Source organism: Canis lupus, chromosome 25 (genome assembly GCF_003254725.2).
Source record: "Canis lupus dingo isolate Sandy chromosome 25, ASM325472v2, whole genome shotgun sequence".
In the NCBI taxonomy this organism is placed as follows: domain Eukaryota; kingdom Metazoa; phylum Chordata; class Mammalia; order Carnivora; family Canidae; genus Canis; species Canis lupus.
In genome coordinates, this window is record NC_064267.1 from 26,320,454 (window position 1) to 26,456,032 (window position 135,579).

The 135,579-nt window shown below is 45.4% G+C and overlaps 1 protein-coding gene across 3 annotated transcripts; it reads right to left on the reverse strand.

Annotated features, from left to right (window-relative positions):
- Nucleotides 1-35,560: 35,560 nt before the first annotated feature.
- BLK (BLK proto-oncogene, Src family tyrosine kinase) lies at nt 35,561-107,915 on the reverse strand. Of its 3 annotated transcripts, none has more exons than XM_035720499.2 (13): nt 107,741-107,915; nt 54,138-54,246; nt 51,900-51,951; nt 50,048-50,141; nt 49,076-49,174; nt 47,798-47,901; nt 44,284-44,430; nt 43,688-43,840; nt 42,234-42,413; nt 41,043-41,119; nt 38,885-39,035; nt 37,510-37,641; nt 35,561-36,852 (listed from the first exon to the last, which is right to left on the reverse strand). In XM_035720499.2, the coding sequence occupies exons 2-13, from the start codon at nt 54,243-54,245 to the stop codon at nt 36,647-36,649; spliced, it is 1,503 nt and encodes a 500-aa protein (XP_035576392.1). In that variant the 5' UTR covers nt 54,246; nt 107,741-107,915; the 3' UTR covers nt 35,561-36,646. The 3 variants fall into 3 exon arrangements, with proteins under 3 accessions (XP_035576392.1, XP_025318695.1, XP_035576407.1); XM_025462910.2 differs by lacking the exon at nt 107,741-107,915 and adding an exon at nt 57,073-57,234; XM_035720514.1 differs by lacking the exon at nt 107,741-107,915 and having other exon boundaries at nt 51,900-52,014.
- Between the last annotated feature and the right edge of the window lie 27,664 nt (nt 107,916-135,579).

A 135,579-nucleotide genomic window follows, 5' to 3' on the forward strand; every position in this document is an offset into this window, starting at 1 on the left:
TTAAGATTTTGTGTACTTATTTGAGAAAGAGAGTGAGCAAAGAGAGCACAAGCCAGGGGAGGGGCAAAGGGAGAAGGAGGAGCCGATTCCCTGCTGAGCAGGGAGCCTGATGTGGGGCTCAATCCTGGGACCCTGGGATCATAATGTGAGCTGAGGGCAGACCCTTACCTGACTGACCCCCCTGTCCCCCACCAGGTGCACGGGACTGTGTCTTTTTCATCTTCAAATCTACACTGTCTGGCTCAGTACCTGGCACACAGTGGCTGGGCAGTCTGTATCTCTTGAATTGAATGAAGCTAATATGAAACCATTATTCATTTTCTCAGGCTGCCATAGCAAATTACTATAGACCAGGTGGCTCAAACAGTAGAAATTTATTTTCTCATAATTCTGGATGCCGGAAGCCTGAGAATGAGGTGAGGTTGGTTTCTTCTGAAGCTTCTCTCTCTTGTCTTGCAGATGTCATCTTCTGCCTGGGTCCTCACATGGCCTTCTCTCTGTACATGTCCATGTTCTAATCTCCTCTTATTAAGACACTAGTCATATCAATTAGGGCCATCCTCATGACCTCACTTAACTGTAGCTATTTCTTTGAAGACTCTAACTTCAAATGCAGTTGTATTCTGAGGTCCTGGGTATTAGGATTTCAACACAGGAATTTGGAGGGGACATACTCAGGCCATAGCTAAACTAGAGCAGGCTGTGGGGCTGGAAGGTGGTGGAGACCTCAAGTGTTCACCACTTAAAAGGGGCAGGTGAAATGTGTGCAAAGGCCTGAACATCACTCAGCTGTTGTCCCGAGGGCATTGCTGCTATTCAGGGACAGAGGATGTGAGAGGGGCTTGGGTTGGGAAAACAAGCTGAGGGCGTGAGATGAAGGAGCCACAGAACAGGCTTGTTTTTATTTATCACCACTAACAATTGCTTCAGCCAGAAGAGGGATCCTGGAAGCCTCCGGTCTGTGCTCTGCTTTCTGGCCTTGACCTCCTGGCTATCATGCTCACAGTCTCCCTCTCTTGCTCCTTTTTCTCTCACACTGTTACTTTCGCCTGGTCCAGCCCACACAGCATGCAACATCTTCAAGGCCTTGTGCTCTGGGGCAGGGGGAGGCCTCGGAATGGAATTTCAGACTAAACTTGCACTGGCAAGCCACCTTCCAAGGGCAAGGAGATGCCTCGGGCAGCAGCTGCAGCCGCCCAGGGAGAGCCAGAAGGTTCTAGCTGCTTGTTGTGCATTGGAGGGGATGGTCCTGACAACCAGGCCAGTCTGAGGAAGGGCCTGAGAGCCCCAATCCTGAGGGTCCAGTTGTCTAGGACCCCGGGAATGCACAAGGACATTCAGAGGACTAGAGGCAGCCGAACAACAGTTGGTTTTGTGCCATTAACATTGCTACTTTGCAAATAAGGGTTTGTTTTGTCAGGGGGTGGCTATTTATTGAGCATGTGGCAAATACCATCTAATTGGTGCTTAATAATCTAGAGTTTCCTCACAGATATCCCTCCATTTGGTCTGCACAGTAAGGGGTGCCCATACCCCCATCTTGTTGGTGAAGACACTGAGAGTCAGCACAGTGGAATAATGCTCCCAGGGTTGCTCAGTTGTTAGGTGGTGCGTTTGCAGCTGGGAACCAGCCCTTTGGCTGCCAAGGGGTGTTCTATGCCTGCACAGGCTCATTTGATCCCCCCAACAACCCTGACAGGAGAGTCCAGTGCATTTCATTTCTCAGGTGAAGCTGACACTCGGGGATTATGTGAGTGGTCAAGATCATGCAGGTGGTTGGTGGCAGAGTTGACTTAAATGGATTCTCCTGACTTCAGATCTCGGGCACTTTTTCCTCCATCACATCACCATTCCTGGGACAGGTGGGACCCAGTAGGTTTGGGACCAAGCCCTGTCCTCAGTGTGATTACAGTGTGGCTTCTTGAGACCAATGGTGGCTGGAAGGGCAGAGAGTATGTGCACTGGCCAGGGGACTAGCCCACGCAGTCCCTGCCCCAGCTGCCACATCTCCTCAATGAGCCAGGGACTGTGCTGGCTGCAGCTCTTGAGCCTACAACCATAGGAGCACCTAGCCTTTCCCCAACACTTTCTGCTGGGGGTGACCACTCCTGGAAAGAGGCATGCATCATGGGAAAATAGAACATGGGCTTGGGAGTCAGAGCCCAAGTCCAAATTCTGATGCTGCCACCGATGAGCTGCTTGACCTTGTGGGTGTTAATTAATTTCTCTGAACCTTAGTTTTTCCACCTGTGAAATGAATGCAATGATGCCTATTTTGTAGGCCTGCCTTGGGGATGAAAATGGGATCACGTATATCAATTATCTGGCGCTACACTTGATGGGTAGTAGAAGCTTAGTAAATGGCAACTAGTAATACCTTGATTAGCATGGTGGGGGCCAAGTCCCTGATGTACAGTCCTGAGAAAATGTGTTGGCACCTGTGGCTCAGGATGAGCCTGCCTCTCTGTACACCTGTCCTCCCTCCTTGCTGACCATGGCTCAAATTCAAAGGCTGTGTGAGCACTGGTTATAGCTGTAGGACCTCGGGTGAGTTAGTCACTTCTCTCTCTCCTCTCCCTTGTCTGCAAGATAGGAATGATAAAAGTGACCCACAGAGTTGTGAGAGTCAAATGAGGCATGCATGTAGAGATTCGACACAGAACAAGTTTCTAAATAATCATTACCCTCATTATTGTTTGATGTGTTAGCTTCACAATCTGGCCTGGGGGTTCATGCTGGGAGGATGGGGGTCTTGTTTCCGTTCAGCAGGAAAAGTGCCAAAATTGATTGGTGAGGTGTGCAAAAAGTGGATTAGGAGCATGAAATCCATGAGTTTTCCTTTCTCGAAGGAGGTGATCTGTAAGATCCTATTAGTCTAAAATGTGACTCTTCCCCACATTGAGTCTCAGTTGTCTTCTCTATCAATGAGAGAATTGAGCTGGCTGACCTCTGAATTCCTTTTTCGTTCCATCATTCTAGGATCCCAGTGACTCTGGGCCTCAGCTGAGCCAAACATTACCCCAAATGCTCCTCTACAAAAAGTTGGCCCCAGCCGGGAACAGGAAGGAAACCAGCTCCTGCCTGGCTCCTGCCTCTCCGGGTCCTCTGGGAAGCAGCTCCACGAGTCAGCAGGCAGTTCCTGATTGTCAGCAAGACTCCCTTCCAGCTTGCACACACACACCCATGGAGGGAGCCCTCACCCCAGGGCCGGGGTCCCAGCTTGGTGGTGAGCAGCAGGTGAGACTCCTTGCTGCGTTTTCCACCTCAGAGGCAGCGAAATTTTGCTCGAACTTTGTCTCAGGGGAGGCTGTTGAGTCTAGTGGTATGTCCATGACACCGGGCGCTCAGAGCTGTTCAGACCTAAGGAGCAATGGACCTTGACTGCCCAAAGGGCCTGTGAACAGGCCTTCGTCATCTTCCCAGAGGAGAGAAACATGGAAAATAAAGTGTGGTCTAGAGAGGAGAATTCACATCTGCTGTGCTTCCACTCTGTCGGCACTATGTGGTTTCTCAGAATATAAAGAGGAAGAAGACAAGGAGTCTACTGTCTAGGAGACAGACACGTTGCTTATTTTTTAGAAATTTTTTTTAATGTCTGTTTCCTCCAGCTCGAATATTTGCTGCAGGAGAGTGGCGATTTCCTGCATCCTGCTCACCAAAGTAGTCCCTGGAACTGGAAGTGTACCTTGCATGTGGCAGACATTCAGTAGATAATTGACTAACTTAATGGAACAATGACAAAATTACAGAATAAGAATGAAAGTGTGATCAAGGTTCTGGGAGAACAGTGGAGAAAGTAAAAGCCAGAGAGGTGACAATTGGACTGGGTTTTGAAGGATGAATAGGAGTTCATTAGGGAGTAAAGGTACCAACAAAGGTTTTTTTTTTTCCCCCTTTCAGTTAGACTTCATGATAAACTTCCTATCAATACTTATGAGACCCTTAAGGTCATGATAGAAGGTAAAGGTGTGAGCCACAGAGAAATTAGGATAAAAGGAGGAAGGGATATTAATAGCATGTCTTGGATGTCCCAGTGCCATGCCAGGCACTTAATGCATGAAATATTACTTATTCCTTCTAACCCTCCCATGAGATAGGCACTTGACATATGGGAGTGCAGACTCAGAGGGCTTTAGTAACTTGCTCTGGGCCTCAGAGCTCACTAGGGCTGGAGGCTGGATTAGACCCAGGGCTTTCCATCTCCAAAAGTCTTGTTCTTTCCTGGAAAGGCTGGCCCTCCTTCAAGGCAGAGGACCTGGTCATCTTAACCATGGAGTGAATATATTAAACACCCCTCCAGAATTAGAGCCTGGTCCTAAAGCTCCAGGCCCCAAGGCCAGATCTGGAAAATAAGGCTTTTTCATTAAAAAAAAAAAAAACAATTTTTTTGAGCCTGTGTCCTTTCTGCTCTGATTTCTCCCAGTCCACTCCTTTAGCCTCCACTGTCCTCCCATCAACACAAGGTCTCAGAAACACTCAGAAGCTCCAAGAGGAGGCTGGAGAAGCTCCATCCATCAAGACCTTGAAAGGCCCGGGGCGGGTTTGAGGGGCAGGAGAGAGGGTGGGATGGTGGTGGGGGGGTGGGAAGCCTAGTTGTCCCAGAAGGGAATCACAGCCTGGAGGTCCCTAGCCCCATTTCCCTGGAGGGGAGGGCCCGAAGTGTGGGGGTGGAAAGGGAGAGAGGGGCAGAGAAGGAGGGAAGATAAGCGGATGGTCATTTGTCTTTTTAATTGGCTCAAATGCTCGGAGGAGAGCTGCGCTGTTATCCCGGCTCGGCTCGGGGCTGGACCGGCTCCAAGCGCCAGGCTCTGGGCCGCGCAGTGCGGAGCAGCGGGGGGAGGCCCCTCTGCCCTTCACGGGGGGGGGGGGGGGGGGGGAGGCCTCTGGGAGGACGGGAGACAGGGTGGGAGGCAGCAACACGTGGTCAGACGCAGCTTTTGCTTCTCCGGCATTTCAGAAATTTAAAACAGTAATTCAGAGACTGAAATAGACATATTTTAAAGAATCCGTGGCATCTGGAGGCCTCCTGTGATTCATTCCTCTCTGCCTGTGGGTGGAGCCTGTCAGGGGTGTCTACGGGCAAGAGAGTTTTGGAGCGGTTTGAAACTTAGAGCCTTTCACTATTATTTATATTCCCCAAATGAATGAGACCATATAATGTTTGTCCTTCTCCGATCTACTTATTTCACTCAGCATAATACCCTCCAGGTCCCTCCACTTCGAAGCAAATGGTGGGTATTTGTCATTTCTAGTGGCTGAGGAATATTCCATTGTCTACATAAACCACATCTTTATCCATTCATCTGTCGATGGACACCGAGGCTCCTTCCACAGTTTGGCTATTGTGGACATTGCTGCTAGAAACATCGGGGTGCAGGTGTCCCGGCGTTTCACTGCATCTGTATCTTTGGGGTAAATCCCCAGCAGTGCAATTGCTGGGTCTAGGGCAGGTCTATTTTTAACTCTTTGAGGAACCTCCACACAGTTTTCCAGAGCGGCTGCACCAGTTCACATTCCCACCAACAGTGCAGGAGGGTTCCCTTTTCTCCACATGTTTCAAACAATCAATATTAATATTAATTAGGTTGACGGGGCCTGAGCTGACATAACCAGCATTTCAACAGGAGCTCTGAAAGAGGGGTCTAAAAAAAAAAAGAAAAAAAAACTTAGAGCCTTCTGTTGGTAATACTATGACACTGTTCTGCAGCTTTTCTTTTCTTTTTTATTTTTTTAATTTTTTTAGTTTCCATTTTATACTTATTTATTTCAGGCTTTCACCACACACTTGTTCATGGGTGCAGCAAGGAGAGGGACCCACAGAGCTGGAGTGGTGAGGGCTGGCCCTTTGGACTGAGCACTGGCAGAACTTGTAAGGGGATCTTGCCATCCTGCAGCCCCACATCTTGCTCTGAGATAATTCCATTAGTGAAGTGATCACACTTAAAACCCCAAATTGATGTGAGCTGAATGTCACTGAAAATGAAGTCGTTTAAAGTGGCCCAGTCTTGCTTTACTCCCAGTTCTTATGAGGGAGATCCACAGTGTGACCTGGCTGTAGAAGAGCAAGTCTAAGGACAGGTCTTCTAATTCTGCATCTGTGCGCTGGCTCCTCCATCTGTCCCACCCACAGAAGAGCTACACAGGCGGATGCCTGGTGTGGTGTGATGGTCCCCAGTGGTGATTGTTGGTTCAGCGTCTAGGGGACCGATGGATCAGGTCAAGTTTCCACTTAGAGCACATCTCAGCCTGGCAGGCATGTGGCTGAAGGAAGAATGCCCCCAGTGCACGGAGGGAAGGGTTCCCAGGAGCATGATGGATCCAGAGAGGGAGGGACATGGACAGGGAGGGGAGGAGGAAGGTGATGTGGTTCTAGTTGGGATCAGGATATTCGGAGAGCTGAGAGAGGAGATTGGCTGGGCCTGGGGATCCCTGGGTGGCTCAGCAGTTTAGCGCCTGCCTTTGGCCCAGGGCTCGATCCTGGAGTCCCGGGATCAAGTCCCACGTCGGGCTCCTGGCATGGAGCTTGCTTCTCCCTCCTCCTGTGTCTCTGCCTCTCCCTCTCTCTCTATCATTCATAAATAAATAAATAAATAAATAAATAAATAAATAAATAAATCTTAAAAAAAAAAAAAAAAAAGATTGGCTGGGCCTGAATGGCTGTTTGTGGGAGAGGGCCCTCAGGAAGGTGAAGCTGGCCTGTAATACTGGGTTCTTCATAACGGATAACTGGATAGACTCTATCTTTGACTAATGTATGTCTATTACCTCAATTCATTTAGGCCCAAAGCACCCAATTCAAATCTATGAATCCAAAGCAAAGAAGACACTTTGACTTTCACAAGGGCTCCCGCACCTTTGTCAAAAGGTAGCTGAGCTTCAGAATCCTCCAACTGGTGAGAGGGCAGCTTCTGGCCAACTGGGAGGCCCTCTGGCTTTGCCCTCCAGGCCCGAGCTCAGCTTGTTTACTGTCACCTGAACAAAACTCCTTCTCACTTCTGTTCCCTTACTGCTCAGCTGGCTTCCTGCTCCTGCACCTCACCCCCCAGAGCACTGGGCCTGGAGGAAAGGGGGAGGCAGCTGTCATCTCAGGAGTGGGACGAGTGTGACCCGAAGGAGTGGCTTGGCCCAATGGAGGGGAAGCGAATTCCTTCTGCGACCGGGCATCCAGAGGATGGAAGAAGAGACAGTGGGAAGTAGAAGGAAGTGGGTGGTGGGATGGTGTACCCCAGCCTCTTCTTGGCCACACAGCTCCTAGAGGGGCTGGCAGATTAGGCAGGGTGCGGGCAATAGGGATGCCATGGGGGCCTTTGCTCTGTGCCTTGTGGTGCAGTGGGAGGGACCGCCACTCAGGGTGACTGACCAGGGTGCCACGTCAGAGCAAAGCCTCCATTGCCCGGGATGATAAGCTGTGGAGAGGCTCTGGGTTAGTCCTGTGTGGTGGGGAAGGGACCCAGATGATGGGGCTGGCTGAGCCCTGCTGGGTGGGTGAGCCTCCAGGGAGGTGGCTGGGCTGAGGCTTAGGGATCACTCTGGCAGGATGGAAGGACAGTCAGACTCCCAACCAGGGCAGAGGTGGGGCTACATCAGCCCTGACCAAGCCCAAGACCGGATCAGTGATTTGTCAGCCCCAGATCAGGGTTCCAGTTCAAGGCAGGACCCAACCAGTGTAGACCCATGCGGAGGTAGAGAGAGAGCCTAGAGAATTCCAGACCCCACTGCAGGTTCAAGGGCCCAGTGCTCCCTCCTGCACATGAAGTGCAAGACATCTCCCTGGGCCCCACTTTCCCACCTGGCCCACTCTAGGACCTGACTTGCGTGGACTGTGGCCGCCTCCATGCCCTCAGGCCTCTGCTAGGCTGGATTATGAGGGAAAGTTGCCCCTGTCAAGCAAAGTTGTTTGAGCATTCAATACTGGTACAAGGGCATGGGCTGGGTGCCCAGTAGACCTCATTTCTGTTCTGTCTTATTTGCCCTCAGATCCATGCCTTTGCTCCCTCTCAATGTTCTCATCTTGTCTGGACCTCTCTGGTTCCTGGGCTTCAGGAACACAGCCTCCTCCTGGTGCCCCCAGTCCGAGGGTGGTGTCTTCCTGCACTGCTCATCTCCAGGGGCCTCACTGCCACTTTGTTAGGCTTGGCAGCAATTGCGTCATCTGATTAACCAGTTCCTCTGCTAAAAATCCCCCAGTTTTAAGTGTCAGAACACTTTTCTTTTTCCAGGTTGAACCCTGACTGATACATCTCCTGAGGGCACTTATGTGGACCCCATTTTACAGATGATGTTAACCAAGACTGAGGAATCGAGTGACTTGATCAAGATCACACAACCAGTTGTAAACCACAGTTTGTTTATCCATTCACCTATCCATGGTAACTTGGGTTGTTTTCTTTTCTTTTCTTTTTTTTAAAGATTTTATTTATTTTATTTATTCATGAGAGACAGAGAGGAGAGAGAGAGAGAGAGATAGAGAGAGAGAGAAACAGAGACACAGTCAGAGGGAAAAGCAGGCTCCGTGCAGGGACCCTGATGTGGGATTGGATCCTGGGACTCCAGGATCATGTCCTGAGCTGAAGGCAGACACTAAACCACTGAGCCACCCAGGGATCCCTTGGGTTGTTTTCACTTGCCCAAATCTACCTACTTTCAAGACCCAGCTCAAATGTCACCTCCTCCACAAACCTGCACTGCACATAATTGTGTCCGGGACTGGTGGATGAGAGCTGTCCAGGAATTCGCACTGGGGATGCAGGCCCTCTCCTACCCAGCATCCTCAGGTGGCCTGAACAGGATAGACAGCAAGGGTCTGCATGTTGCTCACAGGCTCTGTCAAATCGGGGCTCAGTATTGAATGCCTGGCACTGAAAGTCATTTGTTGGAAGTAACTGAATAAATCAGACAGATGGAGCAGTGTTTTCTCCCAAGAAGGAAATGTGTGTCTCGAGTCCAAGTCAGATATTCTACTGGGTTGGAAGCTACTGGAGGGTGAGGCTGGGCCTCTTGCCCCCACAGGGGTTCCCAGCACAGTACTCAGAGCCTGAGCGAGTGCGGATGACTGAGCTTGCCTCTCCTGCTTGCTGCAGCTGGGAAAAATGGTAAAACTGGCTTATTCTTTAGCAGGCATCCATAATTCATTGCCTCAGAACCTCTCCATCCAATCCTGAATGAGGCAGCAGGGGTTGGGGCCCTGGAATGATGCACCAACATAGGAAAGAAGAAGGAAAAGGCAGAACAAAGAAAGAAAAAGGGGGTGAGAACAGAGGCTAAAAGTATCTGGAACTGTGAGATGCTTTCTGAAATTTGGGAGCATCGGTTTAGATGCTTAAGAATTTTTTGATTGTTACAACAAATTTAAGAACTCACTTTGGCTTTAGATGACACATCACCAGCCCCCTTCCTTTGTTGAGACTCCTGAACTTTTTTTCTTCTCACATCCCAGAGTGAATAGAAGGAAATAGAGAGCCCTGACTCTGGGGCCTGGGGCCCTAGGGAGGCCAGGACCCTAGGGAGTGGTGTGCAGTCTGTCCATCCCCCTGGGAGCATTGCACAATCTTCCAGCAGGTGGCAGTAGTGAGTCCGTGAGAAGGATGCCATTTTCTAACTCCCACAAAGGCCATGTGTGGGTTGGGTGGCCTGGGGTTGGGTGGAGGGCAGGACTTAGACATTACCTGATTTTCCTTTGCCATTTGACAAATGTGGGGTATGCCCTGCCAGTAGGTTAGAGACTACTCCACACTGGATCTTTGGAGGTAGGTCACACTTATTCTACTCAGCCCTTGAGACAAGGATGAAGACCAAGGAGTAGATGATAGGGGAGAGCAAATTTTGGCCCAACACAGGAAGAGCTTTATAATAATCAAAGGTGTCAACGATTTGTGATAGTGAGGTGCCCATCACCAGAAGTGATCGAGCTTAGTGATGTTGTAAAAGATGCTCAAACTTTAGATGAGTTGGTTTAGACAGTCTTTCAGGATCCCTTACCAACACAGAAAGCTTACCATTATTTCACCAAGAAGAAAATGATGGCAAAGTCTTGAGTTTATTGAGGAAAGATATATGCCTCATTTGTCATGGACTCCCTGTCCCTAGAACATATGGGCACATATGATACATACGGCAGTAGATAGAGTAGCCTATTCAACAAAAGAGGGTCAGAGAATTGGGATGGAGCTGTTGCTTGCTCAGCTTTCTGCATTGCCATCTTGAAACTGTGGGTGTGCATTCAAAGAATCCCCACCCCAAACACCAGCCCCCAGCATCCACTGGCTGTAAATGGCCAGGGCAACAGCCCCCAAACTCTCTTCTGCTCTTCTTTTCTCTCTTAGGAGATGGGGCAAAGCAGGAGTGACATTGAGGCTTCATAACAGTCTGGAGGGCTGGCCTGAGTCCAGCTGAGGACTCCAAGTGTCCTAAAAATACCAGTCCCCAGCCCAGTGTCCTCTCCCAGCCCCCACGTCCAGAAATCCTGACAGTAACCATATGCCACCACCGAGTCAGTCAAAGCACCCTTGGCAAATGTCAGCCACAGTTGCTTGTAATCTTCAGGGAGGTAAGGCGGTGCCAGAAGTGATCGGTTTCTTTATCCACATCACCCAGATATAAACAATATCGGGGAATCATGACAGGGAGATCCTTCTAGGCCAGTCTCCCTACACCATTTCTCCTGAGTGAAGTTTCCCTCTAGCTCAGGGCCCTAATGGCTCCCGGGGATTGCAGCTTATTACTCTTATCTGCTGGAGGCAAAAGCACCTCAGTGAAAGACATTTTTGGTGCCCTGTTCTGGATGTCCCGGTAATCCTCTCATTTATGTCTGCAGACAACGAGATCAAAGCCCCCTGGGGATGCATAAAACATGTCAGGGCTGGAAGCTGAACGTCCATTAAAGCTGACAAATGCTTTGTCCAGCTGATGGGCAGCCAGATAGCCACCCTGCGGGACAGGAGAGCTGCAAGGAGTGAAAGCGGACGACGGCAGTCTGCAGGGGAGGGACAGGGACCAGGAGAGATGGGGGCTGAGAGGAGGACTGGAGTCGGGCCGGGGCACGGTGAGTGAGCAGAGGGGCTCAGAACCCCCCCAACCTCCTGGGCACCCCCAATCTTCCAAGTAGCTTTATGAAAAGTGCTGTGCAGAAAAGCCTGGAGACCCTTCTATGTGGACATTCCAGAATCAAAGGCACGGAATAGGAATGGGAAATCCTTTTTAAAAAAATTTTAAAAGATTTTATTTATTTATTCATGAGAGACACACACAGAAAGAGGGAGAGACATAAGCAGAGGGAGAAGCAGGCTCCTCCTAGGGAGTCCGATGTGGGACTCAATCCCAGGACCCCAGGATCATGACCTGAGCTGAAGGCAGACACTCAACCCCTGAGCCACCCAGGCGTTCAAAGGAATGGGAAATCCTGAAAGAAAGGAAGGGTCAAGAAAAGAAACAAGAAAAAAGACAGAGGAAAAAAACTCAAACCTTAATGTCATCAATAGTCTCTTTTACAAAATCACAAGAGCGTAGAGTTCACCTGCAGTCCTGCATGTCACTGTTGTAGCTGCCACCGTGGACCCCAGTCCTTCCACTGCAGGGCGAGAGTGTGCCCTCTGCGGCCCCGAGGAGGAGAAGAGCCTGCCAGGAGTTTCTGCTCAAGTGAAATTTGTCAGTTTGCTTTTTGGGAGGTCACTCTACAAATGCAGGAGCAGAGTGTCCCTGGGGGGGCTTGTGGCTCTTCTGGCCTCCGGGAGAACACGGGTCACCACTCAGCCCCAAATAAGGAGAGGTCTTAGGTGAGGATGGGCTTACACGCATGTGTGCATGTGTGTGCATGTGTACGTGTGTGTGTGTGTGTGTGTGTGTGTGACAGAGTGAGAGACACAGACAGGACAGGCAGGCAGAGATGGGCATCCAGGAGCCGTACCAGCCCCTCCTATCCCAGAACCAGGAGCACAGAAGCCATCATTCCTAGGCTTTGGAACTGCAGCTGGAGCTGCTGAGCTGTACTGGTGCCCGAAAATATTATTCTGGTTTCCTAACTCGTGTGCATTCTGGGGGAGCCTCATGGTCACTGCCCGGGCTCCTCTGGCTAGCCAGACCTGGCTGGTCTCTCATGGAAGTCCTGCCTGTGGACTTGTCAGGGACACCTTGCCTCCCGTCTGGAGGTGCCCCGCCCAGGGTGCAAAGACAGCACAGCTGCTAGGAGTAACTGGTTTTCCCAACGCTCTGGCTTTGCCCTCGGCCCCTGGCTCCCCCGTCCAGTACAGGTGTCCTGGTAGTACTTCCAGAAAGACAAATGCAGTCAGTGAGTTCTCTGTCTTCTTCATGTGAGGCAGTCAGGATCTGGTGTCCCCAGTGTACTTCCACCTGTCGCCATAGACCTTGTCTCAGCCTTAAAGCTGAGGAAGTGGTGGCGCAGGCAGCCCCTGCTCACAGATGGCTTCATCCCGAAATTGTAACACACCGCCCTGTACAAACACAGTAATACTTCCAATCCTCCAAACCCTCAAATCTATTAAGCCCAGGGCCTAAAATGCCATATGTTTGTAATGAAAAGTAAATGCCATCGTAAACTCATAATTTAAAGGAACAAAATGACAAATTTGATAAAGCCTGCTTTTCCTTTTCCCTCTGCCTGTGTCTCTGCCTCTCTCTCTGTGTCTCTCATGAATAAATAAATAAATTCTTAAAAAAAAGCAATCAGTTTCCTTCTTTGAATGCAAGCTCCTAAGGAGAGATAGGTTTAATCAGAAGTGGAGAGAGAGTTGGAGACTTTTGAATTCATCTAAGGGGGCTCCTGAGCACCAATTCGTGCTGTACTGTGAAGATGCTTGTGTTTTAAAAAAATTGTCCTTAGCTTCAAGCCTAACACATTGTTCTTCCATTAGTACAGACCCTTTGCTATCTTTTCTCCAGTTATGATTGGGGTCTTTTAAGAAAATCTGCTTCTGTCTCAAAACAAAATGCAGAAAAGAATAGGAGAAAACAAGATCAGAAACTTTCCTCCGAGGCACCTGGATGAGCTCTCAGGCTGAGATGCGGGAGTTAGGACAGCAGAGGAGTGTTAATATGAGCGAATGTTGGCTCTGGAGTGCACTAAGCTTTGGATGGCGACCCAAGGGATGTTGCAAAGAGGTGAGGGCACAGTGTTTTCTCAAAAGAGAAGCGGGAGATGTGCGCACAGTAGATCTGGGGCTCCTAGTTTTATGGCCGGCCACTAGATGGCAGCATAGACCAGAACAGTTTTGTTGCTTTCTCACCAACTTGTGCTCCGGACCTGCCTGGTCTCCAGCGTTGGTGAAGCTCCTCCACCTCACAGCAAAGGCCACCTAATCACCACCCGCACCCCAAGCTTCAACACCCATCTCAATCTTAGTCACCACAGTTTTAAGGAGCTCTGGTTGTCATGCTTACCCGCTGATCTTATTATGGTATCACCAAAGCTTTGTATTTTTGTCCTTGACACCAAGTTCTCACTTGTACCAGTTCCTACTACCCTACCCTCTTTTACCTCTTCACCACAGCTTCCTCTTTTTTAAAAAAGCTTCCCTATTACTGTTGCATCTCCATCTCATCTCTCCTCCCTTTGCCCAGGGTCAAAGTCTTGTCCTCTGGTCTCAGGCCATAGGCTTCACACCTGATGCCAGAACCACCTGCTCATCACTGCCTATGCAGAGAATGTTATCCATTGTGAGTCTGTTGGCTTCCCTGATAAAAACTGCTTGCCGGGATGCTGCCTTTGTCAGAGATGATAGGTCTCCCATCCCCTGGGCTGGGATTGTCTCTTTAGCACCTGCTTTTCCTGATCTGCTGGCAATATCATGAGGCATGACAGTTGCATGCTTAGAACTTGTTGGTGCTACATTGCCTTTAGATGAAGCCCACACTCCTTTAGATGGTAGATTCTATGATCTTTCCCCATCTTCTTCTTCAGCCATCCCTCTTCCCATTCCTTTATGCACACCCTTTACTCTAGTCATACAGAAACTCCTTTCTGTCTTCTGGGTAGGTTATTTTTGCTTCTGTTTCTGAGTCCCTCATAAGTGTTTTCTTTTTTCTAGAACATTCTTCTCTCCATATGAACCTGGCTAGCTCCTCTACAGGAAGCCTTCCCTAATTGTCTACCTGGGGTAAGTGCCCTCCTGTGTGTCTCCAGCAGCCTATGCTTTCTCTATTCTTTTTTTTTTTTAAGATTTATTTATTTATTTATTCATGAGAAACACACACACAGAGAGAGAGAGAGAGAGAGAGGCAGAGACACAGGCAAAGGGAGAAGCAGGCTCCATGCAAGGAGCCCGATGTGGGACTTGATCCCAGGTCTCCAGGATCACATCCTGGGCTGCAGGAGGCGCTAAACCGCTGCACCACCGGGGCTGCCCCTGCTTTCTCTATTCTAACTCTTATTGAATTGTTTCATGGCGTTACACAGCCCCTGCCAAGCCAGTTGCCAAACTCAAACTGTGCAGTGTGAGTTTCAGGTGAGTAAAGACTGTGTCTCCTGTGCTTCTGCAGTCCATCTCTATGAATGGACATCAACTGTTTAATGAATCATGGAGTGAGTTAAGGATATCTGAATGACATACTTAAGCACTTTCTTAAATATGTCCCAAGAAGTTCTATTTCCTTAGAGTGACAGATATTGCTGGACAGAGGCTTTTGTAGAAAATTAGTTTGGAGAAATATTAGATGGCAAGGTGACACAGACTTCTTTATTGAAGTATTTTTCACATTTTAAAAAATGCTAATTGGGTATTGCTCTCTCAAGTAGTCTCTGATTATATTAGGCTATAGAGCACATCATTTAGAAATATCTGATATAATACCTGTATCGATTCTCACGTGAAGTGCACTAACTGGAAAATATCAGTGTGATTACTTTTGTGGAATAAATCACCTGGCCATAGTGGTGTATATTCTGCAAATATGTTTGATTAACCATGTATCCACTACACATATTGTCTTCTTATAACACTAGTTATTCATAATCTTTAAGATCTATGGAAAACTGATTCAACTTCAAATAAGGCAATAGGATTTTAGGAGATCAGGCCATCTAAGAATTTCCTTATATTTTCAGCCAAGCAGATCCTTCAGTCAGGGATCCTCTCACTTCTTGTTGCCAGATAGAATTCATTTGCTTAATTTTTTTTAATGAGTTTTGACATTATTTGTTCATATTTTCCCATGGAGCCCTTTTATTGCACTATTATTTCTCTTTTTTTAAAGTTATTTATTTATTTATTCATAAGAGACAGAAAGAGAGAAAGGCACAGACATAGGCAGAGGGAGAAGCAGGGAGCCCGATGTGGGACTCCATCCCAGGACCCCAGGATCACAACCTGAGCCAAAGGCAGATGCTCAACCACTGAGACATCGAGGTGTCTCTTCTCTGTTTTCTTTCTTTCTTTCTTTCTTTCTTTCTTTCTTTCTTTCTTTCTTTCTTTCTTTCTTTCTTCTTTCTTTCTTTCTTTCTTTCTTTCTTTCTTTCTTTCTTTCTTCTTTCTTTCTTTCTTTCTCTTCTTTCTTTCTTTCTTTCTTTCTTTCTTTCTTTCTTTCTTTTCTTTCTTTCTTTACTTTTTTGGGTTTTCATTGAGACTCAGAAACCACTAATTAGCCTCCCTTTGAGTCCTGGAAACACACACACTCATCAGAGAGAAGCACCAAAATGGCAGCTCACACAGCCTGGGCTCTTCAGAGCCATCTTCATGTGGCCTCACAAACTCTGAGAACTCCATGACTTGGAAAGGGGAGTTCTTGGGGCCACACAATCCATCTCCAGCCTCAGGAGAAACCTCATCAATCCTCGTGATATTTTGTCTTGGCTGGTACTACTTAAAAGGTGACTGAGCTCTTCTCACTCTTCTCCCTTTAGCGAGCGTGGCACTCTCCACCTGTTTCTCCTAGCTGCCTCCCACATCTCTTAGGGGAAAAGAATTGGGTGGGTGGGTGTGGGAGATTTAAATCAGAACAGAGAACAACGTGGAAGAATGTCCCATCAATCAAAGAGTGTTTAAAACACAACCCCAGGGATTAGTGAGACCTCTTCCTCGGAGGCCTTTAAGAACACAGACATTGATTGCTTGAAACATTCTGCTTCCTATTCCTAGAGGAAGGAGCATGAACAAATGACTTCCAACGGTCTCTTCCACATGGGTTGTTAAAACCAAGGCATTTGCCTGCTAGTCTCGGACGAGGAAGGGGAAAAGAAGATGGTGGGTAGAGTGGGAGGTGGGAATGAGGACATGCAGGGTTTCCACTAGGGCATTCATTCATTCCATTCATCCATTCACTCATTCACTATTTTCTGTGGGCCTGCCATGTTCCGGGTACTGCTGAAGGCCCAGTGAGTAATGTGGATGGCTCACTCCAAACAAGCAAGTTAGTATGTCATGCATCAAAGGCTCAACCTTATTCCAGCAGAATCCGGAGGCAGGAAATAGAAAGCAAGAGACTCCAAGGCAGATTCTGAACTCAAGGAAGCAGGACATGAAATGATCTTGAGGCTCTAGGTGGGTGAGGCCAGATGAGCACAATAAAGAATACGAGCCCACAGGCAAGTGTGAGACCTCCCTTAGAGACCCCTCTGTAACTGGACATACAGGCTGACGAAATGGGAAATCAGGTCTCACCTGGCTCCAAAATTCTTATGTTCTACAGTCTGCAAACCTACTAGACTAGCTGTTGTGAGCTCTGGAAACTCAGTCTTGATTGTTAGTTGGGGATTTTCCAGACTTCTCATTTTCTCATCCTAGTGTCTCTTGCCACCTCTTTGCTTACTCTAAGACATGTGCAGAGGAAAAGAGATGAGAGGAAATGTAAATCTTTTAACAGAGATTCTTTTTTTTTTCTTTTTAAGATTTTATTTATTCATTCATGAGAATACACAGAGAGGAGAGAGAGAGAGAGGCAGAGACACAGGCAGAGGGAGAAGCAGGCTCCACGCAGGGAGCCTGACGTGGGCCTTGATCCCGGGTCTCCAGGATCACACCCTGGGCTGCAGGCAGCGCTAAACCGCTGAGCCACCAGGACTGCCCTTAACAGAGATTCTTATGAACAGTTCTGACCAAGGTGAAAGGTTGAAATCAAAGAGACTGAATTAAGTATCTGAAGATTTTGACTTATTAATCAATCACTAGGCAATTCTTTCCTGAATCTCTATCCTTTCAAACAGGAGGAGTCTGAGTCAATGTGCTTGGGACCCTGCGTCTGGTACAGGAAAAGTTTTGAGGCAGGAGACAGGGCCAAGGCAGCATGCAGAACCCCAGGAAAACAGGCTCGGTGATGGGGAGAGAGGAGAAGTCAAAGCCCAGAGAAATTCTTTGAGCCACCAGGACCCAGAACAAATATGGTGGAGGGAACCACACAGAAAGGGCTTCAGATTTATTCATTTAACAAGTATTTGCTGAGAACTTACTATATGCCAAGCCCTGTTCTAGGGAACAAAGGAGCTTGCCTTCAGGTATTGCAAATGTTTAGAAAATCTGTGGCAATTTCTAGAAGCCAAGATGGGTTCCCTCAGACCTAACGGATGAGAATCCTTCCCTTCTCTTTTTTCTCTTTCATGTATTAATTAATCATAAACTAATTAATTGCAGGGTTAAGTAGGTAGAGAAGGGTAATAGTCTAGATATTAATTTTGTCTTTGATGTCATTGTTTCATATGGGAGTGGAAGGGAGAGACTAGGAATTGAGAAGACACTGCCCTTGGGGAAGAAAGCTCATGGGGGGCTATAGATTGAGCCTCTTTGTCACCGTCATGACTCTGATCTGGGTCACATGGGGCCTGGCGGACCCCAGAGTTCAGAAGTCTACAGGATCCTTCAGAAGATAACTGAAGCAGCCTTACTCCAAAAGACGGCTCAGTGTTGGTGGTTTAAAAGGAAAGAGGGCGGGATTACACAGGGGGCCGAAAAGAATGGCTCACATTTTTAGAATTACCAGAAGCTGGAAGATGTGCTTGGAGCAGAGGCTTATTCCACAGGATGAAGGAGATGGGAGGAAGAGTATTTAGAAGAATGGTAGAAAGAAGGGCAAGAATTCTGATGTCAGAAAGACCCAGGTTGTGATCTAATCTCAGCCGATTGTCTAATTAGTCCTCAGTTTTCTCATCTATAAAATGAGGTTAAGAGTATGCCCCAGTGCAAAAAGGCAGAAGTAGGTAATAGGACCAACCTCCAAGGGTGTAGTAAGCACTCAGTAAGTGGCAGCCACCATCATTTTTGTGGTCACGACTATAATTAAGTCATACTCCCCTGGTGGACAGGGTCATTCCCGATTGTGTGTGTGTTCCTTGGCACAACATAATGTCCAGCATGTGCTGCACACAGGAAGACTGGGAAGGGAAGTCAGGGCATCTGCATGTTGGGGATGCCAGGAGGAAGATTAATAAGCCAAGCATGTCCGGGGCCTGGCACACAGGATGGGGTCCCACACGTCAGCTATTAGCACTGAATTAGGAGTGTCAATGCTAGAGCCTGCCTTTGGCCCCAGGGCTGCACAGCTCCACTCCCTGGACTGGCCACCTCATCCCTTCTGTGGACCAGGGAAGGGAGGAGGCACAAAGGTCAGGCTGTGGTGAGTCCGATCCCGAGCTAAGTTGGGGAAACACTTAGCTACTTGAACATCTGAAAACAATGCAAATAACTAGTAGGAACTTTACATTTAAGAAGCTTTTTCTTGTACCTCCTCTCATTTGTGTGAGATTGGTGGTGCAGATATTGACATTATTCTCCTGTTGAGACCAAGACACTGAGGCTTGGAGGTTGAGGGCGTGCTTCAAGCCCACACGACTTGAAATTGCAGATCCAACCTGAGCCAGTGAGTCACTAGCTCCGTAGCCTTTATAAAGTAGAGAAATGTGACTGGGCCAGCCCAGCTCTATGGGGGCCTCTCAGCACCAAAGTTCTGTAATTCCATCACATTCTCTTCACTAAGAGATGCACAGACCAGGCTGCTTCTGTGGCAGCTCCCAGGGAGGAGACTGAAGGTCACAGTGGACCCACAGAATTCAAGGGAGAATAAGGGGGAGTTCCAGGTGTATGTAAATTAGAGGGACAATGTTTTGGAGAAGGAGGCCTCAGAGAACATCCCTTAATGCACCATGAGCACGCCTGTGGGACACTGGGTCCTTGGTGCAGGCCCTCCGATGCTGGGATGCTGCCATTCTTGGCCAGGCCATCCTCCCGTAGAGCCTGTGGCTTCCAGCAGGAGAGGTGCTTCCCAGCTCATCCAGATTTGCTGTGGAGGCTGCTAGTCCATCTTAGTGTTTACACTGCTGTCTCTGAGATGAGAGCCTCAAGCTTCCAACACGGTCCCCCAGCAGCAGGGAGCAGGGAGCGACCGAAGATGCCTGACCAGCTGCTGGCCCTGGGCTGACCCCCCTGACCCCAGAGTTATCACAGGGAGACAGTCCTGCGGTGGGCCCGGGACCACCAACGATGCAGCCAAGACAAGAGCAGTGATGGAGCAAAGGGGGAAGCCAGGGGAGGATCCCTCAGGCCCATGGACCCTGTCCTGGCTCCACTCGGGTGCTTAATAAATACCTCCTGCTTTAATGTACGAGAACCCAGACACTGGCTACTGTCTACTGAGCACATGACAGACATTTCTCCATTTATTTTCTCAACAGCCCTTGAGGTAGTTAGTTACATTTGATAGCCAGATTCTGTAGCTGGGGGAACAGACATGTAGCAGAGAAACGGTGAATGCTGCAGCGGGATCACTCCCCACCTGAGAAGCGACAGTGCCAGGAATGTCATCTGGGTGTGTTGGCCAGTGCTCACCTCACTCTACTGCCCTGGACTGAACCCCACCCAAATTCCCACCAAGCTTTTATTTATATCAATGTCTGGGGTCAGGAATCCTTGTGGGACACAAGGAAGTCAGAGAGACAAGGGAGGTAAAGATTGAGTGTTTTGAGTGTTGGTGAGTAGATAGCCCACCAGTGGTCCCCCTCCAGTCCCACTCCACACTGAAACTCACCATCAACCCACAGGATGTTAGCATTAAGGCTCTTCCAGCCACTGGGGAAGGAACTTGCCCAAGACCCTGCCTCACCTCCTCTGAGTGGGATGACAATACTGGTGGTTGTAGTATCTCTTGAGTCTCAGCCATCGTCTTAGTAAGGCTGGTCATAGTTTTGATTAACCTCGAGGGACAAGTTATAGAATCCTTGAGCCAGACAGAGGTCTTTCTTTCCAACCCCTGTCTCCACCTTTTTTTTTTTTTTTTTTTTTAAAGATTTTTCCAAATACTACCGGGTTGAACCACATGAGATTGCTAACATTCAATTACTTTTGACCAACAAAGATGGCAATTTCATATGGTCCAAACCAATACTTGAGAGGATGACACTGACCCAAGAAATTTACTGGAAAGCCCCTGATTGGAGCTCTGAAATCGTATTTTACCCCAAGTCTTTGCTCAACCAACTGACTGGTCTTGGCACAGTATTCTCCAGAGCCAGTTGTGTTGCGGGTAGCTGGGTGGCAATCCTGCAAAGGGTACTGGGTTGGAAGTCTAAAGCGATCTTGAACAATTCACCCAACTTTCTTGAGCTTCAGTTTCTTCATCTGTGCCTTCTCACAGGGTTTCTGTGCCATGAAACACAATGATACATGGGAAACATCTGGCTCTGTGCCAGGCACCCAATCTTTAAGTGTATTGGCTGAATCTGAGTCACCAAGAACAATGTTCAGCTCAGAAGATACATGCCCCAGAATGGATACGTTGGCATCAATCTCTTTCACCCCAACCCAGCTGCTAGAGGACACCTGCAGGTGCCTGAAGCCATTGCTGGCTACTATCCATAGTCCACTCTAGCCTTTCTCCATCCATCTTCTTTGCTTGCTCCATCTCCTACAGCCTGCTGGGTGTGATCTTGCCAGAGGCCTCATAAACATGTCTGACTTGCTGGTAGGGATCTTGGCTGGGGAGGCTGATGCCCTCTAAGACACACCCTCATGACCCACCCATCCTTCCCTAACCACCCCCAAAACATCCCACACCGTGACACCTTAACCCCCAACACACCCATCCTTCCATGAAACTCCACTCCCCAAAGCTCACCATGCCCGTGACACACCTACTACTCATTGGTCTTCTTCCTGTACCCTGGGACAGGGTCCCGAACACTTTCAGCCACCCTAGAAATGGTCCTGGTAGAATGGCACACAGTCACCAAAAGCCTCTGGGAGAACCAAGGTATTGATCATGTTTTTCGAATTGGTTCCTCTAAGTCTTTTTTTTTTTTTTAAGAGTTTATTTGTTTATTCATGAGAGACACAGGCAGAGGGAGACCAGGCTCCCTGTGGGCCTGCTCCCTGCTCCCTGCGGGGAGCAAACTACAATTTGCACAAGAGAAAAATGGAGGTACAGAGAATCTAGAACACTTGCCAGCAATTACTTGGAGGTTGGGCACAGGTAGAAGAGATTGTGGGAACTGTGAGACTTTCCAGCTCTGACAGTCTATGGGTCCCTTCTTTTTTTTAAAGCTTTTATTTATTTATTAATGAGAGACACAAACAGAGAGAGAGAGAGAGAGAGAGAACGAGAGAGCGAGTGGCAAAGACACAGGCAGAGGGAGAAGCAGGCTCCAAGCAGGGAGCCCGATGTGGGACTTGATCCTTGGTCTCCAGGATCAGGCCCTGGGCTGAAGGTAGGGCTAAACCACTGAGCCACTCAGGCTGCCCCTATGGGTCCCTTCTATACTGGGGCCTACAACAGCTTTCCCCACCGGCAAATGGCATCACAACCTGGGAAGGAGCTGTGGTTTCATAACCAAATAGGGATGGAGCTAGAAGAAGGTGTCACGTCTCTGGAAATCCAAGTAGCTTCTCTAAAGACCAGAAATTCCTACTCCCTGAACTCATGAAGGGGCTTTGTCCAGAATTTTCCAGAACTTTTCCAAAGGTCCCCAGATCCCAGACTCCTTCATACTTCCCTGGGATGCCACACAGCAGGGTCCTTCTGTTCCATCATGCCAACCCTTTCCAGTGGGATAAGGGTGAGCCTGACCCACAGAAGCTCTATGGTGAGAAGTTAAAGATTTTAAAAGTAAGATTGTTCCCGATACTTTCAGGGACATAAAGTTACTTGAGGTAGGCAGGCCAATGGAGTTGCCAGGGAATTGCTTTCAGAGTAGAAGGTCCATGGTGAGTGCATTCTGTAGGTTTCCAGAGGTTCTTGGACGCCTGCCAAACATCTTGCATAAGATGTTTCCTCAACTCAGTAGTATTTTCCCTGCAGTCTCACTTACTCTGGTTTGGCCAATCCTATTTTCTCAAAGGAAGTACCAAGGAAGCTTCACCTTGGCCTGTCACGATTATAAAAAGAGTTAGGAGAAACCTAAAAGATCATCTAAACTTCCCAGTCTCTTGACTTCATAAATGAGGAAACTGAGGCCCAGAGATTGGCGCAAACGAGGGTGGTGGTGATGGTGATGATGATGACATCACAGTTCCTGACACCCATTTACTTGACACCAAGAGGCATGATGTATATTAACGCCTCCTTTACCCCCTCACCCCTACCCCAGACACTTTTATTATACCCATTTTACAGATGGGAAAAGTGAGGCTGGCAAATGGCATGGCTGAGGTTCAGGGAGGCCTGCCAGGTCTCTGATCCCATGAAGTGTTCTTTTCACCCCACGTACTCTTGCAAAAAGCCAGGAGACACAAATTCTTAATTAGCTGGGCTAAGTTTAATGACATTTGTGTGAGCCACCCTCCATGGAGAGGGTCTCTTGCCAACTACCAAGGATAAGGGGACAGAATGAGTCGCTGCCGGGTGAGGGGCATCTGGTCGTGGTCCAGGGCTGGAACTGATGAGGTCCACTGGGACCCCCTGCTTTCCAGGCAAAAGTCCATGCAGTGGCCCAGGTCCAAATCCCAGTTCTGTCACGTTTGCTCATGGCCTTGGTCGCTTAAGATCTCTGAGTGTTTCCTCATCTGTGATGTGGGCACTCCAGGAACTATCTGTTAGTATGGGGTCCATATTAAGAAGAAACAAAGCATACTCACTGCCTAACACGGGGGCTGGCCCATAGTAGGCATACAATCCACGTCAGGTGCTCTCATAGGAAGACACAGCTGTCTGGAGAATGTCACAGGCATGTCACAGTCGTGGAGAGAGGAGACGCTGGTGGTGGGAACTTATTCCCGACCCCCCACCGCATTAGCCCACGCTGCCCTGGGCTGAGGGGTGGGAGCTCCTCACCATCTAGCAGCACCGGTCCGCCGCTTGTGATGCGCAGTGTCCGGACCTCCCACCGGCCCTGCTCGGGGCTGGGACGATAAGCCGATAAGCCACGTGATGGCACATTAAAGGCGTGGTGCAGGGCTTGGAGGCGGGTGATAACCTGGTGGAAGGCACTATCTGGAGAGGAAATAGGCTGGAACTGGGTGGGGGGCGGGTAGGTGAGTGAGGCCCAACATCAGGAGGCTGCTTACAGCCCCAGGGCGGGACCCAACCCCAGGGGTCACGTCATCCATTCTCTGCCACCAGGCACAATTGCACCCAGCAATCCATCACTGACCTCTGCCTGTCTTTTTTTTTTGTTGTTCTCCAAATGCATTAATGCATTCTCATACTAAAAGTCTAGAGCAATTCGGAAGAACAGAATAAAATGTGAGTGCCCTCCCTTATCTGCTTTTGTCCCATTAGCCATACCCCACCCCCAGAGGTCCCACAGGGCTCTCCTGGGTGGGTATCACTTGGATCCCTTTGCTGCATATTTATATACACACAAATGTGTGTGTGTGTGTGTGTGTGTGTGTGTGAGATAAATATAACATTGTGTGGGTGTAAAATCATGCCATATATGGTTTTCTCCACCTTTCTCCCCTCCTTGACACGTCTTGGTCATGTTTTCATATCAGTACATATAGAAGTACCCTGCTCATTTTAATGACAGAACAGAAATTTACAAAATAAACGTGTTCCAATTTGCTTTTATCTCTCCCACTGCTGTACCTTTAAGTTGTTCTCAAAGTTCGCTGTTTGGGAGGGTGAACATGCTGCTATGAAGGGTATTGTACATATACCTTTGAGAACAGGGCATGTTTTAAGGTAGGATAACCTTCTAGAAGGGTAACTGCTCTATTACTGAGTGTATGTATCTCCAATTTGGGGTGATGCTGCCAAGATATGCCCCCCCCAAAAGGCTTTATCAAATTGCACTTCCAGCAGCTCTCGATGAGGATAATCATTCTCCCACACCACCCCCAATACTATTAGATACTAGCAGTGTCACTATTTTGCCATTCTGATGGCAAAAAAACATTGCATTGCTATTTAATTTGCATTTTCCCATTTGTTGCTGTGGTTGGGCACGTTTCCCTATGCAGTGGCCCCGGAATTTAGCTGTTTGAAGTTCTCTTTCGGTGCAATTCCTATGTCTTATCATTTGTCTATTTGTTTCAGGCTGTTTGGAATGGGAAGAACTCCTTAGGTTTTCTTTGCAGTAATGCTTTTGATATAAGTACCACGAATGTTTTCTCCCATCTAATACTTAACTTTTAACTTGTTTGCATGTCCTGCATGAGGGTCTCCTCTGCATCCTATGTTTCTGGATGTTTAAGTCACATTTCTCCGGTAGAAATCTAGTGAAAATATGAACAATTACCCTTAAGTAGACTGTCCATTGTGTGCCAGGCTTTCTGTAGGAGAATGGAGAGGCACTGTCTTGTCCACTCCAGGCAGGGCCCCTGACTACTGGATATGCTTGGTGCATGAAGAATCAGCCATTCAGCTAATCAAGACTTGAGCCTCCAGAGCCTTGACCATTGGGCTCTTCTCTTCCCAATTTCAGCCTCCTAATGTGGCTCAAACCATCCTTGCTGGGCCCTCATGGAGCATGTTTTGGCTTATATGTCACTATCTATGGGATGTGGGCAAAGAGCAAAATTGCAACTTGTCCCCATTCATTCATATATTTGATAAATATCCATTGTGCCCTTTCCATATGCCCCATGCACTTTCTTGTGCCAGGAGCTGGGGACATGTTAGAAAAAGACACAGCCCAACTCAACAGAGCCCACAGTCCAGCCTAACCTTTGTTCATTTTGCTTTGTCATTTGCTTACCCACTTAATAAATATCTGTGGAAAAAAAAAATCTGTGAATCTCCTGGGATTCAGGTTTGGTGCATGGGGGTGGGTTGGGCCTCCTGTTTAATGCTAGGAGTTTACCAGGAGTAAGATGATGTCACCAGAGCCTTGGATGTAAGAAAGAAGCAATGCAACCAAAGAATGATGCAAAGGTCACCTGGATGGCTCAGTTCATTAAGTGGCTGACTCTTGGTTTCAGCTCAGGTCATGATCTCAGCATCCTGGGATTTAGCCCTGTGTCAGTCTCTGTGCTCAGTGAGGAGTCTGCTTGAAGATTCTCTCTCTCCCTCTCCTGCCTTCCACCCCACTTTCTCTCTCGTTTGAAAAAAAAAAATTAAAAGAATGATTCCAAAGATGAGAAGCTTTACACAACTCTGTGAGTAAGTCTCCTCCCTGGATGCCCTAGTTTGGTTGGTCATGTGTGCAGTCATGCACACACATGTGTGCACACTCTTATGCACACACCCCCACTCTCTTGTCCAGCCTCCTGAATGGAAGCATGTATTCTATTTGCTATCTGGAAAGTGGAGGGCACAGCCCAGGCCCTGCTAGTGGTTCATGGGAAAAGGCCATTTGATCCCAAGCAATGAGCAGGAAGCTAATTTTAATCAAGAGATGCAGAGTGACCTTGGCATGGAAGGAAAGTTCCAGCAGAGAAGCCCCCAGATGGTACCAGCGCCCTTCCAAAAGACATCAGGCTGAGATTAGGGAACCCCCTTACCCTCTTGCTTTCCCATTGTCCCCAGCAATGCTGTCAGCTCATGGCAGCCATCCCTCTTCACCTCATCAGTCCTCAGCAATCTGCCTTCAGGCCCCTTGGGACTGGCTCCCGTCAGCCCCTGTCAGCCACTGTTGCCCAAAGGGACCTGGTGGCCTAGGGCCTGAGCTGCTGATTGGACATGGAAGCTGATGGGATAGGGGTGGGCGGGCTGGGCTTCTATACTGGCTCCCAGGTAACCGCAAGGAGGATGCTGTCTGGCCTGAGCCTTGACGGGGGAAGGAAGCGTGCATGCATTGATATCCTACTGGATGCACAACCCTGTACCCAAAGCTTCATAACATGCTATCTCAGTTCATCCCCATCTTTCCTTTGAGGTATGCTTGTGCCCATTTTAAAGATGATAAAACTGAGTTTCAAGGAGTTTAAATAATTTGTCAGAGATTCTGTAGCCAATAAGACCACAGCCAAGAGGTAAGGCAAAAACATCGTCTGCTTCCTTCAAAGCCTATTTGTCCACAACATGATTTGTGACAGGCAAGGGAGAGAGGCCAAAGGGGTATGGGCAAAGCCCCTACCAGTGGGTTCCGGGTCCCGCTCCAGCTCTGCCTCCAGCCTGCTGAGTGGTGGGCAGCCACAAAGCCTTAGCTCCCACCCTCTCCTAGGGAATTCTCGCTGGAGGAGGCTGGGCACAGAGGCTGATCTGGGCTCAAGTCTTAGCTGCGTCAGCTTGGCAGATGACCTCACCCCTGAGAGCCTAGGTTTGCTCATCTACAAAAGGGAACTAGTAACAGAACCTACTTCCGAGGGTTGTCTTGTGGGCTAAATGAGTTTTTGCACATAGAGCTTAAGGAGAGCACCTGACATAAAATGTAGAGAGGTGGCATTGCTACTAGCATCCTCGATTATGAACACGGTGATAGGAGATTTAAGTTTCCATGGATGAGGCTATATTTAAGAGTACTTTGGGTGTAGGTTCTTTTTAAAAAAAATTTTTCAATTAATTAACATATAACATATTATTAGTCTCAGAGGTAGAGTTCAGTGATCATTAGTCTTATGTAACACCCAGTGCTTATCACATCACATGCCCTCCTTGATGCCCACCACCCAGTTACCTCATCTCCTCTTCCACCTTCCTTCCAGCTACCCTTAGAGTCTCTGGGTGTAGGTTCTTGTCTTGCTCCTTGCTCTATCCCTTCAGGGTCAAGAGAGGACCTGAGAGGTCACTAGGTCCCTGCAAGTGCCAGTTAGACATTTTCCATGTGCACCCACCATGCAGCCCACAAATTTTAACTTTCTCCCATTATCTTCTGGACATTCCCTGGTGGCTATATTTAGGTCTTTGGCTGATGTCAGGCAGAGTTGTTACCTTATGAATCATCAGCACAGTTCCTGACCTCATGCATGGGGACTCTGGCCACCTCACCTCTCCAGGGTCTGCATTACTGTCTCAAGTAGGAGAATCCATTAAGCCTGGTGGCCTCATAAGTGCCAGATGTTTCTCTTCCCTGCTTCTTTTCCACCAGGCATTCACAAAACCTCCTTGTCATCCTCTTGGAACGGTTTGCTTAACCTTATTAGAAGGATTGCACCACGAGGACCACTCCACAGGCCCTTTGCGGTTGTGTCTGCCCTGTTCCTCACTTCTCAAGAGCACTTTTAATCTCAGCACACTTGCTGGATCCTTCAGGTGCCGGGTGCAGAGCCAGGAGCCCAGGATTTGCATTCTGGCCCCTCCACTCTCTAATGATGTGATGTGATGGCGAGGGACGTGCCAGCATCGCTGCCTTCCTCCTGTCCTGAATGAAGAGAAACAAAGACAAACACACCAGGGAACACAGAGCGAAGACACCCCTTTGTAAACTGGCAACCCATTCTTAGGAGGAACTGTTTAAAGGCTCTATGCTCCGTTCCAAGAAATAAATAGCTATTCTGGCATGACTAAGGAATGAGGTTTTCTAGGGAATCAACTAACCTGATTTGGAGAGTGTTCAGGTATAAGAATTTCTGTATTCAGAAAAACCTGGAATCAATGAACATCTGTCCACCAGGAAACTGAGTGTGTTGGGGGGAACAGAGAAAGGACCAGTGCAAGTGTCTGGAGGGCTGGGCCCTAGTGTATGGGCTCCCTGTGGCTATGGGCTCCGATCTAGGCCTCAGTTTCTCATTTGTGAGATGGAGAAGGTGGTCAGGATATTGGACCAGATGACCAATCTTCAAGACAATTTTAAAGCCACACTGAGTTCAAACAACCCTTGTAAGGCAGCTGAATGTATGAAACAGACATAAGAGGGGCCATGGTACCAGAAGTGTGGGGGCGTGTGGGACCTTCTTGACTCCCAGCTCCATCCTACTGTGAGCTTCCTACTCCTGAGATCCCACCATAGATCCCCAAGGTTCCCAGGAGCCCAGCTTGGAGCATCGAGACCAGATTCTTTCCGATGAGTGGTTAAGCAGTGAGTCCTCGCTCCACCATTTATCAGCTGTGTGTCCTTGGGCCAGTTACTTACCTCTCTGTGTTCCCTCATGTATAAAATGAGGATCAGAGGACCTACCTTTCCAGGTTTGTGATGTCACTTCAGACCGAACAAATGTTGACTGATCATGAAGGTTTTTTTTCAGCTCTCTAAGTTCTAAACATAGTATCAAGGTTGGCTATCTATTGCAGGAGAATTTAAGAGCTCAAAAAAATAAAATAAAATAAAAGAGCTCAGCATGGCCACAGGGTTCACTGCAAGCCTGTCGGAGGCCCAAGTGTCTGTCATCTTCCCTGATCTGCCTGGGGTCATGGTGGCCACTGCCTTCTGCTCCCTCCTCTGTGGCTGAGTGCTCCATACTGGACTTGATGACAGAGACGACGCATGTCACACAAATCCTTGTGGACACCTGAGTGTGTGCCCACCAGGGGGTGTCTAGTAAGAGCCCCGTGCAAGTACCAGGCTTGTATCATCCTGAGGTGGTGATGGGACTGTCTCACCCAGGGGGCAGACAGTGGGAAGCCAAAGGCTCTTTCCTCAGAATAGAGTCCTATTCCCCACCCGGGGACCTCCACCCAGCTGGGACCTGTCAGCCAGGCCCATGGAGGCCCCTCAGCCCCAGAGCCCCATGGAGACAGCAGATGCATCGGCCTGAAGCCGTGTATCATGAGCACACACAGTGGAAAAAAAACCTCCCCTAGAAACCAGTCACCTGAAGGTATGTCAGAGAGGGCTGAGGTTCTGTGGGGCCCAGATTTGAAGGAATTTGGGTTTATTGCTATTAAATGACACTGTCGACCTCACACCCAGTGGGAGGGCTAGGGCGAAACCAGCAGAAGATATCCATGTGGAGGAATTGAAACCCTTGTGTGCTGCTGCTGGGAACGCACAACAGAGCAGCTGCTGTGGAAAACAGTATGGCAGTTCCTCAAAAAATTAAAAATAAGGAGTGTTGGGGCACCTGGGTGGCAGTCGGTCGAGCACCTGACTTTGGCTTCAGCTCAGGTCCTGACCTCAGGGTCATGGGATCAAGCCCCAGGTCGGGCTCCGCACTCAACATGGAGTCTGCTTGAGACTTTCTCTCCTTCTCCCTCTCCCTCTGCTTCTTTTTCTTCTCTCTCTCTCTCTCTCCCTCAAATAATAAATAAATAAATCTTTAGAAAAAAATAGGGAATGCCTGGGTGGCTCAGTCAGGTAAGCATCCAACTCTTGATTTCAGCTCAGGTCAGGATCTCAGGGTTCTGGGGTAGAGCCCCACATGGGGCTCTATTCTCAGCAGAGAGTCCGCGTAAGTCTCTTTCTCTGCCCACCCCTCGTCCCCCACAGGCTTGTGTACATGTGTTCTCTCTCTCAAAAAAGAATTAAAAATAGAACTACTCTATGATCCAGGCTTGAATCTTGAAGAGATATTTGTATACCCATGCTCATAACAGCCAAAAGGCAGAAACAACCCAGGTGTCCCTCAGCAGATAAATGGATACACAAAATGCAAAATATACAACATACAGTGAAATATTTTTCAGCCTTAAAAAAGGAGGAAATTCTGACCCAAGCTACCTTATGGATGAACCTAGAGGACATCATGCAAAGTGCTGTAAGTGGACACAGAAGGACGCATGCTGTATGATTCTACTTACATGAGATACTGAGAGTAGTCAACTCCATAGAGACAGGAAGTAGAATGGGGGCTGCTAGGGGATGGGATCAGGGGGGAGGGGAGTTAGTGTTTACTGGGGACAGGTTCAGTTTGGGAAGATGAACAAGTTCTGGAGGTGGATGGTGCTGATGGCTGTACAACAGTGTGAATGTACAGGACACCGCCGAACACTACATTAAAACAGTGCTAGGGTGGTAGGCACATTTTATGCTACCACGTGTATTTTACCACAGTTAAAACCAAAACCAAAACCAATAACAACATGAGACCTGAGGACACTCAAATACTTCTTTTAAAATACCTAAGGAATATAAAATATTCCTCTAGTTATGATTTATTACTTTATTTTATAAAATAAATCATTAAAGACAGCTTTATCTTTTGTCTAAACCTGGACTTTCACAGATGAGTTTGCTGAAAGCTAGTCCTCTGGTGGGGCGCCTGGCAGGCTCAGTCAAGGAGGGAGAGACTCTTGATCTCCGGGTTGTGAGTTTGAGCACCATGTCAGGTGGAGAGATTACTTAAAAATAAAACCTTAAAAAGAAGAAGAAGAAGAAGGAGAAGAAGAAGAAGAAGAAGAAGAAGAAGAAGAAGAAGAAGAAGAAGCTGGTCCACTAGTATTCCAGCTTAGCTGTGGATCTTACTTATTTGTAGATGAGAGTTTTATCCACACCAAATATTCTAGTTTCTGAAACTCATCAGTCACAAGAATACACTGGCACCTTCCATGTCCCTACTGCCAGGTAGAGATAGCAGAAGATTTGGAAGAAGAAATAATTATCTTTATGTGTTACTATTGTTATGGGTTGAATTGTGTTCCCCCCAAATTCCTATGTTGAAGCCTGAACCCCCAGTAATTTAGGATGTGATGGTATTTAGAGATGGGCCCTTTAAAGAAGTAATGGAATTAAAAGTCATTAGGGTCGACCCTAATTTGAGTGTTGTCCTCAGAAGAAGGGGAGATTAAGTCACAGACACACACAGGGGAGGCCATGTGAGGACACAGGGAGAAGGTGGCCATCTATAAGCTGACGTGAGAGGCCTCAGGAGAAACCATACTGCCGACGCCTTGATTTTGGAGTTTCTGTCTCCATAGCTATGAGAAAATACATCTCTGTCTTTGAAGTCCCCCCAGTCTGTGATACATGTTAGGGCAGCTTGGTATACCATTCTACTTTTTTAAAAATTATTTATTTATGAGAGAGAGAGAGAGGCAGAGAGACAGGCAAAAGAAGAAGCAGGCTCCATGCAGGGGGCCCAATATGGGACTTGATCCCGGAACTCCAGGATCACACCCTGAGCTGAAGGCAGATGCTTAACCGCTGAGCCACCCAGGCGTCCCTACCATTCTATTTTTAAAATACTCTTTAAGTCCTTAAAACAGCTCTGCTAGGGAGTCATTGTTCTCCACTGTTCATAGAAAAGGAAGCTGAAGGGATCCCTGTGTGGTGCAGCGGTTTAGCGCCTGCCTTTGGCCCAGGGCGCGATCCTGGAGACCCAGGATCAAATCCCACGTCAGGCTCCCGGTGTATGGAGCCTGCTTCTCCCTCTGCCTGTGTCTCTGCCTCTCTCTCTCTCACTGTTTGCCTATCATAAATAAATAAAAAAAAAAAAAAAAAAAAAAGAAAAGGAAGCTGAGGCTCAGAGAAGTCAAGCTATTTACTCAAGTTTGGCCAGCTGGAAAGTCCAGGTTAAATCGAGGTCCTTGACTTCAAAACCCACCTGCTTTTTTTTGCAGGTCTGCATCGAGAGCAGGAAGGGGCATGAAAGTAGAGAAAGAAAAATCACAGCAACAAAGAGGTCAAAACACCAGTGGTACTAGAAGCCCAAGCCTGGAGACAGATCACAGGGGATGGGGGAACCCAGGTAAGGTGTGGGAGGTTGTGAGTCAGCATCCTTGAAGGCCTCTCTTTGGGGGCTATGCTAACAGTAATAAGAGCTAACATTTATTTTTTCTTTTTTGTATTTTTAAGATTTTATCTCCTTATTCATAAGAGACACAGAGAGAGAGGCAGAGACACAGGCAGAGGGAGAAGCAGGCTCCCTGTGAGGAGCCCGATGTGGGACTCAAGGCCAGGATCCCTGGATCATGACCTGAGCCAAAGGCAGATGGTCAACCACTGAGCCACCCAGGTGCCCCAAGAGCTAACATTTCTGAGCATTTACCAGAAGACAGGCACTGTGATACATGCCTCACATAAACTATTTTGTCTAAACCCTGAAACAAGCCTATATTTTAGGTGATTTTTATATAAAGGATATTTATTTGTTTGTTTATTTATTTAGAGTGCAAGCTGGGGGAGGGGAAGAGGGAGAGAATCTCAAGCATATTCTGAGTTAAGCTCCCAGAGCTCAACATGGAGCTCTATCCCACCCCTCACCACCTGCCTGCCCACAGGCATTAAGACCTGAGCCAAAACCAAGAGTTGGATGCTCAACCACCTGAACCACCCAGCTGCCCCATTTTAGGTGTTTCTATTATGTCCATTTTATAGATGAAGAAACTGAGGCCCAGAGAAATCCAGCAAAATGTCCAAGGTCACCCATCCTGGGAAAGGAAAGTGCTTGGATTTGGACCCGGGTCTATCTAACCGGGCAGAGCTTGCTGTTCTTCATTTTCCAACAGTGCTGCATGTGCCCTGAGTCGGTGGAGGGACACAGAAGGGAAGGCTCCATCTCCATCCCAGGCAGGGAAGCATGCTCCTCCCCAGAGCTCTGGGTGAAGGGCAGCCAGCAAATGTCTCAGGCCCGGGGCCCCCTTGCGACCTCCCCCCACATGCAGATCCTGATGGGAGACTAAGGCCTCTGCCGCCCTGAGTAAGCTGCCCTCCCACGTAGAAGACCAATTCCCAGAGCAGGACATGCAGCCTTTGCCCATTCGTGTTCTCTCTGGGTCTCTGTTTCTCTCTGTCTTGTCTCTCTCTGTCTCTATGTCTCTGTCATCCTGTATCTCCACATCCTCTCACAGTTCACTTTCTTTTTTCTTTGCTAAGGTTTTACTTACTTATTCATGAGAGACACACACAGAGAGAGGCAGAGACGCAGGCAGAGGGAGAAGCAGGCTCCCTGCGGGGAGCCCCATGCGGGACTCGATTCCACAACCACAAGATCATGACCTGAGCCAAAGGCAGATGCTCAACCACTGAGCCACCCACGCGTCCCCACACTTCACTTTCTGACGGGGAATTGAAAGGCTTCTTGCCCTTTACAAACTCACTTAGATGCCTAAGGGAAACCCACCCTCTGGGACACTGAGGCTCAGTTCTGGGCACCGCTGAGGCAAGTCCGCCCCCTGGTGGGGAGAAGTCTCCCTAATCCTTCAAGGTTCCCCTCCAGCCTCCCCTCCAAGGAACCGTCTGTGTGCCTGACAATGTGCCAGGCTTATGGGCTTCTTTCCTAGTTTCTGCAGGTTAGAGCTTGCATGCAGAACTGGGAAAAGCCACAGACACGAGCGAGTCCTGCAATTCCAGGACCCGAGCATCAAGACCGGAACGCCAGGTGCCTTGCAGCCTGCCCTCTTGGAAGGGTACTTCCAAACCCCACACGGTCTACCTAGTAGTTTCCAATCCTGTCTGAACTTTAGTACCAGCTGGAGGCATCTAAAATGTGCCCATGGTTAGCCCCGCCTGGAATCCTGACAGTGGTATTTTTAGATGTGCCTGCCTTCCATCCCCCGGTGATTTGAACCAAAGTCAGGGTTGGGAGCTAATCGAATCACTTAGAGTTCTTAGGAAAGATGAGATTTCCAGATCCTACTTTAGACCTGCTGGATCAGAATCTCAGAGAAAGACTAGAAACCTGTCTCTTACTTATTAATTTTTCCAAAGATTTATTTATTTTTAGAGGAGGAGAGCTCAGGAGGGGGGAAGAGGGAGAGTATCTCAAGCAGATTCCCCATTAAGCATGGAGCCCAATGTAGGGCTTGATCCCATGACCCATGAGAACACGACCTGAGCTGAAACCAAGAGTGGGATGCCTAACCGACTGAGCCACTCAGGTGCCCCAAGAAACTTGTCTTTCAAAACAAGGAGCGGAAGTGATTTTTATAAATAGTGCAGTGACAAAGCACTGGGAGACCCTTCCATCTTTATGGGAAGGTGGTGGGGTTCAAGGAGGTGGCCAGCCAGCCCTAGGCCTTGCAGCTCTGGACAGCTGGGGCCCAAGTCGTGGGAAACCACTTTAGAGGGGCCTTGAGGGGCAGGGAGGTGGTGCCCAGGCTGCTAAGGGGGAAGGAGGGACTCATTTCCTATCCTGCTGATATGAGCTCCTCCCAGTCCTACCTCCAAAGGTACCCTTAGGTCCTCTCAGGGCCCTGCTCATGTGAACCCTACGGGCTCAGATCTGCCTGGTGTGCTCCCCCACCCTCCACAGCGGCAGTCCACTCTGTGGTGCCCTGAACTCCAGCTTTATTCCCTCCAGCCATACCCCTCGTCCCAGGGTCTGAGCCTGATGGTCTCAATTCCCAGAGATTCTGGGGAGATGGGGTGCGGGCACCAAGCCTCCTCCAGAGTATGGGAGGCTGAGCTGCAAATTTTTTTCTGAAAGACTCAGCAGCCAACTCCCCCAAAGAACCCTTCCTTCCCGAGAGAGGTCAGAGGCAAGTCTCTTGAGACCCCCACTGCCCCAAGGACAGGGTTCCCTCTACCTCCCAAATCCTGGGCCGCCTAGAGGAGATCTGTCCAGGCCCCCATCTGACCACATTGCCCTCTCCACACACACACACTGAGACTTGCCCAGTGAGCCTGCCTGGCCTACCTGCACAAACATGCCCTGCTCCTGAGAGCGTCATGCTCCCCTACAGAGCAGTTTATGGCAAGGGGCTGGGGGCAAAGAATAGGTTCAAATCTGTGTGGGGGGGGGGTCCAGCACTGGCCAGCTAAGAGCCTCTAGACGAACTTAGTGGTGTGGAGTCTCTGCTGTTTACTTCTTGTGTGCAAGTGTGTAGGCATAATAACAATGGCGATGCCTTCCCAGAGCTGATTGAAAATCTATAGGGATCTATGGGAATCTATAGGGATCTATGGGAATGTACTCTGGAAATCGCAAGGACAGATGTGCATTCTTCTTTGCTGAGTCACCTCTGTTCCCCTGCAGAGGCAGTCCCCCGGTGAGGTCTCTCCCAGCCCAGCAGCTCCCCTCTAGTCCTCTGCTGCCACAGTCCAGCATCTGCATCCTCATCCCAATGAGCAGTGTGGCTTGGGAATACGCTTTGTGCTTGGCTTTCTTCCTCCGTACATGGTATGATGCTATTCCCACCTCCTTGGGTTTTCAGGATCAGAAGAGTCAACACATGGCAAGGTGATGGCCAAGGGTTCAAAGGGAGGGAGGGATGCACAGAAACACAAGGAGTTTTTAGGGCATTGAAACTATCCAGTATAATAGTGTCATGCTGGCGCCATGTCATGATACTTTTGTCCAAACCCATAGGACATAACACAAAACGTGAATCCTAATGTAAACTACAGGCTTTAGTCAATAACAAGGTGTTAATTTGGCTCATCGGTTGTAACAAATGTACCGTACTATTGCAAGATGTTAATAATAGGGGAAATTGAGGGGGTAAAGGGACATTCTCTGTACATTCTGCTTGTTTCTCATCCACCTGAGTACTCATAAAATGTATTATAATAAGTCTATTTAATAATCTATTATAAATAAAACCAAAAGAACCATGACATATAGTGCGCTTCCTGAACAGCGCAAAGCCTTGGCCGTTCTTGGTGTTAGCACGCCATCGTCATCCATACACCGCTGATGCTCCTGGTGGCAAGACTGGGAGCCCAGGGCGCTTGCAAGCACGGCTCCCACTGTCCCTTCTGGGGTTTTGCTGGGCAAAGGGTCCCCCGACTCAGACCTGGAGCCCAGGGATTTCTGGGCTGAAGGCGCCACCTGCTGGCCCTGCTCAACCTCCCCTAAAAGGCAATGACCTTGGGGTCTGCCTGTTGTCCTTGGGGCTAGAGGCTCACTTTCCACGGATCCGCGAGTCCCTCGCTGCGCCACTCATGCAAACCACCTACGTTATGTAGTGATGTCCAGGCTTGTCACCAGTAACGACATGGCGAAGCTCAGATCTCGTGACTTTATTAAGGAAAAGTCCCCAAAGTGCTGGAGCTCAGTCTAGCTCAGGGCCGGTGGATGCTTCTCTGAGCGGACATCTCGGAGGACACAATCCTGCTTCTGGGGGAGCAGAGAGGGGGCAGCACGGGCGCGGACAGCGCAGGTGGGAGCAGCGGGGCTCCAGCCCCGAAGCCGGCTTTTCGATCTTGGCTTTTGGCGCCGGCACAGGGGAGTCTTACGTGATGCCAAACACTTAACAGTGTGCCAGGCGTGTGCCAGGCGCTATTCTGAACATCGTGGAAAAACTAACATAATCGTCTTGAGGAACTTACGAGGTAGGTGCTATTGTGGTTCTTCCCCATTGTACGAATGAGACATCTGAGGTACAGAGAGGCTAAGTGACCTGCCCAAGGTCACACAGCCAGAGAAGGGTGGGACAGCGATCAGATCTCCAGAGTTTATGCTGTTGTGACCCACCTGTCAGGCCGCCTCTACCTCTACTTTCCTCATCTGAGAAATGGGCGTACCCCGTCGGGGCTGGAATAAAAGCTGCGAGGTGAATATGCCTTGTCATGCTAGGTGGGGCGGCAGGTGCGAGCCATCCCCGAGGCCCCTCGGGCGCCCGAGCCCCGTCCCCGCACCGGGGCCTAGGGCTGCAGCTCGTACTGCTGCTCGGTGGCCGTGTGGAAGTCCTCGAGCACCGACTGCAGGAACTCGAAGGTGGGCCGCTCCTCCGGCCGGCTCCGCCAGCACTCGGCGATGACACCGTGGTACAGCTCGGGCGGGCACGAGTCGGGGCGCGGCATGCGGTAGCCACGCTCCAGGCTGCGGATGACCTCGGGGTTGCTCATTCCTGGAGGGAGAGGGGGCGCCCACGCGGCTGAGGGGCGAGGGGCCCACCGACTCCTCCCTCGCAGGCCACCTGGCTGCCTGGCTGGTGCCACTGAGAAGCATACCCCGTTCACCGGTCATTGGAGGACGCGCAGTTCCTCCGTGTGGGGGACCCTGTCTTGCTTACCCGTGATGGGCGCACAGCCCGAGCCCCGGGCTCCCTGGGCAGGTGCAGGCACCAGCCAGCTGAGGGAGACTGCTGGATTTCAGCTCCTAAGCTGCCCAAGCCCTTCATGGATTAGGGGTGGGGGTGGCTGGGAAACTTCACCGTCGGGATAGAGCTTTTGGGAGTACACCCAAGGCAGAAGGCCGAGGGAGAGACAACCTGTTCTCAACTGAGAACAAACCAATTTAGAGTGAACTTGAGTTCAGACCCTGGCCTGCACTTAATTCCGGGTTTGGGGGCTCACTGACCTCTGCTGAATGAAGGAGGCATAGTCCGTTGCCAAAAGCAATGTTGCCCCCAGAGTGACATGCATGGGCCTCTGTTCCGACTGTGGGGCCTCCATTCTGGCATGGACGTGGGCAGCCTCAGGCACCAAGGGTATGCTCTCTGTCATCGCAGCCATTTCTGGACAGCCGGGAGCCCCTCTAGTCACTGCAGGACGAAGCCACCTACCTGGGTATGGTACACGCCCGTAAGTGACGATTTCCATCAGGAGGATTCCAAATGACCACACGTCTGCTTTGATGGTGAACACTCCAAAGTGGATGGCCTCTGGGGCAGTCCACTTGATGGGGAACTTGGCCCCTGTGAGAAAAGGCATGAGCAGTTTTGTGAGGCCATGACTATCTGTCCCTATGTACCTGTCCCCATCCCACACCCCCTTTTGCAGGGCTTGGATCACTGTACACAACAGAGATACTTCCAGAGAACTATTAAGACCCACTCGGACACATGACCAGGCATGTGCAGGCACTGGGGGCCCACAGCACAAGAGGACAACATGACATAGATACCACCACCATCACCCTGTTTGGATCTTTGCTCAGTGGGACTTCATAGGACAACCCACATGTGTCACTACCTGAGACAGAAGAGTCATTTTCCACATCACATGCTTAATAACAGGAATCCATGGCTTGAGCAAATCACCTTAACTTGTCTCTGCCTCAGTTAATCCCTACCTACAAAATGGAAATGATGACATACGACCTATGTACATGGGTCACAGTGAGGAGGGCATTCCAAGCCTGCTGTCCCATGACGGCCCGTGGATGGCTGTAGCCCTGGCCAGCTTTCAAGCTACTGCACATAGCTCAGCCCTGGTTTACCTCTTCCCTTGCCCTACTTTCCTGGTCTCACCAGCCAGCCTGAAACATCCTCAGGGAACAAGCCCTATTAATCCTTCTCCGGTACCAACTGATTCATATGCTCAGCTAATATTGCTTGCTAGGGTACTTGATAGATGTATTTGACCATTTCAAATCCTTTTGTGAAAAGGATTTTTACCTCAGTTATAATAGCAAAGGAAAGCAGAGTGCTGTGTGGAAACCCTATCTTGAGTATAAGCCCTTGCTGTTCATGCTTCAGAGAAGTGTTTTCCAGAGTGTGTTCTGTGAAGCTCTAATTCTGTGGGACAGTAATAGAAGCTACGTGGAAAAAGTAACTTGGGCTCAAATTAGTTTGGGAGAGACCAGTGAAGCAATTATACACTGTTTTTTGTTTTTGTTTTGGCTGCAGGCCTTCTCAGTGCCTTTTATATGTTGGTGTGCATCGGGAATCTCCAAAGGGTGCCTGAACGGACTCTGCAGCATCTCCAAATGTACTTCATCACAAAGCTGTTCCTCATCAGGCACTAGTGTTCTACAGAGTATCTTTAGGGAAATGCCGATCTACCTGAGAGTAAGGCCAGAATTGAGAAAACCACAAAGCTCTCAGATCTCTTTACACAGGGATTTGTTCTGGAGTGGCAAGAAGTCCAAGGGGGTTCGGGGAGTTGCTGGGGAAGGTAAGGCCCAAGGTCTCCCATGTAGATGGGGGCTCCGCTTACCCTCTTGGGCAGTGTATTCACTGTCGATGATGCGGGCCAAGCCGAAGTCAGCAATCTTGCAGCACAGGGTCTCAGACACCAGGATGTTGGCCGCCCTCAGGTCGCGGTGGATTGAATTCATTTGCTCAATATACGCCATTCCTTCAGCAATCTGAGGGCACAGGCCACAGAGTGAAGGACAGCGGAGGGACCTCCAAGCAAGGACGGAGCCCACCCAGCGACCCCTGCATGGCCCACATGAGGAGAGGAAGGACCCTGCCCACCTGCCCCGCCTCCTGTCTGGAGGGCCAGCCTTCACCCTCTCACTGCCTGGAGTGGGCACTTGGGGGTTTGGGTGTGTGTTCGTGTTTGTTGGCAGGTGCATAGGGGGTGGGGGGATGCTGCCGGAGAAGGACCAGGCTCCTGAGTGGATGGGAAAACTGGCTTCAATTGCTCCTCAGCCAAATAGGCCATAAACCCCAGCCCTCCGAAATCCAGAAAGGCAGAGGTGCAGGCGTCAGAGCCAGAGCTGCCTGAACCTCTCACCCACTCTGTCTCCTTCCAAGTGTCTGCAGGGCAGGAAGACAGCAGAGTGAAAGCAGGAGAAGAAGAAGGTCTCTCAAGGGGCAGAGGGAGAAATAAGCAGGGCAGGTGGGCAGGAAAGGATTTTCTCTTCTTGCCAAGTTGGAAGCAGTGTTCCCGTAGCAGGGAGCCATGGGTCGGAGGTGCTTCAACTCCCTGAGGGGTCACTGTCCTGACCTGGAACATGAGGAAAGGAGTCTCCAGGAGTTGAGGTGGGCACCCCACAAGACATGTGGCCATGGGTTATGATTGTAGGGGAGATTTGCATTTCATCCTGCAAAGCAGGTAAAGGAGGCCCAGAGGGTAGGTAGTGTGCGTACACACGGGCATGGTGAAGAGCTAGCATGATTAGAATGTGATTTAGAAGCTGTTCACCTGGAAGGTTGTGATTTTCTGGTTTCCTAACCCTTCAATGCTTGGCCGCACCTAGGTATAAATGCAGGTGGCTTTTCATGTCCTTTGGTCCTGGGTGACCCAAGATTTCCCCAGGAACTGAGAAAGAGACAGAGGAGAGTGAGAAAAGGCAAAGAAAGAAAGAAAAGAGGGGTAGACACACCTATCACTGTTATGTGGTTTAAAAGTGGTTGCCAGTGTTAATTTTCCGAGACCACTCACCAGCCTACTCAAACTCATCTGCGCTTACCTCAGTGGAAAAAAGGGCGTCGTGATATCAGTTCCGGCACTGATACTAATAACAGATAATACCAGACAAGGTGGGGATGGGGTGAGGGGGAGGTTTCCTCTCTGTAGGCGGATGTGTGTATGTTTCTGTGTCTCACCGGCCGACCACAGACCAGAGCTTTTCTGCTGAGAGTTCCAGTTTTAACAGACACACACACCCAGGGCCACCAGATGTGTTTTCCTGCCAGTTAGAGCGCTCAGCTAAAATCCCTGGGGAGGAAAGATCCCTCCTCTCTCTTCTCCTCGTGAAGCTTGGACTGTCCTTCATCTACTAGGGAAGGCATTTGGGCACAATCCAGGAAGAAAGAAGGTCACGACAAAACACCTGCCTACGTGGTTACATGGGATTCATGTGAACTCTGGGTTCCCACACCATCCATTCTCCCTCTCCTCCTTAGTTATAGGACTCACCCTCATCCCATCCGGGCTGCCCAGAATAAAGACTACATTTCCCAACATCCCTTGCAGTCCAGCTGTGGCCAGGTGACATGGCTGGGGTGGGGGGGATATTAAACAAGTATAGTAGGTGATTTCGGGGACATGTCTCTGAAGGGAAGAAGGTGGACTTTCCTCCCCCTTGCTGGCTGAGAAGAGGACAAGATGGTAAAGCGTGAGCAGCATGAGCAGCCGTCTTGTCATCTAAGATGACATGCTAAGTACCCAGCAGGTGGAAGAAATGTGGGTCCCTGCATCTTTGAGGGGCAGACCCACCTACGTGCCCCAGAATGCTCACCTCTGGATGTTTGCACATTATTTGGGGTTTTCTGTCCTTCCCAGCTCAATCTAAATTTCATGGATGCAACCTCTAAACAGCCAATTTTGTGAAGCCACAGGGCACAGAGGAGAGGGCCTGGGGTCCTGGATCCATTTGGGCATCATTACCCTCAGGTTCCCCTGCACTCGGTAGCTCACAAACCTGGGCTGACATGTCGATCAGTCTTGGGAGGGACAGTCTGCTGCCTTCAACCGTCTTCAGGAAATCCAGTAAGCATCCTAAGGAAAGAGATGTTGCATCTGCTCTCTGCAAAATGATCCCAGCCTGCTGGTGCCAGCCTCTTCTGCGTGTGGGCTGGCATGAGGAAGTGTGAGGCGCCCTGTCAGATCTCTTGTACGTAGAGAATAAAACCACCCACAGCTGCAGAGTGCTTTCTGCTTTACAGAAATTCTAGTCTCCGTCCCCAGAGCACCCCAGGAGGCAGCTACTGCCCTCCCAGCTGCTCCGAGGAAGTTAGGTTTCATCCAGGTTCAGAGCCCCCCAGCCCGGAGCCAGGAGCAGAACCTGCTCTTCTGACGATAAGTTTCATGCCTATTCCTGGCACGACATTCCAAAGTATCTTCTTGCCCCCTTCACCCTTTGTTGGCTGATTCTGCCTCCGAGGACCAAGGGTACAAGAAAATGCCAGAATGGAGAGACCTGTCTCCCGGGGTGTGGTGCAGGGGACAAATGCAACTCCGCCATGGCATCTAAGAGCTAGGAGAGACAGTCACCCGAAGTGGGGCTGAGGAGAACAGGGGAGCCCTTATGCTCCCAGCTCAGTGTGGGGTCCCCTTCAGGACCATTTCTAGGGACCTAGGTTAACATGTCATGTTAGGATCCTACAGGAAGCAGTGGGCAATACGGGTCACGGGAGGTGGTGGGGAGGAGGTCACAGGCTGAGGCCAGACCCCTGATCCACTGCCTCATGAGACCTTGGCCCCACTGTGGACCCCCACAGCCAGCTGGCCTGACCTCTCTTCTCACCAGTTACAGTTGTCAAAGGTCCACGGCTAGTAAGTAGCAGAAGTGGAACCAGAACCCATCTCCGGTCGCCTAGTCAACCACTCTTTGCAATGCTCTGTCCTCCCTAGTGGGCATCAAACAGTGGCTGGGCCCAGAGGACGTGCCTCCTGAATGGGGGACACAGCTCTGTAAGAACCATTGACCCATCTTGTTTCTGTCCTTCCCTCCTGCCCTGCCTCCCCCCCCCGGCATAAGGAATACTGTAGATCTGTAGGACGTTGGCCAACTGATCCAACCCATGGCCCAAGGACTTCCACAGATGCACCCTGACCAGCAGACCCACTGTGGCAGATCCTGCCCCACCCTGAAGCCCACGTAGGGCACCACCTCTGGCCATGTACTCCGTCACGATGTAGATGGGCTCCTTGGTGACCACAGCGTAGAGACGAACGAGCCGCTCATGCTGGAGAGTTTTCATCAGGTTGGCCTCACCCAGAAAAGCCTCCGGAGACATGGTTCCCTCCTTTAACGTCTTGATGGCCACTTTCACGTTGTTCTTGTAATAACCTGAGCCCGGGGCCGGGGACAGAATAAAGAAACCCTTCAGAAGACCCAGACACTATGGGAGTTGATCCCTTAACTAAAACATCTATAAGCTTCCAGCAGCCATCCTTATTCTATAAGCACTGAGGCCAGAGCTGCCCTCCTAGGGAGGGGCCCGGGCTAGAATGTACGGCTCCTGGGGTAAGAGATGAGCCTTCTCTTGCAGGAGGCCAGCCTGTCTCAGTCTCCTGTGCCTGACTGGAGTCTCGGGAAGTTGAGGAACCTACCTGCCTGGAGTGGGGGCTGTTTTACCTCCTGACTCCCACACCATGTCCCTGTCGTGTCCCCTCTGTCCCCCATATAGCCTGCCTCCTTTCCCTACATGAGTCTCCTCTACCCCATGGTCGATAGCTTCAGTATGGAAATTAGAATCTCAGCTCATGGCAAGATTGTCTAGGAGGCAGAGGGGGCTCATAGACTCCCTTCCTTCCTCACTATGCCCTGTGTTGTTCCTTTCCTGCTCCTCATGGTACCTGTACTCCACCTTCTCCCCTCCCTCCATCAAGTCCCCATCCACCCTGAAAGGTAAAAGATAAATAATAATTGGACCACCCTTCTCACGGAAGCTTTGCAAGGACCTATGTAGAGTTCCTGCCACATGCTTCAGGCATCAGCCCTGGGTGCTGGAGGACTTGGGACGCAGCAGGATCCTACTTGATATCATGCCCCAGAGATATGGCTCATTCCAGGGATAAAATAAAGCACTGTCTTTTATAGTGTGATAGTACCTTCAGTGAGCAGGAGAGTGGTCATTGGCTACACGTACAAGGACCTGGGAGTTAAGTGACTTGGCCAGAGTCACACAGCTACAAGCAGTGGCTTGGTCTATCATTAACTTCCTGGAGCTCCCGGGTCACTGTTGACCCTGTTGAACAAGTCATTTCCATCTGGCAAACCAAAGCTGAGAGGAGTCAACCAAATGTTCAAGTTCACACACCAGTCAACGGCAAGCTAGTCCCGGGCGGTGTAGAGTGGGGAAGGGAATCAAATAAGGTGTCCGGAGAGCTGGAGTCTAGTCCTACTGCACCACCATGGCATCCTAACAACTAAGGGCTAACTAACTTCAACATTCCAGGCTTGCGTTCATTACCTCATCTGTCAAATGGGTACCATCATCTCTGTTCTTTCTCCCGAAGAAGCCCTCTGGGGAAGCACAATGAAGTGTGCATATCCTAAGACTTCTGGGCTTCAGGACACAGGGCAGGGAGAGAGAGAGGCTCCTGCTGCCGCATACTCACCCATCCAGACTTCGCCAAACTGCCCAGACCCGAGTTTCCTGACCAGCTTGAGAGACTGCCGAGGGATTTCCCATTCATCCTGGGCCCAGGGGTTTTGAGGAGCCAGGCTCACACAGGGTTGGGTCAGCCTCTGGCATAAGCCATCCCCCTTCTCTGTGTTAGAGGAGAAGAAGTGGGGCTGGAGATTACCAGAGCAGCCAAATCACCTCCCCCACCTTGGGCACCATATCCTTCCCAGCCGTATCCACTTCTTGTTTTGGCCAACCACACTCCCATTTCCAGGTACACATGTGCACAGGTACACGTATACTACACACGCTCTGTTATTTGCATTCATTTTGTATAAAGCAAGGCATGCTCTCGTTGACCTGCTCTTTCTAAGATTGAAAATACTTGTTATTCTTCAACTGGTCACATGCTGAAGCAAGCCAGTAGAAGGGATTAGGGACATAGACTTTGAATCATTATGTTGATATTTGTCCAGCCTTGGGATAATCCCCCACCCCAAGATGGCACCAATGATTCACATGATCTTGAGGTCTTAGTGATAAATACAAGGGCTCCTCTGGCCCCCCAGTCACATTTTCCCCTCTTACGAGAATAGTGCTGCACCAAAGCCTGGAGAGTAGGGAAGGTGATGCGGGGGGAGATGTAATAGCCCCCTTCATCCAGGGAGCGGATCTTGTAGTGTTTGATCATCTCCCCCTGGGTGGTCACATCCTTCACAGTCAAGGAAAAGGCACCTAGAGGGGGTGATAAAGACACACGCATGAGAACAAAGTAGGGCATACACAGGGGAGATCAGGATTGGGATTTGGGCTTCATTTCAAAGCCTCCACAAATTCTGCTCTCTATTTTGACCCTTTCCACCATAGATTACCTTGGTTTCATCTCAACCTCAACTCTCCAGAAAGCCTTCTTTTTCATCTCCACCCAACTCAGATCTCGATGTTACTCCTCCAGTTTTCCTAAAACTCAGCCAGGGTATCACAGAACTCTGGAGCAGGCCGGACGTTCTCATAGCAAACATGCTGTCCCCCATTTGGGCACCTGGTCATTTGGGGACTCTTCGCTGTGGACTATTGGGAAATGTAGGGTTATTGGAGGAACTAGGAGATTGATTCATGGATTCATTGGCTCATTCATTCTGGCTGAAAAGACTGGCCCTGCTCCCATAAAGAATAGCAAATCCTAACCTTATGGAGAAGGACATAATAAGCTACTTCCTAGGAGTTCTGTTCAAAGTCATACATGTCTATGCACTTGTCATGTATACTGCGGTCTGCCGGCAGACAAAGGATAGCAGATACTAAAGGGTAAGAGCAATTTAGTGGGAAAGAATTTCCACTGGAGAAACTTATTTCTACAAACTTGCTGTTTTTATAAAATGCCTCTGTCCAGCTCTCTGGCTACCATACCTGTCACTCTTATTTGGAAGATGAGGAAGCTGAAGCCGGGAAGGGGATTGTGGCTTGCTCCGGGTCACTGGGCTGGTTAGCCACCTGGCTGGAATGCTCCCGAGCCTCCCTGAGGACGCATTTAAGGTAAGCAATACCACGCTCTCCCGCCAGGTGTCAGGCTCGGACACCTCTTCTTCTGGGTGTGCACACCTGGTTTTTCGCTGTGCCCTTTGCCTCTATCGCAAACCACCTTTCCCTCTCATCTCAGCTATCACTCCTCTCATCACCTACTTGCAAAAGGATGCAAGATAACGCGTGTACCTGGTGGCGCCAGACCCATCCACGCCCACGACCCTAGCTCCACCCTGCAAGCTGCAAACCATCTCCCCGGACTCGCCCCCTAAGTGCAAGTGCAACGCCCAGTATCTAAGAAACCGGTGTCCCAGTATCTAAGAAACCAGAGAGTGGCTCTAGTGAGTTCATTCAACCTTGCATCACCGCACCACCCACCTTAGTGAACAATAGGGCGTCCCCCCCCCCCCCCCCCGCCCCACACCCTCTGTAAGATGCATCATAAGAAGCCAAGGGGGCTCTGCTCTCCTCCACAGGATGCTGCTATGGGAGCTCATGATTTAGGACCCCTCACTTTCTGCAGTTCATCTAAGGGCCTGTCTCCTATTTCTTTCCACAGTTTAATATTCTTCTTCTTTCCACAGTTTAATATTCTTCTTTCCACAGTTTAATATTCTTCTTCTTAATATTCTTCTTTAGGACCTCCAAATCCTATCTGCTGGGACAGGGCTCTCAGAGATTGAGATTTCTTAACACTTGCAGAACTGTGCCTTCAGACTGGGAAACTAGTTGGTTCTCACACTCATAAACTGAGGCTTGAGAGGCTAAGGGACGTCCTGGAGGCCAACACTGAGGCGAGAATTCATTTCCCCTGCTTCTGAGGGCAACGGAGCCTTCTCTGCCTTGCATCCTCTGGCTGCATCCAGATGCAGATGGTGGGCACTTGCTTTGGAGCTCCGAGGAGCCTGTGTGCACATATCTAGGTGTGTATATGTGTATGGGCTTCATGATGCTGGGACAGTCCTGCAGCCCCAGCTCCATCTGGCCAATTTCCAGCTTGAGCTAGCTTCCCCAGGGTGGGCAAGGACAGGAGCAGATATTCCCAGCTTTAGACAACTCCTTCCTCCATCCTAAGGTCAGGGGTCCCCTTCTCCCCAGAGGGCACCTTAGCCATAGACAATGACTGAGACATCATTTCCAGGGGGAAATTGCAGGATTCTGGACTTGCGTCAAAATAATTGGAATGGGTGGGGATATACATGAAACACTATCGGCTGTGTGATCATTGTCGAAGCTGAGTGTTGGGTACAAGGGATTCCATTATACTATTCTATTTCTGTACATGTTTGAAATATTCTATAAAAACAAAACATGTATGTCATCTCCAGTGATTTCCATATCATTTCTTGGTCATAGGTGCTTTGCCTTCCCAGCTTCTGGCACTTTATTACAGCAGGCCTAGCAAATGAATATAGAATGTCACAAACAATGTCGAGTGGAAGGGACGAGACATACAAAAGATTAAAATAGTATGATTCCACTTGCATAAAATTGAAGAATATATGAAACATGGGTGGTAAAACTGCAAGGAGAAGCAAGGAAAGATTTGGGCTCCCTGGTTGGATCAGTGGTTAAGTGTTTGCCTTTGGCTCAGGTTAGATCCCAGGGTTCTGGGATCAAGCCCCGAGTTGGCCTCCCTGATCAGCAGGGAGTCTGCTTCTCCCTCTGCCTCTTCCTCTGCTTGTGCTCTCTCAAATAAATAAATAAAATCTTTAAAAAGAGAAAGAGAGAGAGAGAGAGGATTTCCCTAAAAGTTGAGATAGCAGTGATCTCTGGGGGGTGGGTTGGTTGAATCAGAAAGGGGCACAAGTGGAGCAATGAAAGGGCCTGTGGATGTCTAGAATGTTCTCTCTCTTGTGGCTGCACAAGTGTTTACTTATTATGAGTCTATAATTATACCCTCACTTATAATTTATGCAACTTTTATATGCTTTATATTTCATAACAAAAGGAACTTGAAGAAGGAAAGGAGAGAAAACCAAATGAAAGAGAAAAAGAAAGCCCAGTGGACTGTGAGCAGCGGCTGAAATGTTGTGCTCAGTCAGTAGGTTTGAATCCATGAGTGCTCCCAGTTCTCCACAAGTGCCACGTCCTTCTTTCACATCCAGCCACATGAGCCATTCTCCAAAATTCCATCACCTCCCAGGCTCCTGTAAGTGTCTGAGGTCACAGCCTCTGGCTGAGATGATCTTTAAGAAGTCTGTCGGCTTCCAAATTCTTTGATTCCAAAACATGACTCTGGGTCATGCCCCCTCTTCTGAACCCCCCAGCTTCAGTGCCCCCGCCCCTGCGAGCCTGAGATGATGCACCGTGGTCTGGGTGGGAGCAGCCCTCCAACTGCCTCTCCTACCTGCACCCTGTACTTTTCCAGCCCAGCCAGTGGAGCCCAGTTGGTGCTACAGCCTCACACTCGGCTATTAGGCACTAGACAGGCTGTCCAGGCAGGGCCTGAATTGGGAGGGAGACGGGAGGCCCGGAAGCCCGGGTTCCCCTGGGTGGCATCCCCCCACCCCGAAGCAGCCTCAGGTGGGGCTTCCTGGGGTCTGCATAGGAAGGGCGTGCGGGTTGCCACGCTTACCTTTGTTGGTTTCACTCTCTCTGATAAGAAAGGAGCCCGCCTTATTGACTGGAGCCAGAAGCTGTCTCTCAGCATCTTTCCGGCTAATTGACCTAAAGAACCATCTGGAAAAGGGCAAAGGCAGGCAGACCTCACAGGCTGACCAAGCTTCTGGGAATATTCTTATCCATCCCTCGCTTCTAAGCAGTACCCCTCCCCCACCCCCAAAATAAGACAGTGTTTCCCTGTTTTCAGGTTAGCTAGCCCTGAACTAACAACACCCCTCACACCTTGATTCATGAAATGCCCTTTGGTCCCTGGGCCCCCCTTTATTTCCACTTCCTATCAGTGGATGGACTTACTGTTCTCTTGAAACAAGAACATTTTGGGGGGCATCCCTTGTTAATTCTACTCAGGGGAAATGCACCCAATCCCCTTCCCTCAAAGCACGCCCTCCTTGAGGTCAAGTATGAATTCCACAAAGTGCTGAGGGTCTCAGAACACAGATTCCTCCCGTGTTCCTCTTCAGCATGGCCCAGCAGTGCCCACGGTCTCACATGCTGTTCCAGGGAAGGGCATGGGGTGGGGAGTACCAGACACAGAGCCCTCCCAAAGGTGACCATCGCAGGCGGAGGGATACCAGGTGAGGCCATCACCCAGTGCCAGCCCTTTGCTCATGAGTTTGACACACTCTGAGCTCTTTCAGGGGGAAAAGCCACATCCTACTCATGTTTACAGTCTTCTCAGTCCTTGGACAGAGTCAGAGTCGGGGTACTGTTTGCTCAGTGTGTGCTGCATGAAGGGATGGATGAGTGGCCCAGGTCCACCTTCCTGGTGCTGTGTGGAAGTGGGTGGTGAGGATGCTGGGGAGTACTGCTCTCTGGAGGCCACTGCTCTGCATGAGGCCACTGCTCTGCGAGTTGCCCTGAGGTCTGAGTCCCTGAGTCCTGCCCACTTGGAGGCACTGGAGGTCAGAGAGCTTGTGAGGCCACAGGCGGGAAGTAGGGAAGTTTCTATCCAAGTAGGCCAGGAAACGGGCAGCTCCATTTCACAGATGGGAAGAGTGAAGTGAGCAGGGAGGGGAGGCCCGCTGAGCACCGGACAGCGATGTGAAGGTTGTTGGGTGAAGATGCGGATAAACCTGTGCAGCAGTTGTAGTTCCATGCCCCTTTCCTGCACCCCTCCATGCTGAGCTCACAGCACCCCCCCCTTTCTCTGACCCCTCCCCGCCCAGCAGCCCACGGAGCAGAAGCAGCAAGCATGCCTCTGCTTTAGGGGGCCTTCCGTTCGTCCACCTACTTTTCCACCTCCAGGGTCTCCACTCGGGTCACAAAGTTGCTGGGCACGTAGCCTTCTCTTCCCGTGATGAGAGACCTGGCCCACCACCAGTCCCCAGCTCTACGGAGGAGGGAAAACCAAAATGGGGCAGTGGCTCAGGCAGGCCTCTGTTGGGGTCACCCGACAGCCCTCTCCCCTCAACAATGTCATTCCCGAGGCAGAGGATTCCCGGAGGGCCCGCAAGAGCGAACCTGTACAGGCTCAGTGAAGGGGTGCTAACTTGCTGAGTGTCTGACAGGCCCAAGGGGTCCCTGGTCCTGGGAGGAAGGGGGTGATGCAGCCTCCAGGGGAAGAGTTTGTCCAGGCAGCCTGACCCCCACAGAAGGCCCCTGTCTTCAGTGAGTAGCCTTGATCTTGATTAATGGGACAGATTTCAAATTTAGTGAGTTGGGACTGAACGGGAAAGACAAAAGCAAGAGCAGAGAGCTGCTGCCCAAATGGGGAGCCGGCGGCCTACATGGGCCCAGAAGATCGGGGCTTTCGCGCTTTGGGCTCAAGGCCACCGTAGAAGTTCAAGAACACAAGTAGAACCACAGGATTCCACAGAGCAAGCCAGACATTTGAGAGAGAGCAGACTTTGGAGGAGTTTCTGAGAGGGAACAGGGAACACTGGGAATAGAGCTGATTTCATGGGTGGAATCCTGCGCGAGGTCTTGTCTGGCAAGGGAGACACACAACGCAGTGGTGGAGCAGCCAGGCAAGCGCTGTGCCCGTTGGGAGGGCTTCACGGAGGAGGTGATGTTCGAGGTGGGTTTTGAAGGAGGAGTAGGATTTTGACAGTGGGGCGGGAGATAGCGAATGGAAACCACCCTGTGAGGAAGACTTCGGAATGGCAGCTAGGAGGACGACGACCAGGTCAGGCTGGCGGGCAGTCCTGCCGTGATAGGCAGACACAGAGGCCTCTGACCGCGGGGCCACATTCCAGAAACTTACTCCTTCAGTATCTGCAGCTTCTCTCCCTTCAGCATCTGCAGGTCCCTGTCATTCACTGAGCTGTAGTCATACAGGGCCACCACGAAACGCTCCTCTGGAGGGAACAAGGAAGAGATCCGCACGCTCCAGCCCAGCAGCGTAAGGGCAGGGCCTGGGTGAGTCTGTGCTGTGGGCCCTCTCCGGTTACCCCAGGTCAGGATGACACAGGGGTGAGGGGCAGCTGTGGTGCGCCTTCTCACCCACCCACACAGCAGAGGAAACTCCTGTTTGGCAGATGGGCCTCCTGACCTTGCTGCCGGCAACAAGGTCTCCACGTCGAAGGCCTCAGGCTGGACAGGGCCATGCTCTAGGGGAGTGGCGGCCTGAAGATCTAGGGAGACTGGCTGCATGGGGCTGGTGGCTGCAATCCCGTTTGGGAATGCACGTTGGCTGATTCCTTACTGGCCCAGAGGCCCATGAGCTTCCCTTCTCTTCCCCTTCCTCGCCTGCCCCTTCCCACCTCTATTCCAAAGGGGGTAGTGCTCATGGAAACATGGCCACCTTAGCCGTGATCTGTAACCTGCCCAAGGCAGTGTCACAGGGCCCCCGGCAGCAGTACCCCCGACTCGCTGCTGGTGCCTGGAATGGATGTTCAAATAGCCCCTGCTAATGGGGAGGGCTTTTCTATACACCTCCAGGGTGTCAAGACCCCTTTTCCAGGTCACTTGGAGGCCACCTGGCTTACCTAGGAGTGGATGACTCAGCTTTGTCACTGATGTGTGGTGTGATGGGCCAGTTACCTCCCCACGGTGGGGAGGGGGGGTTGGAATAGATGACAGTGGCCTCCTCCAGTTCTGAGATTTGAGTTATTGTACCAAAGGCGGTTAGTGTATTGTTTTCCCAGGGGCTTCCTTATGGAGATGTGAGCCCCCTGGGAGGAAGTGAAGGATAAACCCTGCGGGAATTAATTGTGATTCCCCCAGCAGGGATGAGAAACAGCAGGTAAGATAACTAATCCCGTTTCAGCCTTTGCTCATGAGTTGGACAGACTCTGAGCTCTTTCAGGGAGGAGCCGTGTCTGATTCAATATTTCAGCTTCCCCAGTATTCAGACAGAGCCAGGCTCTGGGTACTGTTTGCTTGGTGCATGCCCTGGAGAGCTCCTGGTGCTGTGTGCAGGTGGGTCATGAGGGTGCTGGGGTGCAGCTCTCCTGTAAGCCAGTTCCGAACAATGCTGCCATCCTGTGAGTGTCTCCAAGGTCCAAACCCCTGGCCCAGGAGGGCCAAGGTCACTCCTTAGGCAACTGCCAACTGTCCTCGTACCCATCCGAATGGAAGTAGAGACGGTGTGTGCGTGTGTGGAGGGGTGAGTGGTCAGAAGGTCAGCAGAGGCTTTTGTAGGTGGGCAAGTGGGGGGAAAGATGGTGTTTCTGTACACGGGACAGAGGGCAGGAGGGAAGACAGACCCATCGGCCTTTGCCTTTTGAGGTTGGGAGTTAGAATCTTTGAAAGCTTGGGTTTATTTTTATGCTGTTTGTATGTACTGTAATGCTTTTCTTTGTGTCTCATTTACGGTTTGTAAAGTCTTTTTTAAAAAAAAAAAAATCCACCCCAGCTCAGGTACAGAAATAGGGCTTGGTTCCTGGAGAGGCCTTGGGCAGGAGGAGCCTGGGGCAAGGCTGGGAGGCACCCTTAGCTCTGCCTGCTGCAGCACCCTCCCCCCATCCCCAGCCTTCTCATCTCCGACCCTTGAGAGCTGGCCCTATCCTCTCCAGGAAGCTGCTGCTAACTGAGCCCCTGTTATGCCTGCACCCAGCCCAGGCCCAAGGAAGGTGGCCTGTAGAGCCTCAGCTTCCAGGGCAGCACCTTCTTACCTTGGTCCAAGCATGCGTCTGGAGGTGCAGGAGTCAGGTGGTTAAACAGGATCTGGAGCAGAAGTGCACACACACACACGCTGTATTAGTTCAACCCCCAAGGCCTGGGCAGGGCCTGGTGTGACAAGGAGGCTGCTGGCACCTGTCCGCTGGATAGTCTGTAGGGAGCTGCTATTTCAGCTCCTCAGGGACCAGTACCACCTCACAAGACCCCTGGACCATACACTAGGCTAGAGGAGAGGGCTGTGCGCTTTGTAAGAGGGAGCTATGGAACTGGGGTGGGAGTGGTGGAAAGTATGATCACCTGGATTCAAATGCTGCTTCTGCCATTAAATGATGAAGTTGCAAAAGGGTATTTATTCTCAGGAAAATTATTCTGAAAGTGCATTTCCCTAAAACTCCACAAATATATCCCTAGGTTTATTCCCTGTAGAGAAACTTTTGCACATGTGTACCAGGAAACATGTATGGGAATGCTCCCAGTAAAGAATTGTAATAATACATAAAAATTGTAAAGGGTGGGAAGCATCCTTATGACTAATGACAGAAAAATAAGCAAACTGGGGCAGAGTCATGCAAGGAAATTCTCTGCCACCTTTGGAGCTCCTGAGCTCTATCTAGCTGCATGCATCATCGTGGATGAAGTTAGTAAACGTAACGCAGATGTGACAACCCGTTCTCAGAAGAACGCATGCTGTTTGATTCGATTGATTGAAAGTTCATAATGGGCAGAATTAAACTAAATGGTCTTTAGGAGTATGCACACATGTAATGATACAGAAAAAGCAAAACTGAGGAATGATAGACACATTCAGGGTAGGGTCCTGAGGTGGACTGGGGGACAGCCGTCACTTCTTCTGAAGACCGGAAAGGCTGTGCTGGGGGTTCAGTGCATTATTCTTTTAATTTGACAGATGTGTTATGAATATTCTTTTTTTGTATCCCATATTAATTGAACACAATTTTGAAGTAGCATTTTACAAAAACGGTATCTATAGTATGGCTCCATTGAAAATAAAACACGTAATATAAATAACATCGAAAATAAGGATGGATCTGGGGACAGGAGCTCTGAAGTGCCAACTCCGGGTATCACTGGCTAGTAGAATAGTGAATATTTATAATTTCCCCCCATAATTAGTATATGTTATGTGGGTTTTTTTAAAACGTTAAAAACATTCCAGCTTCTATAACTTATCAGTATGCAACTTTGGGGAAATTATACAATCTAAGTCTGAGTTTACCCCGGTCATCATTCCCCATTCAACGAACATTTCACTGTTCCGTGCCAAGTCCTGAACTAGGTTGGGACACAGATCGAATGGCTTGTTTGTCTAAGGAATGGGATTAGCAATCCCCACCTCCCATCAGGTCACGCGTTGGAATAAAGTGATGGCCAGTTGAAGGTGCCCCTGGAGGTAGAGAGGAGGAGAGCGGGTTCCAGGCATGACTCCCAACAGCCCCAAACCAAAAAGGGATAGGTGGCCAGGTGAGGGAGGGGTGTATCATTAACAATCACCTAAAAATGCATCTTGGGGCTGCAGTAACCTCTGTGGAAGGGTGCTAACTGCCCTGTAAACAAGCCAGAACTGCATCCTGGGCTCCAAGGGAACGCGTGGGTTTGCTGAGGAGGTGTGGATAGTCTTAGTATTGCTCGTCCCTGGAGAGGAAGCTCCTTGGAATGCCAGCAGCAGTGCCATGAAGGGGTAATGAGTTCCAGGAGCTTCTGGGTAGGAGATGTTGCTAGATGCCCCAGGCCCTTTCCCACCACACCCTCTTCTCCAGCTGCCTTTTTAAATTTCTTTTTCCCTTCAAGGCTGCCCTCCTTCCCTTGTGAAATGACAAGTAGCTAAGAATTACTGGGGACTATCCATGCCCAGTCCTGGGCTAAAGGTTATGGAATTGCATGCTGGTATAGACATCACATATTGTTACATCCCTGAACAGCACTTTCCCTATATCCATTTTACAGATACAGAAACTGAGGCACAGAGGAGTTAAGTAACCTGCTTCAAAGCACAGCTAAATCTATGTAAACACCAGCAATCGAGCTGCTTAACGTTCTACTATACTGCCAACCAATATGAAGTGCCATGTTTGGTGGCAGGAGCAGGGACAGGGGGCCTATTTGTCAAAGCCCTGAATTATCTAGGGATGGTGTCAGGGCTGGCTGGAGACACATGTTCTCTGCTCCTCTTCGTCCCCCTCCCTCTCCAGCTGGGAACGGCTGTCACTCACCAGAGGTGGCAGTGGTGGAGGATCTTTGCTCTGGGTGCTGACCTTCACAGGGCTCCATTGACCCTTCTCCTTCTCCTTCACCTGCTTTTTGCTGCTCACCACTCCCATCCTGTTGAGAGCACACAGCAGATTGGTGATGTGAATAGGTCTTCAGAGCCTCAGTACAGAAAAGTCCCCTCAACTCCTTCCGGATGGCCAATTAGAAAGGCAGGGGGGAGGGAGGGAAGTGGGGGAGGGCAGTGAAGGTAAAAATCAGAACAGAGTCAGTAGGGGGTCTGGCAGACGCAGCTTGCATCCATCTTTTTTCCCAGAGCAAGAAGTGGCCCAGAGAGCCACTGGGTTTAGGACACAGGGATCATCTGGTCTGAGTGAACTGCCAGAAACTGTTGGGGTGTACCCCAGTGTCCTGAGGTACAGGAACCCTGGCATCCAGAAAAAGTCTGCTAATGTGTCTGGTGGCCTGGGTTCTAGTCTTCTCTTTGCCACTGGCTACATTACTTGGGAGGGTCACGTTCCTCTCTTGGCCTGTGTTAGAATCTATTGGGCTGCTCAGATTTTCAGGTGAGATGCTATAAATTCAGGGCACAGCAATGGTACAGGCATCCGAGGCCAACTGCCTCTTCTCAGTAATCTCAGGAAATCTTCCTTAGAGGTGAGAGAAATACGGCCAAGATCTTTCTTGGGTAAAGCATCATAGATTGATAGAAGTAGAGAAGATGCTAGAGACCACAGCCAACATCACCATCACATCAGCACCACCTTTGCTCCAGGGGTGGCTATTTAGGAAGGGCTTACCCTTGATGGAGAACTTTCTTTTTCGTAAACCCTGTCTAATGTCACCCTTTTCACTCTCAAGTAAGTGTAAGTAGGCTTCATCCCTGTCCCAGTGAGGTTTGACATGTTAAAGAGCTGGTTCATGGTCAGTTAACCAATGAATAGCCAATTCTGGAGCCCTGGCTGACCCCAGACCAGCACGTTCCACCTCGCACTTGGCCCATTTCAAGATGCAGACATTTAGAGGAAAGGGCCTTCAGTTTCTGCTCTTGTCTGAAGGACAGTGTGATTGGCGGAGAGTTCCAGACTGCTTTCGAATGTGTTTGTGGCATTTCTTTGATTCCAAGATGCACCTTTTCCCCACATTTCAATGTCTCTGAAACCATGATATGTTCTACAATTGATGATTGTAGAGGACAAAAAGACATATTATTTTTTTTCAAAAAGACATATTAATAGCAAAAGACAAATTTATAAACGTGAAAGGTATTCTATGGTGAAAGAAACGATTATGGAGTCAATACATAAGCAATAGATTGGGGAAAAGATTTGCAAAGCATACCACAGACAAATGTGTATTTATAATATACACAGAGCTCATGAAAATTAACAAGAAGTATGGGTCTAGCATACAACCCACTCAATAGAAAAATGAGTAAAGATTGTAAACAGGCAGTTTATCTAACACAAATCCCAGTAGCTAAATAAACATGTGAAAAATGTTAAAATTACTTACCAATGGGAAAATGCAAATTAAGGTAATAAAATATTACATTACATCAGTAAGATTGGGAAAAAAATAAAAGGAATGATAGTATCAACAATTGATGGAAAAGCAAAGGAGAATTGTGCTTTCATACATTTCTAATATGAAAGTATTATAGTTACTGTTCTTTCATCTCTTCTTCCCCACTGTATTTTTACGACAAACCCTCTATATGGGTTGGGATCTTTGTCTTACTCATTGTTGAATCCAAATTGCTAAAATGTGCCTGGCAAGGAGTCAGGAAGGGCTTAATAAATATTTATCAGACAAATAAAATATGAAATATTACTGAATGTGTAAAAATTTTTCCAGTTCTATTAAAATTTAAAAATACATATACCTTTCAATTTACAATCCTACTTCTGGAAATCTCAGAAAGTAATCAAACATCATTATGTAGTAATGTATGAGATATAAAAATGTTTATGGCAGCAATATTTGCAGCTGCAAAAAGCAAAACAAAAAAAAACTGTGTAACTGCTCAGCATTTGGGGAATTGTTGAATAAATCTGCATTCTAAAAGTCTAATATATTATGCGACTCTTAAAAAGAATGTGCTAGATCTTTACAAGTGAAGCTGAGAGAAATTTCTATAACATGCTGTTATGTGAGAAAAGCAAGGTACACAGAGGTGTGTGAAGTTATCCCGTATTTGGGAATACGAAAGAATGAGAAAAGAAACCTCTATGTAGATACATGCATACATTTTTATGTTACATGGAGAGAGGTTTGGGAGGATGAACATGAAGTTGTTTACTTTCGTTATTGGGGGGAAGTAGAGACAGACCAGGGAGGTGGAAAACAAAACAAACAAAGCAAAACAAAAGCAAATTTTGAAAACCATGTGTGAGAGTGCATGCATTTTGTGGGTGTTACTGAGAGGCAGAGCGCCCAAAAGTTATTTCCTAAAATGTTAATGTTGTTTATCTCAGGTGATAGGACTTCGTGTGACTTTTACCTTCTTTTGTATAATTTTATATGTTCCTTGAATTCTTTAATAGGAAGCATATATTATTGGTACAAACAGAAAAATAAAGAGAAAATGCTGATGGCTTGTCCAAAAACAGAGAGGCCCAAGGCCTGGAGCCAGGGTCAGCCCCTGTTCTTAAGAATGGCCACTGAATAGCCACCAGGGCTGCCTGAGCCTCACGCCTTTCCTGACCTCTCCCTGCCTCCTGCTCAATGAAGGGTCAGCAGGCAGCAGCTTCTAGAATTTTCCCAACTTGGACTTCTGCTTCTGTTACTGACCAAATAATCAGCCATATCCAGTCAGCCATATTGCCACCAACTATAAACTTCCTGAACAAATGTTTATGTCCACTTAAACAACATAATTGAATATTTAAATTATTTGACAAAAAGGAAATTCCTAAAATCAAATCACCCACTACTTACACTTCTTTGTCCTTTGACTCCTTAGCAGGGTATACACAGATGATTCTCCATGGTTTTTATAAAGACATAGGTTCTCTGTGGGTCCCTCCTCCCCAGTGGCTCTGACTGGAGACTAGAGTTATTCAGGAGGCCAAGTGACAACTAGAGCTGTGACTGGGTGCTGGGGCTGCCACCCTGCTGTGAAATTTTCGCCCAGCAGTTTCAGACTGGGCGGAGCCAGGAAATGCAGAAGTCCATGCAAAACCAAAGTGTAACATGTGCAGGTCCTGGGGGGCTCCAGGTGGCTTTGTTGCCCTGAGAAGACACTGGCCTCCTTTCCAGTGGTGAAGGACAGAGGATGGTTGGGAGAAAAGTGTGTGTGTGTGTGAGAGAGAGAGAGAGAGAGAGAAAGAGATGGAGTGGGGAAGGAAGGAGAGAGAGAGTGTACACATGTGCACCTGTATGGGGGTATGTGACAGAGCAAACGTGTGCATGTATCCATGTCATGTGTGCTTGTGTGTGTGCTTGTGTGTTGGGGTGCGGCTAGCAAAAGGATGGGAAGGTGAGGCAAGGGACTTCTATTTGTATATTTGGAATGGATTCAACCCTCCCGTGCAGACTTGGACCAGAGCAGGGAGGTCAGTGTTTGCCCCTTTGAGATACTCAAAGCCTGACACACAACAGCAGCCTGACAGGGGATTTGGTGGAGGCAGCAACTAAAAATAGAGAAACTAGAAACCTTTATTTACAGTTGTTTAGCAGTTCACAGGTAGAAAACACTTGGCATATAGCGTTTATTTGATATTCATGAAAGTATCAATAGGTTGGTTATAATTATCCTCCTTTTATAGCTGAAGATAAGAGCAGCGAAGTGGGTGCCTAAGGTCACGCTGAGGCGACAGAGCCAGGAGCTGGAGGTGGTCTCTGCTCAGTACTGTCTGGGACTCACTGCTCAAAGCAGGTGCACAGGTGGCCCTGCCTGGAGCTCCATCCCCTTTGACCCACAGTTCAGGTTCAGGTCTAGATACCCCGGTAAGTCCTCTGTGGGGACCTCCACCTGCCTCAGAAGCCCTCCATCCAGAGGTGAAACCTCGAGGGTAGCTGCTGGAGCAGAGACGTCTGGGGGCTGTGTGCCCCCCTGGAGTTCGGGCACACTCAGGCAGATTTCTCTCCCCTCCTTGGTGCAGTGTGGGGAGTCGGGAGCTCAAGGAACCTGGACTCAGAAGCAAGCTACGTCCTGGCCTGGCTATGTGAGCTTGTGCAAATCCCTTCATCTCTCTGAGTCTCAGTCTCCTGGCCTACAAAGTGGGGAAGTATGAAACTTTTCCTGGTTTCATACATAAAGCCTCTCTGAAAAAGCATACTGAAAGGTGAATGCTGAAAAAAAAGTCAAACAATTGACTTTGCTGCTTTGTGGGGAGAGAGCAGTTTTCTGCAGAATTAAACCATATTATGAAATTCTCAATTACGTCTTGTCTCTTTGGCAAATCTTTACTGTCTATTTTCAGCGTCTCACAGATGTTTTTGAATTATGCACTCACCCATCATTATGGGCGTAATTTCAATGACTATTTGACTATTTGTGTCAAATTAGAGAAAAATGCCCCAAAATATTAAACCAGTTGTGCAAACACTACTACCCAGGAGAAAATCGTTGTCCTGCCAAGACCAAGCTGTTGGCAGGTGGTCACAGGCCCCCGTGATGCTGAGAATGTTCATTCCACCAGCTGACGTGCTCAAATTCAAATGCAACATATGGAAAATATTTTGGGATATTGACACACAAATATGTAGGTTTTATAAAGGTCAAGACCAACAGCTTGTACATAATTCTCCTGGTCATCACACGAACCAAAAAGGTGAGGGTGGGAAAAGAACAGAGCATAGCGAGTGCTAAATAAATATTAACTAGAGGACACCCAGAGTTCCTTGGATGACACTTTCCCTCTCTAGAGCTTCATGGTACCCAAAGGTGGCCCTGGGATTCACTGGGATTTTCTTTTTCTTTTTTTTTTTTAGAAACCAGGGTATTTGGTGGTGTTGATGGGCAGGGCGACAAAGGCCAATGTAGGTGATGGCTGCTGTGCGGCCCAGAAAAGTGTTGATGGCTCTGAGTCCCTCTACCTGTACTCTCTGTTCCAGAGGCTCAAGCATGTTATTTTAGAGCCAAGGCTTGATTTGATTGAAGAAAAGTCTCACACATTTATGTTATGTGTTATGGAATGACAGAAAACTCAAGTTGACTCTGATTTACTTTTTTTTTTTTTTTAAAGATTTATTTATTTATTTGTGTGTGTGTGTGAGAGAGAGAGAAGCAGAGACACAGGCAGAGGGAGAAGCAGGCTCCATGCAGGGAGCCCAATGTGGGCCTCCATCCAGGGTCTCCAGGATCACGCCCTGAGCTGAAGGCAGCATTAAACCGCTGAGCCACCCAGGCTGCCCTGGTTTACTTTTTTAAATAGCAGATACTATAATGTGTTAAGTGTTTCCCATGTGCCAGACACACTACATACACTGTCGTGTTTGAGAGAGACCACGCAACACAGCAGACAAGAATACTGAGCTCTGAATCCTGGTTTTTCTATTTTTCTACTTGTGTATCCTTGGGCTAGTTGCTTAACATTTCTGTCTCTTAGTTTTAGGATAATACCAGTTTACAACAGTGTTACAAGGATTAAATTAGTTATTACAGGCTCTGAGGACATCTTGGAACAAAGCCTGGTCTAAAGTCAGCGTCTAATAAATTATTTGCTATTATTCTGCATATGCAAATTACCAATAATTTTTTCAGTAACTGTGTAAGATAGGCTTGACTACCCTCTTTCTACAGACAGATGAACTTCGGACATAGTGTTTCTCCAGGTCAAGCAGCTGGTAAGCGGTGGTGCTGACCTTACACCCAGTTCTGACTGGTTCCTAAGTCGGCAATTTGGAAACTTGCCTTGTTAGTAGCTGAAAGCTTTCCTTTTCTTACTTGACCCGTCAGGCATGGGTGGGCAGCATTGAGGTGGAACAGGTGAGCCTGTGCAAAGCCAGGGCTCACCCCGGATGTTGACTGCCATGATGAGATATTGGCTTCCCTTCGGTGAGTTCTCCCTTTCCTCATGGAATGTTTGCCAATATCCAGGCATTCTGAGTCCTGCCCCCTATGAAGTCCATTTCCTAGACGAGAAAAGTATAGTAATGGCCCTGTGACTCTGAATCAAAGAAGAAACCAAAGAACTTGAATTGACACCCATTTTTTGAGTCTCAACTTCAAGATAACTCAACTTGAATGAGACCACCTCACCTTTGCCTCCATATTGATCCCTCCACATGCAAACATGAAACAGTAGCAGTGTTGGCTCTTAGAGCTCTATATTTTTGTGTTCATTCAGTTGCTGTCAACCGTGTACTGTGTCAGGGAAAAAGTGAGATAGGAAACAAGTAAGGAGTCTGCCCTCATGGTAGGATAAAGAGGTGAGACATTTACACAAGTCACAACAATTCAAGGTAGACAGAATTACATACTAAAGAGAGCTTTCGTGGGTTCAGCAAGAAGAAATCACTTCCATCTGGAAGAAAATACTAGCTAGACCTTGAAGGACAATTCAGATGTAATTTAAAAATTTTTTTATTTAAAAATTTTTTTAGATTATTTATTTATTTATTTATTTATTTATTTATTTACTTATTTATTTATTTAAGACAGAGCACAAGCAGGAGTGAGGGGGAGCAAGAGAGGGAGAGCGAGAAGCAGGCTCCCCACTGAGCAGAGAGTGTTATGTGGGGCTTGATCCCAGGACCCGGAGATCATGACCTGAGTCGAAGGCAGATGCTTAACCAACTAACTGAGCCACCCAGGCGCTCCCAGTCATGACAATTCTTAAATCAAATCAAAATCCGGATCCCTGGGTGGCACAGTGGTTTGGCGCCTGCCTTTCGCCCAGGGCATGATCCTGGAGACCCGGGATCGAATCCCACATCGGGCTCCCGGTGCATGGAGCCTGCTTCTCCCTCTGCCTGTGTCTCTGCCTCTCTCTCTCTGTGACTATCATAAATAAATAAAAAAAAAAATCAAAATCCTTCCTGCTTCCTTTGTACCACAAATATCTGCCACTATATTTTACTTACTTTTTTTACTTTTACTTCACAGAAGTGCCAGTTGTTTTGGCCTTAGATTATGTATGCCTAAGAAAATAGCATGATATAGAGTATGTATATATAGTATAGGATAATATAGTTTAATAGTATGTCTAAGAAATAGCTTAACCAATCGAGCCACTCAGCTGCTCCCACATGTAATTTTTTTAGATTAAAATTATTTTTAATGAAAAAATTTAAAATATAAAAATAAAGCGTATGATGAACACCTAGATACTCATCATCCACATTCAGTAATTGTACATTACTTTCTTGATATTAAGACAAATCATTTTATAAATAAAGGATTGAAACTTTCTGAAACCAAATGAAACAAATGGCTTGTGAAACATGCCAGGTCACTTCCACACACTTTGCATTCCTCACTAAAATATGAAGACATTTTCTCACATAACCACAATATCATTATCACACTTAACAAAGCTAGAAATAATTCCGTAGTATTATCTAATTTCCAATCTCAAAAATGGCTTCTTGCTGTTGGTTTGTCCCATTCTGGATTCAAACAAGCTTCATACATCACATATATGATTGTTCTGTCTCTCCCTCTACTCGAGGAGCCCACAATCCCCACTTTGGTTAATTTTATGCCATCAGTTTATAAAAATCCACTTAGTGGTCCTATAGAATGTTCTGCATTTTGGATTTTGATGACTTGTTTCTCTCCCTGTTCCTCATACATAGAGTTAACTCTATGGGCTCCATTAGATCCAGGTTCATCTTTTTCTCCTAGGGATGTCTTATGGAAGGACCATGTGCTCCACCTCACATACTATCAGGAGGCTCTCACTGTCTGGCTGCACCACTTTAGTGATGCTAAGACAGATCTGGGTTCAAGTGATGCTGGTCTGATTTCTCCATTGACAAGCTCCTCATCAACACTTCAACTAATGTTTCCATTAAGGGTTACTAAATACTACTAAATACTGATGCTCTAATTCCATCATTCCTTCCACATTTGTTAGGTGGGGAGTTGAGAAAATAAAGGATCAGAAAGGAAAAAATGCCATCATAATTCTACCAGAGTTGGGTAGTATTTGCATATAAACAAATAGGGCTTTCCCAGAGACATGGAGATAGGAAACTTGTTCAAGAAGAGTTTTTCTATACACTGGATTATGAAGCATATAATAGGATTATTCAAGAAACGTCAGTTTCTACTTTGCACAATCCTTTTAAAAATTTTTTGAAGATTATTTATTTATTTAGGAGAGAGAGAGAGAGACCACAAAGAGGGGGAGCAGCAGAAGCAGAGGGAGAAGGGGAGAAGCAGATGCCCCACTGAGCAGAGAGCCCAACGTAGGGTTCAATCCCAGGACCCTGGGATCATGACTTGAGTTGAAGGCAGACGCTTAACTGACTGAGCCACCCAGGTGCTCCCGTGCGATACTTTTAAATACTAGTAGCTTGTTTGTTCAGTACTGGTATAGGACCAGATACAGAGTTGTAACTCCTGGTTGAGCATGTGGAGCCCCCAGGCACATACAAACCGCTGCCAGGGGACAAGCTGGCAGTGATGACTTGAGACATGGTTGTGGTTCAGAATGGCTGACAATTTGGGCACAGTGAGGAGGAGACACACATGTGGCTATTTCAACTTTGTAGAGTAAAAATCTTTCCACAGTGGAAATTTACTCCCCACCATGGTCAAGTTAGTAGGAAAGATTTTCAAGTGGTAAGAAGTTTGAGGGTGCTGGGCAAACTTCAGGAAGGAAGACCGCATTCTTCGTGAAACTATGTTAAGTGAAATGCAAACACATGTTTACTGAGTCACCTACATTTGATTCTGCTGACATAGAGAAGCTTGAAACTTGGTAGGCATTTATGAGGAAAAATGGCACAGTGTTGATATCTAAGATTTTGTTATAATTACTAGCCTGTGAATAAAATTCCTTTATTTGGAGACAAATTGCAAATTTATATTTTCAAAAAAACCACAGTAGTGATAATTAAAACATGCCACAGATATGCCAAAGCATAAATACAACTACTGCTATACTTTGTACTGATGGGACTATGGGGCCTTAATTTACTTTTCAATTTCCAAATTTTGGGGGCATTGTTTGCATTTTTAAAAAAATTGAACGAAAAATCAAATCATGAGTTCACTACTGCCTGATGGAGTCAATAATACTTCCTTAGCACAATTATTCTCAAACCTCAGTTTGCAATAAAACCAACTGGGAGTTTGCAAATTCCTGAGGCCCAGCTCTAGCAGTTCTGTTATTTGGACCAGAGTGGAGTTCTGAGGTTTCCTTTTTTTTTTTCTTTTTTAAAGACGTTATTTATTTATTCATGAGACACACACAGAGAAAGTGGCAGAGACACAGGCAGAGGGAGAAGCAGGTTCCATGCAGGGAGCCTGGTGTGGGACTCGATCCCGAGATTCTAGGATCACAGCCTGGACTGAAGGCAGACACTCAACCACTGAGCCACTCAGGTGCCCCCACAAAACCCTTTCTTAATTTGGCTGCACTTTGCAGGTATTACTTGTAAACAGGTTTAAAAGACAGTCCTGCAGAGCTTTGGGTATTTCTTCACATGAGTCCCTCATAAATAATACTCTTGTTTTTTTGCCAGTGATCCTCTTGTCTTTAAATGAAATGAATTTTTTCTATTCTCTACATATATTCCTTATATATTAATATATTTCTGCAAGTTTTTGACGTGGGGGAAATAACTTCCCTTTCTGTAATCACAGCTAGCATTTCTATGATACCAGTTCATAAAGCATTTTCATACATTGTATCTTAGAAACCTCAAAATGACCCTATGAGCTAAACAGATTTTTTTTAATTTACTCTTTCTTTTTTTTTGTTTTTTTAAAGATTTTATTTATTTATTCATGATAGTCACGGCGGGGGGGGGTGGGGCAGAGACACAGGCAGAGAGAGAAGCAGGCTGCATGCACCGGAAGCCCCACGTGGGATTCGATCCCGGGTCTCCAGGATCGCGCCCTGGGCCAAAGGCAGGCGCCAAACCGCTGCACTACCCAGGGATCCCCAGCTAAACAGATTACCATCATCCTCCTAGTTCTCAGACAGGACAGTGAAAGTAGAGAGGTAAAGAAACTGAAGTGCAGAATAAGAATTTGAGTCTCATCTCTATCTTCAAAGCTTTGTTTTCTCCTACTGATCTCACAGATATCTCTCCAGGCCTGTCTGTCGACAACTTGAACTTCTTTAAAAAGACACTATCTGAACACCAATAAAAAATAAATTTATTATTAAAAAAAAAAGACACTATCTAAGGAAGGCACTTGCTGGGATAAGCACTGGGTATTATACTATATGTTAGCAAATTGAATTTAAAGAAAATAATTTTTTAAAAAAATATATATGTTTTTTATACTCTCTGGAGTGTCTGGGTGGCTCCGTTGATGTGACTGTTAATTTCAGCTCAGGTCATGATCTCAGGGTCATGAGATTAAACCCTGTATAGGGCTCTGTGCTCAGTGGAAAGTCTGCTTAAGATTCTCTCTCTCTGCCGTTCTCATGCCCCCAACTCTGTTCACATGCATGTGTGTGCACTCTCTCTCTCTCAAAACAAACAAACAAAAAAAACCCTACACTATCCATCATTCAGTCTTTTCAAGCCACCTCTCCAACGCTTATTAAACACAACCCAGAGATGGAATGTGTAAAAAGAAGGGAGGCTTGTGCAGGGAAGCACCTCTATCTATCAGGTTTCAGGGGGCAAGGGGCACACATGAACTGGAAAAATTGATTCTATTTTATGCTTTCAGAGATGAAGCTGGAAAAGATTAAAGACAGAAACAGAAAAGAACAAAGAGGTCTCAGCCTCTGACATTTTTGGGTTAATTGTGATTATTAAATGGCTCTAAGGACACAGATGTCCAGCTAGAGACACAGAGATTTAAAATTAACATATAAAAATTTTCATTGTAGGATTTGCCTATTACATGAAAATATGAATGCTAATGATCACTAACACAGTGCTTAGTGCTCCTTCTCACTCAAGGCTAGACACTATGCTGTGTGCTTTACATACAGTATATCTAGGCCTGACAGCATATTCCTTCCCATTTTAAATGCAAAGAAACTGAGGGTCGGTGAGGTTTAAGAACTTGCTCAAGACCCTGGGATGGGGAGGGGGAGTTGGGTGCCTTCGTGACTCAGTGATTGAGCAACCGCCTTTGGCTCAGGTTGTGATCCTGGAGTCCTGGGATCAAGTCCCGCATTGGGCTCCTTACAAAGAGCCTGCTTATCCCTCTGCCTCTCTCTGTGTGGATTAATTAATTAATTAATTAATTAAAAAAAAGACCATAGGGAATGACATATTTAAAAACCAATTCTATCTGGCTTTGAGGTCTGGCTGATGCTACTCTGTTCCAAAGTATGGGAAGTAATGAAAATAAGACACTTCTGATGACATCTGTGAAGAATGTGAAACTGATTAAATTATATATGAGTGATAGACAATTAAAGGTGGATTTTGATAGGATTTTAGAATAGGACGAGCATCTTGGTGATTTTTAAGTTATTCATTTATCTATAATCACTGTTGGAAGTCACATTCTGGACATTTGTTATCCCAGAGCCAGGCAAATTTGTTTGAGTGAGCCACCTTACTGAGTAATGCTAAATAATAATTAATCTCACATTGAGGAAGGACTATAGTGACATACTTCAGGGTTCTATCTTCAGCCTTTCTTAGTCAATATTTTATCAGCAATTTGTATGTAGACCCAAAATTTTGTTCATTAGATTATCAGAAGATATAAAATGTATGCCTTTTCCTATTTTACACCTATTTTACAGTTTCTAAATAAGTAGAAACTAAACACACATTTCCCCCAATTTAACTTAGGATAAAGTAATACAACTTTTTTGATCAACTATTTAAGTTTTTTTTAAGCATAAACCTTAAGAGACTTTGAAATGGGTATCACCACATTTTTTAGTCAATTGGATAAATGACCCCCTTGGCTCCTGAAGTCTGATTAACAAAAAAAGTCTTTCCATGAAGCTCAGAAGGAATTTAATGGCAATGATGTCTGGTTAAAGAGTGCACTCTCTACATATCATACTGATGAAAGCTGAGATGTTTCTGTCCTCCTCAAAGCCAAGTAGAAAAACCATTATTTTTTTTCAAACTAACAAAAGTGAGTCAAACAGTTAAAAAGTCAGAATGAATACAATTATTCTTTTTACACAAAGATGAGAGACACTCTTGCATTCCCTTTTATTTTTTTTTTTTTGTTTTGTTTTGTTTTTTTTTTTTTTTTTTTTTTTGCATTCCCTTTTAAAGCAAATTCTGTGCCAAATCCCTGCTCCCTCAGAAGTGTAATCTGGAGGACAATTATTGCTAGCAAAGTCAGAGGTGGCCTCTTTGCCAATCTTGAAGATGGTTTACATGAAGAAGTTATTGGTTTGGATCTGAGGAGGCAATGATTTTTTGATATAGTGATAGTAGCACAATCCACAAAAGAAAAAAATTGATAAATGGGTTTCATTAAAATAAACAATTTGTACTCTGTGAAGAATCCTGTTGAGAGAACGAAATGACAAACCACATACTGGGAGAAAATATTTGCAAAACATTTTTGATAAAGAATTGGTACTCAAAGTATGCAAAGAACTCTTAAAGCTCAACAATAAGAAAATAACCCAATTTAAAAATGGGCAAAAGTTCTGAACACATCCCTCACCAAAAACAGATATACAGATAGCAGATAAGCATATGAAAAGATACTCAATATCATATATTGTTGGGGAATTGCAAATTAAAACAACAGTGAGATATTACTACACACCTAATAAAATGACTAAAATCCAAAACACTGACAATACCAAATGCTGGTGGGAACACAGAGCTAGAGAAGCTCTCATTCATTAATGGTCAGAATTAAAAACGGTACAGCTACTTTGAAAGACAGTTTGGCAGTTTCTTACAAAGCTAAACATGCTCTTACCATATGATTAAACAAATATACTCCTTGATATTTACCCAAGGAGTTGAAAACTTACGTTTACACAAACACCTGTATGTGCATGTTGATAGCAGTTTATTCATAATTGCCAAACTTGAAAACAGCCCAGATGTCCTTCAACAGGTGAATAAATAAACAAACTATGGTACATCCAGACAATGGAATATGATTCAGTATTTTTAAAACGTGAGCTATCAAGCAATGTAAAGACATGGAGCAAACTTAAATGAATACTACTAAGTGAAAAAAGAGAATCTGAAAGGCTACATACTATATGATTCTAGCTTTATGACATTCTTTAAAAAGCAAAACTATGGAAAAAAAAAAAAAGCAAAACTATGGAAACAATAAAAGGTCAGTGATTGCCAGGGGGTTGGGAGAGAGGGAGAGAGGGCCAAAGAGGTGGAGCACAGGGGCTTTTTAGGGCAGTGAAACTATTCTTTATGATAGTGTAATGGTAGATACATGCTATGCATTCGTCAAAACCCACAGAATGTACAAAATCGAGAGTGAACTCTAATATAAACTATAGACTTTATTTTTTATTTATTTATTTTTAAAGATTTATTTATTTATTTATTCATGATAGACATAGAGAGAGAGAGAGGCAGAGACACAGGCAGAGAGAGAAGCAGGCTCCATGCAGGGAGCCTGATGTGGGACTCAATCCTGGGACTCCAGGATCGCGCCCTGGGCCAAAGGCAGGCGCTAAACCGCTGAGCCACCCAGGGATCCCCTAGACTTTATTTTTTAAAAGATTTATTTATTTATTTATTCATGAGAGACACACACACAGAGAGAGAGGCAGAGATATAAGCAGAGGGAGAGGCAGGCTCCCTGTGGGGAACCCGAGGCAGGACTCAATCCTAAAACTCCAGGATCATGCCCTGAGGCAAAGGCAGACGCTCAACCGCTGAGCCACTCAGGCGCCCCTAACCTATAGACTTTAGATAATAATAAACCAATATTGTTCATCATAGCAAATGTGCCACACAAATGTGAGATAATAATAGAGGAAAATAGGGAAAGTGAGGGAGGTATATGATAACTCTCTGTACTTTCCATTCATCTTTCTGTAAACATAAAACTCCAGAAAAGTAAAGTCTTTTAACTAAAAAAAGGCTAATATATGATCAATTCATGTAAGAGAAATTAAGAAATAATCATTAGGAAAATAGCACTATGAGTCCCACTCATACAATGAGAGTACCATAAAAAGAATAAAGACCATAGAGGAATATAAATACTATTAAAAATAATAAAAGAAATTTCCAAGAATCAAAAAAGAAAGTCTTAAAACAGAAACAACTCTCTGGTAACTGGACAGATTTCTTAAAAAGATAAACATATTTGGGGCACCGGGGTGGCATTGGTGGTTAAATGTCTAACTCTTTGGGGTGCCTGGGTGGCTCAGTGGTTGAGTGTCTGCCTTTGCTCAGGTCGTGGTCATGGAGTCCTGGGATCAAGTCTTGCATCAGGCTCCCCATGGAGAGCCTGCTTCTCCCTCTGCCTATGTCTCTGCCTCTCTCTGTGTGTCTCTCATACATAAATAAATAGAGTCTTTAAAAAAACTGTCCAACTCTTTGTTTCGGCTCAAGTCATAATCTCAGGGTTGTGAGATCGAGCTCCACCTCAGGCTCCATGCTCAGCGTGGAGTATGCTTGGGATTTTCTCTCCCTCTCCTTTTGCCCCTCCCCTTGCTCTTGTGTGCATACTCTCTCTCTTTCCCTAAAATAAATAAATATTTTTTAAAGATTTTATGTATTAAGTTGGTCCTGAGATCACACCCTAAGCCAAAAGGCAGACACTCAACCACTGAGCCACCTAGGCATCCCTAAAATAAATAAATCTTTTAAAAAGATATTAACATATTTGAGAAAATTTCAGAACTCCATGAATACATAAGAGGCCTTAAAATTTTCCATAGAAAAAATTTTCCTATAGGAAATGTGCACACATGATCGTTAGATTTGATACTAGAAATGGAGCCAGGTTTTTAAGTTTCCTCATGGGAAATACTTCAAGCCTAGAATTCCAAATCTAGTAAAATGATCAATCCAGTTTGAAGGCAAGGACAGTTTTGAATATGCAAGAATTCAGAAAATTCAAGATTACATTGTATATATATTAAAAAATTTCTACCTCCACTCATGAATATTTAACTCTACAGAAATTGCCCTCTTCTCCAAAACAAGTCGAAACTTGGACCGAAAACTCTTTTCAGATACTGGACAGACAGCATGGAATTATGATCCCTGGGAAAGAGGATATAAATGAAGTCTGACAATTGTCCCAATTACTGTGAGAAAGCAGATCCTAAGCCAGAGCTTTGAGGAACATAGTGGTTTCACTGAGTTGAGAGAACAGAGATTGGAGTAATGAAGAGGCCAAGGTGCCTAGAATATGCTGGGCAGAAAGCTGAAGAAGAGGGAGCTGCTGACAGAGTATGAGCACCACAAATCATAGAGGGATGCACTTAAGTCTTTGGTCTCCTCTTGAATATCAATTAATGCAGGTGTGAAACCACCAGAAAGAATCACTAGGAAACAGTAGTCTTATCAATTTCTAGAGTTTACACAGGGCTGGAAATAGTTCAACTTCCCACCATCCAGGGTAGAAAGACTCTACAGTACATAGAGCATTGGGCAAAGTTATTTGAAAGTTCTTGCCTTAGTAGTGGGGCTAAATTGGCTCTAAAATAAAGGCTCTGGACAGGCCCCAATAGAGCCTAAAAGCAAGCCTTGAAATGATCAAAGTATTCCACGAGAGACTTAATAGTGTCCTATAATAAAGCCTAGCACTCTCTAAAGAAACAGCAATATTCAACACTCACTTTTATTGGATAAAAATCAGTGTCTGGCATACAATAAAAATTAGTAGACATGTCATTTGCAACAACATGGATGGACCTAAAGGGTATAATACTATGTGAAATAAGGCAGACAGGGAAAGACAAATACCATATGATTTCACTAATACATGGAATTTAAGAATCAAAATAAATGAAACAAGGGAAAAAGAGACAAAAAAAAAAAAAACAGATTCTTAACTATAGAGAACAAACTGGTGGTTACCAGAGGGGAGGTGGGTGGAGGATGGATAAAATAGGTGATGGAGATTAAGAGTATACTTATTTTATATATACTTATATACTGAGTAATGTATAGATGTGTTGAATTATTATATTGTACACTTGAAACTAATATAACACTGTATGTTAATTATATAATTAAAAAAAGAAAAGAAAAAAATTACTAGGCATTCAAAGAAACAGTAAAACAAACATAACTTGTAACCAGGAGAAAAGTGAATCAACAAGAACAGAACCAGAAATTACAGTCTATATAATTAGTCAACAAGAACCTTAAGGCAGCCATTACAAATTACATAAATAGACTCAAGTGTATAATTGAAAATCATGAAATAGAATGGGAACAGAAAAGAAAGATAAAAAGGCTTAAATCAGGGGTTCCTGAGTGGCTCAATCGGTTAAGCATTTGACTTTGGGTCTAGTCATGTTCCCAGAGTCCTGGGATCGAGCCCCACGTTGGGTTCCCTGCTCAGTAGAGAGTCTGCTTCTCCCCCACATCCTGTCCCTCCCCTGAATTGTGCTCTCTCTCTCTCTCAAATAAATATATAAAATCTTTATTAAAAAAAAATGACCTAGGGACGCCTGGGTGGCTCAGTAGTTGAGCGTCTGCCTTTGGCTCAGGGCATGATCTCGGTCCCAGGATCAAGTCCCACATCAGGCTCCCTGCGAGGAGCCTGCTTCTCTCTGTCTGTGTCTCTGCCTCTCTCTCTGTGTTTCTCATGAATAAATAAAATCTTGAAAAAAAAAAAAAAGACTAAATCAACCTTCTAGAGATGAAAACTATGATCTGTAAAACAAACAGGCAAAAAAGTGTCTCTAGAAGGGATTAATAACACTTTAGACCTTGTAGAAGAAAGGTCATTGAAGTTGTGGATATAGCAGTAGAAACTATCCAGTGAAGCAAAGAGAGAAACAAAACTGGGAAAAAGGAACAGGGTGGTAGTGAGCACCACGAGACAGTATTAAGCAGTCAAAAAATCATGTAATTGGGCTATCAGAAAGGAATTGGAAGAAAAAAAAGAAATACTTGAAGAAATGAAAGATGAAAAATCCAAAGGTGTTGAAAACTATAAAACCAAAGATTCAAGAAAATCAATCTCCTGTATGCAGAAAACGGTATGAAATTATATCATGATCAAATTGCTAAAACCCACTCGTAAAAAAAATTAAAAGCTGCTAACAAATAAATATATTATATTTCTATAAAAAGATGATAGCAGAAAATCTTCAGGTAAAAAAATCTTAGGTAAAAAATCTTTTAGACTAAAACCATACACTATAGAAGAAATATTAATAGACTTTTTCAAAATTAAAACTTCTGTACTTTAAAAGACATTATTATGGGGACACCTGTGTAGCTCAGTCAGTTAAGTGTCTGACTCTTGATTTCGGCTCAGGTCATGATCTCAGGGTGATGAGATGGAGCTCTGTATTGGGCTCTGTGCTGAGCGTGGAGCCTGCTTAAGATTCTTTTTCCCTCTGCCCCCTCCTTACCCTTACCCCCCACTCATGTATGTTCTCTCTCCCTCTCAAAAAAAAAAATAAAAAAATAAAAAAATAAAAAAATAAATAAATAAATAAAAGACACAGCTATGGAAATGAATAGGTAAACCACAGACTGAGAAAAAACATTTGGAAAAAAATGTATCTGATATAAGAATATATAAATAAATTTTATAACTTCATAAAAAAAGATAAAAATTCAGTTGAACAAATACTTGAACAGAGAAGATAGGTGAGTGGCAAGCCAGCACAGAAAAAGGTGCTCAATAGTATCAATTTTTAGGAAAATGGCATTTAAAATCACAATGAGATATCCCTACACTCGCGAGAATGGCTAATATCAAGACTGATCATATCATGTTGTGGCAAGGCTGTGGAGAAACTGACACTTTCTTATAATGTTGATGGTAAGGTGAAATGGAACAGAAATGGGCACCTGGGTGGCTCAGTGGTTGAGCATCTGCCTTTGGCTCAGGGCTTGATCCCGGGGTCCTGGGATCAACTTCCACATCAGGCTTCCCACGGGGAGCCTGCTTCTCTATCTGCCTATGTCTCTGCCTCTCTCCCTGTTTCTTTCATGAATAAATACGTAAAACCTTAAAAAAAAAAAAAAAGAAAGAAAGAAATGGAACAGAAACTTTGGAAAACAGTCTGGGAACTTCTTGTCTTTTAACCCAGAGATTTCATTTCCAGTTATTTATCAAAGAGAAATGAAACCATAGGACCACAGAGACACTTGCATGCATCTGTAACATGAGCTTTACTCATGTTAGCTGCCAACTGTAAACAACTGAAGCCTTTATTAACTGATGAATGGATTTAAAACATTGTGACTGTTAACAGACGGTTGGTACCTATAAGGACCTGAGTGAATCTCAAGAGCATTGTGCTAAGACAAAGAAGCCTAACCCAAAAGAAAACATGCTGTGCATTTCCACATATATGAAACTCTGTGTGGGGCAAGACTACAGTAACAGAAAGCAGATCGATGGTTCTCAGGGGCAAGGGGATGGGGTAAGGGATTGAACAAAACAGGCCTTAAGGAAACTTTCGCGGGTGATGGAAATATTCCATATTTTGGCTGTGGTGTTTACCCAAGTGTGTATATTTGTAAACTCCATAATTGTACACTTAAAATGGGTGAGTTTTATGAAATGTCATTTATGCCTCATTAAAGTTGATTTTTTCAAAAGAGCACTTGGAAGCCATGGAAGGATGTTGAGTTGTATATTCCATGGTATGTTGAGTTCTTAGCATGATGGAAGACTTATTCCTGTCCAGACATCTTAAATTAAGCCTTAATAGCAATGGAACCTTCCCTCACATGCAGGCACAAGCGCATATGTACATAGGGGAAAATTAATAGCACTATGGTATGAAATAAATGACTCTAGAAAAAATGAGGGAAAAAAGTATCCAAGAAAGACAATGGCATGTAAGATAAAAGAAATACTGGCAGAGGGGCGCCTGGCTGGCTCAGTCTGTAGAGCATGTGGCTCTTGATCTCAGAGTCATGAGTTCGAGCTCCATGTTGGGTATAGAGATTACTAAATAAATAAATAAACTTTAAAAAAAAGAGTGAGAGAGAGAAATAGTGTCAACTGAGTGTGACTCCAAATAAATAAGGGAAAATAAAAGAGACTACCTTAAACCCTGATATCTGGAAAATCCCCCCCTCAAATGACAAATTTTAGTGACAAATTTTAATCATAGATACTTCTCTGTATATCCAATTTTTCTGCTTGATTCTACAAAAAACATTTATGTAACCAAATAATTATAATTACTATTTGTCAGTTTTAAAAATTTCAAGTATGAACCTGTCAATGAGGCACAGTACAGGTAATAAAGACATAGAACAGAATATAAATGTGGGAGCCTATGTAAAAGGTAAGAGAACAAAAAGTAGGTTGTGAAGTTGAAAGGAGAATGTGTGTGTAGGGGGGTGGGGTCAGTAGATATAGTCTCAAGCTCATAAATCAAGATATAAAGATTTAAAGATGTTACTTTAAATCATAAAGTCCATAACTAGAAGGATGAAAAAAACTGGTAGAAGCATAGGGGTTAGAGAGGAGAGGGTACAGGTGGACGGAAGGTAAGGTGTTCTGCATCTTTCAGAATGGGAATCAATATAATTAGCCAAGAGATGTATTTAAAAGTGTTAGTATGCTTTAAGTTGTAAAAGTAATGAAAAAGACATTTATTCACAAAAATATTCTTTAAAAAAATTTTTTGGGGGGGCACCCAAGTGGCTCAGTGGTTGAGAGTCTGCTTTCAGCTAAGGGCATGATCCTGGTTTCCTGGGATCGAGTCCCGCATCAGGCTCCCCGCAGGGAGCCTGCTTCTCCCTCTGCCTATATCTCTGCCTCTCTCCCTCTGTGTGTCTTTCATGAATAAATACATAAAATCTTTTTTTTAAAAGTATTTTTAAAGATTTATTTATTTATTTAAGAGAGAAAGAGAGACAGGGCACAGCAGAGGGGGCAAGGGGAGAGAGAGCTAAGAAGCAGACTCCGTGCTGAGTACAGAGCCCACTGTGAGGCTCCATTTCACGACCCTGAGATCATGACCTGAGCCGAAACCAAGAGTCAGATGCTCAACCAACTATGTCACCCAGGTGCCCCGCCACAAAAACTATTCTTATTGCTTATTTCTGTGGTGATGGCAGAGAGGAAAACTTTCATTTTTCAATTTAGAGCTTTTGGGGCTCTGCACATTTTGAAAAGCGATACTCATGGATAACTTACATAATAATAAAATCTAACTCAGTAAACAAATGGGTAGGTTAATTAGTAAAAGAATAAAAGAGATCTAACTGACAAAGGAAAATGTCCAGAATATATTATTGTGATGGAAAGAGTAAATTGCGGGAGCTTTGTATAATCTGATCCTTGTCATGTTGATCCTTGTAGGCGGGAGTGGGGGAGAGTGGGGAGGCTGGCAGTGTACAAATATATTTGCAAATGAAAAGAAAATGTCTGGAAGCCGTTCATATAAATGAAACTGCTGACAGACATTTCTCAAGAATGAAATTCACAGGCCAACGGATTGGAAGATTTTTTCTTTAAGATATTTTTATCTATTCTAGAGAGAGAGTATGCGTGAGAGTGGCAGAGGGAGAGAGAATCTCAAACAGACTCTGCTAAGCACAGAGCCCAATGTGGAGCTGGGCAGGGGCTCCATCTCAGCCTTGAGATCAGGGCCAAAATCCAAGAGTCTTGGGCTTAACCGACTGTGCCACCCAAGTGCCCCAAACTTTACAATTTTGCTTTACATACCTCAGCACGGTTTGGATTAAACACAAAGTAATATGCTTAAATATGTAATACTGTAAAATATCATTTTAAAATGTGAAGTTAAAAAAAAGAAAGTAGCCAACTACCTAAAAATACATAGGGACATGTGCTCTTGAGTGATGAACGAGGTGATGGAATTCTATCCTTCATGTACTCCACCCATACTTGGGGGACTCGGCCTCCTCTTATGAATCACATTAAATATGCTTTCCTCTTTACACAAATCATCTGCTTTTATTACAGGAAATCCAGAAAGTAGAGAGGAAGACAAAAATTACCTACAACACCATCATCCCGAGAGATAACCACTATTAACATTCTGGTAGTTATTTTCCATTGCCATTTTTGAAAAAAAAAAAAGCAAAGCTGGGATCATTATCTACATCCTGTTTGGTGACCTGCTTTTAAAAGTGTGTACCATGGCCATCTGTTCCTGGCATTACCCATTTTGCGTGTTAGCATAGTATGCAAGGCTGCAAGGCATATTATCAATAAGTTGCACCATATTTATTTTACCCATTTCTTTTGTACACACCCAAGCTGTTTCCATCTTTTAGTCTCAGAAGGAATGCTGCAAGGATGCCCTTTGCTCATATACTTATCCTTGATCATGTCCCCCATTAATCTTGGTTGAGGTAAAAGTCCTGGAAGTGGGATTACTAGGCACAAGACCATAATGCATTGAAGTCTTCTGACATATTTTTCCAAATCAGCCTTCAAGCATTTCATACCACAGTATACAAGTGTGTATTTCCTTGTACCTTCTCTGATAGAGGTTATTATTCTGCTTATACTTACTAAGTTAATTTATTTTTTAAAAGTTGTCTTTTACTTTTTAACCTAATTTTTCATAAGCAAGTAATACATGCATGTTGAAAGTCAGAAAAATTCAGATCCATGCAAAGAACAAAATAAAAATTACCCGTCATCCCACCACATATGGAGAGCCACTATGAACACTTTGATGATTAATTTCTAGAGTTTTTATAGATGCCTATACACTTTTTAAAAACTGGGGCCAGGGGCATCTGGGTGGCTAAATTAGTTAAGTGTTCGACTCTTGGTTTTGGTTCTGGTCATGATTTTGTGGGTGGTGAGATTGAGCCCTTTGGGGCTCTGCACTCAGCGGGGACTCTGCTTGAAGATTCTCTCCCTCTGCTCTTGCCCTGCTTGAGTGCTTTCACTCTGTCTTGGTAAATAAGTAAGTAAATCTTTAAAAAAAAATGGGACCAAACTGTTTATACACTATTATAATATAGTTATTTCAGTAAACAGTACAGTAACCTATAATTAATTGCATGGTACTGTACAGACTCAGCATTAATTTATTTAACCAAAATTGGCCAAATAAGTTATTTGCAACCTTTGACTATTACAAATCTCTGCAGAGGTAATGCTCATTGACATTCTCACAGCAATGGCACAAACCCATTTGGAAGGGCGTTTGGTTCTTCGTCAGTGGCTTTTATCAAGTTTTATTTATTTATTTTTAAAGATTGAATTTATTTATTCATGAGAGACAGACAGAGAGAGAGAGAGAGAGAGAGAGAGAGAGAAGCAGGGACCAGGCAGAGGGAGAAGCAGGCTCCATGCGGGGAGCCCAACACAGGACTCGATCCCGGGACTCCAGGATCACGCCCTGGGCCAAAGGCAGGCGCCAAACCTGAGCCACCCAGGGATCCCCCTTTTATCAAGTTTTAAAGGAATCTTTATCAATCTGTTCAACTTGCAGTGACAATATAGTTTTAATTCCATTTTCTAATAATATTTGTCCTGTATGCATCAACCAGTTGTATTTCTCATGTGATGAACTGGGTGTCCATATCTTCTCCTCATTTTACATTCAGGCGCTTATCATGTTCTCAATGATAATATAGGACCCCTTTCGTGATAATTGTATTTAATTCATACATTAATTTGTCATATATATTGTAAATTATTTTTCTTGACTTATCTTTTGCTTTTTAATTTTATTTATGGTATTTATTATACACAAAGGAGCATCATCTTTATCTAGTCTGTTTATTAATCTTCCTTAACAATTTTTGCCTTTGGATTTACACTTAGAAATATCTTTACCAAAAAAAAAAAAGAAATATCTTTACCACTCCAAGATGATAGAAATATACAACTAGTTTAAAATTTTTTACTATTAATTATGAATATTTTATGTGTATGAAAAGCATAGAGACTGTTAACAGCACTCATATCAAACAAATATTTATATTATGTACATTTCCTTCGATTCCCTTTCTCTTCCTCCCTCCCTTCCTTCATACCTTTTCTTCTTCCTTTTTATGCCACAGATAAAACTAAAGCTCAATCATTATTTTTCCTTTTTCTTTGTCATCAAAGTAATCATTATCTTGAAGTTAGTGAGTCCTATCACCATGTATGAGTTTGTACATTTGTGACCTATGGATAAGCAATCACAAACAATATATACTCTTGCTCAGTATATCTTGCAAAAATGACTTCATAATGCACGTCACCTTTTTGCAACTTGCTTTTTTATTTTTACCCACGATTGTGTTTTTAAGATTTCTTCATTTTGCTACATAGATCTCTAGTTCTTCTTTTCTTTATCTTATTCCATTAAGTGAATAAAAACCTCATTTTATTTATCCATTTATTCACTCTTACTTGAGAGACGTTGGCTCCACTTTTTCATCAAGACAAACTGCACTGTGATGAACATGTCCCCTTGTGCCCATCTGTTAGAATTTCTCTCAACAATGTAGCTTTAAGTGACTTTGTGGACTTACAGGGCAAGAGAGAGAGCTCCTTCAGCTCTACTGTAAATTCCCAAAATGGTCTCCAAAGTACCAATTTGTATTCCCACCAGCAGTACCCATTTCCTCCATATTCTCGCCAAACCTGTTATAAGGCATTACTTTTTATAATCAGATGGGTGATAAATGGAATCTTTTCATTTTAATTTCTTTTTCCCTGATTACTTTTGAGATTTTTTTGTTTATATGGGTTTTCCCTCTGTGTATGGCCTTCATATCCTTTGACCATTTAGATAAAGACAGATTTTTTTTAAAAAAGAACTCATTTCTAATACCAAGTAAAAATATAATTGCCTAGAAATATATCTAACAAAAATGGGCAAATTTGTATGCTGATATAAATTTTATTGGAAGACATTGAAGAAATATCCTAAAGAAAAGGAGAGTTACACTATGATCATGATTAGGAAGACTCCTATCTTGAAAATGAATGTTCTTCCTGAACACTCCTGAACACTCAAATATTGAATGTATTTTCAATCAACATTCCAACTATTGCTTTGAGGAACTTTAGAAGTTGATTTTAAGATTTTACACATGAGCAAAGGCTCAAGAACAAGAAATATATCCCTGAGGAAAAAGAATAAGATAGGAGACCTCTATGAGATATCAACACTTATTAAAAGCTGTCGCAATTGAGGTGAGGTGCACGGATAGAACAGGGAAACGGAATAGAGGGACCCAACCAGACCCTCACCCACATGAAAAGTAGTACATTCCAGAAGAGACACAGAAGATGACCAGGAAAATGACAAGCCATTCAATGCACAATTCTGGGACCACTGATTTTCCCTATAGAAAAAGCATGAAACTGTATCCTTACCTTACAATTGCTTTCAATTGTCCAATTCAAATTGATGGAAGAATGAAATGTCAAGGGCAAAAATTAGAACTTTTGAAAAGTATATAGAATATTTCAATTATAAAGAGAAATATTTTTGTTGACAAATCAAATATTACATGATAATTTTTTTCTTTTTTTTTAAAGATTTTATTTATTTATTCATGATAGACATAGAGAGAGAGAGAGAGGCAGAGACACAGGCAGAGGGAGAAGCAGGCTCCATGCAGGAAGCCCTTGATCTCGGGACTCCAGGATCATGCCCTGGGCCAAAGGCAGGCACTAAACCTCTGAGCGACCCAGGGATCCCCAATTTTTTTTCTTTTTTAAAGCCCATCTTTCTCAGAGCACCTGAGTGGTTCAGTCAGTTAAGTGCCTGACTCTTGATTTCAGCTCAGGTCATGATCTCAGGGTTGTGAGATCAAGCCCCATATCAGGCTTAGCAGGAGTCTGCTTGGGATTCTCCTTCTACCTCAACCTTTGCACTCACCCCCAAATCCTGCATTCTCATTCTATAAATAAATAAATAAATAAATAAATAAATAAATAAATAAATAGTTCTAAAAATCCCTTTTTAAAATTTTTTTTTTAAAAAATCCTTTTTTTAATGATTTGAAACACTTGCTTTGTCACATACTCAAATTCCACATATTCATGGGCCTATTTCTGGATTCTATTTGTTCTTGCATAGAACCACACGTATTAATTACTTCAGTTTAATAATACAGTTCAATGTCTTCTTTTAAGGCTTTATTATTCTTTCTCACTTTTCTAACATAATTTAAAAATAATTTTGACAAGTTAAAAATGACTGTGTTAATTTTTGTTGGTGTTACATTTAAATCCATGCATTATTCTTGGAAAATAGGTTTGCTAATGTTATTATTGGGGAAAAAAAAGGTAGGAGATCCCTGGATGGCTCAGCGGTTTAGTGCCTGCCTTTGGCTCAGGGCCTGATCCTGGAGTCCCGAGATCAAGTCCCATGTCGGGCTCCCTGCATGGAGCCTTCTTCTCCCTCTGCCTGTGTCTCTGCCTCTCTCTCTCTCTCTCTCTCTCTCTCTCTCTCTCTGTGTCTTTCATGAATAAATAAACAATAAAATCTTTTTTTAGAAAAAGGAAAAAGAAAGGTATTGGTCTTTGTATATTTGAGTTATAGTATTAGTTCTGATAATTTTTCAATTACTTGTTTTAGAGTTTTCAGGAAGACAAATATATCACCTGTTATGTCTTTTCCTTAAATATGTAATTTTACTGCTTTGTCTTCTTATATCACACAGGCTAAAATTTCCAAAAGAAAGCTAATAATATCAACATTAGGCATGCCTCATTTATCTTGAATTTGGCTATTGGCTTTCAATAGATATCTGGAAAGTTTTCCTTTCTCGTAGGTTACAAGAAGCTTTCACAGGAATGTCACTGAATTCTGTTTAATGTCTTTCAAAATACCTAGCAGGACAATTGTCAACAATTATATTTCTATTTTGACTTGCTGATGGGACAGATTGACATTTTTCTTAATGTTTAATTCCCCTTTCAGAATGGAATGAACTCTGCTTAGTTACAATATATTAAATATAATATTTGACTCAAATTGCTTTAAAAAATATTTTTGCTCCTGTATTGATCAGCCAAATTTATCTATAGTTTTGTGTGTGACAACTTATTTTTTCATAAAACTAAAAATGTTGTAATATTTGTTGTATTCATTATAGCAACAAATTTAAATATAAGAAGTTACAAAGAAGAAAATGTCCTATAATCAATCCCAACACCCAGGAGCAACCTCTGTTAATATTTTGGTGTATTTCAGCTTAGTCATTTTTGAATGTGGGGGATGGCATTTTTCCAAAACTGAAATCAGTATGCAGCATGGTTGAAAATGGTATCTTTGAAATGGATTTAAATCCTGACTTTATGATTTATAAACTACATCACATTCATCAATATCTTTCATCTTTTGAAATCACATTTTCCCAGTCAGTAAAATAATAGTTGCCTCCCAGGGAGAAAGAGAAGCGGGAGATAGAAGTCCTCGGCATGGTGCCTGGTACAAATACCTTCTGAATACATTTTAGCTATTACCGGCTTTAAGTACACTTTTGTATTCCTCTTATCATTGAATACTACACCATAGGCTTTTTTCATATCATTCACACTTACAATAAACACAATTTAAAAATTGTGTACACACACTGCATGTGTGTACAAACATACATATACAGCTTTATCTAATATTTGTGCACAAATTGCTGCCTACATTTCAGATTTGTTTATCCCCCCTTGGTTTAGGCTTTCGGAAGAAAAACTATTTTGGATCAATATTGTGTGGAACTGTTCCAGCATTCCTCACCCAAACTGTCAAATTGCTTTCCAGAATGACTGTGACAATGTGGGCTCCCAGGAGCTGCATGTGAGAATGAGCCCCACCTGACTGCAGCAGGGTCCTCTGACACCCAGAGCAGCCCAGAATTGTCTCATTCCTCTGTGTGAGGACCTTGATCTGTCCCCTGGGCCACACTGAGGGGTGAGCACCAGACACAGTGGGAACGAGACAGTCCAGGCTCCCTCTCCAGAGCTCTTTCTAGTTGACAGGTGGCCAATGAAGGGGAAGCTGGAGGGGAAATAAGTAAACGCCAATCATTTCCAAAAGAGGTAAGCGCTGGGCAGAAAATAGAGGACGGTGTGATAGAATGACCTCAGAGGCACTGGGTGATTCAGATGATGAGGAAAGACCTGAGGGGGGAGAGAGCTTTTTAAACTGAGGAGGCAGCCCTGCAAAGGGCGGGAAGGGCATTGGGAACAGCAGCAGGGCCGGCCCCGAGGAGGGCGTGCACTTGGCACATCCTAGGAGCAGGAGGGTCGGTGTGCCTGGGACAGGGTGCGCAGGAAGGCAGGGAGGTGGAGGCAAAGCTGGGGGGCAGGCAAAGAAGGAGCTGGGCTTTCTCTTGAAATGCCACGTTAAGCTATTTTAAGCAAAGCTATCTTACCTTTTAGAGAGATCAGTGAGGCTGCTGCGTGGAGGAGATTGTGGGGTGCGAGCCCGGAAGCAGGGTCACTAGGTAGGAGATGGCCCAGGAGGCACGGTGACAAGTAGTGAGACAGGGTGTTGTCGGTGGAAATGGGGGGAGCTCATAGAAACGGGGAGGATGCCAATGACACGATGGGGATGACCTTCAGATGTGGCGGGCAGGGGAGAGGGAAGAGATTATCCTCTGACCTCTTGAGGAGTTAGAACCTCCTGCTGCACCCCCTGCCCCCTGCTGCAGGGCGTCTGCATTCAGAATTAGAACCCCGTATCCAGCAGGGGTTTCACAGGTCCAGTTGTGAAATTTGAATGCGCTGAGTAAGCACAGGTGGAAGTGGGTACTTGATCTGGGGGCACCCACCATCTAAAGCCTCCACTGGGGCCTGAATTAGAAAGTTGGTCTGCACTTTGTGGGTGAAGGGCCCCGGTGCCTGTGTGAAGCTGTGGGGCTGCTCCTTGGGGAGCCACCAGCTCTGCGGCAACGGGGACGACCAGGTCCTGGGCCTGACTCAACCTTCGATGGGCTATGGACCCTGTGCATTCCCTTGCCCTCTCCCGGCCTTAGTTTCCCCTTCTGTGAAGTGCACTCTGAGAGCCTGGCACCCACTGACAGGCAGCTCCCACAGCTTTCTGATGATTTCCTTGGGCTCCCCGCTGATCCCCGCTGGGGGCACAGGGCTGCTGCTGCTGGGCTGCTGGGGGGGTGGGGTGAGGCAGGCAAGAGGTACTTCCCTGGCTTTCCGGGAGTCCGCTCAGCTCCGAGAGGGGGGCCCCTGACTCAGGTCCTATCCTCAGGGCCTTGGGGAGTAGGACCCCCCATATCAGAGGGCCGAGAGCTGGGAGTGCGGAGCGCCCTGGGCTGCGCCCCGCTTCAGGAGCCGGCGGCTGGCTTCTGCACGCACGAGGTGCCTCTCACTCCGCAGCCCGGGAAACTCTGTGTCAGATAGGACTGAGAGCAGGTGAGGCACAGAGGGCAAGGCAGGAGCTGTGACAGAGAGGCGTCTGGAGGGTCCAGGTGTGCTTGGAGGCTGGGAGGCCCGTGACAGTCCTGGGTAACACAGCAATGCCCCTGTACTCAATTCCACTGAACTGTGCACCTAAAATGGCCCGTTTCCCCGAGATGCATATTTTACTGCGTGCACACGTGCACCCCACCCCCCGGAGTCCTTAGATGTCAGGCAAAGCCCATGATCCACACCCTTCTCTTCTCCCTCCCGGCTGCGTCCACTCTCCCGGCGCCCACTGCTCCCAGCACACTGCTTCCCAACTGGGCGGTCAACAAGCCACTAGGCTCCCGCCTTAGGGCATCTGCCCTCGCTCTCCCTCTGCCTGGGACATCCTTCCCCAGACATTGTGGCTCCTTTACCTTGTGTCACCCCTGCTCAAATGCCCCCTGAGTAGAAGCAGGGCCTTCCCTGCCCTGGGAAGATAACACAAACCCCATCTACCCCCATCCCAGGCCTCCACTCTCATTTATCTTACTCCGTAATCCCGATCGCCCCACAACACTGTGTATTTACTAATTTGTTCAGGATCCGCTTCCCCCCCTGGAAAGTAAGCCCCCTGAGGGCAGGCCTCTGTTTTGCCCTTGGATGTAACTCCGCTGCCTGCACGTGGTAACCGTGCACAGCCGTTTGGCTGGATGAACGCTGGCCCCTCTTCCAGCAAGGCACCGGTCCTAGTATGTACAGTGGCCATCCAACAGGTCATCTAATGTGTTCGCAGCAGCCTTGGGAGGTTCTAGAGGAGAAGGTGCTGAGCTTGGGAGGGTACGATGAAGCAACAGGAACCCCTCCCCCTCCCTTCAGGCCCTTGCTTTTCTCTTCACCTCAGGGCCCAGACCACTGCTGTCACTTTCCCCAAGGTAGCAGGAAGGGTAGGATTTGCAAATCACAGTGAATGCCTGTCAGTCACAGCTCAGGCGGCTTCTTTGCACCTCTGGGAGCCCCTCAGAGGAGCTGCTGGCATCTGATGTGTGCAGCAATCTATAAAAGTTACAAGCCACGTGCTAATGGTAGCTGCTTTATTAAACACACGCACCACACTTTCACTTTCAATTGGCTCCCCTCCATAATTGCTAGAGAGAAAGAATGTCTCCCTTTGGGCACACCGGTAAGGCAGTCCTTAGGCACTCTTCCCTTCCCAGGAGACCTGGTGTGTACACTGTACACCTTGAAGACCCCACAGAATGGAGTGCTTCTCCCTGTCACTTCTACAGACCAGACCTGAGATTTCCAGACCCTTGTTCATGCCCTGGGAAGGCTTCCAATGAGCCTCTTCGCTTCCTGAGGGTACAGATGGTTTACATAAAATCTGCAAGCCTGGGAAATCTAGACCAATCCATCTTTATTCCCACCTATTTCCTGCCTTCTGGGACCCCTTCCTTCCTTCCTTCCTTCCTTCCTTCCTTCCTTCCTTCCTTCCTTCCTTCCTTCCTTCCCTCTCTCCTTCCTTCCTTCCTTCCTTCCCTCCCTCCTTCCACAGTTACTGAGTGTGCTAAATACTTGTCATTCCTTTTCCCTTCCATACCCACTGAGTGTTCTGATTTTAGTTCTTGGGCAAAATGGAGGAAGATGAAGAATGTATAAGACATACTAGATTATCTTTTTCTCAACAGACATCAGCAAGTGTTTCTTGAATAGTTCAGAAAGACCCTGGGAAGGGATGAACCATCACCAGCAGCCCTTCTTCTGACCTCTCCCTGGGGCACCACACAGGGAGGGGAGCTCTCCCCACACAGGTGGTTGGGCCCTCCCTGCACCCTGCGGTCTGAGGTTGTCCACAGCAGTGTTTGTCAAAATTCTTTTTCCTTTTCACTGTGACCATCGATAAGAAATACTGTACATCTGTAAGCTAGAGCAAACGCAGGTGCGCATATGCATACACCCACCACTACCACTATGAAACAAAGGTTCATGAAACATTTTTTACTCTTACTTTAAGCAAAGCACTTGGATATTTTCTGTTCTATTCTACTTCATTTTTTAAAAAAAGTTTTAATTGTGGTAAAATATACATAACATAAAATTTACCATCTTAATTTTTGAGTGTGAAATTCAGTGATGTATATTCATATTGTTGTGGAACCAATTCTCTCTCTCTTTTTTTTCTTTTTGTGGAACCAATTGTGAAACTTTTTCATCTTACAGTATTGAAACTCTATATTTGTTAAAGAACAACTCCCCATTCTCCCTCCACCAACCAACCACCACTCTACTTCCTGTCTTTATAAATTTAACTGCTGTAGCTATTTCACCTAAGTGGAATCATTCAGAATTCATCCTTTCTGATTGGCTCATTTTATTTAGCATAATGCTCTCCAGGTTAATCCATGTTGTGGCATGTGTTTGAATTTCCTTCCAGGGATCCCTGGGTGGCTCAGCGGTTTAGCGCCTGCCTTCGGCCCAGGGCATGATCCTGGGGTCCCGGGATCGAGTCCCACATCGGGCTCCCTGCGTGGAGCCTGCTTCTCCCGCTGCCTGTCTCTCTCTCTCTCTCTCTCTGTCTCTCATGAATAAATAAACAAAATCTTTAAAAAAAAAAATGAATTCCCTTCCTTTAAAGGTTGAATAATATTCCATTGCACAAATATGCAACAATTTACTTATCCATTGTTTATCCCTTCAAGCATGGCTACAATGAACAATGCCATCATGAAAATGAATATGCAAACATTTCTTTGAGACTCCACTTTCAATTCTTTTGGGCATATACCTAGACATGCAATTACTGTATCATAGGTATCATAGCTCGATTTTTAATTTTTGAGGAACTGCTGTACTGTTCTCCAGAGTGGCTGTACCACTTTGCATTCCTACCGACAGTACACAAGGGTTCCCCTTTCTCCACATCCTCACCAACAAGTGTTTTCTATTTTTTTGCCAGTAGCCATCCTAAAGAATGAGAGGTGATCTCTCATTGCACTGTTAATTTGTATTTCCCTCACTAATTAGTAATGTTGAACATCTTTTCTATGCTGGGGTTGGAAATTTGTGTATCTTCCTTGGAAAAATGTCTCTTTAAGTCCTTTGCCCATTTTTAAATCAGGTAGTTTTTTAAGCTGTTGAGTCGTAGGAGTTCTTTATATACTTTGGATATTAATCCCCTATCAAATAGATGATTTGCAAATATTTTCTCCTATTCTGTTTATTTCATGTTTTAAAGGTTTGTGACAATCCACTGAGTTGATTTTATAAACAACTAATGGGCCATGATTCCTTGTTTGAAACCACTGCTCTGAAACAGAGAGGCGAACGAAGTGACTCAGGGAGTTGATGTCCTACAAAGCCCCTGCACAACACGACTGTGCAGAGCATTAGATAGAAAGGAGTGTCAGGGTTAAAATTGTCCTTCAAAGGAAAAATTGTATTTTAAGTGCATCTACTACTATTGGAAAAAGCAAGGACCTGCAAATGAATGAGGTAAGAAGGAAAAGAGTAAGTCCTAGAAAATGGAAGGGAGGAGAAAACAAAATGCACAGATTAGGGCAACAGGAAACAAAGAAACAGGGCAACAGAAAGGAAAGTCATGTCCTGAGAAATATGCCAAGTTAAAAGGAGCAAGGGGAGAGCCCATGGGTGCCACGGACCTATTGTTCTGGGCACTGGGCCAGTCCCTGGGGATGTGGTGTTAAGCTACTGACAAGCTCCCTGGGTTCACACTCTGTTCTAGCTCCCATTTAATCCCACCCACACAGCCCCACCACCACATAGGCTTTACAAATTAAAAATAAAAAAAATAATAAATTTACAATTTTTTTACGAATTAAAAAAAATGGGGATGACAGAGGCAAGATTTGCCTGAGATTCCTCAGCCAGGTGTGGAGTCAGGCTGGGCTGCAACCCAGGGCTTGCCCACCTTCATTCATCTGCTGTGGCCATCTCCACTGTCAGCCCAGAGAGGGTGCTCTTCCTTACAGTGCTATGCCTATGAGCAGGATGGCAAAACCCTGAAGACATATGCATAAGGATTATGGGTGTTTGTGGTGACTGCTGGGCCGGGGAGTGGGGGTGGCAGGCGGGGGGTGGGAGGGAAGGATTCCCAGAAAAGGCATTGATTGGGGAGTGGTAGGAGGATTCCAAAGGAGGCTGGGCCATTGTGACTGACCCTGGAATGGCAAGTGGCCAGGAACAGGTGGGACAGAGGTGAGGTCAGCGGGTCCTAATTCCTGTGCAGGCAAAGCATCCTGGCCGGTTGTGTTAGGCACCATCTGGGACCGTAACAGGTTCCTGGGCTCCCTCACATGATGCAGGAAGTCTGAGGTGGGGCCAGGTATCTGTATTTTTAAAGCACATCCCCCACTCTGCCACCCTCCTCCAGCTCTGAGTGCTGCCAGCTGCACAAACACATTCACCAGCGAAGCTGCCAGGAGACAGTGGCCTAGGGGCTACTCTAACCCAGAGGCGGGCAGATGGGATGGTTGCAGGGGTGGGATGGGCAGAGAAGACACACAGGGCAGGGCAGCCAGGAGTGTCTCTGCACAGGCTTGCTTGCTCCCTACCCCTGCACCTCCACACACTTACCTCCTCCCCACCTCCCACCTCTCAGAGCTCAGCATTCAGAGCAAGAACTCTGCTCTTCAGGGCTTGTGAGAACTGAGTGGTCTGCTGGGCCTCAGACACCCCGAGGGAGGCCATTGCAGGTATCTTACCGATGGTACCCAGATACCTTTGTCCCAACATTTAGTTCTGCTTATGACTTTGGCTTCAGAGTGGGACTGAGACATGAATGCATCCTTCGCAGAGGGACAACTGGGTTATCTCAAAGTGAACAGAGCAGTGATGGGAGGACCCCATGGACAGACTGTGGCCCTATCACTTTAATTGTGATTTTCAGCTGAGCCGGAAGGACCACTTGACTCAGCAATTAGCAGCACACGGTAAAAGGGATCAGGGACAGAGAACCTGTCTAGACCTGATTTATATAAAGAGAGGATTGTCCTTAAAACTCCTAGCTATTGAAACAAAATGGTCCCTTGTACCAGATGGGGAAAGTTCAGACAGATCAGCAGACCAGGTGTCATTACAAGTTTCATTAGGTTCGATATAGTAAAATGTCATAGCCACTGAGACCAATAAAAGAAAAAATCCTAAGGCACCTGGGTGGCACAGTTGGTTAAGTGTCCAATTCTTGATTTCGGCTTGGGTCATGATCTCAGGGTTGTGAGATCGAGCCCCATATTAGGCTCTGTGCTCAGTGTGGAGTCTGCTTGGGATTCTCTCTTCCTTTCCCTTTGCCCCTGCCCCCACTTGAGTTCTTTAAACAAATAAACACATACATATATGCATAAATAAAATCTTTTTTAAAATCCTAAATATTCCCCTCACAAAATACCAATAAGTTAAATACCCTCGAAGGCATAGGCTTCTCCGTTTTGGTAAACACTGAGATCTGGCTGGTGGGTTGTTCTGGTTACCCAAAATCTTGTTCACACACAGCCTCCACGTACAATACAAGATAAGCGGTCTGCCAACTGACCAAGTTTAAGTAATGTGGAATTTAATAAATGCTCCTAGCCTCTTCCAAGCATGTCCTATCTCTTTCTGAGTATTCAGAAGGCACTTTAGCATTCTGTAATGCCTTCAGGGCCTCCCTGGGTCATTCAGTATCAATTTAGTAACCCATGGTGCAATCTCCGGTGAGCCACCTCCCCTCTTTGCTTCCACCTCCTCACCCGTGACAAGGGCTTTAGAAGGATGATCACTCAGCCCTCAGCCCTAACGTGTTGTGGGCCTGTAATTCCACTGCAGATTTCTGGAGGTGCAGAAGAACAGTGGAGTTTGGGGGAACCCCGGGCTCTGCTGAAGGCTCCTGATAATGAGGAGGAATACAGAGATGATTCTGCCCCTGCATTCTCATTGCCCAAAGGAGCCCAAGGTGGTGATTTCAGAGATCCCACTGGGAATGGTTCTCTGGTTTCTTTTTTTTTTTTTTTTTTAATTTTATTTATTTATTTATTTATTTATTTATTTATTTATTTATTTATTTATTTATGTTAGTTACAGAGAGAGAGAGAGAGGGAGGCAGAGTCACAGGCAGAGGGAGAAGCAGGTTCCATGCACCGGGAGCCCGACGTGGGATTCGATCCCGGGTCTCCAGGATCGCGCCCTAGGCCAAAGGCAGGCGCCAAACCGCTGCGCCACCCAGGGATCCCTGGTTTCTCTTCTCCTCTCAACTCCCTCTGCCCTCATCATGGTCCATGAATCACATGGTCTTCATTTCTGCCACCCTTAGGCTCACTGCACTGCCTTGGGCAGCTCTATCTCCCAACCTGTTGACACTCACTTTAAGATTCAGAGTCCTGGTTCCTGAACCAGCCACACAGTGTCATCAGCAGCCTCAACCAGGCCCAGGGTGTAGACATCAGGGGCTAATCCAGGCAGTGGGTGTGGAGGTAAAGGATGAGGTAAATTGTGGCAAAATATGAAAAGAAATATTCTATCAAGGGCCAAAAAATTTTGAGAAAAACTCACTTCAGTATTCCTTGAATAAATAACTAATGTTTTAGAAAGGCAATCATGTTATGTTGCCCAGAAAACCTTGAAAGTGAATAATCTGGATTCATCTGTAAAATGAGCGAAAGGCAAAAAAGTAAAAAATGCTTTTATGAAGGGAAGTTCCTGAATGACTTTATATCAAATAAGACAAAATATGTACTTTAGAACAGTGTCTTACCACATAGTATAGCACTAAATAAATGTCAGTTGTTGTTATTATTATAGCATGGTACAATAATAGTAGTGATTCCAAACCATCAAGAAACAATCATATTTATTTATCTTGAAGTCTGTGTGATTTGGGACAAGATTTTTTTTTAGAGAGAATGTGAGCAGGGGTGGGGCAGGGGCAGAGGAAAAAAGAAAGCAAGAATCTTTAGCAGGCCTCCACACACCCAGCACAAGCCTCACATGGGGCTTGATCTCATGACCCTGAGATCATGAAATCAAGAGTCCAGTGCTTAGCCAACTAAGTCAACCAGGCACCACTGGGAAGAGATTTTTAAATCTCTCCAAGCCTCAGAGATTGCTTTATTTATACAATGGGGTTAGGACTAGGTTTCCTGCTTGCCTTAAAGGATCAAACAAAATCATTAAGTAATTTGTAAATGATAAAGCACCATATAAAAATCTCTGTTGAGACCACAGGGACAAAGCCTAAAAGTTTAGAACCATCAGTCTTCAGACTGTCCACATCCCTGTTGGACAACTGATGTGTTGGCACGTTGATTGCAGTACAGTGTTTAGAATGAGGATTTCATGCTAATGATCCTGATTAGATCACGTTAAGAAATGATAATAGGTTCTAGAAAAGAGCTAAAGAACACCCAACATCATTTTCTTGGGTATCACTCCATGGGTTTTTTTTTTTTTTTAATTTTTTTTCATTTATTTTTGATAGTCACAGAGAGGCAGAGACAGAAGCAGGCTCCATGCACCAGGAGCCCGACGTGGGATTTGATCCCGGGTCTCCAGGATCGAGCCCTGGGCCAAAGGCAGGCGCTAAACCGCTGCGCCACCCAGGGATCCCCCACTCTGTGGGTTTGATTGAAGAACAAGTCTTCATTTAAGACTTAGTCAAGGCATTGTCAGCTCTGGGGAGCCTTTCCTGACTCTCTGTGTCCTGTCACCCCTCTCCTGTGCCCACAGCACTTCTTATAGCACCAACCACAGTATACTAGGTCTATAGTTTAATGTCTGTTTTCTTTATATATATATATATTTTTTTTAATTTAAATTCAATTAGCCAACAGACAGCACATCATTTGTTTCAGGTGTAGTGTTCAAGCATTAATCAGTTGTAACACCTGTCTTCTAAATCAGACTCAAGGGAAGGGAGTATTTTTTTTTTAATCTTTCTATCTTCAGGGTCATTCTAGCATTCAGAACATATTAAATACGCAGTAAATCTTTCTCTTGTTTTGAATGAATGGATGAATTAATCAATCAGAGAAACCCAAACATAAGAAAATGCCTTTTTAACCATCCCCCCACCCCTAGGACCCTATTGCCATGAAGAGTAAACAGCTTAATTCACCAGGACAATGATAGAAAGGTGCCATTTATACCAAAGCCAGTGCTATTCTAAATACTGATTATTGATCATTAACCAATACTTCAAGACCAAGAAAGCACATTGATCTAATGTTTAATGTTGTATCATATCTAAGATGCCCAAAATTAAATTATAATTTCCTTTCTTTTATTGCATAATTATTTCCCATATTTCAGGAAGTCGCCTATTTTTTAAAAATGGAAGTATAGTTGACACATAATATTACATGAGTTTCAGGTGTACAGCATGGTGGTTTGACAAATCTATGTGTTCTGCTGTGCTCACCGCAAGTAACTATTACATTACCATTGAGGAAATCTTACCCCTTGAAGGGCTGCCAATTTTCAGTAATAATAAGTGGGTAATTTAGCAAAGGTTCCCAGAGGAAGCAAGGAGAGTGAAATGGAATTACGCCCCATCTTCTTTGCCTCCAGGTAAGCCCTGGAGTTTACAGAGATTTAGCACAGGAATACTAAGGGAAAGGAAGTCAAATACATTTAGGAAGCTAAAGTCACTTATTGGTGCCAAGTAGTTTGTTGTTAATAAAACATCTGTTTGAAAAGCCCAATGATATTCAGGAGATCATGAGCCGAAAGCTCCCACCTGTTGGGTTGAACTATCGAATTTGGTCTCTTGAATTTCAAAGTTTCTTTGGCTCCTTAAGCCTTGAGTGATAACATTTCAGTTTGATAAACACAGCTCACCTCCTATGGTTAATGCTTGTAGCCGGAAAGAACAATTAACCAACCACAAATATTTCTGTATAAGCCTGACTCCCTGGAGAAAAATGCAAGGCTTTAAAAAATGCCAAAATATTTCCTTTAGTTAAGCACCATGGATGGCCATAATCATAGCAAAGTCCCTCACCTTAACACATGAGCAATTAGCTTTGGTTAAAGAAATAAAAATAGAAACAATTCTCAACCATAAGGCACCTTAGCATAATGGGCATGCATATAATGGGTATTCATATGTATGAAACAGACATGGGTTCAAATCCAAAGCTCCCTGCAAGCTAGCTGTAAGCCCTTGGAAGTATTTCCAAGCCTCAGTTTTCTCATCCTTAAAATAGGGATAATATGTTCTCCATCCCATGACTGGACCTCTGTATATAGACACAAATCTTTAGGATTCTTTCATTTTAATCCCAGCCTCCCAAGAGGAGCTGTGAGGAGTGTGTGTGTGTTGGTCAGGGGCGGGGGGGGGGGGGGGGGGAGGAGATAAAGAGAGAATGGGAGAGAGATCAGTTGTCTTTTAAAACATTTTTGGGGTGACAGCCTTCTTTGAGAATCTGATGAGAGTACATATTTTTCCCAGAAAATATACTTTTGTACACACAGTACCAAGTTTTGTGCCCAGTTTCAGCACTCTTCTCCTTGCTTGTGCTCTGTCTCTCCCTCTCAAATAAACAAAGAGAATCCTAAAAAAAAAAAAAAAAAAAAGAACCTTGGGACAGATGAAGCTAAAGCTAAAGCAATGGGTTTTATTTCTTCCATTTGTTTTAAAAGATTTATTTATTTGAGAGAGAAAGAGAGAGGGAGGGAGGGAGGGAGAGTGGGGGAAGGGCAGAGGAAAAGAGAGAGAATCCTGAAGCAGACTCCCCACTGATTATGGAGTCCAACAGGGGGCTCAATCCCAGGATCCTGAGATTGTGACCTGAGGCAAAATCAAGAGTCCGGTGCTTAACCACTTGAGCCACCAAGGCACCCCAGTTTTGTTTCTCCATGAGTCACTTCATTTCGTAGAGAGGAAAGCCTGTTCTCTGGCCAAGACCACATTGGTCACCCCAGCTGGCAAACATGGTTGCAGACCACAAGATGCTGGATGGGAGAGGGTGAAGCACACAGGCCACTATTACCATGACATCAAATGCAGTTCAAAGTCCACCTGACTCCACCCTCAAAATGAACATTTTGGCTCCCTGGATAATTGGCATTCCTTGAAAGGATCAGGAAAAAATAGGCTTCAGCTACGTCATAGAGCTCAGCATGGCTTTGCAAACTACATGTTATTTTTTTTAATCATAGCCCTCTATAATGTAAAAAAAAGAAGGAGAAGAAGGAGAGGAAGAAGAAGAAGAAGAAGAAGAAGAAGAAGAAGAAGAAGAAGAAGAAGAAGAATCATCAAACCAAATGTCCAGGTGAAATGGTGAAGTAGAGTTAACAATGAAATGTTACGCATCCACAAAAATGATCATCATGAAGCCATGTCACCATGGAAAAGATGCTTATGTTATGATGAAGAAAAGGAAGAAAAACAGGATCCAAACTGTTATGCCCCTTATGATTCCAGCCATAAAAACTATCTATGACCCAAGACAAGTAGCACTTGGATTAAAAATGTGAGGTTAGTAGAATTATTGATGATTTGTATCTGTTTTCAAGTTTTTTTTTTTTTTTGGTATTATCTAATGTTCCCAATTGCCAAGTAAGGAGATAAATGATAAATCTGTACAAAACCAGCCTGTTCTTCCAAGTGGCTATGGCCCTGTCCTGCCTCCAAACAGCCGGCTCGTTCTGTGACTTCCCTTCTGAGCAGGCTAGGTGGGCAGACCCCATCAGAGCCCCCCCAGACTTCCCCTACTCCCCACAAAACCAAGCCTGCCACTGAAAGAGCAGTGAGAGCCCATTCATTGTTCTCACCTTCCATCACCACCCTGGCGGACCCTCCGAGGTCCTTGGCATCTGAACCTAGCCAGTGGGGAGACAGGTTCATGCAAGCAGCCTGAGGACATCCATGTCCAAATCCGTGTAAGCCTCTGGTGTTCAGATTCATGCCACACACAAGGGAGCTGACCCTCCAGAATCAGAAGTAAATGATTTGTCTGATGCTTGCTGGTGCCGGATAAAGACATGGGGTCTCTTGAATCAGAGAGGTTGGCAGGTTGGTGCTGGGAGGTTGGCAGCTCTCACAACAGACATGAAGAGATTACAGAAAAGTTGCAGCCATAGCAGCAGCTTCAGCTATCAGGAGGCCACCCGGCCTTCTTAGAGGTCATAGTCAACACACTACTCAGTACAGAACCCAGGCCTATGAGGTTGCTGGAAGGACCACTTGTAAAAGAAGTGCGTCCTCTGGCTCACTTTTCTCAGGACAAGTGCCTAATTGCCTCCCTGTCATCTAGGTGCCTGCAGCTAGGGCATGTGGCTTGTAGGGGCAGCAACCTGCCTGCATGCTGCACACACATTTCCTTCCCAGAGCACTCAGCTGGGGCCTGGTTCACTCTGCCCTGTAAAACCCTTCCTCCTGAACTTCTTCCATCATGGCTCTTCCGGCCCCTGGATAAATGAGTGGCTCCCTAATCGGATGGCCCCAAAGCATATGGCAGGATCTCTGTGACAGGCCTATCAGACAAACTGGGGTGGGGAGGGTGGTTGTACATGTCTGACTTAGCAGCTCTCATTTGTGTCCTCACGGCCTAGTGTGTGTCTGGCTGATTTAGTGCATGTCACAAAAAATAACAATAGGCAACTGAGCCAAGTCCCCCGGGCGGGGAGACAATGGGGCAGGAGGAATTTCAGGAGAGGACAGATCCCCAAAGGTGGACAGCTGTGGGGAGCAACAGGGAAATGAACAGTGATGTCATGGAGGCTTGAGCTACTGGGTTGCCAGGGGTGACGCTGACCCAGAAGGGGAAAGGCAAGCTGGCAGGACCCAGCCCACAGGATAAGAGAGGCATTTTCTGGAGGGCCATTTCTTCAGGCAAGCTTGTGCTAGATGCCTCCTTGGGGAAGAGGTTTCTCGGATGCTAAGTGAGGGCCACCCTGTGCTCCTCCATCCTTGGCTGTCATTTTGGCTCAGTTGCTGCCTGTGGTTCTGCAAGCTAGGATTTCACAGCACACGGGTAGCCTTTGCCTTGATGTGGGCACTAAGTTTCTCTTGCCCGTACCATAGGCCTGGGTCAGGGTTCTACTCACAATGGGCAGCTGAAAGACCAAATAATGAAAAGCTAAGAGCACTGGTTTTGGAGTCACACAGACCTGCGTCTGCATCTGGGCTCTGGTATTTGGTGAGTTCCTTCCTGATGACACCACAGCGCTTTTGTGGGAATTAAGTGAAATCATTGCACAAAGCACCTGGTGCATGTCTTGGCACTCAAGTACTGGCAGCTCTTCCACACTTGACGGATATGCATCATATGCCGAGTAGATCAGCAAAGGGTTGACTGGAAGGAACACTCAGAGCCCATTTAGCCTACCCCCTCATTTGGCAGAATCAAAAACTGAGCCCAGAGAGAGGAAATGCCCCAGCCGAGATGGCGACACCAGTGCCCAGTTGTAGAAAGTCTCAGGGACAGAACTAGCTTGGCACTCCTGGCCATTCTCTTCTCAGCTCTCCTGGTTTCTTCCCCACTATTTGTCTCAGTCTGCTCCTCCAGTCCTAATTTGAGATTACCATCCTGTCTTACTGAAGTCATCTGCACCCCCCAATGCCAGGCTGATCTTTGACACCCTTTCCACTTTTTTCCACCTTTTCCACCCTTTCTTCACATGAACCCTTGTATCCTTCCCCAAACTGTCAAGACTGCCCATTAGAATTCTAGATTGATTGGCCACTTCTAGATTCCAAGTACTGTCTGGCCTCCCGAGCTGGATCCTTTATTTCCATTGGGGTCACCAGGCTTCTGTCCCATTAAAGTTCTTTTAGAGTGTTCATTTTCCTTCCTCTGATGGCTCCGAGGATGTGGGTGCTGTCTTCCCCTCCAATCAGGGTAATCTGCCCTCCTCAGAGGCGGAGATACACTCCACCTCAGCAGGATCCATCAGCGCCCATCTTGATACCCCCCTGGTGGTCTAGGCCACACTTGGCAGATCCAGGATCATTCCTGGGGTGGTCTGCCACAGGTAAGAAGGCGGGGTGCTCTGCTTTCTTCTAAGTTCCTGTGTCATTCCTCCCAGAGCTGGAACTGGTTGGCAAGTCATCCTTCCTCCTTCCACCTGCCTCAATTCCCTTCCCCTTACTCTTCTCTATCCATGGGAGCTCTCATAGCTCCTATGAGCGCCACCTTCAGCCCAGGGCCTGATCCTGGAGACCCGAGATGGAGTCCCATGTCGGGCTCCCTCCAGTGGAGCCTGCTTCTCCCTCTGCCTGTGTCTCTGCCTCTCTCTCTCTCTCTCTATGTCTCATGAATAAATAAATAAAATCTTGGAAAAAAAAACAACATTCAGAAATGTTCTGGATCAACAGAACATTCAGAAAACAATAAACAAAATGGCAATTGTGTAAGGCCTTACTTATTAATGATTTCTTCAGATGTATTAAACTCTCCAAACGAGAAAAAAAATCCAGTGTGTAGATCCAGTATGGAAACAAGGTTTACATTGGCACTCTGTGTTGGAAAAAAAAAAATCTAATCAACAAGTCCAGCATTGATTATCCATGGTATCCATCCGCAGGTAGAACAGACACATGTTTTTTGGGGTTGTGAATGAATTTTTTTTCTATTCATTTATTATTTTGCTCCTTGTCCATGTTTAAGCCATTGCCACAGGGAGAGAGAAAGCAGAAACAAGAGAACTCTCTTGGCTCAGATGGAGAGAAATGCAGCATGTTGGTCCGGACAGAGAGGAGCCCAGGGGATCTCACCAAAGTCCCTCCGGCCAGAGTGGCACGGGAGTGCTGGGCGGACTCCGGCATCCCATGATGTGGGCCAGAAGTCCTGGGGGGGGGGGCGGGCGGCGGGGAGGCTAGACTCGAGTCATAGGTTGGAATGAGACATCCTAGCAGCAGCCTGTGTGGATTGCTAATGAAGACCAGATGGGCCATCCCAAAGTCCTAAGCCCTGTGCCCGCATCCCCCAGAACTGGGACCCAACCCTAGAGAAAGGAGGAGAGCACTGAGCTCACTGGGATTATTTTCCACTACACAGCAGAAATCAAGATACTCAGACTAGACATTCTGTTTTTGAACACTGAGTGTGGACCGAGACTCCTACTCACCCCACATAGATCTGCTCTGTCATCACCTCCCTGAGCCCTCCTGATATTTGTCCAGACATTAGGACCACCTTCATAATAAACTCGCTCAACCCACTCGTCTACCTTCTATGAAGCTGCTGTCCTTGCCAAGTTTCAAAGACTTCCCCTTAGCCTCATTGCTCTCGAAAATAGCACATTCTTTTAAATGAACGATAAATGAGCCAAATACATATTTCTGAGTGTGACCTTTGGAAAGTAAAAGAGAATAAAGCCAAAGGACAAATTCAGCAGTGCGTTGTCTACCCTAAGATTTGCAAAGGGGTCACAGGAGAGCTTCAGGGTGGTTTCATGGCTGCCTCAGGGAGACACCCTACAGTGTGGCCGAGCAGAGTGAGGAGCTGGGAGGTCCAGCCTGAGGGTCAGGTGGCTTACTGCTGTGTGACCTCAAAAAAGGGACTCCACTCTCTGGGGGTGCCACTGGGACCTGGTGATACCACAGCGGGTTGTGCACATGGGGACCGAGAGGGTGGAGAGCTGCGTTCACCTGGTATAGTGCTGGAGGCCTCTGCCATCATAGCCACTTGCTGGTCTCAGTGACAGAAGCTGCCAGCCATGCCTGCTGGTGCCTGGGTCGAGGTGGCTTGGCCACAGGAAGGCTCACCAAGCCTGAGATCTCGGGACTGGAAGTTCCACGATGCTCAGGAGCTCTCCGGGTGATGGCACTTCAGGCAGAGAAGAGGGCTGGGCACAAGCTCTGAGGTGTGAGGGGCAACAGGGAGTCACCAGGGACAGGACCGCTGGGGCCACATACCTGAAGGATGACGAGAGGGGAAACTAGGATGGGACACCCAGATGTCTGGTCCTGTGAGGCCTGGGCTTTGTTCTCAGGCACTGAGGAGTCAATGGAGATTTTGCCCTGGGGGTGACAGGGCCACCTTTGAGCTTCAGACACACTTTGCTGGCCACACAGAGGACGGAGGGCAGTGCAGGCCACTGCGGGCGGAGGCAGGAGCTCTAAGCATGTGGCAGTGTCCAGTCGAGAGGCACAAATGGCCTGAGCTGAAGCCATGGAGATCTGGGGACATGTCCGAGAAAGGCGGGGACAGATGTTACTACAGCATTGCCCTCACTCAGGGAAACTGGTGAGCTCACCCCCTGGTCTCTGCAGAGATTCCCACTTTCCCCATGCTTTAGGTTTCTTCTGTGGGGAACAGTTCCCCCTCCTAGAGATGCCAGGGGACTTAGTCACCTTTAGCAGGGCGGCAAAGGACCAGACAGGGAGCCTGAGGGCTTCAGACCCCACCTCTTCACTGTGGAATCAGCCAAAGGAAGGCCACCCCCAGGGAAAGAGGCACACCTGGAGCCTCCTTCATCTTCCTTCTCTATTGCTCCATGGGCCTCTCCTGTGACAGAAAGCACCCCCCCCATCCCTGAGCCCTGAGCCCCCAGGGAGCTGCTGGCCATCCATGTACCTGTCTGGGCTCTGAGCTGAGGGAGGTAGGAAGGGGATGCTCCCTCCCTTCTCAGGACCCACTCAGACTAGAAGACAGATATTTCTTGCCATTTGGCAGCAGAAAACTTTGTACAGTGGAAAGAATGAATGAGAACAACTTTAGGGAGGATGATGCTTTGGCAGCTGGATTTCTACAAAATAGATGAAGCTTGGGAATCTCTTTATAAGGCAGACTTTATTCCTTCATTTTGTTGCAACGGCATTTGTGCTGTTTCATTGTTGTGGATGGGTATGCGTTTGTTGTGGCTGTGAGTGTGCCTGCATACATCTGTGCATGTGTGTGTCTGTGTGTGTGCGCATGTCCACGTGATTGTGTGTCTGTGCGTATCTGTGCGTATCTGTGTGCGTGTGTGAGATGGAGAGAGACCATATCCTACATCAATAACCTCCTTCCCAGGGCATCTGGGTGGCTCAGTGGTTGAGTGTCTGCCTTTGGGTCAGATTGTGATCCCAGGGTCCTGGGATTAAGTCCCACATCAGGCTCCCCACAGGGAGCCTCCTTCTCCCTCTGCCTATGTCTCTGCCTCTTTCTGTGTGTGTCTTTCATGAATAAATAAATAAAAATCTTAAAAAAAATAAATACCCTCCTTCCCTGAAGAGATTTACTTTCTGTCTTTCTAGTTATAAAATCCTTAAAACAAGGTCCAAAATGGACAGCTTCCCCCAAACACCACATGGCAGAGAGCTCCAGGATGTCTAAGGCTAAAACCACAAGCCCTTCTCAGGCCGAATCTCATGGGCGTGGGGGATGCAGGACACCCTTAGTCACTCAGGCCAAACTCCAAGAGCAAACTACCATATTGGAGACATTTTTGAGCACATGCTTGGTGGAGAATGGCTAGCAGCCTCTCCCAACTGCAAGGAGCTAAAGGTATGTAACCATGAGTATCCATAGGTTTTAAATATGAAACTCATGACAGCATTATATATGGACAAAACCAGCTCCCAAGGGCCCATAGTTCTTACTCTTTCTTCATTCAATTGTCAATGGGCTTTCCAATCAACAGGAAGAGAAGGACCAAACACAGAGGTGTCAATTTGCTTACATACAGGCAGTCTCTTAGTAGCAGGTTTGATAATACACAAATAACTAGGAGGAGCGGAATGGGGAGGAGGGTGGAGTGCACATCATACAAGTGGCTTTATGTGCAGGCAGCAATTAGAGGAACCTGATTTGAAAGCAGAAGGCTCCAAACCCACAGGGATGAATGTTACAGTGTCATTTTGCAGGAACCCAGTGAATGATGCATTGAAAGGATTGCACACCATGCTCAGCCTCACCAAGGGGCCTCATGGAGGAAGGTTTTAAACCCTTTTTCTATACCACAAAACAGTGATCTTTCTGCCAGGAAACTATCATACAAGCCAATGAGATCTTTCTAAAGGTCACAGTCCTAGCTCAGAGGAAGATGTCAGTCACAGGGCCTGTCCCCTCATGTCTGAGCCAGAAGCGTCTCTGGGGGTATTATTTCCACTTCCCATTTGCTGGTTCTCAGAGGTCACTTGTCTTGGTGACAGGATGGAGCAAAGGAGCCTGGGAAGATGTATTTGACTGGGAAGAGAGGATGGGAGCTGGTTCTGTTCTCTGACAGCCCAGGAGGCAAGTAGCTTTAGCTAAGGTTAGGCTCTGGCAGAAATATGGGTAGAAAGGACACCCTACTTTACCTCTTCCACACGTGTGAGAGAGCCACCAGGCATGGTTGTCAAGACAGACTTGAGCAGCTGTCGCCTTGCCAATCTCAGCCTCAGAGAGTTGCCAACAATGAACACGCCATACTTCACTGAGCCCGGTTCACCCCTGCTTTGTATATCTAGCTGACACTGGTGGCAAAGACCTCTCAGAGGTGATTCTTGGAGCAGGAATAGAATCCCATGTTGACCCATGTTCCCATGACATGGGAAAGCCACTTTTACTCCTTGGCAGTTAATTAGAAGCCAATCCTTTTTGTGCCAACAGTCCCGAATCCTCCTGAATTGATGAAATCTGATGAAAGCCAGAAATGGGTCTTTGCAGAAGGTTGCCCATGTCCACAAATGCCTGCATGCAACTTTCAGAAGCTCATAAGCTCCAGGAAACTCATCAGGGATCCATGGTCTCCAAAAGTTAGGTCACTAGCCACAGCAACTGGTGTAGGGGTATGACCCTTGTAGGGAGAGGGTCTCTATCTAGGATCATGCACCCTCTTCTCTTTTCCTGTCACCAAACACACAGCAGGACTCCCTGGGTGCCTGGGCCTCCTTCACAAGGCTCAGAACTCAGGAAATCCCAGGAGGCAGGTTATTCTCTACTCATCTCTGTTTTGCAAAGACAGATGCAGAGAAGATGCTGATCTGTGGTTTGAAACTGAGATATTCTGCTTCTCATCAGCAGTGTGTCCAGGTCAACTTGTACAGGTTTGTAGGAATCAGTTATTAAATTTGGGGGAATTCTGGGAGCCATTTGTTAAGTACATTACTATTCAAAATTAAACCATATAAAATTTAAATTATATAAAATCAAAATTAAATTATACAAAACACAATTAAATGAATTATATTAAAAACGAAGGTAATAATAAATTCTCAGATGTCCTCATTCCCTATTTATTTCACTACCTTTCACTGTTATTTCTGCTTTCCAGGTTGTTTACATCAATCATGTCTGGGTGGTGGAAATGCTGTATAATGATGTGCTTACTGCACATTTCTTCCCAGCCCCCTGTTCAGTCAGGTCACATTGGCAGCTTGAAGTTGGCTAGCTAGGAGTGTTTACACCACAGGAAGAGGCAAGGGCTTCAAACTTGGGTTGATTTGCTTTTTTTGTTGATTGTATGGGCTTCATACAGTGATGGAGAAAATGTTAAGAATGTAGGTTAAACATTAAAATGTGTCCTATGTGTAGCCATTAATAGCACTAAAAAATTGAGAAACGTTTTTTGAGTATTTAAAAACTATTATCCAGTTTGGCAAAGAAGCCAGTGACCTCACTGCCTACCAAGTGCAATTCCAATATGTCTTTGTCACTTCGGTCTTAACATAAATGAAAATACCTGCAACATTCATGCCGCCCCTGTACTTGTATGTCAATTGCAGTCGTAGCTTGACCGTGGATACAAGAATTTGGTGAAAGTCAACAAAAGCACTCTATGGAGAATCAATGGCTCTGTGTTATTTATAATAAAGAATATTGCATATGTTGTTATTATTTGTAAATTATGTGCTACATATTCTTTATACCAGTGAAATTGATAATAAACGTATGTGTGTATGAGTGTGTGTACATTTGTTCCTCGGAGATTGGGTTGTTGAACATTTAGCAGCATACTACTGCTCTCAGTCTAGAAGATACCTATTTTCACCTAACATCCCCACCGCACCACCACCCCCTCTCCCGCCACCGCTGCACTGACAGTTGCCAGGGAGCCCATCAGACAGACAGACAGATACCACAACATTAAATGATTCCTTTCCACATGAATGCACAGGGAAAATAGATTTGAGCCTTTCCCATTAAGCCACCCAAATAAAATCATGAAATGGATTATTTATTACTTTTGATCCCATCTCCAAATGTAATACTACTAAAAAAAGTAAATTTCTTGTGGAGCACCTGGGTGGCTCAGTCAGTTAAGCGTCTGGCTCTTGATTTTGGCTCAGGTCATGATCTCAGGGTTATGGGATCAAGCCCCACGTCAGCCCCACACTGATGTTTCTCCCTCCTCCTCTGACCTCCCTTCTCCCAACCCTTTTCCCAACTCATGCATGTGGTCTCTAAATAAATAAATAAATAAATAAATAAATAAATAAATTTTCTTTTTAGGAACGCCTGGGTGGCTCAGCGGATAAGTGCCGGCCTTCGGCTCAGGGCGTGATCCTGGAGTTCCGGGATCGAGTCCCACATCAGGCTTCCTGCATGGAGCCTGCTTCTCCCTCTGCCTGTGTCTCTGTGCCTCTCTCTCTCTGTCTCTCATAAGTAAATAAATAAAATCTTTAAAAAAAAATTTTTCTTTTTAAAAATAAATTGATTGTGGGGCACCGAGGTGGCTCAGTGATTGAGTGTCTGCCTTCGGCTCAGGTCATGATCTCGAGGTCCTGGGGTTGAGTCCGGCATTGGGTTCCCCACAGGGAACCTGCTTCTTCCTCTGCCTATGTCTCTGCCTCTCTCTGTGTCTCTCATGAATAAATAAATAAAACCTTTAAATTTTTTTTGTACCATAGAAATGGCAGGAATAAAGAGAATCTTACCATGGAACAACTACATATAATCTCTGTAACAATACAAGATGGACTATCTGTAAAAAAAGACAGTGAAACAAGCTGTTTATATACCTACAATAGACTCACAGCCAAGTATTTCACCATAGGTTGGCCCCTTGGGTAAAACAAATAAACAAGGAATTGGTCTATGTTTTGTACAAAGAAAGGGAACTAATTCTTTAAAAAAAATTTTTTTAATTTAAATTCAACTTGCCAACATATAGTATAACAACCAGTGCTCATCCCATCAAGTGCCCTCCTTAGCGCCTGTCACCCAGTTACCCCATCCCTCAACCCCCAACCCTTCTGCAACCCTTTCTTTGTCACCCCGAGTTAGGAGTCTCTCATGGTTTTTCTTCCTCTCTAATTTTTCCCCACTCAGTTTCCCTCCTTTCCCTTATAGTCCCTTTCAGTATTTCTTATATTCCACATATGAGTGAAACCATATGATGATTGTCTTTCTCCAATTGATTTATCTCACTCAGGGTAATGCCTTCCAGTTCCATTCACATCAAAGAAAATGGTAGGTATTCATCAGAAAGGGAACTAATTCTTATTGAGCACCCACATATGCACCAAGCTCTTTCAAAAATGCTATCCCGTTTTTGTTCATTTATTCATTTTCTGGTGCTTCTGGAAAGATTTGAAGCCACTTATAAAAACAAACATGAAATAATAGGAGAGAAAAATAGATGAAGAAATCACAACCAAGGTGTAAATTAGGGCAGAGAAACAAATTAAGGGTAAAGCTGGTACATAGAAACACAGACCATGAGGTGGGGCTACCCAATTCTAGCGGTTAAATGCAAATTAGGCTCTAAGTGTCCTGGAGTCCAAAGCACAAGGTGGGAAATTATTGGTGTGAAGAGTCAGTATCTTTAGGACATCCATTGCTCCAGAGAAGCATGGATTTCCTGAGTCTGGAGCCTGACAGTAATTGTGCAACTCTTACTGTGGTCCTGAGTGGAATGGTGGACAGCAGTCTCGGCTACGATGCTTACGATGACACGGTAAGTTCCCTACCTTGTTTCTTACAGCAGCCATCAGCTCTAGCCTAGGATGACATGCCCTCACCAGGAAAGGGTGCCCGAGCATGATTCTGGAATGCAATCCCTGAGATCCAGACACACAGCTCTCGGACCAACTAGCTTGACGGTGGAGAGAGGTGGGGGAGGGGGGAGGGCATCCCCAAAATAACTAGATTCATTTTTCTCAGTTGTATTCAACACATTTCCTCTTTGAGAAACATAACAAAACCATGATCTCCCTTTGAGATTTCAAAATAAATATTGTGAATAAAGGCAAATTTTAAAAGTTACAACGTGAAATGTGCTTTTTACAAATTACAAGGACTCCTCTGGTGATTCTCACATGGAGAACTGAATAGAGTCTAGGTGGAAATATTGTGGACTTTTCAGTTTTAACTCACCTAAGAATTAGGGCTCTGGGGTTTAATTCTTTTAACCCTGTGAACACCGTGATGTGCTGTTACCAACTAATAAAGAAATAAGACTCCAGGGTAGAAGCAACTTATCCGAGTTATGTCAGTACAGAGTGAGGTCAACGATTGCTATTTCACAAAAACATTTGGTGACTTGCTCAAGGTCACATAGTCAGGAAGCAGCAGTGCTATCTCGAACTCAAGCCCTCTGGTCCACAGGCTGGCCATCTAACCTCTATGTTAGAGAATCCCTGAGCCACAGCTGCTTTGTTGGTGTACTCCTATGCCCACATTCTTTCTAATTCATGGGAGCCACAACCCACTGGGAGATAAAATTAAATTATCATTACTAAATATCGGACTTGGTGATTCCAAATATTTGGTGTTAGTGGATCCTTTTGGGAATGTAGTAGAAGCCAGGAGCGCTCCAAGTGGAAGAGTATGTGTGTGCATAAAAGCTTGCAGACAAGTTCAGAGAGCTCCGAGACCCCGTGACACTCATCAAGGGTCCGAAGTCTCAGAGGTTGGAACTCCCAACTCCATCCATTAAGCGCAGACCACCTCATGTCCTTGAAGACACTACATAAACAGGCGCAAACGTTTCCTGCACTGGAGCAACCCTGAGAGTGAGGACCTCCTGACACTTTGCACCCCAGGTGACTCACTTGCCTCACCCCAGTCCTAGCCCAGCGGCTCAAGTATCAAGGTATGCAGAGGAGCCAGCAGAAAGAGGTAAACGACAAGGAACCCAGAAGAACCTTCTTCTGCAACCTGATTTTTGGAAACATCAGCTCTCTGGTGAGAAAGCACACAGTAGTCTGTGATGAGTGAAGGTCCTGCAGGGTCAGCAGGCAACACAGCAGAGCCTCTTCTATGCCTCAGGCTCCAGCTCCAATCATCCTGCTCAATCTAGTTCTCATATTTGGGCTTGAAGCTGAATGCTAGTTTACAGAAACCTGGGTCCTTTGCTCACACTCCTCCAGCTGGAAGTGGCAAATCCAGTCCTAATGCAGAACTGGCTGGCTCCAGGGCCCAGCATCTTCCTCGGCCAACACCTTGCCTTGCAGTGAGCAGAACACACCAGAAACGTAATCACAAACACCTTCTGCCACAAGGGCCCCCGTTAAAACCCTGGGCACAGCGACAGCACTGAAGCTCTTTGTGGCTAAGGGTCATTATTAAATCTACGTGCGTTTCTACCTTCAAGCTTTCTTCCTCCTGTCTTAATCCTCACTGGCATTCCAGAGCTCGCCCTTGTTCCGTTTCCCTCAAAAACCTTTTCACAGGGTACCTGCCCTGCTCCAGACACTGTCCTGAGCCCTGGCACCCAGAGGGGGATGAAAGAGGACCAGCTCCCTGTCCTGGGGGAGCAAAGGTCCAGAACTCCTGCAAACAAGTAGCCCTTGGCATGTGTCAGAGGTTCACGGGGACACAGGGATGGATTTGGGCATTGGTGATAGAAGAGAAGACAGTGGCACTGATCCCAGGAGTTTGAAGAGGTGGAACTTGCCCAGATGAGAAGGTGGGGAGGGGGTCCCAAGTTGAGGGAGCAGCAGGAGCATGGCCTGGAGTGGTCCAGAGAAGTGAGGCTGGCTTAGTGAAAACAGACAGGGAGGCAGTGGGGGGAACAGGAGATGTGACAGGAAGAGTACTCCAGGCCCAGCAGTAATCGACGATCTCAGTTCTGATCTTCATCTGTGTGTTGTGATTTTCATCTAAGTGCTGTCTTCCTACAGTTTCATGATTCTTTCTTTCTGTAATCTGGCTGGGACATCACCCTAGAACCAGGGCACACCTGCTCTGCTGGGCCTGGGAGTGAGGGTTGGGGGGAGGAGTGGGGTCAGGTCTCTCTGTCTCCCTTGTTACTTCCCCACACACCTGACCCTCACAAACAAAGATGCTGGCCCCTTGACATGGGCCAGACGTGGCTCTGTCTGGCTGCTGCAGACTCAAGGGCAGCAAGTACAGTGAGCTCCCAGGCCAGGTTGTCACTAAAGCAGGAGCTGGTCCTACATTCCTAAGCCCACAGCATGGCTCACAAGGAATTGTTTTCCAGCACAGCTCAAGCTGTTTGGCTGGCCACAGATTCTGTGGGGATGGTTGGGCCCAGAGGATGGCAGGTTCCATCCTGGTATTCCACACAAGGTCAGGGGCCTCACTTGCTTCTGTTCTGGCCTTCCACTTCGTCACCAAGTAAGGGGTCAGGTTTGGGTCTCTGGGCATGCACTTGGAGTCCTGAGAGCCTGAGCCAGCACAGTGAACTCTGCTGGACAGACAGAGGGTGAGGTACTTAGCCCTAAAGCCCCTTACACAGAGGTCAAAAAAATGTGTGTCGAATAAAAGAATAATTGAATGAGAAATGCCACAAAGAAAGAGAAATATAGGGGATCCTGGGTTGCTCAGTTGGTTAAACATCTGACTTCGGCTTAGGTCATAATCTTAGGGTCCTGGGATTGAGCCCTGCATTGGGCTCTCTGCTCAGCAGAGAGTCTGGTTCTTCCCCTCCTTCATGCTCATTCTCTCTGTCTTTCTATCAAATAAATAAAATCTTTAAAAAAAAAAAAAAAAAGAGAGAGAGAGAGAGAAATATAGAACTTTCCAGGACTAAGAGGGGTGGGGGGTAGGGGAAGTTGGGAGAGACAATGGTAAAAATGCAGGGGGTATTTTTCCCCCTAGGATCTACTCCAATCCCCAATCCCAGATGTGAGCTCCAGGTTCAGTTGTCATGTCTCCTTACTCTCCTCTGATGTATAACAGTTTCCCCATCTTTCCTCATTTTCGGTGACCTTGACAATTGCAAAGGTCAAGTAATCTGCAGATTGTCCCTCACTTTGGGTTTGTCTGGTGTTTTCTCATAATGAGACTGGGGTTAAGGGTTTGGGGGAAGAACAGCACAGAGGGGAAGTACTTTTTTCCTTGCACCATAGCCAAAGTTATATGATGCAACACAACTTATCCCTTGAGATGAATCCCGTGATTCACCTGCTTAAGATGGTGTCTGCCAGCATTCCTCACCACAGAGCTACTGTTCTTTCCTTTCCATGCTTTATTCTAAGTCCCTTCTGCACTGAAGGTGAGGGGAGCCAAGCTCCATCCAGGAAGGAGAAGTATCTACATATATCATGCACAATTTTTCTAACTATGGCAACACACTGATAACAATTCTTTAGTTCCTGGGTAATGTTGGGATAGTTGGGGGTGAAAACAGTGGCCCAATAGCAAATGACTGGAACAGTTGTCTAAACCCTAGAATTTTAAAACTCCTCTCCAAATATGTTATCAACTGCTCATTCCTTTTCAGAAACTGATCTCTTAGCCAAAAACGTCATCATTAAACCTGTTCCATCACCCGACCCCCGAAGTCTGAAAAATGGAAAACCATATATTTAAAAACAAACAAAATTTTAAAAGGGCAACCACCAATCATTTGCCTTGAGCCAGACACTCCCCATACATCACTGCTCACCTCTCCTATGTCTGCCCCTGAGGTACCATTACCCTGTTTATAGAGAGACTGAGTAACTTGCCTGGAGCCCCACAACCCTCATGCATGTGCCCACCCATATTCCCACCCCACACACTTCTTCTGTCTTTCCTCTGTGGCACATTCTGACTTTTCCAGCTTAGAAAGCTCAAGAAGCGAATCTCCCTGGATGGCTGAACTTTTATAAATCAAAACCAGAACAAAACAAAACACTCTCTAATGTAGAAATGAACCAAAAAAGGGACAATCTATTCACAGTTGTGGCTAAGATCATATTAATGTCTTCTCTATCTGTAACATCCAAAGTAATGTTCCTGCCCCCTCTCCCAACTACAGGCCTCAGAGCATTGCACAGTTGAAAAGAGTAAGATGGTTGAAAAAGCAAAAGATGCAGAGACTTACCTTGATGATGCTCAGTGGCTTGTCACCATAGCTTTTTCAATCCCAGCGCCCTTGTGATGCAGCAGCCTTCTAGCTGTAACCAGCAACTCTTGATACAATCCCAAAGAAAAAGCCCATCCCTGTTGTCTCAATCGGTTCACGTTGCTCGTGGCTTCCTGCTGGTGGCAAGCACCAGGCAGGGGTGGCAGGCTCACCGGTCTGTGGTCAGAGCCTCACCAGCTTCCCCCAAGGAGCCCCGCCCCTCTCACAGAGCACTTTGAAGGCTTCTGTGGGTTTGCTGGGTCCAGTGGGCACCGCTGACCCAGAAAAACCTGTGAGGAAGGACCATAAGCAGCTGGTCTTTCTCAAGCCCTGGGCCACTGTTCCAATGACCCTCTGCCACTAGAATGTTTTCTCATGGGGTTTTGGTTTAATAACATGGGTGGTGTTTTTCTGCACCAAACTTGGCAGTTAGTAAACCTCCAAGCTAACTCTACAAGGTATTTCACTCTGCTTTGCAGCATTTATCTGCTAGACAAGAAAGAGCTTGGTCTCTGCAGCCTTGTGCCATCTGTGTGAGCCTGGGCAGCCCTTCTCTCAGCCTTGTTGGTTTTGTTTTGTCTTCCAAATAGTGCTGATAATACCTAGTCCAGAGATACTATGGGCACAAATGATAAAGTGGCTGTGAGTGATGAGCACAGAATTGGTTCCCAATAAACACTAACTCTCATTTTTTTAAAAATAGGACTCCAACCAGTCGTTGATTCTGATGGCAGAGCCTCTTCAATTGTGCTACTTCACTTGGCTCTGAAAACTCAGGAGAGCAGAGAATGATGGAGGTGGTGTGGGAAGGACCCTATTATCTGGAGTGGTGAGGTGCTGTCCTCTAGTACACCAGCTGAGGGACCAATAGGACCTCGAAGGTTGCTGAGATAACCTCAGGAGATTTGTGGGTCCAGCCACACATGCTAAGCCACTGCTCACCTATTTTCTGATACAGGGATGAAAGGGAGCCCATGGGCATGCTCCTCTCCTGCCTTTACATCTGGGAACCTTGGTAGTGATAGGATTGAGACAGGCTTGCTTCTACTGCTGGCCTGGGGCCACAGTCCAGAATCTCAGTTTCCTTATGGATTTTAGAACCAAGACAGTAATTTGCTGTGAACTTTTGGTAAGAAAGGGCTTTTTGACAGATTTCATAGTAATAGCAACAAAGAGTTTTTGGATTCTAAGCCCTCTTGAAAACAATCCATCTGATTTCCGCAAAAGGTTTTTGTGACAATAAATTGATTAATGCATAAAAAATATGTATTACAGTGTTAAGTACATAATAAACTCCAAATAACTGGTAGCTGATGTGACTGCACCTAATCTAAGTCCCAAATTTGATCCTTAACACTGCTTTTTCTTATTTTTTCCTTGGTAATGAAGAGCCCAGAACAATGACCCAAACCAACTGTGCTCAGTGAATCATAGCTCTTATTAATTTATTATTATATTCATCTCCTGACACCTAAGAGTTGGATCTAAACATTAAACACAAGTTAAAGAATCTCAAACTCCTTAAACTTTTTATTTAAAAATTGCTGACTTGAATTGCAATTATTTAGCCTTACTATTTTTTTGTTTTAGGTTTTATTTATTTATTCACGCAGAGATAGAGAGAGAGAGAGAGAGAGAGAGGCAGAGATACAGGCAGAGGGAGAAGCAGGCTCCATGCCAGGAGCCTGATGCAGGACTCGATCCCAGGACTCCAGGATCACGCCCTGGGCCACAGGCAGGCACCAAACTGCAGAGCCACCCAGGGATCCCCTAGCCTTACTATTTCAATTCAATTAACACAATAAACTTTTTTGAGCATTTGCTCTGTGGTAAGGACACGTCAGATGCTCAGGGTAGAGATATAAATGAGCATTACCCTCCTTTGAGGGAATCAGCCTAGGGAGCCTGGGAAGGGTGTCTGGTAGACTCACATTATAATGGGATGTGGGAAGTGTGGCTGTAGGAACCCAACAAGGCACAGTATTAGAACAGAGGCAGGAGCAATAGGAATATCAGGGATTATTGGGGGAAGTTACCAAGCAGATGGCTTTGAACATGACTTGTGACTAAGAATCCTTCAAACTCTCAGAGGCAGATACGTATGTTGAGTCTTACTGAACAAGGATGTAGTGATGCTGCCTGAGTTATGTCCCATTATGCCTACTTAAATAAATGACTAGACAAGTGACTTTTGGACAAATTTTATGTACTTGCACCTGATGATATTGAGAGTATAGTGGGGAGCAGGAAATCTACCTCCCGAAGGAGAAAATCTATTTTCCTCTGACTCTGGCTTATCTATTCAAGATTAGAACACAAGAAGATGTGAGTGTTTGCAGGAAGGGGAAGGTAAGCTGGACTTTGTGTGGTCTGGAAAAAAATGTCACCTTTCTATCCACCTCCAGTAGTCAGGGGTCGGAAAAAAAAACAAAAATGGATTCTAGCAGCCACTCAGAAAAGAACGAGGAAATGACCTTGCTCTTGGGTTTCACATGTCTGAGCAGAAGTGAAAGTTAATTTCAGCCATTTTCACCCTCACGGAGTCATAGAATCCATGAGAAAGGCAGAAAGGAGGTGGGGGCAGGACCCAGGGGAGAAGATAGGAAGCAGTGAAACGTGTTAGGTAAGGCTAGGAGTATCCTTTTTAGATATGTTTGTTAGAGAACCTCAGAGAGGGCTCTTAATAGCTGCACTGAGATTGGACTCTGAAACCCCCAGTTTAGTGTTCAGCCTCATTGGCTCCCCTACTTATTTTTGCACTTTTGAGGTGACTTATGCAAAATTTGGAGCTCTGCTTCCATGTATCTACAACAACCTCCTGACACCAGTACCTTTCTGATCAAAATCAAAACCTGTGGTCAATAAAATATTTGAGTAGGAGAAACATTAAAATACTCCAGTCAAAAATTCACTACAGGAATAGTGGAGTGAGAAGCTGGGCAATCTCCCTTTGAAGAAAAGAAGTATAAAACTAGACCAAGATGTCAAAACCAACCATTTCAGGACACTGGAAAATGACCAAAGGCAGACAACAAATTAAGAAGTATTTAATCTTAAAAAACTGCTACTGCATTAGAAGGACCATGAGTCTATGGTCTTCTTGCTTACTGGTTCTACCCCCCATCTCTCAACCCTTAGCTTGAGTGATGAGAATCACAGACTTTCCAGTGGGAATGAATGGTGGGCTTGGTTTGAGGGCTGTTAGTGAAAAACAGTAACCTTACCATCTAGTGGTGACAGATATGGTCTATGATGAGGAGATGAAAATCTGATTTTATGGGTTAAAGGTCATGGAATCAGTTCTAAACAGGAAGTGAGAACCTGAAGTTTTACTTGCTTGAGGTTATAGCCTCTGTTCAGAGTTGGCAGTAAATCACCCAGAAATGTAATGGGGGGAAATCCTGGAAGTAAGAGAGCCATGATATGGTTGAGCTAATAAACACCCCCTACCTCTTTGGCAAAGTGCTATAATGTACATGAGTTGGGGAGAACTGAGAGAGTGAAGCAAAAAGAGAAAACCAAGGGAAACCTAAGGGCTTGCTGTAGATTTGATTTGAATTTGTTCCTCCAACCACACACACAGCTCAGGCAGCTGAAGGTGGAAGGTTACTTATTCAAGGTGACTGAGCATAAGTTCTGTCCAAATAATTGCCTGACCATTAAACAGTGCAGAAACAGGGGTTATCCTTAGAAAGCTAGACTAAAAAGCAAAATAGAATACTCAAAAATAAGAACTGCACAGTGATATCAGTGGCTGCACACCATGGAGGAAAACAACTTCACAATCTAGGTGCAGGTAAGTTGGTTAAAAAAAAAATCAACAACTTTCAGGAAAATAAAACAGAATTCAGAGTCATGACAGTGTCCAATTTTCAACTAAAAACTATCATACATGCAAAGGAACAGGAAAAAAAGTCACTAGATTCTGATTCCAAATGGGCCCAGATGTATTTAGCAGACAGACTTCAAAGCAAATATTATAGTTATGTTCAGGGAGTTAAAGGACAATATGCTCAAAGAATGAAAGGAGTTTATGTTAATGAACCAAGAAGAACAGAATCTCAACAGAGAAATGGAAATTCTTACAAAAGAATCAAATGGATTTTCTAGAGCCGAAAACTACAAAACTAACATTGAAAATTCACTAGATAGGTTCAACAGCAGATCTGAGATGGCAGAAGAAAGAAGCTATGAATTTGAAGATAGAGCAATAAATAGTAATCCAATCCAAAGAAGGATAGCACCGCCCCCCCCAAAAAAAGATTAAGAAAAATGATCATAGCTTTAGAGATGTGCCAGACAATGTAAATGGTTCAAATATAAATATAATAGAGCCCCCAAAGGAGAGGAAAAAGGAAAGGCTGAAAAATAATTTGAAGAAAACATAGTTGAAAATTCTCCACCATTAGTAAATAACACTAGCTTAAAGAGTCAATGCTATCATCTGAGTGTTTATGTCTCCCCAAAATTCATATGGTGAAACCTAATTCCTGGAGTGAAGGTATTAAGAGGTAGAGTCTTTGGTAGGTGATTAGGTCATGCGAGTGGAGCCTCATGTGGGTTGTATAGAATCAAATTCTCTCAGTAGTATTTATTTGGAAAAGAATGAAAATTAGTGCCCAAGAATGAAACAGGCCCAAAAGAGCCCTCCCTTCCCTTTCACCATGTGAGGTTACAGTGAAAACATAACCACCTATGAAGTGGACCCTCACTAGACACCAAATCTGCTGGCACCTTAATCCTGTACTTTGCAGCCCCTAGAACAGTGGGAAATAAGTATATGTTGTTATAAGCCACATAGTCTATGTAACATAAATACAAAGAGATCCACATCTAGACATCATGGTCAAAATACAGAAAACCAAAGAAAAGAGATAATTTGCAAACAGCAAGAGGAAAAATAATGCATCACATTATATGGTAACAATTCAACTCAAGATCGACTTTTAATTGGGAACAATGGAGGCTGAAGGGCAGTGAAATGCATATTTAAAATGCTAAAAGAAAAAAGTACTGAAGAATTATCACCTAAGAATTTACTATCCAATAAAATTATCTTAAAAATGGAAGCAAAGAGGTGTGTTTCTCAGTTGGTTAAACATCTGCCTTTGGCTCAGGTAAATGATCCTAGGGTCTTGGGATCAAGCCCTGTGTTGGGGCGGGGGGGGGGGGGGGGTCCATGCTCAGCGGGGAGTCTGCTTCTCCCGCTCCCTCTCTTTGCTGCTTCCTCTGCTTGTGCTCTCGCTCTCTCTCTCCATCAAATAAATAAATAAAATCTTTTAAAAAAATAAGAGTGAAATGAATCCTTTTACAGATAAAGAAAAGTGAGAGAAATTGTTTTTATCTGATTTAAACTACAAAAAGAAAGAAAGAAAGAAAGAAAGAAAGAAAGAAAGAAAGAAAGAAAGAAAGAAAGAAAAAAGAAAAGAAAAGAAAGAAAGAGAGAGAGAAAGTAAGAAAAAAGAAATCCTTCTAGCTGAAAGAAAATAGCACCAGGTGGTAACCAGTTCACAAAAGGGAATGAAAATTGCTGGAAATGGCAAGCATGAAGGTAAATAATGTAAATACATTTTTTTCTTCTCTTAACTTTTAAAAACACAGAGGATTGTTCAAAGCAAAAATTACAACATCACACTGAGGGTTTATAGCACACATAAACATATATGACAATAATAACACGGAGGAGGGATGAGAAATGGAGCTATACTAGAGCAAAGTTTCTTTTTTCACCAAAAAAAAAAAAAATCAGTTTTCATTTGAAGTCAATTGTGATAAATTGAAGATGCAAAGAGGTGATCTTACCAAGTGAGCATAGTAGGAGGTCCATAGTGCTTGTCTCTCTCTTAAAAACAACAACAACAAAAAAAAAACACAACACAACAAAAGTACAAATAAAGAACTACAAAAAAAAAATGAAAATAGCACTGAGAGAGCTCTGGAATACAATGAAGAACTTGCAGCAATGCAATGGAGCACAAAACCAAGAATGGCTGCGTAGAAAAGCATGGAAAGTATCTTATCTGGACCACCTTATGCCCCTGATATAACTTGGTATCAAAAGACATTCCCTCAGCATGACTTCCTCATATGTGGAAAAAGGACATCAAGAGAATCTCAGCAGACCTTACCAATGCTACAGGCACCCAAATGCTTTTACCACCAAAGACTCCCACAGTATTTATTGTTGCTGACTTCAGATGATGAAGCTACCTGGAGTTGATGCTGCTGTGCCCCCTACCCAAAGAAGAAGCCACTGCTATGCCCTCTCCCTGACCCCAAAGAACCACTGCTGTGCTCCCTGCCCTAAGAAGGAGCTGCTGTATCCCCGAGGGCTGGGGCTGCCATGCCCCCCACCCCCCTGCCCAACAATTGCATGCATGCCTCATACCTTAGCTCAGCAACTGCTCAGTGTACAGTCATGCTTCAGACAATGGCATGACCACCACAACTGCACCTGTGTTGTTGATTCTAGAGCCATGGTCACTTGACATTTGCCTACATCTTAGACAGCAGTGCTCCTGCTGCACTGAGCATGTCTGAACCCCTGACTCTGGAGCTACAGATGCCTTACACATGATCATGCACCAGACCTGGTATTATGACCACTTCACTGCACTCAGACATTGGTGCTACCACCATAGTGAACATGACTGCATATAAACCCAGCACCAAGAAAGATCTTCTTGTCCACAACATTCCCCTGTAGAGAATAAAGGGAACAGGAGAATCCCAAAAACCTTTGCCAACAGAGACCCCAACACACAAGGACCCATCACTGTCACTGGGAAGACCTGAAGCCTTGGGAACCTCTGCAGTCTTTGCTGATGCTGACCTCAGCTGCTGGAGCTGAAACAGAGGATACACCACTGTGCCTTCCCTAGTTCTAAAGCTAAAACCATATTCTGCACCCAGAGCTGGAGACGCAGCATCTCACCCATGCAGTGCCCTAGAATCCAGCCACAGATGAAGCTCTTTCCCCACCAAAGCCAGTTTGGAAAGTCTGGAAGAGGTCTTCCTTAAATGTTCAGACATCAACACAAGGCTATAATGAAAATGAACTATCAAGGAAACATGCCATTACAAAAGGAACACAAAAATGTCTTGATAACTGATCTCAAAGAAATGGAAATCTATAAATCTTTGATAACGAAATAATTGTTTTTTTTTAAGGAAGCTTAGAAAGCCATAAGAGAATACAGATAGATAACTCAGTAAAATCAGGAAAACAATACATAAATACAATGAGAAGTTTAACAAAGAGATAGAAGTCATTTAAAAGAACTGAACAGCTGAAGAATGTAATTAATAAAATGAAAAATGCAATAGACAGCTTCAACAGCAGACTTGACCAAGTAGAATAATCTGCAAACTCAAAGACTCAACAATTTTCAATTATCTAGTTAGAGAAGAAAAAGGAATGAGAAAACATGAAGAAGCTTACACGATTTATGGAAACTAGCAAATGAATCAGTTTATGCATAATGGGGTTTCTAGAAAAAGGAGAGAGAGAACTTATTTTAAAAAATAATGACTGAAAAATTCTCAAATCTTGGGAGGAAAAGAGATCCAAATTCATGAAGCTCAAAGTCCCTAAATAGGATTAGCCTAAAAAGGACTACATCAAGACATAGTATGATCAAATTGCCAAAAGTCAAGGGCAAAGAGAACTTTGAAAGCAGCAAGAGAAGAGAGACTCATCTAAGAAAAACCCCATAAGACTATCAGTGGATTTCTCAGCAGAAACCTTGCATTTCCATAACTCTGGAATAGTCTTTCTTTACTCCAGAAAGACTAAAATAATACATTTAAAGTATTGAAAGAAAAATCTGCAAACCAGGAATACTATAACCAGCAAAATAATCCATTAAAAATGAAGGAGAGTTAAATGTTCCCAGACAAACAAAAACTAATAGAGTTGATCAGCACTACACATGACTTGCAGGAATGCTTTAACTCTTCAGATTGAAAAAAAAAAAAAAAAGCTAAACAGGATTGCATCAAATGGAAAAAGCTTCTGCACAGCAAAGGACAAAATCAATGAAATGAAAAGACAACCTAAGAAATGGATGAAAATATTCGCAAACCATGTCTGATAAGGGAATAATATCCAACGTATATATGGAACTCACAACTCAGTAACAAAACAAGAAAACAACAACAACAACAAAAAAACAAATGGACAAAAGATCTGAATAGACATTTCTCAAAGGAAGACATACAAATGGACAACAGGTACATGAAAATGTGCTCAACTTCACCAGTCATCAAGAAAATGCAAATCAAAACCCCAATGAAGTATTACTTCACATCTATTAAAATGATTATTATCAGAGAGACTAAAGATAACAAGTTGGCAAGTATGTGGTGAAAAAGGAATCTTTTAAAAAATATTTATTTATTTATTTACTTTTTAAAGAGTGAGTAGAGGGCCAGAGGAAGAGAGAGAGAGAGAGAGAGAATCCTCAAGCAGACTCCCCACTAAATAGTCCCAGAACCCTGAGATCATGCTCTGAGCCAAAACTATGGTTGGCTGTTCAACTGACTGAACCACAGGCACCACAAAAAAGGAATCTTTGTACACTGTTGGTGAGACAGTAAATCGATACAGGCATTATGTAAAATAGTGTGGAGATTCCTCAAGGAATAAAAAAAATTAAATTACATTATGATCCCACTTCTGGACATATATCTAAAGTGAATGAAATCAGCATCCCAAAGAGATTTTCACTCCTATGTAGATTTCAGCATTATTCAAAATAGATAGGATATGGAAACAATATAAGTGTTTGCTGAATTGATGAATGGATGAAGTTTTTACATATATATGTATATATATACACACACACACACACACACACTCATATATATATAATAGTCTTTAAAAAGAAGGAAATCTTACCATTTATGACAACATGGTAAGAAAGGAAAGAAGAAAGAAAGAAAGAAAGAAAGAAAGAAAGAAAGAAAGAAAGAAAGAAAGAAAGAAAGAAAAATAAAGGAAAAAAGCTGATGGAGAAAGTAAAGAGGAATTAAAAAGGTGTACCCAAATACAAAATCAGGCAATAAAGGATGAATACAGGAACAAAATAGAGATGAGACATGTAGAAAACAAATAGTAAAGTCATAGATCTAAATATAAACAATTACATCAAATATGAATGGATTAAACACTCTAATCAAAAGGCAAAAATTGTCTCAGACTGAAAAACAAAAAGCAAGATCCAAACTCATTCCGAGTACAAAATATGCACTTTAAATTCAGACCAATTTAAGGGCTCCTGAGTGGCTCAGTGGGTTGAGCAACCAACTCTTGATTTCAGCTCAAGTCATTACCTCTGGCTTGTGAGATCAAGCCTCACATCAGGCTCCTCACCCAGAGTAGAATCTGACCAAGATTCTCTCCTTCTCCCTCTGCATCTCCTCCTCTCTCTCTTTCTCTCTCAGATAAATAAAATCCTTAAAAATAAAATAAATAAATTCAGACCAACATTAAAGCTAGACCAACAAATAAAGTAAAAGAAAAACCTATATGATGTTAACAATAAATATAACTAGAGTGTCTCTATTAATATTAGACAAAATAGACTTTAAGATGAGTTATCACTGAAAGAGAGGCTTATTTCAAGTAACAAAGGTCGATAAAGCTAGAAAATGTAAAAAATTATAAAAGTGTATGCACTTAACAACGAAATCCTTGAAGCATATGAAGTTAAAACTTTAGGGACACCTGGGTAACTCAGTCAATTAAGCAGTTGACTCTTGATTTCTGCTCAGGTCATGATCTCAGGGTCCTGGGATTAAGCCCTGCATCAGGCTCCATGCTTAGTTGGGAGTTCTGCTTGAGGATTCTCTCTCTCTCCCCTTACCCCTCCCGCACTTGCACATGTGTATACGCACATTCTCTCACTCTCTCTTTCTCTCAAATAAATAATTTTTAAAAATGTAGTTTATAATCCAAAAATTATAGTTGAAGATTTTGATAGTCTTCTTTCAGGAATTGGTAGATAAGTAGAAAGAAAACTTGTAAGTTGAAAGATCTGAGAAATACTATCAATTAACTCAACTTAACTGACATATAAACACTCCACCCAGGGACATCAGAATATCCATTCTTCTCCAGTCTGCATGGGACATTTACCAGCATAAACCCCGTTCTAGGCCTAAAAGAAGCCCCAACGATTGCGAAAAGAATGAAATTATACACGCACATTCTCCAACCACATTATTGATATTATATTAGAAATCAATAATAAAAATAAATCTGGTAAATCTCCAAAGATGTGGAAAATGAACAATTCATTTCTAAATAACCTCAAAAAAGAGAAATCAGAAGGGAAATTAGGAAATATCTTGACCTGAATCAAAAATTTAAAAAGTACATCAAATTTTATGGCAGCAGCAAAAATAGTATTTATAGGGAAATTTATAGTTTTAAATGTCAATGTTAGAAAAGAATAAAAGAAATATCTAAATTCAATGGGAAAAAAAGAGCAAATCCAATCTGATGTAAGTAGAAGAAAGAAAATAATAAAGATCAAAGTAGGAGCCAAAGAAATGGAGGGCAAACAAAGTAACAAAAAGAAAATCAATGAAGCCAAATGATAGTTTTGATAATCCTTTAGACCAATCAATAAAAGAGAAGACCCCATTTTCAACACAGAATCTCCAGAAGATTCAGGAATTTAAAATGAGGGTAAATGGATGCTAAAAACAGAACAATTGATGAAAGTTTACTTAAAAATCGGTTAGGCTCCACCCCCTTGCTTTTTTGTCTCCTACTCAGCACGCATTGGTATTTGCCCCTTTTCATCCTAGCAGAAGCCTAAAGGTTTATTCTCAGTCAAGTTACAACAGAGGGACCCTGTACTGGGAGATTCCAGGCACAACTGAAGATACAGCTATATACTGATCTCAGAGGGAGTGAGTGAAAATTTGTTTAATAAAGATTGAGAACTGCCAACTTCAGCTCTCTTCCCAACTCTACGTCCAAAGCACAGGCATCAAGGCCTGTGCTTCCAAGCTGGAGAATAGAAAGTTCTTTGGGCGCTCTGACCAGCCCCGAGTCTAAAGAGTTTCCAGGGAAACAGCTCATGCCATATCACTCTCTAAGTGGAACAAGTTGACAGTCCCCACCCATGGGCTCAGAGTTTCCAAAAAGATTTTTGAGTACATTACTCTGAAATATGAGCAACTAGTCAAGAATAAGTATTTGAAAAAAAGCCTCTACTACATCAGATAGAGACAAAACAAACAGGAGGTGGGGAAAAACAAATTGGAGGAAACAGAACCCTTACAGGAAAGGACAACTTCAAAAAGACTTTGACTGATATTCTTAGAGAGTTAGCTAATAATATTGAACCATGATATAAGAAAAACAGGATGTTTAAAAAAGAAGAAATAGAGGCTTTATTTTTTTTTTAGAGATTTTATTTATGTATTCATGAGAGACACACAGAGAGAGGCAGAGACATAGGCAGAGGGAGAAGCAGGTTCCATGCAGGGAGCCTGATGTAGGACTCGATCCCCCAGGATCACGCCCTGCAATGAAGGCAGATGCTCAACCCCTGAGCCACCCAGGCATCCCAGAAATAGAGACTTTAAAAATAAAAAGAGTCTTAGGGATCAGCAAAGAAATGGAAGGGCTGAAAGATAAAGCTGAAGAAATCTCAAAGAAATAGAGAAAAAGAAAGGAGATAGAGAAAAGAAATGAAAATTAACCATCAAGAAGGTCCAACTTTTAAATTAACAAGAACAAAAACCTCACAAAGATAAAAAAAAATAAAACAGAAAGGAAGAAATTATTCAAGAACTAGTTTAAATGTCTGAGTTGAAAGATGCACGTTTCCAGATTGGAGAGACTCGTTGAAGGGTCAGCACAATGGGTCAAGATTAACCAAGGCCTGCAGCATAAAATATCAGATCAATGAAGTAAAAGGAATATCTACACATCTCCAGGGAGGAAACCAGTGAACAGAGGACCAATGGCCAGAATAGCTTCAGACTCCTCAAAGGAATGCCAGAAGCTAAGAAGTAATACAATAATGTCTTCAAAATTTTAAGGGAAGTTATTTCCAACTTAGAATTCTGTCTTAAGCCAAACTATTAATTAGGGTGAGAGCAGAATAAGGTCAATTTGGGGGCATGCAACATCTTAAAACATTGATTCTCAGGAGAGGTACAGCTGTGAAGCATGCTTAGAAAGCAACCCATATACTTCGGAGCAGGTCAGAGGCCTCTAGAGGATTTCTTTGGTGAGGTGATATTACCACATTGCTTGTTGTATTTCAATGTGTTGAGAAGAGATTTACACAACTACGGACAACTAGTTTGGGGGGTGTGGGGGGTTGTTGAATTAGTGATAAACACATAGATAATGAAGCAAATGCAAAATCAAGTCAATTATATCCAGGGAAAATTTAATATTGTGTTTGAAAAAAATAAGCATAGTATACTGTATCTTTCAGCTGTAGTAGATTTTATAATCAGCATACAATGAATTATCTAATAAAAATTATTATATAGCTAGACAGGAAAGATAAGCAGGGTGTCTCTGAGATACTGAAAAAGAGCTAAATTTATTTCATAGTAAGAAGTAAAAAGATCTTGTCTAAAACTGAAAGATCAAGAAATAGCAATCCAAGCATGCTATTTGGTGAAATGGAAGTAAATGTCACAAGTATCAGTTGGAAATGTTAAGACTCTGGGAAGCAGAAAATGGCAGGCAGTTGGCAGAGGCAAAGAAAGCCCTTTGTTTTCATAGCAAGTCTCTCTGAGTCTTTAAAACACATACATGTATGGCCTTGATAGACACTAAAATGAGATCTTTTTAAAAGAAGAAAAATCGAGAGAGAGAACAGGATGACCTAGGATATGGGGAGGAAATGTTCTCTGCCCATAGGTGCAATAGTGCCCAGACACAAAGGGAGACTCTGGGACTGTGGCGCTGAGAAAAATCTGAGTGCTGGATGAAGAGGTAGCAAGGAAAGGTGGTTTATTTGTTTGTTTGTTTTAAGATTTATTTATTTGAGATAGAGTGTGCACAAGTGCTTGCACAAGCTGGGGAAGGAGCAGAGGGGGAAGGAGAGAAATCCTCAAGTAGACTCCCCACTGAGCTCAGGCTCCATTCCAGGACCCTGAGATCTTGACCTGAGCGGAAATCAAGAGTCCTAAGATCAACAGACCAAACCATCTGGATGCCTCATAAATGTGTTTTTTAGCAGCCATCCTGAAGTTGACCATATTGGTGGTCTTGTCCCTTATCCTTGGGTATACCAACAGGAAATGGACTTGTTTTTTCAGAAATAGTTCAGTTCAAAACTGGAGAGGGAACAGGGCTTGTCATAAATATCATAACCCCTGGGCCTTAGAGGAGTTACCTACAAACAGGGTCAGGAGAGCACAGAGCAGTATTTTCCAATTTTTTTTTTTACTGTGACCCAGAGTTTACATTACAACTCATAAATGTGAATAACTAAATGCAAAGTTTCACCAAGAAATACTTCTCCTTATTTTTTTATATTTTCTGTTCTATTTTATACTATTGTATTCTATTTTTATCTCTTTTCTTCTGTATGCTTTATTCTTTGTTCTATTTCAGTTTTTTATATATATATTTTTTTAAGATTTTATTTTATTTTATTCATGAGAGACTCACACAGAGAGAGAGAGAGAGGCAGAGACACAGGCAGAGAGAGAAGCAGGCACCGTGCAGAGAGCCTGACATGGGACTCAATCCCGGATCTCTAGGATCAGGCCCTGGGCTGAAGGCGGCGCTAAACCGCTGAGCCACCCGGGCTGCCCTATTTCAGTTTTTTAAATGCTGGTTTTGACATACTAAATTGATTTCTACTACCATTCAGTCATCAAGCTCCATGGAGCCAAAACCACTGGCATAAAGAACCTTGACTTTTGGGAGCCTAGGAAGCAAGTGGGTCCAGAGTGAAGAGCACACGCTTTACCATTGCACAGGTTGAAGGTGAAATCCCACCTTTATAAAATCCCCAGCTGTGAGAATCTATTGTGTCACCTAACTGCCCCCAATATCAACTTTGCCAACTCTAAAACTAAAATAACAAAACCCAACCCTGAGGGTTCTTGAGCAGCAGATATGCAAAGTGCCCAGCCCTCAAAAAGCACTCAGAAAATGTTCATTAGCTTTTCTTTTAAAATGATGGCACAATACCCCAAGAATGTGGGTCCTTATAAGTGAGTCCTCACTAAAATAGCTTAGTGGTTAAGACCTTGGAGTCTGAAGTAAGACTACCTGAGTCAAACCATAGATATTTAACAGCCCCAAGAACCTGGGAAGTGTTTAACCTAGCTGGGGTTAGTTTATTTGCCTTAAAATTGTGTCAGTAATAATACCTTAGGGTCTCTTAGGGTTTTGTGAGGATTCAATGAGCTGATATATACAAAGCACTTAGAATGATTTTTTTTTGTTAAGATTTTATTTATTTATTCATGAGAGACAGAGAGAGAGGCAGAGACACAGGCAGAGGAAGACTCCCTCCATGCAGGAAGCCTGACATGGGACTCGATCCTGGATCTCCAGGATCATGCCCTGGGCTGAAGGCAAGCACTAAACTGCTGAGCCACCTGGGCTGCCCACTTAGAATGATTTCTGACATATAAATGCTGTATAGACACTTACCACCATCTCTGTAATGACACATGAATACTGTGTAGACATTTATCATTGCCATGGGAGCAACACTTGAAGGTTGTGTAGAAGTTGACCATCATCACTGTAATTGTGTTGGCTGGACTCAGGAAACAAGTGACAGTGAGAAAAGAGCCAAGTTTCCCCAGGGAGGACAGGGAGCACTAAACATTTGGCACGTCCATATTGGCACAGCTGCACCGATGGTTTGCAGCCAAACTCTACATTGACTTGTTGCTGTTAAATCTTTTAAAAGCACTGCTCTTGTACCTATTTGCTTAGAAGGCCTCTTCACACCTTTGGACTGTCCCTCCCTGCTTCAGAGGAGAGAGGTAAACATGAGGTAGAATCCAGCTTAGAGTAATATGCAAAAACAAGGATGGGCAGAGCCTTGATATGGTTGTTTAGGGCTGTCTGAGCACTCAGAATGTCCTAGGATCTGAACTATAGTATGGATTTGGGCAGCTGGCCTACTCAGGCATCAGAACCAGGCAAGAAATGAGTGGCAGGTGTTGAGTATATACAAGACATTCATCAAAGATGTCTGCAAAGATGTCTGCGAGGGAGAACTGAGAAGAGTTTGGAGCAAAGTTTGCACTTGCACATTTCTCATACCCAAATGACAGAGGTGAGGACTCCCGTCATTGCCTGACTACCAGGAGCGGGCAGCTGAGAGAGTTAGCGAATGTCATAAGATCTGTGGTTGCCTATAATATCCACTCCTTTTCCCCCTTTTCATGAAACTCAGCTTTTTATTCGGGGAACCTCTCCTCTCCTTTTCAAGTCCAAGTGATTTGAGGAAATCTGGCCCCAAACTACCTAGGTACTGATCAGCATATTCCATCTCTGAGACCATAGCCATTGGTTAAGTGGTGAAAATTGTTCAAAGTGGATCTAACCAGGGTGAATAACAGAACTCTCATCTGGAATTATAAGATAGGAGGGCTTGATTTGAACGTCCTACTTTCTCTAAATACCCCTCTCTCTGCAATGTGGTCTGGGAACCCATGGTACCTATCCTAGGATCATAGAGGAGCAGGATTAGGGAAAGCCAACATTGCAGGTGAAAGAATAGAAAAATGTAAAGGAACCAGTCCTTTGCAATGTTGTTGTTTTGCTGGATTAAACCAAGCCTGAAGTCTGTCCTACTTCTAGACTCTCCAGTTTTATGAGATTGTAAATTCCCTCCAGTTGCGTTTTCAATTATTTCCAGCAGAAAGTCTTGACTGAAAAACAAAACAAATCTAACAGGTGTTGCTGGGGGCAGGGGCAGGGATAGATGCAGGATAAAGATGGCTGGCAAATGTTCAAGTCTTCATGTGATATTGTGAAATGTATGTTTGGTCTTCATCCCAGTTTCTGGCATAAGGCTCCTAAAATCCTTAGAATTGCTTAAGTGGTGCATTGACAAAGTGTCTTTTGTTATGTTAATAAGGTCGCTTTTAGAAAGCCCCTAGATAGCCTAAGGATGGGGGCTGGTTGCTGAGGAAACCACCCAAGTAATTACAGGGTAGGACTTCCAGTCCCACCACCAAACTCTGGGCCATGGAGAGGGCTGAAGATTGAGTTCAACCACCAATGGCCAATGATTTAATCAATAGTGCCTATATAAGGAAGCTTCCTGAAAAAAAACAAAAGGGCAGGTTTCTGAGAACTTCTTGGTAAATGAACAGGTGAAGATCTGGGGAGAACATCGCATCAAAAGAGGCATAGAACCTCCAACCCCTTTCACCATACTTTGCCTTATGCATCTCTTCCATCTGGCTGTTCCTGAGTTCCTGCTGGTGATTTCTGAAAACTTCCTAAAGTCTGTGTATTTATTCTGTACATCTCAGAATTCTGTGGATGGAGTTAGTTCTGGGCTGAATTGTGCCCCCCGCCTCAAAATTCATATATTAAAGCCCTAATATCCAGCACCTCAGAATGTGACTGTATTTAGAGGTAGAGCCTTTACAGAGGTGATTAAATTAAGGTGAAGCCATTGAAATGGCCCCTAATCCAATCCCACTGGCATCCTTGTGAGAAATTTGAACACAGAGGGGCACCCAGGTGGCTCAGTCATTTGGGGGTTCTGACTGTGATTTGGCTCAGGTCATGATCTCAGGGTCTGGGATTGAGCCCCCATTGGGCTTCATGCTCAACTGGGAGTCTGCTAAAGATTCTATCTTCCTCTTTCTCTGCCCCTCCTCCTGCTTGCATGCATGCACACTCTCTCTCAAATACATAAATAAATCTTTTAAAAAGAAGGAGAGAGACAAATTTGAATACATAGAAGAGACACAGAACATGCAAACATACAAAGGAAAGAAGGATCATGTAAAGACACAGGGTGAAGGTGGCCATCTGCAAGCCAAGGAGAAAGGCCTTGGAACCAAAATCTGCTGATACCTTAATCTTGGACTCCTAGCCTCCAGAACTATGAGATAAATGTCTGTTGCGTAAACCATCAAGTTTATGATATTTTGTTATGGTAGCACTAGTCATCCAATACAGAGTTCCATGACACTCAACTCCAGATGGACGGCCACAGGCTACATGCTGCTGAAGTGTCCATTTAAGTTGCCTACTGTTCTCTAAGACAGTAGAAAAAACAGTATGGAGCAATCTGTGGAAGACTGTAGAGGTTGTTTTTCATTTTGCTTTGGTTTTTGTTTTGTTCTATTCGCCTTTTCTATCTGCCTCTCAAAATTTCCCATCCCTTTACTTCTGGTAGGAGACATGCTCCCTGGTCACAGCCATAATACCCTACCTCTCTGACAATAGGGATTGGTCTTAGACCTCAGCATGGCCAACAAGAGCCCTTTGATTGCTGTAGTGATAACAGTAATGACAACTAACTTTGATTTTATCTTATTATGTCCATCTCCTGTTTTAAGCCCTTTATGGGTATTATCTCTTTTAGTTCTCGAATAACTCCATAGGGTGGTTTCTTTCACTGTTCCCTGAGACGTTACATGACTTACCCAAAGTCACAAGATTAGCAAAAGACTGAGCTGAATAGATACCCAGAGAGTCTGACTCAGTACCTGTGCTGTCTGCTTAGGACACTAAGCTAGAGACAGTGGGTGGGTATTTTCCCCAGCAGGCAGAGAACAAAGAAGCATGGTCATTCAGCTGATAGTGCCCAAAGGAAGAGGCAGCAGACACACTGTATTTGAAAACCACCCTCCCTGAGATAACATTGGCATCCTCTACTCTCCACTGGCCTCCTCTGGCAAGAGGGAGATGGGGCTGGCCCCTGAGTCCCATCTTGGTCACTGAGCATAAGCTATTCTCTGCTGGACCTTTGAGCAGGTCAGAACTCACCTGCCCTCTTGCAAAGATCCCAGGCCTTGTATTGAGGATGAGGTAAAGATCTCAACTTGGCCAACAGCCCCTAATCAGCCTAATCAGCCATCCTGCTCCTTGATTGCAAATGAAGATGTCAATATCTACTGAACAGACTGATTGTGGGGTTTAAAAAGAACTGACAGGGAAAGGGATCTCATATTGGGCAAGGATCAGATGCTCATCACTTTAGTACAACCTAGAGACAATGGAGCTTATTATCTGTAGAATTGCTTAGATGTTTCTTTATCCCAGAGTTTACTGACCTTAGCTGTATCTCTAAGCTGTACCCAAACCTATAAGATGCAAGAATGCCTGATGCAAGAAAGAGAGCTGCCAAATGGAGTCTTTGGTGTACCCCTTTACCAGGAACTGGCATCTTTTTTGTCTTCTAAAGTTCCCTCTGGGAAAGGGGGTTTCCCCTGCACCAGAAAGCTCCTCACATGGAGATGCTAAGGCCTCAGAGGGTACTGAACTGCTCAAAGCCAGACCCCAACCTAAAATATGCCAACAACTTCACCAATGACGCCTTTGGATTGGGGCATTGTTCCTTTGCCCCTACATGAACTTTCCGCCTACCCCCTACCCCCTGCCCAGAAAGAGAGGGGGAAAATACCCTACCAGAGAAAAAAGATGCCCACTATCACTGATAACCTCTGCAAAAGGTAGTCTGTGACTGCTTTCCTACTTGTCAGTTAACTGGGCCCATCCTGGGCCCAGGATGTAACTGGTATGGATTTTGTGCTAAGAAATGAGTACAGCCCCAGAGCCACCTACAGAGGAAGTTTGGGGCCAGCACTGGGATGCTTAAGGCAATGGGAGATGGGGCCAGTGAGAGGATATTTGAAAGGTGATGGAATGGGTGGGCTATGTACAAAGAACCCTAGAAACTGGCACAAACAATTCTGCTAGCCCTTCACCATGTGCGAGCCCTTTGAATCTGCTCTACAGCTCTATATCACACTCTGAAATAGGGTGCCCAACTGCCTTCATCTTATCCCCACTTGAGTGTCAACTTAGAATCTCAGACTTAACATGTCCATGACCAATCTCTCGATTTTGCCTCCCAGACCTACTTCTCCCATTCAATGAATCAATATCATCATTGACTCTGCTACTCAATCTAAAATGTCTACTAGTCATCCTCTGGATCCCAATCAGCAAATCCTATGGGCACTATCTCCAAAGTGATCTAGAATCTGCCCATTTATTTCCACTTCCACGGCTGTCACTCCAGTACAAGGCATCAGTGGCCTTCTCTAGCACTTTTTCAACTCCATTCTCCCCAGGATTTTCCTTTGAGTCACCATTTTATTTTCTTGATGGTACTTATCAACAGTTCAAGTTACCTTGTTCATTGGTTTATTTGGTTTCTACTGCTTGTCTTCATTCACTAGAGTATAGGTAAGCCCCACAAGAAGGGGCCTTACTTTCTCATCCATCACTGTAGCCATAGCCCCTTAAGCAGTCCTTAGTACATTGAAGGTGCTTGGTCATGGTTATTGAATAATTGAAGGATCCCCATTTTATAAGGTTAAGAGAAGGAAAGAGATCTGCTCAAGGCTGCAAGCTGGCAAGCCATAACACCAGGACTGGATTTCAAGTTTCCTGACCCATAGTCCAGTCCTCTTTTCTCTCCAACACTTGGCTGTTTAGAAAACTCTTCCCAGACTTCCATTCCACAATCCCACTAATGACTGGTTTGGGTTGAGAGCAGATGTTCCAGGAGCTTCAAACCCTGAAGGCTGAGATACCACAAATCAGACTTTCTCAGTAGTTTGAAGAGAGGTCAGCAATGTCTGCAGCTTGGCAACTCTAGGCCCTCACCAGACAACCCTCCCAGGGACCCCCAGGCCTGCTGGGGGCCCACTGCTGGTGAGTCATGGCTGAGTCAGTGGAAGCTGTTTCAGGGATGAGTGCCCAGAAGGGTCCTGGCCTCTCACAGGGCAGTAGTAGAAGCTGAGACTGAAACAGGCAACTCAGTAAAACACAGACCAAGCCTCAGGCCAGTTCTGGGGCTGAGGCTGAAGAGACTCAGTGGCTGCAGGGGTTGAAATCTGGAGAATTCTCCCCATTGAGGTGGAAGAGGCCCCCACACAACCTTGGAAACTTCTAACTTACTGAGATCACACCCCAAATAGCTCCCACCACTATCTGAAATACTTTAACTTTTCATTTATAGGTCATCTTACTACTTTGTTCCAGAAAGGACTGCAATCTAACTAAAAAGATACATTATCAACAATACACTAAAATAAAACATTTTAAAATCAGAGGAAGAATGAGTCAAAGGACAGAATGAGTAGAAAAGGAAGATGGAACCAGGAATGAGGACAGTAGACCCAAAGCCTGCTATGAAGTCCTCTCCACTTGCTCAGGAGGGCCAGACACTTGGCTCTGAGTTTTCTAGAACCCAGAGTGAAGAGCACAGCTCAAGAATCAGAATGTCTGAAAGAGAAAACCAAACCAGCTGCTCAAAAAAGCTCAGTTCTTCTGAGGCTGAGGTCACACAAAAAAAGTCCATCCAATGCTCCAGAGTTGTCTGGTGGGTCCTCTTGGGGGTAGGGGGGTGGGGAACACTATATAATGTAGGACATAACTCCTCAGTACTCCTCACAAAAGCTCAGGGATGAGGCTGTGTTCTGCAGGGCACCATAGTCAGCTCACGTCACACCAAAGTTGGCAAGACCTGAGGAAAACAAAACAGGCAGAGGAATCAACAGAACCCCATTTGAAACCTGTTTCAGCCTTGGGTCCTGAGTGAGATAGACCAGGGACAAATCATGTTACCTCTCTGGGCTCCGATTCCTCATCTATAAAAAGAGAAAAACAAGTACCCTCACAGAATTTCTATTAGGATTAGCAAACTCATATTGGCACTGTTAAGGACCATTTATGCCCACCCCCCCACCACAAATTCATACATGGAAATTCTAAGCCCCATTGTGACAGCATTAGGAGATGCAGACTTTGGGAAGGGCTTAGTCATGAGAGTGGAGCCCTCATGAATGGGATTAGTGCCCTTATGATAAGAAACATGAGAGAGATTGTTTCTCTCTCCATCGTGTAAGGACACCACGAGAAGGTGGTCATCTGCAAAGCAAGAAGAGAGCTCTCAACAGATGGCAGATCTACAGCACTTTGTCCTTGGACTTCCCAGCTTCTAGAACCATGAGAGATAAATGTTTGTTGTTAAACCATCCAATTTGTGGTATTCTGTTATAGCAGCCTGGAATGACTGAGATAGTTACTGGTATATAATAAAGTTATAATAATAAAAACGGGGTGACATTGATTGATTCGGGAATAGACAACTTGGTAAGTAGAACTAACTAGAATGATGTGTGTGTATATGAACATAAAATATATTAAAAAGTTGGCATTTTATTTTATTTTTCTTAAAGATTTTATATATTTATTTATTTATTTGAGAGAAAGAGAGCACAAGCAGGGGGCACAGGACAGGGAGAGGGAGAAGCAGGCTCCCCGCTGAGCAGGGAGCCTGACATGGGGCTCGATCCCAGGACCCTGAGATGATGACTTGAGCCAAAGGCAGATGTTTAACTAACTGAGCCACCCAGGCGCCCCCCTATTGGCATTTTAAACCAGTGGGAAAAGGATAAATGATTCAATAAATGATGTTGGAGTATTTGGACATCCAGGTAGGGAAAAAAATATACTCAACCTCAGTGGTAACTTGAGAAACAAAAAAGAACAGCAAGATACCATTATCCCACATCACACACAAAAGGTCAGACAGTACCAGGAGTCGGCTTGGTTAATGGGTAAATGGGTACTAGCCATTGGGATGTAAATTGTTGCATCTCTATATGGAGGGGAATGCGTCAGTATCTAGCAAAAACGAAAAGTCACCCCAGGAACCAACTTTGGAGAAGCACAGGTAGATGAGGATGATAGTGCACTCTTGTGATGGGGAACACTGGAAATATCCATCAGGAAAGGAGTGGATCCAAGTGGCTCAGACCCATGTGTATTACCACCAAACCCTACTGGTGAGCAAAAGGCAAATTGTAGAGCAAGACATGTAGGATTATGCCACTGGGGGGAAAAAAAAAACAGAATGAAGTTGTGTGTGTGTGCTTTGTATACATACATATGTGAAAGTAAAATCATGAATAAGGAAAATGTACCCCAAACTCATGGTAGTGCTTATTTCTGGGAGGAGCAGGAGAAAGAAGTAGTCCTGGGGAGGGGCAAAGTGGTAGAGGCTGGTCACAGAGGGCTTAGCCTTGGAAAGAATCAATCTACTTACAGGTAATATACTTGTTAATATATACTATGGAAAAATGTAGAAGCAAATATGCTGAAATATTAATAATAATTATGAATGGTAGAAATATGTATGACTGTTCTTTGTCTTTAGAACCTTTTGATTTCCTTATTTCTAAAATTTCCCACTTTCTGGGGCACCTGGGTGGCTCAGTGGTTGAGTGTCTCCCTTCGGTTCAGGGTGTAATCTCAGGGTCCTGGGATCAAGTCCCACATTGGGCTTCCCACAGGGAGCCTGCTTCTCCCTCTGCCTGTGTCTCTGCCTCTTTCTCTCTATGTCTTTCATGAATAAATAAAAATCTCAAAAAAAAAATCACAAAACATTTCCCACTTCTGCAAAGAAATGGGACCAAACTAAAAACCAAGTGCACAAATCCTCTGTCTCCGGACTATCTCTGGAAACAAGGGTCTCAGTGGTGACCCGAGCAGGTCAGGGTCTGGCCAGGCCAGACCCAGAGTCAGCAGTGAGAAGACCCAGGCTGCCTTAACCCATAGGCCTCACTTATTCTTCTGTCCGGGCCTCTCAAGAAGTGGGTCACCCCTGTTTTGCCTTCACTACACCCTCCAACCCAGTCTCTCTCCCAGTGACTAGTATTGCCTCAGCCCAACTCCCACACTCCAGCCCAAAACCAGTCTCCCAAACACATGGGAGAGTTTCCGGCCTCCACAGGGCCTGAAGCCTGAGGGGGCCTGAATTTCCACTCCCTGGCTCCAGCCATCAGGAGGGACAACCATCACAGGAGTAGATTCAAGGTGGGAAACCCACTGGGGCCTCTTTCCCTTGCTCTGCCCCTGCTTGGCTCAAGAATATTCTGATACCCAGGTGCATGACATACCTCAGCTGCCTGGGGCTTGGGGGAAGGTGGGGCAAGCCGTGGAACTTTCCTAGGTGTGACTCCTGAATGGAAAACATTGCCAGGTGCCTTCCTCCTGAGCTCAGGGCTGGAGGAGAAGGAAGTCCGGGGCTAGCAGCAGGACTGCTGAAGAGCCCACTTCCCTTCATTTTGGGAAGTGTCCTCTCTTTAGCCTCAGCTTCTCCATCTGCAGAAAGGACGTGGCAGTTTGCCTCTTGCTGACTTCCTGGAAAAGGAAATAAGGTAATCTACTTCCTTCATAGATCCCAACAAGCTCATTCTTAGGTGCCAGTGGAAAAACGGCCTAGCCTTCAAACCACCCATCCCACTGCCAGCTGCCCATCTGGAACATTCCTGGCATCCCTGACTTAGCTCATTTCCCACCCATTCCTTCTTTAGCAGAGGAGACTAGGCATAAGGTTTTATAAGAACTCGCGCTCATTCACTCATTCGTTTGTTCGTTTATACAAGCGTCACTGATTAGGTGCCTACCAAGTTCCAGCCCTGTCCCAGACACTGGGGACAGAAGTTAGACACCATCCTTCACCTCACAGGGCTTAGGATCTATAGGAGAGAGGGACAAGGGACTCGACCTCAGGGTGAATGTCTCAAGCTAGAGGAGTGGATATTGGGGGAAGGGAAGAGAGAAACAGAATTAATATATTTAGGGAGAGATTGGACAATCTATGTCTTCTAGGATCTGAAATAGGGACATCTGACTAGATTTATTAAACATTTACTGAACATCTCTACTCGCTTCTAACACTTAAAGTAGATCACACAAGTATAAATAGCCTGGGACCTCATATTTTGAGATATGGGATTTATTTGTGTCTGCATGTGTGTATGTGAGTGGGTTTTTAAAAAAATCTAATGGTTCTTCTGATGGCAAGAAGTCTTTTGTAAAGACATAGCTCAGAAGGACTATAATGTTTAAAGTTTGAGTCTTGGGGCAGCTCCGGTGGCTCAGCGGTTTAGCGCCGCCTGCAGCCCAGGGCGTGATCCTGGAGACGGGGATCAAGTCCCACGTCGGGCTCCCTACATGGAGCCTGCTTCTCCCTCTGCCTGTGTCTCTGCCTCTCTCTCTCTCTCTCTCTCTCTCTCTCTCTCTCCTGTATATTCTCATGAATAAACAAATAAAATCTTAAAAAAAAAATAAAGTTTGAGTCTTATTTTAAACTTGGCCTCTGACTACTTCCTTTTGGGCTCCATCTGATTTCTTTTAGCCTATGAGATTGCACAGGCCTGAGTCTTTTGCACAGCTGGACCTCAGGGTAAGGAAGGACAGTGGGGGAGGGAGGGGCCAGGGAGGGGGCTTGAGAGGATTTTATATAGTCATTCTAAGCTGCTCTTCTCTCTCTACTGACAACAGGCCATTTACCCCCATTAGTAAAATTCTAAGAGAACCCAACCTCTTCTGTGCCACGAGCCCTGACTTGCAAGGATGCAGAAATGCCCATGTGGGGAATTGGCTTTTGAAATGGAGGTCAGGTTCAGGGAGAACAGAGTGGGTCCTACAGAGAGAAGGCATGGCTTAACTGCACAGCTCTTAGCCCCAGGCTGACCCTGCCCTTCCTACAACAGTTAGACCACCAGGGCCTACATGGACCAAGATCTTCATCAGAGGAGCAGGGGGGAGAATCAGGAGGAAGAGTTGGGTTATGGGTTCATTCTGGCTGTGTCATGTTCACTTACAGAAGCTCCTGACTCCAGGAGACCAGGCCACTGAGGGAGAATGTATCCCACTGTCTTCGTTTTTTGGGCTGCTATCACAAAACACCACAGACTGGGTGTCTTATAAACAATGAAAATTTATATCTCCCAGTCCTGGAGGCTGGGAGTCTAAGATCAAGACTGCAGGAGATGGGGTGTCTGGTGAGAGCCCACCTCTTGGTTCATAGCTGGCCATCTGTCCTCTCACTGTGCCCTCACATGGCAGATGGGGAGAAGGGGCTCTCTGGGGTCTCTTTATAAGGACACTCATCCCTTTCATGAGGGTTCCATCTCATGACCTGATTACTCCCAAGGCCCCCACCTCCTAATACCATCACATTGTGGGTCACGTTTCAATATATGAATTTGGAGGGGGAGGACACGTAGATCATAGCACTACTCTGAACATCTTCCTCTTCTTTTCTTCCTTTTTTCTTCTCTTTCTTTCTCCCCCTCTCCCCTTCCCTCCCTCCCTATGTCTCTCTCGTACTCTCTTCTTCCTTCTTAGAAACTTCTATCATCACAAACAACCATCTTCAAGGAGGGCTGATTCTGTTTGCTGAACATTTTGAACCAATCATGAAACATTAACCTGGAAGTGATTTATCAGGGGATCCTTCAGAAGTGATTTCTCTGTGTCCATCATTCTGTCAATTGTGCCTTGGTCTCTCCCATCCTTGAGAACATCAAGGAAGCCCAGCTCCGTGTGCCTGCATCTATTCTTTCTCTGTCTCCTGCCTGGTTCTCTCTGTGAACCAGGAACGGTCCATGTCATGAGATGTTAATCAGCAGAATGGCAGCCGACCACGCTGAGGCGGCTTGCTGCATTCCCTACCAAAGAGTGCTCTGAATCCGGGCCTGAAAACTGTGGCCCAACTGCAGGGCATGTTTGTCTGCCCCATGCTTCATCCTGTTTTCCTGGTGTCAGATTCCAAACAGAGCTACCTCATGTTCTAAGAAGACAAACCAGGCAGCTAAGATATTCGGGAGTACTGCCAGCCTGATTGTTTAACATTTGCTCATGCTGTGCATTAGACTAGAAAGAGCAACAGGCACGCCTCATTTCAGATGGTACACAATCGAAGCATCAGTTGGCACACAGACGACAGAAGAGACATCATTTCTTGGGTGCCTGCTTTATGCCAAACATTATGTCAGGCGTTTTATAGGCATTAATTCTAATCTTTGCAATAACCCACTGTGGAAGATACTTACCCCCAATGTGTAGATGAGAAACTGGAGCTCAGAAGGGTTAAATATTTGCCCCCAAGCAGCCTAAGGGCCAATGACAGACCAAGGACGAGACCCAAGGCCCCCAAAACCTGAACTGTGCACTACAATATACTTCTTTTCAACCTCCTCGATCAGGTGGGTGGTGGGTAGGAAATGATTTGACAAGGTCTGCTTGGTAACAGAGCCAGGACTAGAGCCTGGATCTCCTGGTTCCTTTCCATCTTTCGAAGGAAACAGGCTACTTGGGTGAGATAATGCTTAGAAGAATCTAGAAGGCTCTCCCCTGCCCATCAGGGCTACTTCACTGACATCATTAGTGGAATGGTTTCTGGTTTCCTTCAAATACTGCCTGCCCATGTCCAGAGAGGCCTCCTTCCCAGTAGGATGTGCTGGTGCTGGTGCTGGAAATAATCTCTGCAGAATCTTCTAGATCATGATTCTTACAAGTGACCACAAGATAAAAGGACAAACTCGACAGGAGATACTGCGATTCCATGATAGGGGAGTGAGTGAGCCAGAGAGCAGTAGCTCCTGTTTGCCGGCAGCATGCAGTGTGCTTTGCGTCTTAAACAAGGCGGCAAGGCAGGCCTGTAATCAGGCCTACCACTAACACTGGAGAGGTCCAAGGCAAACGTACAAATGGAGGCCCACATGCCATGTGTCTAAATATTTGAGAGTTATAAACCAGGCTAACAAACTGTTGGACAATATTTGCTCTTTCCTCTTGCCTTGACAAATATATCTTTATAACAACCTCAAAGGCAGGTTCTAATTCTGTACCACTGGATTCCTGGAAGGATGGGCAGAGGAAGGCCTCAGCTCCAGCCAAGGCCCTCCCTCTTTCTTTTCCTATATGAGGACCCTGTGCTTAAGCAGGGGGACACCCCAACCCTCTCCCACATTCCATAGATCAGAAAAGAGGCCTGTACAAGGCCCAAATTTGGGCTGGAAGTTCCTGGGTCCTGGATATTTACAGCTTAGAGTAGGAGGGAAGGAGTGGACCTTGAGTGGGCATGTCCCCTGACCCCATGGCCACCCTTTCTGAGAGGCCCAGAGCAGGGCTCTCTATAGTGTGGGATACAAGGCAGGCCCTCTTGCCCATTAGGAGGACAGTACTATTAAAATTATTTATGTTTTATAGATGAAGTAACTGCAGCTTAGAAAACTCGAGTGACTTTTTACAGGCCAGGACTTGAACGTGGGTCTGCCTGCCTCCAGATACCAGCTGTTCCCCTTCACCATGCTACTTCCCCAACACCCATCCTCGCCCAGGAAAAGCAGTGAGCCCCTCCCTGTCATGGGTCTAGATTTCAGTGCCTCCCACCCTCAGTGAAATGCAAATGATCTCTTTATTGGTCACCTTGCTTCCTGTCTTGTCCCCACACCAGTCCAGCCTCTCTGAGATACAAAAGCCACAACCTGCTCCCTTCTTAACCCATTCCTTCAGGATCATCTCCAAAGGCCTTCTCTGGGTCCATTGTGGCCTCTTGCCATCTGCTCAAGTGCATTTCTGCCCTTCCCTCTCTTGCCACCCTCCACTGCCACTGCCAGGCCTCCCCAAAACTTCTCCTAACCAGTTCCCATTCATCCCTCTCATCTGGGCTTGGATGACATCCATCACTTCCCTGAGTCCAGTTCTCAAGTCAGTTCTTGTTAATTATCTTCCCAGGCACCATACCCCAATGCCTAGTACCCGGGCACACAGAGTGAGCCACCTACAAATGCTCATTGACCTAATGAGC

Bases quoted from the DNA above. Each gene is read 5' to 3' on its own strand.
- BLK (XM_035720499.2), bottom strand. From the start codon at position 54,245: ATGGGAGTGGTGAGCAGCAAAAAGCAGGTGAAGGAGAAGGAGAAGGGT. The intron at 47,902-49,075 runs GTAGGTGGACGA...GCCCTTTTCCAG, and splicing joins GAGACCCTGGAGGTGGAAAA to ATGGTTCTTTAGGTCAATTA. The intron at 37,642-38,884 runs GTAAGCGGAGCC...CTTTTCTCACAG, and splicing joins TGAATACACTGCCCAAGAGG to GGGCCAAGTTCCCCATCAAG.